General features: G+C 36.5%; 1 protein-coding gene across 1 annotated transcript; it reads left to right on the top strand.

The window, feature by feature from the left end:
• Positions 1 to 105,676: 105,676 nt before the first annotated feature.
• LOC131066158 (UDP-glycosyltransferase 86A1) lies at positions 105,677 to 108,174 on the top strand. Its single transcript, XM_059221474.1, has 2 exons — positions 105,677 to 106,302; positions 107,082 to 108,174. The coding sequence occupies exons 1-2, from the start codon at positions 105,813 to 105,815 to the stop codon at positions 108,005 to 108,007; spliced, it is 1,416 nt and encodes a 471-aa protein (XP_059077457.1). The 5' UTR covers positions 105,677 to 105,812; the 3' UTR covers positions 108,008 to 108,174.
• The last annotated feature ends 36,005 nt before the right edge of the window (positions 108,175 to 144,179 follow it).

Genomic DNA, 144,179 nt, shown 5'->3' on the forward strand with positions numbered 1-144,179 from the left:
TAGATTAATTGCTGATGACAAAATCCTTCTTAAAGATGATGACATTGGGGATGAAGCTGTTAGGTTCTTCTCTAACCTCCTCACTGGTAGTAAGGATACTGACATTGTTAAGCAACAAGACTTGGTTGATAACATTCCCAAGATTATTGAACCTCACCAGAATAAGACATTATTTGCTATCCCTACTGCTGATGAAATTAAAATAGTTGTTTTTTTCTTTTCAAGGGGATAATGCTCCGGGCCCGGATGGTTTTCCCATGTTTTTCTTTCAGGAATATTGGCATATTGTTGGGAAAGATATGGTCAATGCTATCAAAGAATTCTTTGGGTCCAGAAGAATCCTTAAGGAAATCAATTCTACTTTTATTACTCTAATTCCTAAGGTGGTTGGCGTTGACTCTATGGGAAAGTTTAGGCCATTAAGTCTTTGTAATTCCTTTTACAAGATCATTTCAAAAGTCATGACTTCCAGACTATTGGTTGTTCTCCCCTTTGTCATCTCTGAGGAGAAAAAAGGATCTATTCCTGGTAGGCAGATTTTGGATTCTATTATTCTTGTGCATGAAAATATCCATTCTCTTAATGCTGCTAACAAATAAGGGTTCTTGATAAAATTGGATCTGGCAAAAGCCTATGATAGAGTAGAATGGCAAGTTCTTTTCAAGGTTATGGAGGCCTTTAGATTTGATGAGAAGGTAATTAAAGTTACAAGAGAACTGATATCTACCCCAAATTTTTTTATTCTTATTAATGGGTCTCCGTCTAGATTTTTTAAATCTTCTAGGGGACTCAGACAAGGAGACCCTATTTCTCCTATTATTTTTACAATCTTGGCGAAGAGTATGAGTAGACTGATTCAAAAATTGAAAGTGAATAAAACCATCAAAGGATTACAACCCTCCTCTACTAATGTGTCATGTACTCACCAACAGTTTGTTGACGACACAATTTTAATGGGATATTATTCTATTGGTGAGCTTGTCACTTTCAAAGGTGCTCTCAACTCTTACTCTTTGGCTACTAGTTAGCAAGTTAATTGGGAGAATTCTACTATTTATTTCATAAATACCCCTATTATGAGGCAGCAAAAAATTGCTAAAATCATCGGTTGTAAGGTGGAGATGCTCCCCTCTACTTATTTGGGTCTCCCTCTGGGTTTGGTTCCCCCAAAATCCTTCTAGAACTTGTTAGTTGACAAACTCAATAAGAAATTAGCAGGCTGGAAAGGATCTATGCTATCTCAAGCTGGTAAGCTTCATTTTCTTCAAGTTACTCTTCATAATCTTCCTATCTATGCTCTTAGCTTGTTCAGTACACTGGCTAAATTTGTTGAAGCTTTAGAGAGGATTCATAAAAGATTTCTTTCATTAGGGGTAGAAGACAAGAAAAGGATAGCCTTGGTTGCCTGGGACAAAGATTGTAATCCTAAGTGCAAGGGAGGTTTAGGTATTAATGTTCTTAAAACTTTTAACAAATCCTTGCTTGCTAAATAGATATGGAGGGCTTATGACATTAAGAAAGATTGGATTCGGGTGTGGTTTGATAAATATATTCATAACCAGCCATTTCATTCTCTTCTCTACTCTAAAGATATCCCTGCTAGGTCGTTCATATGGAATAGTATAATCAAGTCGATAGAAATTGCTAAAGATGGAGCTGGATGGGTCCTTGGCAAAGGTGACAAAATTAGGTTTTGGGAGGATGTTTGGATTAAATATGAACCTCTCTTTAATCAGGATTGCAGCCAAATCTTTGATGATTGCAAAAGAAAGTATGGGTCTATGATTTGTAATTACTGGAAGGAGAATAAATGGGTGAGGCTTGATGCTATTTATGTTGGTTTTTCGCTACTCCAACAAGATTTGTTATCCTTTTCTATTAGTAAAGACTCTGATGATGTTTTTCTTTGGAAAAGCAATCCCAAGGGTAACTTCACTATTTCCTTTGCTTATAAAAAAACTATTACTTAGGTCAGCAACCCAATATGGACTAAAATCTAGAATAGATTCCTCATTCCTAAAGTTAACATGTTTTTTTGGCTTGTAGCTCATAACAAGATTCTCACCATTGATAACTTGGCTTGTAGAGGTTTCATGTTTCCTAACAGGTGTGAGTTATGTCAAAAAGAGGCAGAATTTGTGGATCATTTTTTTATCCATTGCTCCTTTACTTGGGAAATCTGGAGTAAATTTTGGATGCAATGGAAAGTTGAATGGGTTATGCATAACAGTCTCAAGGAAGTCATTTGGCAATGGATCTTCCCCACCAAATTCCCTCTCATCAAGACCCTCTAGTCCTTTGTCCTTCCTATGACCTGCTAGTACATCTGGAAGGAGAGAAATAATAGAATTTTTAGGGAGGCTAAGTGTACGTCTCAGGTGGTTTTTGAAAAGATCTGCAGGGCAATTAAAGAGAACGTAAACACTCTTCACAGAAACAACAAGAAGTGGAGTTATCTTAATATGAATGATAATGAGAAAAGTATCCTCACTGAATGGAATTTGATTCACAAGCTTTGCAACTTTGACATTAAGAGTAGGACAGAAAATGTTGTTTGGAGATTTCCCTTTCATGATTGGGTTAAGGTAAATTTTGATGGTGCAGCCAAAGGCAATCCTGGGAAGTCGGGAGGGGGAGGAGTCATCAGAAATACTCATAGTGTTTGTATTACTGCAATTGCCTCTCCCTTTGGAGTTCAAAACAATCATGTTGTTGAAGCTCAGGGAATGTTAAAATGCCTCCACCTTGCTCAAAGTTTTAACTATAAAAGAATATGGCTGGAAGGGGACTCTCCCAATATTATTCAGGCTATCAAAGGCACTAATTCCCCCTCTTGGAACATTTACAATATCATTGAGAGTGCCAAAAAATTATTAGATGCCTATGATAGTGTTTTCATTTCCCATACTCTAAGGGAAGGTAACAAGGTTGCTAACTTATTAGCTAATGAGGGGGTTTATTTAGAGGAGGACACTAAATATATCAGAGAAGTCTCTTGTAAGAAGGATGTCTGGGCACAATTATTATTTGATCGAGTCCATGGTACAAGTTAAGTTTATCATTACTTTTCTAGGTCTGGATATCAAAGACAAATATTGGAATTATGTGAAGTGTCAACTGATGATTATTTTCAGGCATTATGATTATGATAATCGGTGTGATGGGGCTAATCATTTTAAGTGTTGGTTCATTGTGAATGTTATTAAAGACCTTTTCAAAAATAAGGAAATTACCCTATTTTTTGAGCCCAACATTTTCCAGAGTCTGAGCTTAAGTCCCAATGTTCAGTATTTGAGTATCTTGTGCTCTGTTGAAGGCTTCAACTTGAATTACAACATGGGAGGCAATCTTAATCAAAATGAGCTCTCTGGTTTTGATAATTGGAAAAGTGAATGGAAAATTTGGTGGAGGCTACACAGACATGGTTTCACAGACTACATGGAAAAATTGCATGGTAGTAAAATGTCAGTGTCTAATGGTTTTGCCAAGGGATGGAGCAATAACAAAGTCAATCTATTTGGGTAGACTTGGAAGCTGGATGAAGATTTGGTGGCAGAGGTTACAGGTTTATAGAAGGAAGGTACCAAATTTTATAGAGACCGAAAGTTCTCAGCAGAAGCATTCAAAAACTTCCCTAAAATTGATGAAGAGAGGGTTCATCTTGCTAAGAAGGAAAATGTATCTTACTATCTACCTCATCAGGTAAAATCCTTTTGGCAGAAGATGTTAAGGGTTTTAATGGAATACTTAACAGTTGATGGTAGGTTTACAAAGGTTTATAATTATCATTTTTCTATTCTAAACCATTTCCGCCATAGTTTAAAGATCTCTCTACCTTTTTATTTAGCTTCTTCCCTGAATGAAAGATTGGCCAACCATGCCAAAAAAACCAAATCCTATCCCATAGCTCACCAAGGTCTCATTCTGCTTATTTATGAGAATTTGAAGAATAAAGATAGGGTTAATAGGGAAGATCCTTTGGTGGTAAATGCCCATATTTCAGATAGTCATGATGATACTGAGTCTGACAAAGATTCATCTAACATTCCACTTCATAAGAAAGGGAGGGTTGGTGATGGAGATAAAGATGACATGGATGTGAATGCTAGTTCAGAGGAGGAATAGGGGAAGGTGGTTGATGATGAAGTGGAGAGTGAGAAGAAAGAGGTTGTGGGAGAGGAGGAGAAGGTGCAAAGAAAAGAGTATGTTGAAGAGCCAGATTCAAACCCTATTGTCTCAAATATTAGGAATGAAGCTCAGCATACTACGGAGAAAGTTAACCCTAGGTCTGTGAGCTCTGCTCAGGGTATGGAAATGACAGATTCCATTTTGAACACTGCCAAAAATAGTACTCTGGAAGTTTTCAATTTCCAGAAATGGGTAATTGAAAATATCTCCAGTATTCAGAATAAACAGAGAGATTTGGATTATAAGATTCAGAATTTGATTAAGGATACTAATACAGGTAAAGAGGATGTAGAGGTGGACACTAGTGAGGCAAAAGATGAAAAAGAAATGCAGGATTGGCTAGAAAAAGAAATGATTAAGGGATACTTGAAGCATCTTGAAGATGTGATCGTAACCATCAAAGATAAGGGAGAGGTTGATAATGAAATTATTAGCAACCGGATTACTAAAATGGAGAAGGCCTTGAAGAAATTTATGAAACATAGCCTTGAGGTTTTGAAGGTCTTGACTCAAAATATGAATGCCCTGGTTGATTGTCTAGAGAAGAACTAGCAGAACAAAGAGATGGTGATCATTGACGATGTGTTGAGCACCTGCTTTGCTCCTCAACCTTCCAGACAAAGAACAAGGCAAACTACCAGCGATCTAGAGATAAATACTAAAGACACCCATCAGAAGCAGGATAACAAAGACCTGAGAGAAGCTGCTAAGGCTATGATGATGTTAGTTAAGGATGTGGAAGAGTCTATAAAGCTTTTATTTGAAATGTAATATTGGTCTTTGGTTGCCAGTATCTCGCTGGTTTTTTGCTATCCTTTTCCTTAGCTGTTGTTTTCTTTGCTGGTCTTTTGTAGCTTTCCTCTCTATATCATGTTCTCTCTAGCTTTTTTCATGCTTTTCTTCTTGTTATGTAAGTGGGTTTTGGGTCCCTTAAAACCTGATTTTCCTTAATAAAAAACAATCTTCCCCTTTGGCATTGATCGCAACACTTAGAAAATTTTATAGTAATACCGCTAAGTGTGCATACATAAAAAAAAATTACACATATACACATGCTCCCCCTTAATGCATACATTATAAAAGAAAAATATATATATTTATATATAGAAAATTTGTATCAAAGTGTTTAGCATATACAACAATAAAAAAAAACATATCAAAATTCATGCATTCGCTAGTATCATGAAAATAACATTAAAGTTTTGCTTCAACTATGATATGGCGTTTGTCTATGTTGCTAGCATGTTCTTAGTGTACTCTTTTGTAGACATAAGTTGTGTATGGAATTCTTCCATCGAATCTAGTGTACAGGTTTCTGGAGTTGCTAAGATAGCTTTTTAATTTGAGTAGGTTCTTTGTAGTATGTCCACTTGTGATGTTAGTAGACTCTTGAGTTCCTTAAGAGACCGGAGTCTCTTTGCCTTCTCATGATCATAAGTATGCAACCTGTTGTGCAAGTCATCTACAAATTTGCTAAAAGAAAATATAGAGTCCTGAAGTGGGATATATGCATTGCATATCCTTTCTAGCTCTTGTTCTATTTCTATTTGTCATTTTATGATATCAGAATAACAAAATGAAACATTAGAGGTAGAAGAAACATACTTTCCTCCTATTTCAATAGCTTTGCTCAACAAATCTTTATTACGTGATAGAGCCATTTTGCTAGTATCAATGTCCTTTGCAATTTTCTCCCCATACTTCTTTTTGTGACTTTTCTCAGCATAGGTTTGTGTTGTTTCTTCAAGTGACTTGATTTGATAAGATGCGTTAGTAACCAACTAACCAAGTTTTCTAATAAGGGATGTCAGATGTGTTGTAGAAGTTTTTGGTAGCAGAATAGATAGAATATCTACTACATTCTGAATTGTTTCAGCTTCAACCCTTTGCTCTTTAAGTCTCTTCTTATGCGGTCTAGATTGCATAACACTTGAAATCTTCATCATTTTAGATGCGCTCATGTTGTCAACATTGATAGGCTTTGAAATGCCTAATGAATCATCATCATCCTCATAAGTATGCAAAGTGACTAATGGCTTTGTCGGTTCAGAGGATGTAACCTTAATGATTGCTTTCTCTATATTTTTCTCTACTTCTTGTTCAGAAGTCTATGTGACAACATTTTCCATATACTCCTTCTGAGTATCTTGTAAGACCAGTGGGGATTGGGGTTTCTCTAGTTGTTCTATTTCTGGTGGATTGTCTACTTTCGATTGAGTTGCCGGTTGCTCAACTAAAGTAATCTATGTATCAGTGATTTGAGGAGGTTCCATATTTGGTGCAATGTTGTCTCTAGATAGATCAACTAAATCCTGAACATAATCAACAACATGAATAATGGTGTCATCCTTCTTCTTGATAGGATAGACCTCATCAGCTTGAACAATCTCTTCTTCATCCATTTTCAGTCGATTAACAACATCTTCCTCATTCTTAGAGGATTGGAGAAGTTCTTCCATCCGTTTGATTTCATAGGCAATTTGATGGGTCTCAGTTTCAATAATTTCCCTCTTTCCACTGAGTAACTTTGATCTCCTTTCTTTAAAAGAAAATTGAATTTTGTACTTATCAACCAAAGCACTTATCTCATCCGAAGACAAATTGGGAAAATATTGTACAAATATTTCATCAATGATTTCTTTTTCCAATTTTATAGCTTCCTCCCATTTATCCAAAAGAATAGTGTACAAAGAGTTTGAAATAAACTTTTCAAGATCATGTGGATATCTACTATAATGACACAAATGAGTGATTACCTGTTGAATGACTTGCTTCTTCTCATCTTCAGTGAAGAAAATGGGTATCAAGCTTGAAAGTTGATATATCAATAGGCATAGTTGCCTTTGGCACTTCCTTTACTGTCTTTTCTACTCTACCGGTAGCTTTCATCTTCTTAGGTTGTTCTTTAGTGTCAGTACCCTCAGATTATTCATTTAAGAATTAACTTTTGACCTCTTTTCTTTGTCACATTCTCCTTCTTTGTATAGAATTTAGGTGTCAGTTCCTTTTTGGTTTGGATACTTTGTGTCACCCTTGTATTCTTCATCACTAGAGGTTATTCATTAGTTTTCTTTCCTTTTCCACTTGTGGTAGGAGCAATACTGGTTTTCGCTTGTGCATCCTGGCATACCACAATATCTAGTTTTGCCTTATGTTTATCTTTAGGAGATGCTAATAGGTTATTAGCATAACCAATGAATAAGTCATGGTTCACCTCATAACTCATGTCTTCCATTTCTTCTTTTCTCAGCTCAATTGCTTGCATCAAATAAAAATCAGATGTAATAGGAAAAACATTGTCTTTTGCAAAATGACTTACCACATCTTCAGAAAATCTCATTTTCATGCTCATCTTCTTCTAAAACTCATTGAAATAATTATTCATAGTAGCAGGAAAAGTATCTTTACGGCCTTGATGTTGTTCTTGATTTGTGCGGATACTGGTAGGTCCTTTGACCATTCAATATCACCTATTCCCAATAGCAAGTTTTGAAAATAAAAGAATAACCCGACCAATAGCTGTCCATACTTGAACTTTAGACTGTTATCCTTCTTGATAGATTGCAAATTTAGAAACAATTGTCTCCTAATAGCCCCACAAAGATCATAATATGCATTTTCAACTATCATCTTGTAATTTGTATGAATTGTTATAGATGGAACACTATTTAGTCTACTAGAGTAAAATACCCAGTAGCCTATAACCATTGCTGCCAATTTCATAGCTGGGTTTCTGATATTGTTAATAGAAAAAGAACGCTTATCAGATGTTGAACCGGTTAGTGAGAATACCGTCTCTTTTGAACTTTTTCTCAGCACAAGTACTTCACCGGTTCAGAAATAACCAGTTACAGCTTGAATGGCTTCCTTGGTAATTGTGAGAGTTCTCTCTAAGTACATGTTCTCACCATGAACCCGACTCAAAATGATTCTAATATGCTCTTCCTCAAAATATTCTAGAAAATAAGTGGCATTGTGAAAACCTTTCTAAAAAACCCTAGCATACTGTGTTTGAATCTTTCCATTCTCATCACAGAGGGATTTTAGCTGAGTGTAAATGTATAGTGATCTTAGATCCTCTATCTTACAATAAATATAACTTGACAAATCTCCTTTTACTAAAACTCCACTCGAAACTTGTGATAATGCATTATACGACACAATTTGTTCTGCCTCTACAACTTCCATTGGCTCAAATGTAATCATTAACCTTTCTACAATATTTGAAGATGATGCCATTATAGATGAACAAGATTCAAAGCATAATTTTCAAATAAATACCTTATTTCGCACACACCACCCCATTTACCAATTGAATGCCCAAGTGCACACCAGTTCGATCTTCTGCAACCTTCAAATCAGCTTGATTGCAAATCACAATGCAACTTCAATAATTATCAGCCAACAATCTTTCTTAGCTTAGAAAGCACTCCAAATTTATTTCTTGAATGCATTAGGGTAAAAATAACAAAATAAAAACTTTCTTTTATCCTTTCTACCTACTGCATTCAATGCTCACCAGTTAGGATTACAAACCCAAATTTCACTACTCAAGGAGAAAACTGGTTGATAACATATTGACAAAAAGTTATCAAAATTTCATGCTTCAAAATTCTTTTACCGCTCATTCATCTCAAGGGGTCTGATGGTAGTTTGACCATTAATCTCCCCTTAGCCATGTGAAAAAGGCTTAATTCACCAATGCAGTGTTCTCTTCACTGGGTGAAGGAACAATTTCTTCTCCAAGTGAGTCATCACTTTGCTTTCTCCATATCCGATTCATTTCCTCTCTGGTTTCTTCAACATTAACTTTTTGCTTTCCTTTTTTATCCTTAGAAGAATTGACCATTTTCTATTTCTGGATCTACAAAATTTTGCTAAGTGCCCCGGTTTGTTACAGTGATAGCGGGCCATACCAGATGATTTCCAAGGTCCAGCATTTCCTCTCCTAGTTCTTCTTCTGCAATTCATAGCCACATGACCAATTATTACATATGGTAAAAATGACATTTGTTACCTTTTCTATCTCAAATGGACTAAACCAGTTGTTGTAGGGTCTTTGCCAATTCATGTTGACCCGGTTGTCAAAAGTCCTCATCTAGTTACCATTTGGTCTTGGATGCATATGTGGTATAGGATTATTTGCTCCATATCTACACTCAATAGATCTATGTCCATACATTCTACATGTGAAGCAATGAACTTCAAATTTCTTGGACACATACCTAGCATTAGTATTGTAGCTTGCATTTCTGTTAGGTTTGTCTTTACAAACATTTTTCAGTGTGACCAAGTTTATGTCAAACAAAACAAATAGGTTTAAAAACCTTCTTACTAGTAGGCTTTTTGATCTTAGGAGTAGATTTGTTCTTAAAAGTGTTGCTCTTAGTACAGGAGGATTCACCTTTTTCAGTTGTAGGAAAACCAAGTCCAGAGGTATCACCTTTCATTCTTTGCAACTGAATTTGTTCTTCAAGCAAGGTAGAACTCTTGTTGAACTTTTCCAATTTCTCATTAGCTTCGGTAAGTTGTTTGGTGAGATCTTCATTATACTTTGATAGGTTCTCTCTCAGCAATGATGCTAATTCAAGATCTAGCTATAGGTTCTCCTTCTCTTCTCTTTCAACATTCAAATGCTCATGCAAGTAAGAATTTTCTTGCTTGATCTTGGCAATCTCTTGATCTCTTTCCTTGATAAGATCTTCAACATCTCTTCTGGCTTCTAGTTCCCAACTCATGCGGATAGTAAGACCTTCCAGCTCTCTCCTCAGGTTTATCTTTTCACCATTTAACTTTTCAAATTCCTCAACTAATGCATCAATATTGGCCTCATCTAAAGAACTATTATCAGATATCTATAATAGTTGTTTAGTTAGCTCTCCTTTTGACTTGTGAAGCTTTCAGTTTGACCCTAAGGGTTTCAAGCTCATTTCTACTATCTTCTATCTCTCTAACCGTCTCAAAGTAGCTCATTTCCCCATGGTGGTTTCAAGGCTCCCTTCTAAGTGATTAGGCTTCAAAGAAGTTAGGCTCTATTACCAATTGATAGACTTGAAAAGAACTAAGAGGGGGGGTGAATCAATGACACCAAAAATAAGACTACTTCAAACACTAACTAGTAGATGAACTTAACAAATATTTTAAACATAATGCATGTAATCCAAAATAATATAACAACATCCACAATAAGTAAAACATCCACCTTAACACAAGTGTTTGTACGTGGAAAACCCAAATAGGTAAAACCCACGGTGAGATGAAACTCACAATTTAACTATCTATAGTAATAGATAACTGACCGGTTAGGGTCTACAAAGTTCTCTACTAGGAGCAAATCTTGTTAGAGATCCCAAAGCTTGATTAGAAGCTTATACCCTATGAAAGGTAGTTCCTTGTTATGAGTAACCTCGGTGGAGGTTTTTTGAATCCAAACGAATGGATCACCCTGTTAGAGGATTTGTACAAAGAAGCTTGCTAGAGCTTACCTGGTTAGGGGATTTAAATTCTGCTGTAATTGTTGGAAAATAAGAGGATTGGTTTGATCTATCTGAGTAGCAAAATACTTTCTTGATCAAATCCTTCTAAACATTTTCAACACTACTATTTTGCTTACTCTGAAACTCAACTCTTTTGTCTCTCGCACATAACATATTACTTTCACTCATAAAATAATTCATTATGATGTCAATATATAGACATTAAGATTTTATGTCGGCCTAAAGAAATCATAACATAATTTCCTAGGTGCAGTGTATCTATTCAAGTGATCATAACTCATCACAAAATACCACCAAAATTTGTTGGTGGGATAACTCATCACAGAATCAACAAATACCAGTTGGAACAATCAATTCTAGTTGGAATAAAATATATGAACCGTTATCCTTGAATCTTTTGATATAATCTCCACTCGATCTTCATCTTGATGCTGACTAATGTGTATCCATTGGTTATCTTCTATGCATATACCGGTTGTCACAAAGTACCGGTTAGAGATAAACCTCTTAGTCTAACCTCTAGCATACCTGTTGTAGTATAAACAACTTGAAGTTATACCGGTAGACAATATAAACATATGTGTATGTATGTGTTTCATCAATGACAACATATGATGAATATATTACAATCATCATCAAGTCAACATTAGTATCTTAGTTTCAGATCTGCAAGTTTGTGCAATTTCAAGTTCATTTATGCTTCATTCTTCATCTCCTAGTTTAGTCAATAAATCAAACCCTAGTTTTTCTCATCATTTGCAACAAGATGAATACAAACCCTAAGAGGTAATCCTTGGCTCTCTCTTTCTCACAAGAATTAGGCAAAGTGATCTATCTCCCTAGGCTCTTTCATATTCCCAATGTGCTGGCAAAAGTGGGATTAGGACCTAGTCACCCGATCTTGCTTTTCCCACCACCACACAAATGTAATCATGAAATAGGGTTAGTGTAATCATAATCAACATCAAATCCATGATCAATATAATCTTTCAATAACATATTACATAGTAAGCATATAGTATCCAGGAAATCACATGATCAATAATGATAGTATCAACATCATATAAATCATCCAAAATAGCATATGCCCAATAATGTCTATCATCACAATGCATAAATAACACATGAATAATCATCATCCAAATCATCATAAATAGTTGAGAGAAGTCTATCATGCATGAAATAAAAGGCAACTCTAATCAAAATAAGTCAAGTCAAGGGTGGACACTACACTTTTTCTTTACTACTTCTGATAGTTTACGAGATTCAAGAGATTTGTACATTGAGAACAACAAGTTGAATGATTTCCTAGCATCCAAAGGGTTACGATGCTAAGAAAATTTTACCTTTTTAAAATCTTCTCTACATCTCTCTTTCAATGAAAGGTTATCAGAATAAAATTTTCATTAGGAAAACATAACCAAATATGTCCACTACTTGGGTGATCTAGAAAATTTATACCTTTCTTTCATAGAAGTCTTTTTATAGGCGATGGAGATAGACTAAACTTATTATTCACATTATAAATTGCTATATCTTGGGGTAGAGAGACTACATTCACTCAATTATTTTTTATTTTAAACATCTTCACAAATCGAGAATATTTTAATTTCAAACATAATTGAAATGAATTCTAGATGATTTTGAGCAAGCTAGTTCTTCAATCCTACCTTCTTGGGGCATAAAGGGATAATTATAATAGTATTGGGAATCTTTTCTTTGCATTGGTTATCATAAACCTTTTTGAGATCTACAATATTTATCTTGTCAATCCACTCTATAACTATAAACCCAATTTTTACCCTAATTCCTCCTATGGTGAAAGGGGGTGGAGAGGGGAATAGAGAGAAAGAGAGATAATAATTAGGGAGTTTGGTTAGAGGGGGATAGTGAAGTATCAACAAAGAGAGAAGGATGGAGAGGTGGAGAGGGAGGGAGTGGGAGACTTAGAGAGGGTAAATAGAGTAAGGTAGGGAGAACCTTAGAGATGGAGGAGATAATGAGAGAGAGAGGGGGTACTTAGAGGGAGGGGGAGAGGGGGGAAGAGGGAAGTACCTAAAAAGGGAGAGGGGAGAAAGGTTAGAGAGAGACAAGGTAATTATGGGAGAAAAGAGAATGAGATAGAGTTGGGGGTAATTATTGGGTAGGAGGAGAGGGGGAGAGGGGGAAGTATCAACAAAGGGAGAGAGATAGAGAGATGTTGAACACAAGATGTCACTGAGAGAGGGGTGAATTAGTTGTTTCCAAACTTTAACCCTTTTTCTCACTAAAAGGTGTATATCGGTTAGCAGATTTACCACAAGGTAAACATATCATTGAGATAGGAGGATAACACAAATGCAAACACACACAAAGGGAATATTACATAACACTGGATATATGAGGAAAACCCAAAATGGGAAAAACCTCGATGAGAAATGCTACTAGAGTCTACTACTCCAATCCTGCCTCACAATAAAACATTGGTTACAACATTTACGGCACCAACCCAAGGAGCACCACCCTTGCTTTTAGGGAACCAACCCAAGGAGCACCAACCCGTGCTTTATGGAACCAACCAAAGGAGCACCAACCCCTGCACTGAGCTCCAACTCAGTGATTACAATGTCATATATCAAACATAATAGTTAATAATTGGTTACAAATGAGTTTTTAACCTCTACAATCTTTCTTATGATTCTACTCTTCTCAATCAGTCTTCCTCTACTCTACTCTCTATAGATTCTCTTCTCACTCAGATCCTCCTCTCCTTCACTCTCTGATGCAAGCATCTACCTCATCTTTGTTGGTACTCTGAACTCTGATCACTACCTATTCTCTCTTCTTTCCGATTACTCCATTTGTTGATTTAACTCTGCATTTTTCTCTAGCTTGGAGATCTCCTCAACTACTCACTCTACATTGCAACTCCTTCTCTACCTTTCCACAAGTTCTAGCACTACTAGTTTACACCACTGCAACTCACTTTGCAGTTTACTAGTTACTTTGGCCTTGTTAGTTCTGCCTCTGCCAAACCCTCTCACCGGTTGCACCTCCAAAATTCAATCTCTATGATCTTCAATGGAGTCTTCAAATGGTTAGCTCTCTGCTGCACATTTACACTTCACTCTTCAACATCAACCATCTTAATCATCTTGCAGCATCATCAACCTTGGTCTTTATTCAGCATATATATGTGTGTGTTTTCCCACCATGACCGAAATTCAAATCTTTGGTGTTCTAGGGTTTCTTCATCAATCACAAGGAAAATCAAATCAGATAGGATCTCTTTCCAAAGATAGCCAACCTACAACTGATCACCTATCATCGCTAATCATGGTGCATCTAGAGCACATTTGTTATATTTAGCAAACACGACAACCTACATTTTGATATGTTGGCCTTGTGTTTTTTCGATTATCATGCATGATGTGGTTTCCTTCACCTACTCTTATCTACTCGATCAGTGCATCCTGGATCTACTCTATTTGTTTGATCTCAAGCCGCAAACCCATGATTTTTGGGGTCGACCATAAATGAAGACTCAATCGGCAACAACCTCACCGACTCACACTTCACCGACCATAGCATGCATGACACTTGTGTCCTAGGTGTCATCATTTTTGGAATGCACCTCTTCTAAGTCATCTATGTCAATTCAGACAAGATCACCAACCAACCACACAATCGGTGCATACCTACCGGTTCTCTAACCCTGCTGGTTATACCCTAGCCAATTTGCCTTCAATCTTTCATATTGTTGATCTATTAGTGGAACACTTTTTCTCACTCACTTCACTTTCCAAAACACAACAACACATCTTCATCAGACAAAATCTCTTCACTTTTCACTTGGTCAGCTTTACCGATGGACATCTAACTTCATCTGCATTCCAATAACATCCTTGTCTGCAGCTTCTCAACCTTTCCTTCATCTTCATCATCACAAACATCATCTCAACCATTTTTTCAAAGTGACAAACCCATCACTTCTTTACTCTTCCTTCTTTGTCCTAGTAGTTCAACATGCCTACTCTAGTTGATTCGGTGCACACCTCTGGTTTCATGCACTTGAGGCATCTTTGTGATGTTGGCAATTGACACTCATTGGACTCATATGTTGTCATTGATGGAAACAAGATTCTATTGAAGGCATATATCAGCATATACCGACATTTAGAGGCATACACCGACAAATACTAGCATTGGAGTATTTAGGATCATCACTGACACCAACCTCCAACACTTCAGTGAAGCTGACATCAACCTAGATCTAAAAATTTTTCTTTGTAAAATCATTTTGTAATTATTCTTTAGGGATGACATTGAATATCTTTTATATTATAAGCTGACATAAGGCATATTGTTTGTAAAAGGTATATAAGTTAGTCTATTAGGTCATTTTGAAATATGACAAGGTAGTAAAATAAGGTGATGCGAAGGATATGTATGTAGGTCAATTGTATGTGAGTGTAGTATCATGCTATGATCAGTAGATGGCTTGTAAAGCATTCTTGGAGGAAAGGAGATATCGATAGAAGGATTTAGGGTTTATGAACCGGTACCGAACAGAGCTTTAACCGAAACTCTTTTTTTCATTGTAGATGCATTTTGTGAGTTCACCAATACTATTTTATCTTAGCAAAATCTTGTAGTCAGTGAGACTCTTTTGTGTTGAGTAGTGTGCTCTAGGCAGTGTGTCTTCCTACATGTGTAGGCCTCATGCTATGTAATATCTTTCATATGGCTAGTGAATTGATCTTGTGGGTCACAAATCCCACTGTGGTTTTTCCTCTTTGAGGTTTTCCATGTATAATCTTAGTGTGTTATTGTGTTCATTCATGTGGTTGGTTTATTTACTTCATGTTATATATCTCTTAATTTACCAGTTTATATGTGTATGTTATAAAAGGTTAAAATCTTGGGTTATCGACAAAACACTGATTCACCCCCCTCTCAGTGTTCTTGGATTCATTGTATTCCAATAATTGGTATCAAAGCTTGGGACCTCGGAGGAAGTTTAACAGCTTGAGGAAGATCCTAAAACAGGAATCAATGGACATGGCTATGGAGAAGCAACTTGAAATGGAACTTGAGGATTATGATGCTGAAAATATAAAGAACTTAAAACTGCAAGATAAATTGAATTCTTCTAATGAATTTATTCTTGTTCTGCAAGAAAGGTTATCATCTCCTCAAGCTAAGAGAAAGGAACTTTTGCAAAACCAAGATGGTGAAGAGAAAAATACACTTAAAGAACACTATCATAAGCTAAGTCAAGCTAACATTCTCATGAAGAATGAAATGCAAGACCTGACTATGAGGTTATCAAAAGATATTGAGGACAGAAAGAAAAAGGGAGAAAATCTTGATGTATCTCTGAAGAACAAATTTGAAGAATGTGGCGGATTGGCTCATTAGAATGATATGTTGAAAACTAATTTGGTACAATCCTAGAATAATGAACAAGAGCTTAAAAGACAAATAATAACTTTGAGAGATGATCTGACTACTCTAAGTGAGTATAAAGAAAAATTCAGGATTAGTGCTGCACAGTTGGATGATTTATTGAAAAGACAAAGGGAGAGTGAAGATTCTAGAGGACTTGGATTTGTGCAAGGTGAAAGCTCCTATACTGCAAATGAGGATTAGACAACCTGTATGCAAAACTAATCAGACTAAAGGAAACTGATAAGGCAATCTAATGCTTACAAATTCAATGGTAGATGCTTTGTTTGTAATAAATTTGGGCATAAGGCTAGACAATGTAAAAATAGAGAAAATCAAAACTACAACTTAGTTCCTGGTCAATGTACAAATTACAAGAAATGTGGTCATAAGTCAGAAGACTGCAAAATGAATGTTAATTGTCATGCATGTGGAAATTTTGGTCATTTGGCTAATCAATTTAGGTCAAGGAATGACACCAGATATGTCAAAGAAATTCAAAAGAGCAATGTTACATGTTATGCATGCAACAAAATAGGTTATATTGCTAAGTACTGCAAAAGCAAGACTACATTGGCTAGCAATGATAAAGAAAATGAGAAAGGAAAGAAGAAGGTAGATGAAATACAACAAGATCACACCAAGAGATGGGTTAGAAAAAATGAATAACCAAGTGGAGATGCAAATACACCAGTAACTGTGCCATTAAATCCATCGGTAGAACAGAGCATTCCTGCATCGGCAAGAAATTCAACTAGTAACTGAGGCATATGCCTTAGGGGTTGGAAAATTCATTGCAAAACTTACATGTTCCCCAAAAGAGATCTGGAGAGTGGTATTGATCATTGATGGAGGTTTATCTAGCATAAAATTGTGAAACCAACATCTGATAGGGTACATCACTAAGCATTTATGACAGTGATGAATTAGGGTTTACTCACTAATAAAAAGAGGAAAATGGAATTATTTTTACTCACCCAACATTTGAACAAACCAGAGTAAAGCAAAGGAGAATCATAGGCGATCAAGAGAAAGAAAAGGCATTCCAAAGAATTTCTAGCAATCATATGAGAAATAATCAAAATCCTTTAACCAACGACTATTTTCTTGGTATTTCTTTGAAATCGCATCTGGATAATCATCTATTCCTACTTTCATTGCAAATCCCACTATTGTTGAGGTTAAGGATAGGCTTAGGCCTATTTTCTAGGAAGTTCCCCAAATTTCTATGAAGGAAGACTCTACTGGTGCATTTTTGAGGGTTCCCGATGGCATGGTTTATGTGGAAGATGTCAAGGCCTATATTCACTGCACTTTAGAGGATTTAGGCACTAAGGAAATCAAGAGAAGGTATCAATTTGTGATACTAGGCAGCTCCAGAACAATCAAGCCAGAATATCAAATTATTGAAGACCTAGGGTTAACCGAAATCCTATACATACCAGAATTCAAGGATGAAGTGATCAGATATGTTCTAAGAAGGGTCCATAATGAATTTATCTGGCTAGACTGGCTCCACATGATTACCAAAGAAACAATTTAGGCAGTCACCGACTTACCCAAAGTTGGACAGGAACCAAGAAAGATGATATCCAACACTGTAGTTGAGAAGCTCACCAATGCAACCCATGATGAAAGATCTATGTGGGTCAGCACCATCAAAGACACAGATGTGAAATTTTTGAGCATGATCATTGGCTACAAGATAACTCAATCAAGTCAATTGAACTATGTTGTCAGTTCCTACATCCATGCTTTACACCAAATGATAAAGAATAATGAAAAGTATGACTTGTGTGAATGGTTAAGGAGTGAATTAATGATTAATCTTGGCAAGAAAGGGGTTAAGAAAGGAACTTTTTGGTTTGGCAATCTTATTGTCTATTTGATGTTGTACCTCATGAATAATCTACCAAGTTTAGGAAAGAAGCATTGGGCTCATGACATACCGGTAGGTATGCAAATCAAAGATGCAATCACTGGTCTTGGCAGTAATAGGGATGAGAAGCTTTGGGGCTACTTCAAAAATTTCTAGGAGAACATGATATTGAGGAAGAGAATTTCCAAACACATTGTGGAGAAAGACTCCACTAATATTTTCTTCATGGTAAAAACAAATGAGACATTGATGGAAGAAGTGGAACCTAGAACTATATGGGTCACTGAATTGGGTTATGAAGTAGAAGACAACATTTTGGAGCTATATGCTAAAATGTTGATTAATGCTCCTTTGGATGAAAAGGCTAAACACTTTGGCATTGTAGAGGAGAAGGTTGTGCTCTTGAGGTGAAGAGGCATAAGACTTTCATTTCTTCTATCACTTCTAACTCTGGTCTAGAGGATAATCAACCTCTTGCATTCAGAAGGGTATAGAGGGAGAAAGTTGACAAGCCTCCCGTAGAGGAGAAGAAGGTGGAACCAAGGAGGAAGCTAATTAGAAAGGTAACAACTGTATCCACACTTCTGGTAAGGAAACCTACTCAGAAGAGGTAGCCTACTCCATCTGCTCCTGCAACCCCCCATAAAAAAAGAAAAAGAGTACGATAGATGAAGCAATTGAATTTGGTAATGTTACCATCACCCCCCAATGACTTGTGCATAATTGATTGATGAGATAACTGATGATGGAATGTTGAAGAATGTGTTAATTTCTATGAGGATTTAGAAGATAATAAACAAAATGAAATAGAAGAAGAAATCTTGTTATATTTAGACATATATAAGAAGGCTTTGGTAGAAATTTTGAAGGAAATTCCCTTATCATTGTATAATAAGTTAGATACAAGGAGATTAGATTCAATCAAGAGGGACAGAGAAATCAAAGAATTTGAACTTTTGAGTATGTGTGGCTCTATAAATAATGAAGAAATGAAAAGGTGTATAGATGTTTCTAATAGAATAGTCTTTAGCAGCGAAACTCGGCAAATAAGCCTAATGATGGGTAGAGTCAATAAGATAGTAAATGAGACCAGAGATGGTTAGACTAAATTCTTCCAAAAGAAATCTGATTTTCTCACTTCTCAAGAAGAATTTTCTAAGGCAACAACTCCCACCATTCCAGACAAATCTAAAGGGAAAGGAATTTTGGGAAGTTCAGATCAAATTTTGAGTGAACCGATAGTTAAACCCAAAACTGATGAGAGTATATAAACTAAACTGACAGAGATTACATTTTTACAGTCTGGGCAAGGCAATTTATAGGTTACATATAATATTATGGATAATACTCCACTAATAGTAACTGATACTGCACCAAATAAAAAAGCCACCAGTGCAATAGAGGATGAGAAATGAGATACACCAAGAGAGGTTAAGGAAGAAAAGGAAAAGGAGACCGAATCGACAGTTGATTCCCCAACAAAACTTTTGGCAATTGACACTTCTTAAGTTGAGAAGAAATCAATCACAGAGATGAGTCCTATAGAGCTAATGATGATGGCTACTCAAAAGCTAATAAAGGAAAGATCTACAGACAAAGGAATAATAGATCAATCAATAACAGTTTTGCATGATTGATTCCTAATTGTATGATTGAAAATGAAGCAAACCCTTCTGACAAGCTTAAGGTATTGACAAAACACATATCTAAAAACTTTCAATCATTGCAGCAGATTTCTGACAAGAAAGCATTTGAAAGATTTACTCTGGCCAAGAAAGCCGCTTTTGACTATATTATTGAGATAGAGAAGAGGAAGGTTGAAGAGAAACTTGTACTCATTAAAATATCTTTGAAACAATGTACTAACATCTACAGGGTCTATTGTAATATAGAGATTCTTACAACAAATGTAGATCAAAGGTTAAAAGAATTACATGAAAAGATTGCTAATATTGCCAATTCTTTTGATGGACTAACTTCACTTACAACTTTCATTGATGGACAAATTTTGACCTTGGAGAACCAATTTTTTTATTTTGAAAAAGAAAGAGACAAGATCATTTAGAGAGAAAGGAGTCTCAGAGGTTTGGTGAGTCTAAGATTGGATTCACTTGGCGTACATAAGAGGGAATGTATGGATATGCTTGCAAAGCCCACACCAGCAGAAGTCACTAAGAAAGAAACACTATCATAGTTATTGAGTGGACTTGTATCCATATCTGGAACATTCAAAACAAGCTAGGATACCTATGTAAAATTTCTAGAGAAAGCTTACCTGGAAAGTTTGAGATTGGTCAAGCTCTGGTAAAGTAATGTATAATTATTCTTTTAATTATTTCACTGGTCTTTGGCATTGATGCCAAAGCAGGAGTGTATATTATGTGAAAAATATATGTACAATCCTAGGGGAGGATATCGACAAAGTCAATCAGTTCAGGGGGAACATGTTTCATGTTTCAATTGAATTGATAGGGAATCCCTTTCTCAAATGATTTTTGCCATCAATGCCAAAGGGGGAGATTGTTGGCAATTGACACTCATTGGATTCATATGTTTTCATTTCTGGTAACAAGATTCTATTAAAGGCATATACCGACATTTGGAGGTATACACTGATAGATACTGGCATTGGATTATTTAGGGTCATCACTAGCACCAGCACCAGCATACAACACTTCAATGAAGCAGACATTAGTCTAGATCCGAAAGGTTTTATTTGTAAAATCATTTTGTAATTATTGTATAGGGACAACATTGAATATCTTTTGTATTGTAAGCTGACATAAGGCATATTGTTTTTAAAGGGTATATAAGTCATCTTGTTAGGTCATTTTGAAATATGACAAGGTAGTAAAATAAGATGACGCAAAGGATATGTATGTAGGTCATTTGTATGCAAATGCAGTATCATGCTATGACTAGTAGATGGTTTGTAAAGAATTCTTGGAGGAAAGGAGATACTAGTAGAAGGATTCAGGGTTTATGAACTAGTACAGAAAAAAGCTTTAACCGGAACTCTTTTTGGCATTACAGATGCATTTTGTGAGTTCATCGGTACTATTTTATCTTAGTAGAAGCTTGTAGTCAGTGACACTCTTTTGTGTTGAGCAGTGTGTTCTAGGTAGTATGCCTTCCGGCATGTGCAGGCCCCCATGCTATGTAATATCTTTCATATGGCCAGTGAATTGATATTATGGGTCACAAATCCCACCATGGCTTTTCCTCTTTGAGGTTTTCCATGTATAATCTTAGTGTTTTATGGTGTTCATTCATGTGTCTGGTTTATTCATTTCATGTTATATGTTTCTCCATTTACCGGTTTATATGTCTATGTTATAAAAGGTTAAAATATTGGGTTACGGGAAGAACACTAATTCACCCCCCCTCTCAGTGTTCTTGGATTCATTGTATTCCAACATGTGATTCACCAGTTGATCTAGTGTGAGCCTTCAATCATCTGTCTTTATCTATCTTATCATACAAGGTTGTGATGCATTCCATGCGTGTTGGAGGATAAGCACCACTTAACAGTGGGAGTGGATCTTTGTCATCTCATTCTGCTTCCAGCATTGTACTGATATGCCTTAGCTGACATTGAGCATATACATATTCAATCAGACACATATGATCCGGTTGGGCACACTCAATGTCATTCATATCATCAATCCTATGATATCATTTTCATTTGGTGGGAGTCTTGTTGATTTACACCCAATTCCATATAGGCTCTGCACTTTTGTATTAGTACAACCTACATTCTAATGGGTCACATGCTTGGTGGTTGGGAACCATACACTACCAACATATCACTTACCAAGTCTTATACCATACTGGTCTCCAATCCTTATGTATTCAACATAGGCCAACACTAACTTGTGTACCGGTGACAAGCTATACCAGTAAATTGTTATACAAGTTGACATCAATGACACCATTACTAGTTGACATCATTGACAACTATATTAACAATCTCTCATACTGATTGCCATCCTATACCAATTGACATCAATGACAACATAATGCCAACAATCTCCCCTTTGGCATTGATGTCAACACTTGTAGTATCCAACATACTAGATACTCTTTCTCCCCCTTTGACAACAATGGAAAAGGGCATTGACAAAGTGTTTATCTCCCTTTTCTCTACTGGTTGCTTCTCTTCCTTTGACCATTTCACTCTACATCCTCTCAATCAACAACACTTGAGATGGAGGGCTCAAACAACAAATGACACCAATTGCTTAGCTACCAAATGTATATACAAATCAGATACCAATTGCATATGCAAGTCTAATACCAATTATAAAAACATGTGTTAGTGAATTTCACTTACCTATCAATCAGACTGCATCATTTCCCCTTTTGATATGTAGATAGTCATTCTGGCCCTGATTTATTGATACCAAGTGTAGAAATTGAAACTAATACCAATTTCATAACACTTGTATCCTCTCTGATATCAAATGCATGTTCTCCTCCTATGCAGGTAACTCCTCCTTGCTACAAGAAACACTCCCAGTGGTCCAGTTGTGATTTCAATAAAGTACAAATTGGATAGACATTGAAATACCTCACAACCCTGGACCAATGAGCACATCCAAAGAATCAATGATACTGGTGCAACCATAGATACTTTCACTCCCCCTATGTCCAGCATGTCTGATATAAATTAGAAAATATGGTTGTGAACTCCCCCTTGACCCATAGATCTCAAGTCATCTTTGCCTATCATGTTCAAAACTGGTTCACCAATCTGCACCTTATACTGGTTGATTTTTGTATGTGTGATCAAGTGATGATCTTTTGGCTCCATAATATCCATCATAGCTTATGACATGATCTTATATGTACACAATGCCATACCACATCACTATCATGCAAAAAATATCAAACCGGTTAGCCCAACAAGATGCATGCATACATGATCAACTAGCGGGCTATCACATATCATTCAAGTCTTTTCCAATATCACCTAAGACATAATCACTTAATCCAAGTAACCAGAGTTATTGCAATGATCTTGAACCTCATTGACTTACATAACCTACAATACCGGTTAGTATCCATATCGGTAACATGCTGCACATATCGATTTCCTATATTGGTCCATCATCTCCACTGGAGCATGTTTTTCTAACTCTTGTCTTCATGTGTCGAGTGATTCTGATTCCAAATGCAATTTAACCATCCTGTTGACACATGCAGAAGTATTTCATCTCTCATCTATAGATGTGTAGCCAAGGTAGCAACTATACACACTGCCATCTCATCTTCTTCCTTTATAGTGACAACAACATGTCCTTCCATTCGTCCATTTCCATTAAGGGGGGTGAATAATATGATCAATAAGTAACTTCCCCTAAGATCCTACAACTTCTTTAAGCCTTAGGAGATATCACCTATGCATTGAATGCATAGTGCTAGTCCATGGTCCTATTCTCTTCCTTCTTCCTCCAAATTTGCTTGGTCTCAATACTCTTCCCATTTTCAGTCCTTGGAGCAAGTCTTTGTTAATATTAATCAGTGACTAAGAGGGGGGATGAATCAACACTATACTGGTTTATTACAGATTTAACCTTAATCAAAACTCTTATTCAAACTTTAAAACTTATCAATATAAGCAACATTAATAAGAAACATGCACACACAAAATTAAACACACATGACAATCAAGATTTATGACATGGAAACCCATATGGGAGAAAACCACGGTGTGAGTAGAAACTTGCAAAATCTGCACTATTCTTAAGTATGCCTAGTGAGGAGCCATCCCTGTTAGGAGATTGTAAAGGTACTATTAAGTGCCACCTGGTTACGGTATTTTCTTCAAGGCTTGTTAGAACCTTTACACTATTAGAGGTAGCCTTGTTAAAGGACTTAGGATCATCATTTAGGATGTCACCCGATAAAGGGAATTTACTGTTGGGAAAAATGGTGTCTCAACCTTGCATTTATGTGAGGTTACTATTTATAGTAAGTTTTCATTTGAGCACGAAATGGTGCAAAACTCTCCCTGAAGCTTCTGGTTGGCTAGATAAGCATTCCGGTAAAGTTGCGTCGCAAGGTCACAACTAGTTTTGAAGATATTAAAGTTTTCGTCTTGGAGGGGTGCAATAAAATGTTTAAACTTAATTTTGGGGACTTTAGAGGCTCCGAAACGCCCTGAAAAGTTGCCGTAACCGGCGAAGCAGGTTACAAGGTGATAGAGCACTTCGCGAGCTTTCCGGTGCTTCAAACGGTTCATCAATCGGACACCCGGTTCTCAAGTTATGGCCTCCGGAAGTTTGTACTCCTGAAATAGGAAAAATAATTTGTATCGGATACATAAATGAGCTGTAAAAGGGAGCGACACGTGTTGATGTGTGCTTTAACATGTCATAGAAGGGAGATAAGGTCGGCTACACCTTATTGGGTGGTTTTAGCCCATGGTTTTGTAATACCGTTTGACGGTTTCTTGTATTGTATCTCCTATTTATGAGGTGTGTGTGAGATAGAGGTTATGTGTAAGAATCTTATGGCTATTGAGTTGTCTCTGAATCTCTGATTAGTGCTACTCCTGCGAAGAGCTTGCTCTGCAAGTATTTTGTAATCTGTTTTTGATTGCTGAATAAAATATTGAGCTGCTTTTGGAGGGTGGGGTTTTTCTCCCGAAAGGGTTTTCCCCACGTAAATCATTGTGTTGTGGTATGATTGCTATTATATCTATTTCTATTTTCTGTAACTATTGTAATGATCTGAAAAAGTTTTGCATTACCCTCCTCTCAAGGTTAGTGTAGGAAGTTGTTTCTGCTACTTAACTTCCTTACAAGTGGTATCAGAGCCTGATCACCTTTGGTTTCAATTGTGGGCAGTTGGGTTTTTTTGAACTAATCCAGATTTGAGTGGGAGCTTGTGTAGAAGACACTTTTTGATCTTGTTGCAGGAATATTCAGATGGCGAGTTCGTCAGGGAGAATAGAGGTGGAAAAATTTAATGGAAGTAATTTTGAGATGTGGAAGCTGAAGATGGAAGATCTGCTAATAGATCGAGATCTTTGGGATGCTATTGATGCGAATGTCCAAAGACCCTCAGATCCTACTGCGGCAGCTCAGTATGATGTTATGGACCGGAAAGCCAAGGGTCTAATCAGACTGTACCTGGCAGACTCTGTTCTAATCAATGTCCATGAAGAAAACTCTGCAAAGAAGCTATGGACTAAGCTTGGTGAGATGTATCAAGTGAAATCTTTATTAAATCAAATTTTCTTAAGAAAGAAATTGTATTCCTTGAAGATGGAAGAGGGTGGACGAATTGCAGACCACCTAGAAGCATTCAATATGATTGTGGCTCAATTAGTATCCGTCGGTGTTAAGATGGACGAGGAGGAGAAATGTCAGATCTTGCTTTGTTCTTTGCCTGATTCGTGGGATTCTCTTGTTATGGCTATCGGTAGTACTTCTGTTGTTTTGAAATCTGAAGACGTGGTGGGTGCCCTACTTGGTGAAGAGATGCGAAGGAAGGTATCCATCAGTTCAAAGGAAGCCCTAACCGTTCGTGGAAGACCTAAGGAGAAAGGCAAGAAGAATGAGAAGCGTGGCAAGTCCAAATCCAAAGGGAGATCGAAATCTCCTGGAAAGTCCAAAGTCATTTGCTAGAATTGCGGTAAACCGGGTCACATCCGTAAGGACTGCAAAGAAGAAAAGAAGAAGAAAAAGAAAAAGTTCGATTCTGATTCTGAGTCCGACAAGGAAGATGGCGATGCATTTATTGCAGCTTTGGCGACTCATGCAGGTAATGATGCCTGGCTAATTGACTCAGGTGCATCTTTTCATATGACTTCCAATAGAGATTGGTTTTCTGAATATGAAGGATTTAATGGAGGTAAGGTGTACTTGGGTGATGATTCACCTCTAGACATTGTTGGTCGAGGTAAGGTTAGAATCAGGTTTTCTGATGGTAGAATAAAAGGGATTAATGGTGTGCTGCATATCCCTGGATTAAAACGAAACCTGTTATCTGTGAGCAAATTGATAGATGCGGGTGTGCAGGTAGTGTTTTCTGAAACAGGATGTAAGATGATTAAGGGTGCTATGGTAGTTGCTAGAGGTGTCAGGTTTGGCACTTTGTATAAGCTTGAAGCATACACTGTTGAGTGTAATAGCACTTCTGTAAAAAGCAAATCTGTGGATACTTCACTGGAAGATTTGAAGGTTTCACCTTCAGCAGATGGAAATGGTTTTTGGGTACCTAAGGGTGCTCTTTCGTCTGAAGCAAAGTTACCTGCAGAGAAGACTATGTTATGGCACCAGAGACTTGGCCACATTGGAGAAAAGGGTCTAAGGACCTTGAAAAATAAAAACCTTGTTGAAGGTTTGAATGACTGTAACCTTGACTTTGATTTCTGTGAGCATTGCATTTATGGAAAACAAAACCGCGTTCAGTTTTACTCGAGTTCTCATAAAACTTGTGGTGTTTTGGATCTTATCCATTCTGATGTGTTTGGTCCAGTAGATGTCTCTTCGATTGGAAAATCCACATATTATGTTTCATTTATTGATGATTTTAGTAGAAGGACATGGGTTTATTTTCTAAAGAGTAAATCTGAAGTTTTTAGTCGTTTTAAAGAATTTAAAGCAATGGTTGAGTTGCAGACTGAAAAGAAAATAAAATGTTTGAGAACTGATAATGGCGGTGAGTTTTGCTCTAATGATTTTGATAGATTCTGTAAAGACTGTGGAATTAACAGGCAGAAGACAACTCCGTATTCTCCACAGCAGAATGGAGTTGCAGAAAGAATGAACAGGACACTGATGGAAAAGGCTAGGAGTATGTTGAGTGGTGCTGGTCTTGAACAAAAGTTTTGGGCTGAAGCTGTTGCCACTGCTTGCTACCTGATTAACAGGTCTCCTACATCAGCTCTTGTTGATAAAACACCTATGGAAGCATGGTCAGGTCACAAGCCTTCATTGAGACATCTTAGAGTTTTTGGTTGTGAGGCATATGCACATGTGCCAAAGGAGAAGCGAACAAAGTTGGAGAACAAGGCTGTGAAATGTATCTTCATCGGGTATAGTTATGGTGTGAAAGGATACAAGCTTTGGGACCCTGTTGCACAAAAGGTAATTCACAGTAGAAGTGTTATTTTTAGAGAAATTAAGTCTCCTTCTGTTACATTGCAGTCAGAACAGACTAAAAAAGAAGATGTGATTCAACTTCCTTCTACACCTGAAAGAGTTGAATCGAGACCCCTAGATAGGCAAGAATTTGAGGAGAGCTCGTCTAGCTCTGAATCTTTAGAAGAGGAGGAAGAACCTCCAACTCAGCTTGTTCGAAGGTCTACAAGACAGACAACCACCTGAAAGGTATTCACCTGATGATTGGAGATGTATTTTTGCTCTGAATACTAGTGTGGATGAACCGAAATCTGTAGAAGAGGCATTAGGTATGAATGATGCAGAATCCTGGAAGATTGCTATGGAGGAAGAAATGGCAGCTTTGAAAAAGAATGATACATGGGATCTTGTACCATTGCCTGAAGGACGAAAACCTGTTGGTTGTAAATGGGTGTTCAAGAAAAAGATTGGTTCAGATGGAAGCATTGAGAAGTATAAAGAAAGGTTGGTTGCAAAAGGCTACTCTCAGGTTGAGGGTGTTGATTACGGTGAGATATTTTCTCCTGTTGCAAAAATGACGTCCATTAGATTTTTGCTTTCTATTGCTACTGCTTATGATTTAGAGGTTGAGCAAATGGATGTGAAAACTACTTTCCTTCATGGTGATTTGGAGGAAGATATTTATATGACACAGCCGAAGCACTATGTGGTGAAAGGCAAAAGTAATTTGGTCTGTAAATTGAAGAAATCTTTGTATGGCCTCAAACAAAGTCCTAGGATGTGGTACCAGAAATTTGATACATATGTGTTGAGTTTGGGATTTGAACGTTCTAAATCAGATCACTGTGTTTATTATAAATCTTATGGTGATCATTTCTTATTCATTGCATTGTATGTTGATGATATGTTATTCATTGGCAAAGGGAAAGGTATGATTTCAGAACTGAAATCTCAGCTCGCTGCTAAATTTGAAATGAAAGATCTTGGTGCAGCAAAGCACATTCTTGGGATGGAAATTAGAAGAGATAGGGTGAATAGAAAGCTATGGCTAGGCCAGAGTAAGTATGTGAATTCAGTGTTACAGAGGTTCAACATGCAGAATTGTAGACCATTGAGTGTTCCTTTTACAGTTGGAATGAAACTATCCATTTCAGATTGTCCTACATCCCCATTGGAGATGGAAGACATGAGCAGAGTGCCTTACCAAAGTGCGGTTGGAAGCTTGATGTATGCTATGGTCTGTACTAGACCAGACATTGCCCAAGCAGTGGGAGTACTTTCTAGATATATGTCTAATCCTGGTAGAGTTCATTGGGATGCAGTCAAAAGAGTCTTTAGATATTTGAAGGGTACTTCAGAGTATTCTTTGTGTTATCATGGTAATTCAGTTGGAGACATGACTTCCCTTGATATCCATGGTTATGTGGATTCAGATTGGGCAGGTGATATTGATAGAAGAAGATCCACCAGTGCTTATGTGTTTACTTTGTTTGGTGGTGCAATTAGTTGGATGAGTAAGCGACAGGCTGTGGTTGCTCTATCCACTACTGAAGCAGAGTATATGGCAGCTACTCATGCTTGTAAAGAGGCCATTTGGCTTAAGAGACTGTGTTCGGATATTGGAATAAAACAAGGTACAGTGACAATTTACTGTGACAGTCAGAGTGCAATTAGCCTAGCTAAGAACCCGACATTTCATGCCCGGACCAAACATATTGATGTTCAGTATCATTTTGTTAGAGATATGGTCGAAGATGGTAGGGTGAAGCTAGTTAAGGTGGAAACTTTGATGAATGTTGCAGATGCTTTAACTAAGGCTGTGAGCACAGAGAAGTTCAGATGGTGTTCAGAGTCTATGGGCCTTATGGGCCCTAGCAATTGATTCATTGTGTTGACATTCCCTTCCGCTCATGCAAGGTGTTCGACAAGTGGGAGATTTGTTGGGAAAAATGGTGTCTCAACCTTGCATTTATGTGAGGTTACTATTTATAGTAAGTTTTCATTTGAGCACGAAATGGTGCGAAACTCTCCCTGAAGCTTCTGGTTGGCTAGATAAGCATTCCGGTAAAGTTGCGTCGCAAGGTCACAGCTAGTTTTGAAGATATTAAAGTTTTCGTCTTGGAGGGGTGCAATAAAATGTTTAAACTTAATTTTGGGGACTTTAGAGGCTCCGAAACGCCCTGAAAAGTTGCCGTAACCGGCGAAGCCGGTTACGAGGTGATAGAGCACTTCGCGAGCTTTCCGGCGCTTCAAACGGTTCGTCAATCGGACACCCGGTTCTCAAGTTATGGCCTCTGGAAGTTTGTACTCCTGAAATAGGAAAAATAATTTGTATCGGATACATAAATGAGCTGTAAAAGGGAGCGACACGTGTTGATGTGTGCTTTAACATGTCATAGAAGGGAGATAAGGTCGGCTACACCTTATTGGGTGGTTTTAGCCCATGGTTTTGTAATACCGTTTGACGGTTTCTTGTATTGTATCTCCTATTTATGAGGTGTGTGTGAGATAGAGGTTGTGTGTAAGAGTCTTATGGCTATTGAGTTGTCTCTGAATCTCTGATTAGTGCTACTCCTGCGAAGAGCTTGCTCTACAAGTATTTTGTAATCTGTTTTTGATTGCTGAATAAAATATTGAGCTGCTTTTGGAGGGTGGGGTTTTTCTCCCGAAAGGGTTTTCCCCACGTAAATCATTGTGTTGTGGTATGATTGCTATTATATCTATTTCTATTTTCTGTAACTGTTGTAATGATCTGAAAAAGTTTTGCATTACCCTCCTCTCAAGGTTAGTGTAGGAAGTTGTTTCCGCTACTTAACTTCCTTACATTTACAAAGGGACCCGTTAAAGTCCACCCAGTTAAGGGATTTTATTGTGCTGCAATTATTAAAGAACAAAAAGTCCTTGATTTGATGATGACACTTTTTTGTTGTATAGATCCATTCTGTATTTGCTTCAATCTTTGCTTGGTGATGGCTTCATCGATTCATGAGAAACCCTTCTACACTTCGCTTATTTTGCACCTTTTCTCTAACTTACAACCTCAATCCACTCACCACTCCATCTACTCACAAATTAAAGATGAAAAACATGTATATAGTTGTCTTCAATCTTGGCACTCACTTTCCCTCCAAAAAAAGAACTCAAAAAATCATTCTATGCACCAATTTGTTCATTCCTCAAATCTTGCCGATTATACTAGTGGGACCAGTCATTCATGCCACAAATCTCACCGGTTCTCTAAAAAGAACTCTAACTTCAGTTGGCACTTTCTAATTTTGATAGATCTACATTTCACCATTGTGATATGTTGCTGGTTGTTTTATTTATATCGATGAACCTTCTTTACTCATCTTAATCTACCAGTTGCTTCCTGTAAGTCGGTCTCTACTCACTGGTGGAAGTCTTTAGTCCCTTGTTCCTTATCAATCCACTATAACCCTTTTCTGATCAGTTATGATGACCTCTGAACTGGTATCGCCATCAATGACAACTTCTTAAATACTCCAAACTTCATGATGCCAACAATCTAGTTGACTTGGTGGCAAAACATCTAGTTGTCTTGAACTAAACCTCCCCCTATTTTGGTTCTCCCCCTGTTCTCTGCCTTCTCTGCCTTCTATTCCGATTCTCCCCCTATATCTCTTCCTTCTCTACCTCTACCGGTACTACTCTGCCTCTACCAGTGGATCTCTACCTTCTCATATGTATAATCCATTGTACATTCATTCTCTCCCTTTTTGCAACAATGACAAAGAATAATGGAATCAAAGTATACAAAATAATTTATGAGAGTAAGTCAAAAATTTGTTTGAAATTGACCTTAGAAGCCTCCAAAGAAGATTCCCATGTACGCTTTACTTGTTTCATAGTGATAATTTGTCCATGTAGGTGTGTGACCAAATCCTTCATGTCATCCACTATCTTGCAGTCAGGTCTACTAATGAGCCCTTCTGCTTGTTTCACATTGCCTTGAAATAAATCAATGAAAGGGGAAAGATAGCATTGTATCTCTAGCAGATTTAGAGATCGTTTGTCTTGTTCCTCTTTCAACTGGTTGATTTCATGAGTCAACTGTCTAAATTTTCTACTGAAAGTTGTTGCTGAGCTTCTAAGAGGATCAAAGGAGCCTAGCAGATCTTGAATTTCCTATTGAGTCTTTACTCTTTTGACTTCAAGATCTTTGATGAAATCATGAAAGTTTGAGAATCTGACCAATAATTGGGCAACTTCCTTTAAGATTGATTTCACCTCTTTAGTGTTGGTAGAAAGATCAAATTTTTCAACTAATATTTGTTCCATTAAGTGCTCACCTCTTTTGGTTTCATACTACCTTATTGCAACCTTCTCTAGATCGGTTGCCTTTGAACCAATTGCTTTGACAAGAGTTCCCAATTGATTGATGATAGGTGCATTCTAATCAACAACAATATCAGGAATGAGATCATATAAGATTATCTTTGTAGTATTAAGAATTCTTGCCTTCTTTTTCTTTGCTTCAAGTTTGTCCTTTTCAGCTTGAATTCTCAATTTTTCTAAAACTTTTGTTTGTTGTTTGGGGGTCATCTTCTTGATATCAATTACTGAGTCTTCCCCTTCATCCTTCTTTGTTTCTTCTTCTTCTTCTTCTTCAGCTTCTACCTCAGAGCTCGCTGAGATGGGAAGTTTATCTTTCTTTTTCTCAGTTTCCTTTTCTAAAACTAACTTCCTCTTTACTCGAGGAGTGTCCACCACTATTTTCTGACCACCTTTAGGTTGACCGGATGAAGAATATTCTATCTTCTTCTCTTGTTCAAGTCCCTTGGTCTCCCCTGGACTAATGTTGGTTGTTCCTATTTCCTTCAACTCTTCATTCTTCTTTTCTACTTCCTTCTTTTCTTGGTCCTTCTCCCCTGTTCCATCAACAAATGGTATTGATGAGTCTATCATCTTGGGGTTTTCTTCCTCTGCACCTTTTTATGGCAAATGAGGTTCATTGCTAGTAGGGTATGTTCTGGGAATATTTATTATCATCGGATACCTTTGAGGTTTTTCCTCATAAGGGATGTCCTCAATTGTAACTTCATCATCTCCGAGATGCTTGGTTTGATCGGTTCCCTTTTTTGGTGTATCATCAATATCAATAGTTTCAATAGTTGATTTTTTCTCAACTAGTGGCTCTATATCCTTTGTCAGATTAGGAATATCTGACACAACATCACCTATGATATCTTCAACTAAAAATCCATCAAACCCATCAGTGGTGTCCTTGTCTTTTTCTTTTCTCTTTTCTTGAGAAGTCGTATCTTGTCCTTGTTTCACTTCTTTTTCTATATCCTCCTCAACTTCCTTTTGTTGGCTCAAAATTGTTTTCCACATGTCAATGCCCTCATCATATACACCTTGAATGTCTCTTATGGCCACTCTCCTTATTCTGATCCTTATTTTGAAATGTTGTACACATGCTTCAGCCACTAAAGTTGCTTGATTGTAATCCAATTCATGTTTTACTTCCATGAGTGCCTTTATTCTATGTTCCTTCTCAATTGCCAAGGCAGTTTTCCATCTCCCTTCAATGAGATTTTGTAAATCTAATGGAATTAATCCATGTAGTTTAGTGTGGGTTTTGCAAAAATTATGTAAGTTCCAGATGAGTGCATCTTCAATTTTTCTTTTGTCTTCCTCATTGCAGAGGGGATACTTTCTCCCAACACCAGCTAAACCTCTATATTATTTGATCCCACAGACCAATTCATCAATAGTTGGAGATACATTCCTACCACTTCTTCTGATCTCTTTAATTATCACATCAGATTGAGTGTCAGAGTTATCATCCTCCTTTTCATCTTTCTTGGGCTTCTTCTTAGCCTTTGTGTCAATTGACCTTTCACTCTTTTTCTTTCTTGCATATGTGACTCCTACTGGTCCACTTCTACCTTGGGAGGATGTAGGAGCATCTGAGTCCTTTTCTTTCATATATGCTACAAGTTTGCTGGATGCAGTACCCTTGGATCTTGTCTTGGACATTTTCTTCTTTTCATCTATTTGCTTTTCATTTTTGCTTGATTTTGCCCCTATTTTCTCACTTGTACTGGTGGAAGCAATGACACTTGATGATTTACCTCCTTATTTCTTGTCTAAGGTGTCAGTCATTTTCCTAACTTTCTTTTGAATGATAGGCTCTTTGAGTTCCTTCTTAATTTTGGAGCTTGCCTCCTCATAAGTTCCAAATCTCTTAGCTTTTCTATCTACTGGTTAGATAGTAACATGTTTGGATATATTTTGGCAATGTCTACCCCAATCTCATAACCCATAGTGGGTACCCAAAAAGTTCTAGGTTCAACCACTTGAATGATGCAACAATTAGTATCAACAAGAAAGAAAATAGTATCCTTGTATTTTTAAACTATACCGGTCAGAATTCTTTCTCTTTGATGCATTCTAGTTTGGAATTCCTTAAAGCAACCCCACATTGTCTCTCCAAACTTACCACCTAAGTCTCTAATCATTTCACCTATCTAAACTATGATAGGTTTATCTGTAGACCACACTACATTTCCCTTACCAAGAAAGAAATTTTACACATAGAAGAAGATACATACTAGTATTGAACCATACTTGAATGATTGCTTTTGGTCCTTCTTAATTTGGTCCATGTTCACTAGGAATTGACTCCTTATCATCTCACAAATGGAGTATGTTGCATCCTCTTTGATAATCTGGTGAGCTACATTGAAAGCACTGCTCGACACACTATTCATGTGGCTTGATTAGAGAATGTGATTGACTGTCATTGCTCTCTTGTCATATCAGGATTGAGTCAACCGAGTGACCTCATTGGATGATATTATCCTTAGGGTTAGTGCTTCACCTATTTTGTTGAACCCTGTTACTCTTTGGATCACATCCTGTAAACATATAACAAGAAGCAAATAAACCATCCACATAAATGAATACCATAACACACAGAATTTATACATGGAAAATCTTAAAGAGGAAAAACCATGGTGGGATTTGTGACCCACAATATCAGTTCACTGGCCATATGAAAAGATATTACATATAATAGGGGCCTGCACATGTAGGAAGACATGCTACCTAAAGCATATTGCTCATCACTAAAGAGCCTCACTACCTACTACTGGTATCTCTTCTCCTCCAAGAATTATTTCCAATCTATCTATAAATTATTGCATGATACAACATTTGCATACAAAATGATCTTCAGACATATATTTCACATTATACAATTCTACTATATTCTCCTATATCCATACATTTCATCTCTATCATATATCAAAAATAACCTAGTAGAGTGACCTATATACCTATTATAAATAATATGTCCTATGTTGGATTACAATACATTTACAGAAGATATTCAATGTTGGCCTTGTCAATAATTACAAAATGATTTATTAAGTAAATCCTCCTTGATGTCAACTTCCAATGAAGTATTGATGTTGGTGTAGCCCTAAATGCTCCAAAGTTGGTATCTGCCAGTATTTGCCTCCTAGTGCTAGTATATGACTTCCATTTGATCTTGTTTCCATCAATGACAACAAAATGAATTCAATGAGTGTCAATTGCCAACAATCTCCCCCTTTGGAATTGATGGAAGCACTCTTGTGAAAAATGGATTCCCTGTCGATATGCTCCCCCTGAGCAATACATTCCATCTGATATCCTGATATCCTTCCAATGTGTTTTTATCTATTATTCTATGATATTTTTCACATATATGCATACTCCCTCTTTAACATTAATGCCAAAGACTGGTGGAAGAATTGAAATAATTCCATAACAAAAGAATAAATGAGTATTGTTAGTTTCACTAGAGCTTAATCATCTTCAAGATTTTTAGGTATGCCTTTTGCAATAACTAAAGATATGTATCCCAGTCAGTTCTAAAAGTATCAGAAATGGATGCTAATACACTTAGTAAGTGGGCATGTGTTTCCTTCTCTTGGACATCTACCAGTGTGGGTTTAGCTATCATATCCATGCACTCTCTCTTATGAACACCCAATGAATCTAATCTAGGACTTACCTGTCCTCTTAGACTTATTTCTCTTCGCATGATTTTATCTCTCTCCTTTTCAAAAGAAAAAAATTGGTTCTCCAAGGATAAAATTTGTCCATCAACAGATGTGGTCAATGCACTCAATCTATCAAAAGAGTTAGCAATTTTAGCTATCTTATCATATAACTCCTTTAATCTACTATCTACATTAGCCATAAGAATTTCTATGTTACAACACACTCTATAGATATTTGTACATTGTTTTAAACAAACCTCAATAGGAATAAGTTTGTCCTCAATTTTCTTCTTCTCTATTTCTATAATATGATCAAAAGCTATTCTTTTAGCTATCGTGAATTTATACAAAGCCTATCGGTCTGCAATCTACCTCAGCGATTGAAAATTATTATAGATATGCTCTATTAGAGTCTTAAGCTTGTCGGAAGGGCTTGATCCATCTTCAATCTGATAGTCAGGTATTAGTCTATGCAACACTATGACTGATTGATCAATTATTCCTTTATCTATAGTAACTTCCTTTAGTAATTTCTGAGTAGCCATCATCATCAATTTAGTTGGAATTAACTCAGAGACTGATTTCTTCTCAACCTGAGAAGTGTCAATGGCCAATACCTTTGTCGGGAATTATTTTTACCTATCGATTGTGTCAAAATTGGAGTTGAACTACCCAAAATACCTTTCCCCTTTGATTTGTCAGGAATCGTGGAAGATGTTGTCCTTGCAAATTCTTCTTGAGATGTGAGAAAGTCTGGGTTTTTCTGAAAGAATTTGGTCCATCACTTACTAGTGTCATTTATCACCTCATTTACTCTCCCCATCATAAGGCTTATCTGTCAGGTTTTACTACTAAAAACTGTCCTATTTGTAGTATCTATGCATCTTTTCATTTCTTCATTATTTACAGCACCACACAATTCCAAAGTGCTACTTCCTTAATCTCCCTTTCTCTCTTGACAACTTCAAGTATTCTAGCCTCAAGTTTATTATATAAGGATAAAGGTATCTCCTTCAAAATTTCAACTAAGGATTTCTTATAAATGTCTATATACAACAAAATAACCTCTTCTAATTCATTTTGCTCATTCTCTTCTAAATATTCATAATACTTAGATACATTTTTCAATATTCCATATTTTGTAATTTCATCAATAATCTCAGCACAGGTCATTATGGTCTTACCGGTTTCAATATCATCACCCTTCTTTTTTCTTGTGGTTGCCGATGTGACTAATTTCCTCTTTTGCATAGGCTTTCTTGTTGGTGGTGTAGGTGGAGTAGGCTTAGTTGTCTTTCTAACAAGTCTCCTCCTAGGCTCTGCCTTGTTCTGCTCTACTGGTGGTTTTACCACATTCTTCCTTTGTACCCTTCTGAAAGTAAGAGGTTCATTATCCTTAGAATCAGAATCAGAAGTGATAGGGGAAATATGAACTTGTGGCTTCTTCACTTTTGTAGTACCAACCTCTGCTGGCTTAGCTGTCTATTTTGGATTTTGAACCTAGTTGAGTGTCTATCTTATAAATTACATCTTGTACATATGAAGACATCTTTTCTATTTTCTTCTCTCTTCTCTTCTTGTTAAAATTGGTTTTCACTTCAAGATCCTTCTCTCATGTTGTACCAAAATGCTATGTCTTATCATCTAATGGGACATCTAACAACATTTTTGCATAGAGATCAAAAATGCTATCATCCACCTCATATCCAAGTTCAATAATCCATATTTTCTTAGGTTCAACTACTTCCATAAGAGTTTCATCAGTTTTTACCATGAAACAGATATCAATGGAATATTTCTCCACAATGTTCTTTGATATTCTCTCCCTTTGCCTCATGTTTTTTTGGAATGTCTTAAAATACCCCCAAAGTTTCTCATCTCTATTGGTACCAAGACTGGTGATTTCTTCCTTTATCTACATACCTACCGATATGTCATGAGCCCAATGCTTCTTCCCTAGATCGGGTAGCTCATTTAGGAAGTAAAGCATTAACAAACAATCAAATTTCCATATCTAAAAGTGTCTTTCTTGATTCCTTTGATCTTACAAAGGTTCAACATCAATTCACTCCTCATCCATTCACATAAATCATACTTTACATTATTCCTTAGCATCTGATATGCAACATGAATGCATGAACTAGCAACAAAATTCAATCGATTGGATTGAGTAACCTTGTAACCTATTATCATTCTTGCAAACTTTACATCGTTGTCAGTGATTGTGTGGATCCTTATTGATCTGTTATCAGGAGTTGCATTGGTGAGTTTCTCAACCTCTATATTGGAAATTTTCTTGTCAGGTTCTTGTTCGACTTTGGGTATGCCAGTGACTGCTTGAATAACCTCCTTCATGATCATGTACGGCCTATCTAGTCAAATAAATTCATTCTGAACCCTGCTCAGAATGTATATGATAACCTCATATTTGAATTCCAGTATGTACAGAATACCGATGAACCCTAGATCCTCAATTACTTTGTATTCAAGTTTGATGGTTCCCGAGTCTCCTAGTATCATGGATTGATACATTCTTTTGATGTCCTCTATGCCTAAATCCTCCAGGGTGTAGTGAATGTATGCCCTCACATCTTCAACATACATTACAACATCAGGAACCCTAGAAAATGCTCTTGTAGAGTCTTCCTTTTTAGCAATTTTGGGAACCTCCTTCAATACTATCCTTAACCTATCTTTGACTTTGACAATGGTGGGATTTTTAATGAAAGTAGGAGTTGAAGATATAGATGACATTTTGAAAAATACCTGAAAGTGAATGCCAGTGGAATATTGAGCACTTCAGATATCTACTCAAGATCCTTTCACAATACTTTTGCTCACTCTTAAATCACCTTTTCTTCGCTATGAATGCTTGAATGCTTGGTGAGTGAAAATGATTTCACTTACCCCCTTTTTATCAATGAATAAAACCCTAATATTTCTCTATAATAAATTCTTTTCCAAAACCCTATGGATTCCGGTTTCATAGTCATGTGTCGGGTGAATCTTCATTGATGATGAACACAACTCTCCAGATCTCTTCTAGATCTCCTTAGATCTCTTCTGGGGTAATATGAAAAATTTAGCAATGACTCTGCTAACCTCTAAGGATTGTGCCTCAGTTACCAGTGGAATTTCTTGCCGGTGGAGGAATACCCCATTCTTCCAATGGAGTTACCAGTGTAGATCCATCTAGACTTGGTTCTTCATATTTTCTAACCCATCTCTTGGTGTGATCTTGTTGTATTTCATCTACCTTCTGCTTTCCTTTCTCATTATCTTTATCATTATTAACTGGTTGAGTCTTGCTTCTGCAATACTTAGCAATATGACCTATTTTGTTGCATGCATAACATGTAACATTGTTCTTCTGAATTGATTTGACATATCCAGTATCATTTCTTGACCTACAATGATTAGCAAAATGTTCAAACTTTCCACATGGATGACATTTAACATTCATTCTGCAATCTTCTGATCTATGACCATATTTATTGCAGTTTGTGCATTGATCGGGAATAGAATTGTAGTTTTGATTTTCTTTATTTCTAGATTATTTATCCATATGCCCAAATTTATTGTAAACAAAAAATCTACCATTAAATTTATAACCATTAGATTGCCTTATCGGCTTCCTCTATTCTGATGAGTTCTTCGTACCGATTGTTTGATCTTCATTTATAGTATTGGAGCTTTCACCTTGTACAAATCCAAGTCATCTAGAATCATCAACCTATCTTTGTCTTTTCAATAAGTCATAAAACTGTGCAACACTGATCCTAAAGTTTTCTTTATACTCACTTGCATGTGTTTCCTTCTCATGGACATCTGCTGGTGTGGGTTTAGCTATCATGTCCATTCACTCTCTCTTATGAACACCCAATGAATCTAATCTAGGACTTACCAATCCTCTTAGATTTCTTTCTCTTCGCATGATTTTATCTCTCTCCTCAAAAGAAAAAAACTGGTTCTCCAAGGACAAAATTTGTCCATCAACAAATGTCGTCAGTGTAGTCAATCCATCAAAAGAATTAGAAATTTTAGTTATCTTATCATACAACTCCTTTAATCTGCTATCTACATTAGCCGTAAGAATTTTTATGTTATAACACACTCTATAGATTGTTGGCAAATGCACACTCCAATGAGAAATTGTAGGTGACTGAAGGTTTTGTCATTGATGGCAACCTTGCAATCATATGATACCAGCAAGACAATATACAGGCACTGACAATGACAAACTCTACACTAGCACATAGAACACCGGCAAAGGAAGGATCTTGACACCCTAGCCAATAGGAATTTTGTTTATAATGTATTTTGTAATTAATTGTAAAATCATTGTAAGCCGACATGGTGAGTTGTAATATGACTCATATATGTATGAGATCATTGTATAATGTTTGGTAATAATGTGATAGGTAAATTAAGGTAGACTAAATATGGGAATTATAGGTTAAGGGTTTATGTAAGAAGCAGAGCTAAAAATGGTACTGGATTTGGCATAGCAGATGCTAATTTGAAGCAATACAAGACATTGGATTTGCATAATCCATTTTGTAAGTCAGTGTGACTTGTTATTTTGTAATTGAGTAGTGAGCTCTAGGAACTTGGCCTTCCTACATGTGTAGGCCCCTATTGTAAGAGTAATATTCACTTATTGGCTAGTAAGAAAATATTGTGGGTCACAAATCCCACCGAGGTTTTTCCCACACTGGGTTTCCTCATTAAACTATTGTTTTATGGTGTGCTTTTCATGTGGTTGTTGTTATTCTTGTTTACTGCATTATTCTTGGTTTACCGGTATACAGTATTGATATGCTTTACATGTTTTAAATCAAGTAAATCCATTAACCGGTTAGATACTATTTCACCCCCACCTCTCAATATCTTTGGGAATCCTAACATAGATATTTGTACATTGTTTTAAACAAACCTTAATAGGAATAAGTTTGTCCTCAATTTTCTTATTCTTTGTTTCTATAATCTGATCAAAAGCTATTCTTTTAGCTATCATGAATTTATGCAAAGCCTATCGGTCTGCAATCTACCTCAGAGATTGAAAATTGTTAGAGATATTCTATGTTAGAGTCTTGAGCTTGTCAGAATGGCTTGCTTCATCTTGAATCTGATAGTCAGGCATTAATCTGTGCAACACTGTGACCGATTGATCAATTATTCCTTTATCTTTAGTACCTTCCTTCAGTAATTTCTGAGTAGCCATCATCATCAATTCAATTGAACTCAACTCAGAGACTGATTTCTTCTCAACCTGAGAAGTGTCAATTGCCAAAACCTTTGCTGGGGAATCAGTTTTAACTATTGGTATGGAATCAGTTTTAACTAGTGTAGTGTTAGTTACTGCTGATAGAATATTATCCATAGTATTTATAGTGTCATGTATATTGCCTTTCTCAAAAATGGTCTGTGCTAGTACAGACTATACACTCTCCTTAATTGTCGGTTGTGTCAAAAATTGGAGTTGAACTGCCCAAAATACCTTTTCCTTTTGATTTATCAGGAATGGTGGAAGTTGTTCCCCTTGCAAATTCTTCTTGAGATGTGATAAAATCTGTATTTTTCTGAAAGAATTTGGTCCATCCCTTACTAGTCTCATTTATCACCTCATTTACTCTCCCCATCATAAAGATTATTTTTTGGGGTTTACTACTAAAATCTATCCTATTTGTAGTATCTATACATCTTTTCATTTCTTCATTATTTACAGCACCACACATTTCCAAAAGTGTTACTTCCTTAATCTCCATATCTCTCTTAACAGCGCCAAGTCTTCTAGCCTCAAGTTTATTATACAAGCATAAAGGTATCTCCTTCAAAATTTCAACTAAGGCTTTCTGATAAATGTCTATATACAGCAAAATAGCCTCTTCTAATTCATTTTTCTCATTCTCTTCTAATCTTCATAATACTTTGATACATTTTTAAATATTCCATCTTTTGTTATTTCATCAATAAGCTCAGCACAGGTCATTGTAGTCTTACCATTTTCAGTATCATCACCCTTCTTCTTTTTTCTTGTGGTTGCCGGTGTGACTAGTTTCCTCTTTTGCATAGGCTTCCTTTCTGGTGGTGGAGGTGCAGTAGGCTTAGTTGCCTTTCTAACAAGTCTCCTCCTAGGCTCTTCCTTCTTCTAGTCTACCGGTGGTTGTACCACATTCTTCCTTTATACCCTTCTGAAAGCCAAAGGTTCATTATCCTCAGAATCAAAATCAGAAGTGATAGGGGAAATGTGAACTTGTGGCTTCTTCACTTCTATAGTACCAGCCTCTATTGGTTTACCTGCCTGTTTGGATCCTGAACCCAGTTGAGTGTCTATCTTATAAATTACATCTTATACATATATTTTGTTCTCTTTTCTCTTCCTATTAAAAAATGGTTTTAACTTCAAGAGCCTTTTCTCCTGCTGTACCAAAATGCACTATTTTATCATCTAATGGGGCACCTAACAACATCATTGGATAGAGTTCAAAAATTATATCATCCGCCTCATATCCAAGCTCTATCACCCATATTGTCCTTGGTTCAACTACTTCCATAAGAGTTTCATCCATTTTTACCATAAAACAAATATCACTGGAATACTTCTCCACAATGTTCTTTGATATTCTCTCCCTTTGCCTCATGTTTTCTTAGAATATCTTGGAATACCCTCAATGTTTCTCATCTCTACCAGTACCAAGACTAGTGGTTGCTTCCTTGATCTGCATACCTATTGGTATGTCATGAGCCCAATGCTTCTTCCCTAGACCAAGTAGGTCATTTAGGAAGTAAAGTATTAAAAAATCAATCAAATTTCCATATCTAAAAGTGCCTTTCTTGATTCCTTTGATCTTACCAAGGTTCAACATCAACTCACTCCTCATCCATTCACATAAATCATACTTTACATTATTCCTTAGCATCTGATATGTAGCATGAATGCATGAACTAGCAACAAAATTGAATTGGTTAGATTGAGTTACCTTGTAACCTATTATCATGCTCACAAATTTTACATCAATGTCGGTGATTGTGTTGATCCTCATTGATCTGCTATCATGAGTTGCACCGGAGAGTTTCTCAATCTCTATGTTGGAAATTTTCTTGCCAGGTTCTTGTCTGACTTTAGGTAAGGTGTTGACTACTTGAATAGCCTATTTTTTGATCATGTAAGGCCTATCTAGCCAAATAAATTCATTATGAACCCTGCTTGGAATGTATCTGATAACCTCATCTTTGAATTCCAGTATGTACAAAATATCGGTTAACCCTAGATCCTTAATAGCTTTGTATTCCAGTTTGATGGTTCTACAGTATCCTAGTATCACGGATTGATACATGCTTTTGATGTCCTATGTGCCCAAATCCTCCAGGGTGTAGTGAATGTATGCCCTCACATCTTCAACATACATTATGTCATCAGGAACCCTAGAAAATGCTCTTGCAAAGTTTTCCTTTTTAGCAATTTCGGGAACCTCCTTAAATATTGGCCTTAACCTATTCTTAACTTCGACAATGGTGGGATTTGTAATGAAAGTAGTAGCTGAAGACCCAGATGCCATTTCAAAAATTACCCAAAAGTGAATGCCAGTGGAAGATGCCAATTGAGTGCTTCAAATAACTGCTCAAAATCCTTTCACAATAGTTTTGCTCACTCTTAACTTGCCTTTTCTTCACTCTGAATGCTTATGCTTGGTCAGTGAAAATAATTTTACTGACCCCCTTTTATCAGCAAATAAAAACCTAATTTTTTGCAATAAATGCTTCGCCAACAACCCTATGTATGTCAGTTTCACAGTCATGTGTTGGGTGAACCTTCACCGATGATGAACACAATTCTCCAAATTTCTTTCAAATCTCCTTAAATCTCTTCCAGGGTAATATGCAAAATTTAGCAATGAATTTGCCAACCCTTAAGGCTTATGCCTTAGTGTAGCGTCATAAATTGTACGCACTTGCTAGGGTGGTACAATTTCACACCTAGTTTAGCACCCGCCTTGGCGCATTTTGCATTTTGCATTGCATTTCCCCTTAGCACTTAATTAATTAAATTAATTAGGCCTAAGGTCCTATTTTATCATCTCCCACATCATAAAGTTGGGCCCTTTCATTAAAGTGTGCCCCTTTCATTTTATTCTTCCAATACATCATTTAATCAAAAACCCTAATTAGGTCCTATTTTGAACTTGGGGGCTTGGTTTTGGGGGTCAAAACATCTCGAAATCACCTATAACTTCAGGATTCTCTCTAAAATCATCATATCCAACGGCCCTGAAAATTTGGTGAAAAGTTGTCGGGACCATGGTGCCCGGAAAGGACCATGGCGCCCGGAGTGCACATGGTCCCGGACATTTTTCCCAAAATTTTAGGAGCGCAACCCAATCATAAAATAAAGCTTAACCCCAAGAAATTGGTGGGATATTCAATCTCTAGGTTGGCCAAAAGTCAAAATTAAGACCTAGGGTTTCATATATAAGAGCTCTCTTTCTTCATTTGGAAAGGATCTGAATTTTGGCTTTCGAGGACCTTCTATGCAGTGAAAGAGTAGATCTTTGAAGACTTCAATAACATTCAACATCCATCCATCAAGCATTCATCAATTTCATTCATTTAGGGCTTGGGAGACATTGAAGAACAATAGGAGATTACCGACTGAAGATTGGCTTGTACTCCTCCCTTAAGGGTTGGGTATGATTTCATGTTGTTTTCATGTCTTTGCATAAGCTTCAATATATGCTTTATTCATGCTTTAGATCACTTTGCATCTTGATTTAGAGCATTTACATTATCATTTACAAGCAATTAGGGTTTACTTTCTAGGTTGCTCTAGTTTGCTTACTTGCATTTTAGATCTTGCACACACACAAGGTCTGCACACACATTACTTTTACAATACAACTTGGCTATTCGTGGAGGTGGAAATCACCGAAGCAGGGGTTTGACTAAGGCAAAACCCTATATAGCCGCCCAAAACACCTTTTTCAGATATAAGTGCAGGTTTCAGGATTCGGACGACGCTGCAAGTTGCAGATCCGAAAGAAGCAGACGGAGACGGGACCACACAACAAGTTTCAGAGCAGAAGACTAGGACAAGGGCGTGGGGCACCTTGGTCCTGCCAGGATAGGGGCGCTGGGTGCCCTGGTCCCTGGGCACCCTGGTCCTCCTGACAGACAGCATTTTCAGCATTTTTGACAGCTTTTTCCAGAGTGCAAAACAACAGTTTCTTGAGCAGTTTCAGGGGCAGAATCAAGACAGTGGCGCCCGCACCCCCGTCCCAAACATTTCCACTCAGATTTTGACTCCGGGTATGCATTTGCATTCTTGTCTTGTCCTTGTGTTTACAGCTTTCCATTATTTAAGTTCAATTCTGCAAATCTTGTTATTAGTTCATACTTGCACTTTGGGGTTTGGGATTGAACTTGCATCATTTTATCTTTCAATTACAACAAAGGAATAGAAATCCTAATAGGTAGCCCATGGCTCTCTCTTCCACAAAAAGAAGTAGCCAATTGTGTGATACCTCTAGGCTCTTTCGTATTCCACAAATGTGTGATTGAAGGTGAGATTAGGGCATGTTTTCTTAGTGTCACTTTTTCTCCCACACATTTTGGTGAACCCGACGTGAATCTATCATTGCTTCCTCTTGCATTGCATTTGTTAGATCTAGATCTAGATTTAGTGTGTTTTCATTTCATTTTCATTAAAAAGAAAAAAAGAAAAAAACTGTTTTTTCATTGTGTGTTTAAATTTTATGCAATTTCAAAATGTCAGATTTTTATTTGCAAGATGTTCATATTTGTGATGATTATGAGTTAGATGAAGCTTTAGATGAATTTTTGAAGCCTAAATATACCAAACCTTCATTTTACCAAAAACTCATAAACATTGTTACTATGCCATTTCGTTGTGATGAGAAAGATAAGTCGAATGATTCCTCTCAAGGGTACATTCCTATCAGCTCTTCCACTAAATCTAGTAACATGGTTGTTTTCAATGATCCCCTCTATGAAGAGATATCTCCTTTTGAATCAAAAGATAAACCTTTTAATAGATATGATCATGCTTTGTTGAATGATGCCCTTGATGCCTTTGTGTCTCCTAAAAAACACTCCCTTCATGAGGATCCTTTTGTGCAAGAAGATGACATTATCCCTACATTTCCTAGTGATGGCCTTTCCGTTTCCAACAAAATTCCCACTAGAGATGATGAATTAATGATAAGTGCTTACCCTTCTCTTAAAGTTTGTCTTACCCATAAGCATCCCTTAGAGAAAGAAGATGAAATAATAAGCAATTTCCTTAATTCTCTCTCCCCTATTGAACATATTTTGAGGAAAGAGGATGAGTTTAACACATCTATTAATGCTCTCCCTCCTAAGGATGAGGAATTAATAAACAATGTTATCTCCTCTCCCGAAATTGACAATACTTCAAACATTCCTTTCAACAACCTCACTATTTGGGATGAACCATTAGAAGAAGGTATAGATTATTCTCTACCCCTAGCCAAAGGGGATGAAATCAAGATTGAAAACTTCCTTGATAGTTTCTCACCTTCCTTGAATCTCAATTATTCTCCCTCTCCTCAACTTGGTTCTACTCATAAGGAAACCCTAGTTCAAAGCAAGATGGTTAACATCTCTTTCAAAGATCTCCCTCTCAAAAGTGAGACTTTAGAGAGTAATGTTGATCCTTCTCCTAGAGAGTTTATTCCCCATGTAGATCCTTTGATAGAGGATGATATGACTTTTCCTAGTATTACCCTTCCTACTAGAACATCAATGCCTATCCCTTGTTTCTCTCCTAAAATTGATTTAATCTGTGATAAGATTTTAGTGCAAGAGAAGACTATCAATAATTCTTCCAACACTTTTGTTCATTCCTCTAAACCATCCTCAATCAATTTGATACATGTGAATGAAACACCTAACAAGCCTCTCTTCACTGTCCAAGGTGCTTGTCCTTCTCAAAATTCTCAACCTTTAAATAAGCCTATCTTAGTGGTTCAAGGTGGTTATGCTAATGATTCTTTTTGCACTCCTAAGAAACCGGTTATTACTATGCAAGGAGGTTATTTCTTCTAAGAGCCCTTATGAGTATGCTAAGCAATTGACTAGAGAGAGTTATCATGCGGTTGCCCATACTTATAATACTAGAAACAATAGGCAACCTAATCCTCCTCCAGTTATCCCAACTTCACTTCCTCCTTCCCAACCTATTCTTCCCCAAGCTCCACGTATTTCACAAGTTCTTGGTAAGGAATATGATCTCATAGAACAACTTAAAGCTACCCCTACTAAGATATCCCTTTGGGATTTGATCCAAACTTCTTCCTCTCATCATGGAATGTTACAAGATGCCTTGAAAGATTTGAATGTTCCTCCACCTAATACATCTAGTAATATAGTGTCTTTGGTTAACTCTGTGATGAATCCTAAAACTCAAATTGTGTTTACTCAAGATGAGTTGCCTACTAGTGAAATTCAACATCAATATGATCCCTTGATGATTGTGGTTATCATAAATGACACTGGTATAAGACGAACACTGGTAGATAATGGTTCTGGCCTTAATGTGTGTAGCATTAATCTATTGCATAAGATGAATGTGGATACATCCCTTATTGAGCCTGACTCTCGTCCCATTCGAGGCTTTGATAATGTGGCTAAGTCTTCATTAGGTATTATCACCTTACCCATCACAGTGGGACCTATTACTTTGCCTACTCCTATCCATGTTATGTCGGGAAATCTAACATACAACTTGTTATTAGGGAGGCCTTGGATTCACAGTATGCAAGCTGTCCCCTCTACATTGCATAGACAAGTTAAATTCATTTATAACAATAAGACATATACCTTGATAGGTGACACTAATCTTCAAGCTTGTTTGCAAACATCTAAGCCTTCCTCTTCTAGTAATGACTCTTTGAACAAGATACCTATGGATGAATCATCACCCTCTAATAATCGAAATTCTTTGGATGAGTCTGAAGTTCCTGAAGAAGATCCTTCTCGACTTGAGTCTACACATGAAAAGGCTTTTGATCCTGAGAAGGTTCTCGCAGAAGATGATTGGGGATCCCTTGATTTTAATCCCACCTTTGTAGGTGAATATAGGGTTCCTCCTAGAGAGCTTAAAGTTAAAAAGAAGGAAGAAACTAGAGATCAATCAGTCTTACCTGAACCTATGAGCAATAATTTTGTGGCCGCTTCTCAAACTTCTTCTCCTCACACCTCTAATTATGAAGAGTTTGATTCTTTGTCTTATGAAAAACCACCTTCTCTTCCTGAAATGGCTGATCGTTATGGTCGTGGTTTTCGCATTTTTGCTAAGCATGGGTATCATGGAAATGGTTGTGGCGCTCATGAACAAGGGATAAAGTTCCTCTAGAGACTAATTTTCACAATTATGCCTTTGGACTCGGCTATAATCCCTGCAAACGTACCAAAGCATCTAAAAGACCATCTCTCAATGTGAATGCTATATTTAGTAGTGATGATGATCTCACTTCAACTAAATCATCTTCTACTTCTATCAACTCTCATTCCCCTCATAAGGAAATCTTGGCGATGAACAAATCTCTTTATGACTCCCCTAAAATTTCTAAATCCACTTATGAATCTTTATCTCCTATTCATCGTAAAGTCATTTCCTCTAGGGATAAGGCTCTAATAAATTACACTCATCCCTCTTCTAAGATTTCTTGCGACTTTTCTTCTTCAATTTTTATCATTTTATACATGTTTTTGATCTCACTTATAGTGGAGCATTTAGCATGTCATATTCAAATACCTCATTCAATCTATCATGTCTTTAAATAACATTAATGGCTATTATGTCGCTCATCATTATGTGACATTGGTAGCTCATTTACTGGGGGCTCATTGTCATTCATGATGGTACAATTTCAAGTGCAATCATATTTTTGAAGCAACATAATAGCCTAATTTTCTATGTTATCGTCTTTTCTTTAGAATCCTCTTTTCCTAGATATGGGAGAAGATGTGTATCCTCTTTCTTATCCTTACCCACTTCTTGTGAGGAGCATTTTACATACACTAATGTCTTGCTTGCATGAACTCATGTGAGTATGTAGTACAATTTGCTTATGTCTAAATCTCTCCCTAGAAGATTGTCTAAGTCCTTCTCATTGTCCTTATCCTTGGGAGGCAATGATCTTTCCTTGTTTTTATCTAAGGATCCACTTTTTTCCTATTTCGTGGATGGTGTGAACTTTATTACTTGATGTTATTCCTTGTATGCATTTGTTGTTGTTTGTTTAAGGATTCTCTCTTACAAGAGGAGTAAGTCCTTGACTACAACCTCTTTTGCACTTGGTAAAATACATCTATAATGAATTCACTCTCCCAATTGGGTTAAAAGGAGCGTCATCCTTCATTAAGAATCACTTTCACCTCGCAAAAGAAGGAAGTATTGCATTCTTATTCTCTTCTTTGTCTTATTCTAGAAGATGTTATATTTGTCTAAGACAATTCCTCTCAGGGATAGGTGTCTTTTGTATAAAGATCTCTTCTCCTCTAAGGATCTCCTTTACACATATTACAAGCTATCCCTTTTCAACTATCTTATCCTTTCTTAAAGAGTGCAAAACTCTCTTGCTTGGATCTATGACATTGTTGCATTTTTGGGGTATCTTCTTTTGTGATGAAGGTAGGTATCCTTGTTCTACTTTGCTTATGACATAAAACTTACACTTTTTGAGCAATGGGTCATTCTTGGAACTAGAGCACAAACTCTTAGAGCGAGATGTCACGCTTTTGTACTATACATATACAGGTTGTAGCATACTCGGGCATAGACTCCTATGAGGTGCTTCTAACCTCCCTTACACACACATGCACGAGGTTGAGTGGAACTAGCGGCATAAGGCTAGACTTTCTCACTCTCCTCCCTTACATGGATCACCTAGATAGACTCTAGGGGCTAGTTTTCCATGTCCTTTTTCACATGGATCACCTAGACAAGATCTAGGGGCGAGAAGTCCGTGTTTTTCTCTCTCACTATTCTTCTCATAGATCACCAATGTGTGTATTCATGCTTTTTTCCTTTCTTTTCTTCTCTTTGCATTTTGTTTCCATTTACATCCTTCATCTTGTGTTAGAGAACTCTCAAATCCTCACACTCTTTGTTGTGTTGGAATTGAGATTTAGTCCTCTTTCTTACCAAATGATTCTCCATTAGTTTTTGATCTCATATCAAATCTTCTTGTGAGCATTTGTCATCAATTTTCTTTAACAATTCGAAGTGGTAAACATGATACCCTGATTCAACTCACTAAAATTAGCAAGCCGAAACAGGGGGGGGCATATAGCTACCCTCGAATTTTCATCACCTTCCTTAGTAAGAATTAGGTGATTTTGTGATCTAACATGTGGTTTTGTAGGTTGTGGTTCCTAACTGTGTACTACAGATACCGCTGGGGGCTTCATTCGACAGACTTATGGATATATCCTTTTTCAAATAATGCTTACTTTTTTGTACTTTAGCTTGCATATGCACGTAGTGTTCATATGACCGCTAAAGTGGGGGCTAAATGTAGCGTCGTAAATTGTACGCACTTGCTAGGGTGGTACAATTTCACACCTAGTTTAGCACCCGCCTTGGCGCATTTTGCATTTTGCATTGCATTTCCCCTTAGTGCTTAATTAATTAAATTAATTAGGTCTAAGGTCCTATTTTATCATCTCCCACATCATAAAGTTGGGCCCTTTCATTAAAGTGTGCCCCTTTCATTTTATTCTTCCAATACATCATTTAATCAAAAACCCTAATTAGGTCCTATTTTGAACTTGGGGGCTTGGTTTTGGGGGTCAAAACATCTCGAAATCACCTGTAACTTCGGGATTCTCTCTAAAATCATCATATCCGACGGCCCTGAAAATTTGGTGAAAAGTTGTCAGGACCATGGCGCCCGGAAAGGACCATGGCACCCGGAGTGCACATGGTCCTGGACATTTTTCCCGAAATTTTAGGAGCGTCATCCAATCATAAAATAAAGATTAACCCCAAGAAATTGGTGGGATATTCAATCTCTAGGTTGGCCAAAAGTCAAAATTAAGACCTAGGGTTTCATATATAAGAGCTCTCTTTCTTCATTTGGAAAGGATCTGAATTTTGGCTTTCGAGGACCTTCTATGCAGCGAAAGAGCAGATCTTTGAAGACTTCAATAACATTCAACATCCATCCATCAAGCACTCATCAATTTCATTCATTTAGGGCTTGGGAGACATTGAAGAACAATAGGAGATTACCGACTGAAGATTGGCTTGTACTCCTCCCTTAAGGGTTGGGTATGATTTCATGTTGTTTTCATGTCTTTGCATAAGCTTCAATATATCCTTTATTCATGCTTTAGATCACTTTGCATCTTGATTTAGAGCATTTACATTATCATTTACAAGCAATTAGGGTTTACTTTCTAGGTTGCTCTAGTTTGCTTACTTGCATTTTAGATCTTGCACACACACAAGGTCTGCACACACATTACTTTTACAATACAACTTGGCTATTCGTGGAGGTGGAAATCACCGAAGCGGGGGTTTGACTAAGGCAAAACCCTATATAGCCGCCCAAAACACCTTTTTCAGATATAAGTGCAGGTTTCAGGATTCGGACGATGCCGCAAGTTGCAGATCCGAAAGAAGCAGACGGAGACGGGACCACACACCAAGTTTCAAAGCAGAAGACTAGGACAGGGGTGTGGGGTGCCCTGGTCCTGCCAGGATAGGGGCGCTGGGTGCCCTAGTCCCTGGGACAGGGGTGCTGGGCGCCCTGGTCCTCCTGACAGACAGCATTTTCAGCATTTTTGACAGCTTTTTCTAGAGTGCAAAACAACAGTTTCTGGAGCAGTTTCAGGGGCAGAATCAGGACAGTGGCGCCCGCGCCCTCGTCCCGAACATTTCCACTTAGATTTTGACTCTGGGTATGCATTTGCATTCTTGTCTTGTCCTTGTTTTTACAGCTTTCCATTATTTAAGTTCAATTCTACAAATCTTGTTATTAGTTCATACTTGCACTTTGGGGTTTGGGATTGAACTTGCATCATTTTATCTTTCAATTACAACAAAGGAATAGAAATCCTAATAGGTAGCCCGTGGCTCTCTCTTCCATAAAAAGAAGTAGCCAATTGTGTGATACCTCTAGGCTCTTTTGTATTCCACAAATGTGTGATTGAAGGTGAGATTAGGGCATGTTTGCTTAGTGTCACTTTTTCTCCCACACACTTAGTTACTAGTGGAATTTCCTATTGGTGGAGGAATACCCTATTTTATTGGTGGAGTTACTGGTGTGGATCCATCTCCACTTGGTTGTTCATATTTTCTAACCCATCTCTTGGTGTGATCTTGTTGTATTTCATCTACCTTCTACTTTTCTTTCTCATTATCTTTATCATTATTAATCGCTTGAGCATTTCTTTTGCAATTCTTAGCAATATGACCTATTTTGTTGCATGCATAACATGTAACATTTTTCTTCTAAATTGCTTTGACATATTCAGTAGCATTTCTTGACCTACAATGATTAGAAAAATGTCCAAATTTTCCACATGCATGACATTTAACATTCATTCTGCAATCTTCAGATTTATGACCATATTTCTTGCAATTTTTGCATTGACCGGGAATAGAATTGTAGTTTTGATTTGTTTTATTTCTACATTATTTAGCCATATGCCCAAATTTGTTGCAAACAAAACATCTACCATTGAATTTATAAGCATTAGATTGCATTACCGGTTTCCTCTATTATGATGAGTTCTACATATCAATTGTATGATCTTCATTTGTAGTACCAGAGCTTTCACCTTTTACTAATCCAAGTCCTCTAGAATCATCGATCTGTATTTGTCTTTTCAATAAGTCATCCAATTGTGTAGCACTAATCCTAAACTTATCTTATACTCACTTCTAGTAGTCTGATCATCTCTCATAGTAGTTATTTGTCTTTCAAGTTCTTGTTCATTGTTCTGGGAGTGTGCCAAATCCATTCTCAACAAATTATTCTCATGAGCCAATCTACCACATTTATCAAATTTGTTTTTCAGAGATATAACAAGATTGTCTTCCTTCTTCTTTTTATCCTCAATATCTTTTGATAACCTCATAGTCAGTTCTTGCATTTTATTCTTCATGAGCATGTTTGCTAGACTTAGTTTCTGACATTATTCCTTAAGAGAATTCTTCTCCTCATCATCCAGTTTTTGCAAACATTCTTTTCTCTTGGCTTGAGCAGATGATAACCTTTCTTGTAGGATAAGAATGAATTCATTTGTAGAATTCAATTCTTCTTGCAATTTCAAGTTCTTCATCCTTTTAGCATCATAATCCTCAAGAGTCATCTCAAGTTGCTTCTCCATAGCCATGTTCAAAGATTTCGATTTCAGGATCTTCCTCAAGCTATTAAACTTCTTTCGAGGTGCCAAGCTCTCATACCATTTGTTGGGATCCAAGAACACTAAGAGAGGAGGGTGAATCAGTGTTCTACCGGTATGAACAGTTTTTAACTTTCTATACCAAATACATATAAACCGGTAAAAAAGTAAACATATAACAAGAAGCAAATAAACCATCCACATAAATGAACACCATAACACACAAAATTTATACATGGAAAACCTCAAAGAGGAAAAACCATGGTGGGATTTGTGACCCATAATATCAGTTCACTAGCCATATGAAAAGATATTACATATAATAGGGGCCTGCACATGCAGGAAGACACACTGCCTAGAGCATATTTCTCATCACTAAAGAGCCTCACTGACTACAAGCTTTCTACAAGATTAAATTACTGAAAATGAACTCAAGAATGCATCTGCTATGCCAAATAGAGTTTTGGTTTTGGTTCTACTTTATATCAGTTCATAAACCCTGAACTACTACTGGTATCTCTTCTCCTCCAAGAATGCTTTCCAAGATATCTACATATCATTGCATGATACAACATTCACATACAAAATGATCTTCATACATATATTTTGCATTATACAGTTCTGCTATATTCTCCTATATCCATACATTTCATCTCTAGCATATATCAAAAATAACCTAGCAGGCTGACCTAGATACCTATTACAAATAATATGCCTTATGTCGACTTACAATACATTTACAAAAGATATTCAATGTCGACCTTGTCAATAATTACAAAATGATTTATTAAGTAAATCTTCCTTGATGTCAGCTTCCAATGAAGTATTGATGTTGGTATCAATGCCGATGTAGCCCTGAATGCTCCAAAGTCAGTATCTACCGGTATCTATCAGTATATGCCTCCTAGTGCCGGTATATGACTTCCATATGATCTTGTTGCCATCAATGACAACAAAATGAATCAAATGAGTGTCAATTTCCAACAGGTTGAACTCAGGTTGTGGTTCCATAACAACCTTAGCCAACATAGGGGTTGACATAGAAGCTTCCATGATGAATTAGAATAAAATTCATAGATTAGTTTCCTCTTTCATTTCTTCTAGAGCTTCTGATCACCAAAGCTTCATTGCTTGATCTCAAAACTAACTTTGCATGTAATGCACTTAACAAATCTAGAAAGCCTTCGATCGTACTAGGAGCTCTCAAATGCATAGATGAAAGAAAGGTAAACAAAATGATCTTTCATTTCCTTATTTATAAGTTAAGTTTTTCAATACACTTTTACAACAATTAAGTTTTACAACCTCAAATGGTAACATTTTATAATTTACCGGTGTAACTTCCCTACCGGTAATAATACAACCTTTAACACTTATACTCTTAATAATACATTCTCTTCATCCTTTCTGATTTCCTTCTGAGGAATCTCCTTGGAAGGACTAGATTTCCTTTCATCCCTTGTTATATCTTTTGAGTTACTAGGGAGTCCAGTTCCTCCTTTCCATCTACCCTCCTCACTTTTGTTCAGCTTCTCTTTCTAGATCTATTTGACATGATTATTGTTCTTCTAAGTATTATTTGGGTTACTAGGACAAGCCTTTGCCCAATGTCCAACTTTCTTACATGAAAAGCACACAAAAGGGAGAGATTAAAACTCTATGACTTGTTCCCACTTACCTAGCTTGGAATTTATTTTGATAGAGCTAGGAAGGTTTGTTTTCTGTGAGATATTAACGCATATCCTCACATACACCAGTCTCTTTCACGTTGTTGTCATAGATTCTATAGCCACAAGCTCCCCAAAGGATTTAGCAATGCTTGAAAACACATCCTCGAACCAAAATTCAAGCGACCATTTCATCCACTCAGACTTACCAAGCATCTAGGGTCTAGGGTCCTCCACCATTTTCTTAAAGATAAAGAATACTTCCCAAACATCCAAGGTCCTCCACTCAGAGCCATTTCCAAGTCTTCGCCATAGGAGAAGGAAAAGACGAAAAAACCCCTTGACAGGGCTGAAACATCAACTTGTCCTTTCACCCTCCATTTTATCTTCACAAAAGACCTAACAACTTCAATAATGAAGAAGATGCTAAAGAGATAGTTGATCCTGAGTAGGAGTAAGACAAGGAGGTGGAAAAGGAGGTGAAGCATGAGCAGGAGAAGGAGGTGGAGGGTGAGAAAGGAGACAAGGATAATGAGTAGGTTAAAGAGGATTTTGATGAGTCAGAGGAGAAGGAGAGTCCCTATGATATGGACAACAAGGATGAGGTTCAGAATAATATGGAGGAGGGCAACCCTAGGTCTAAGGATTCTACCCAGGACATGGAGGATACAGATACTATTCTGAATGCTACTAGAAATAGCTCTCTGAAAATGTTTAATTTCTAGAAGTGGGTGGATGATAATATTACCAACATTCAGGAAAAAAAAAGAGAGTTGGAGCTCAAAATTGATAATGTGGTTAAGGATATTAATGATAAAGGAAAAGAGGAAAATTCTAAGGATAATAGTGAAGTAGAGGATGAAAAAGAAATTTCTGACTGGTTAGAAGGTGAGATCATAAAGGGAGATTTGAAGCACCTGGAGGATGTGGTGAGGACTCTCAAAGAAAAGGGTGAGTCCGATTATGAACTGATAAACAACAATATTCAAAAAACCAAGATTGCTTTGAGGAAACTCATGGAGCATAGCTTGGCTGTGTTGAAGGTATCTTCCCAAAATATGAATGCGCTAGTTGCATGCCTAGAGAAGGATAAGCAAAACAAAGACATTGTGATTGTTGTTGATGAGTCGGGTTCTAGCTCTGTCCAGCATTCTTCTAGATGCAGAACTAGGCAAAATGCTAAAGAGTTGGAGCTAAAGACTAAAGGTAATCAACAGGTGCAGGAAAGAAAAGATCTTAAAGAGGCAACAAATGCAATAATGATGCTTGTCAAGGATACTGAGGAGACCATCAATATAATCACCAAGATGTTCTAGTTTTGTTTTAGGTGTGCCAGTTTATTGTTGGTCTTTTGTTGTTCTTTTCTTTGGCCGCTATCTTTTGTGTTGTTCTTTTGCAGCCTTTCTTTCTTTGTTTTGTCCTCTCTTGCTTCTCTAATGCTTTTCTTTTCGATATGTAAGTGGGTTTTGGGTCCCTTAAAACCTATTTTTCCTTAATAAAAAAAAATTCACTGATGAATAATTTCAAACAATATGTCAACTCGTCTAGGTAATGCAAATAATAATTACCTCAGTTTGGTTACAGGGAATCAACCATGATTTTTCAATAAGTGTTCCCCCTGAGCATCGGTTTGCTTAGTTTGAAGAAGAATTATCATCATGGATGGATGATGAATTAGTTTTAGACTACTTCTCTTATTCTTTTCTTTCTTCCTTTTTAGTCCACATCCTTTTCATTTCATTCTTCACCTCTTTTTACTCTCTTATTTCCTTTCAAATTATTTATCCCTTTCTTCTTTCTAAACTGGTTTTTGTCTTCAAACTAGTTGTAGGATCGGTTCCTACACTCTCTGGCCAAATGACCGATCTTATGGCAATTGAAACATGTCATACCAGTTGTCTTACATGGTCCTGCATTGTTTCTCTGACCCATTCTTATCCTACAATTTGTTGCAACATGACCAAAGTTTCCACAAGTAGAATAGGTGGCATTGAGTTGATTACCCTTTCTGTTAGGACTAATTGGTTTGGATGGAGATCTTGATGCATTTTTCTTGAACATGCAGTCTTCAGCTTTGTGTCCATATTTATTGCATGTGAAGCAGTATTCGTTAAAGCTTCTTCTACTGGGCATGCTACATGATCGAGGTCTACACTCATAATTTGTGTGTCCATACTTGTGATAGTTATAGCAATAACCATCAAAGGTGAATGGCATCTTGTGATTGACTGGTCAATTTCTACAGTCATCAGCCTTATGACTTGGTTTACCACAATAGTTGCAAGAGGATTTAGAAAACTTCATACCTTTCATTCCTAATTGTTCCTTTTATCATCCTTCATCCTCTTGGGATTAGCTGCTTCTCTAGTTTCCATTAGACCCGTATCGGAGTAACCAAGACCGGTTGTCTCCTTAGTTCTCCTCTAAGCCTTTATTTGATCATCTATATTCTAAAATCTTTCATTAAATTTTCTTTGCTTTTCATTTCTCTCATCTGCAGCTTTCAACTCATTTTTGAGTTGTTCAATCTCCTTCATCATCTTCTCATTTTCCTATGTTTTTCCATGTAGATGCTCATACATAACTATATTCTCTTGAGTAAGAATTTGAATTTATTCATCCTTTTCAATGATGATTGCATCATTCTCTCTTAGGGTTTCTTCAACAAGACTTTTGGCTCTTTCAACTTTTGACAATGCTTCATCTGCATTTCTCTTTCTTTCTTCGACTATCATGTTGGCTTCTAGTATTTCAATCATTCTCAGGGCCTGACTTTCATGCTCTCTTTTTAGATTTGTGATTTCTTAAGCCAACTTCTTGTTCTTTTCTATCATCTCTAAGACTATCTCTTCTTCTTCTTCGGATCCACTCTGATTAGAGAGTTGATCTATGATATCTTGAGTTTCATTAAGTTGTAGAGCGAGTTCCTTCCTTTTAGCAAGTGATTTTTTTAGTCTCTCCTTCAGCTGAGAAATCATCTCACTAGCTTCATCAAGTTTCTTCTGATACCGGTATTCTTTCATGATCTTTTCCTCAAGTTGTTAAACTTTTCTTCAGAGTACCTTGGCTCTGATACCAATTGTTAATATTAACCAGTGACTAAGAGGGGGGGTGAATCAACACTATACTGGTTTATTACATATTTAACCTTAATCAAAACTCTTATTCAAACTTTAACAATTATCAGTATAAGAATCATTAATAAGAAACATGCACACATAAAATTAAACACACATGACAATCAAGATTTATCACATGGAAACCCAAATGGGAGAAAACGATGGTGTTAGTAGAAACTCACAAAATCTACAGTCCTAAGTACACCTGGTGAGGAGCCATCTCTATTAGGAGATTACAAAGACATTGTTAGGTGCCACCTGATTAAGGGGTTTTGTCCAAGGCCTATTAGAACCTTTACCCTGTTAGAGGTAGCCTTGCTAAAGAAATTAGTATCATCATTTAGGATGTCACCTAGTTAAGGGATTTTACAAAGGGTCATGTTAAAGTCCACCAAGTTAAGGGATTTTATTGTGATGCAACTATTAAAGAGAAACAAGTCATTGATCTGATGATGACACTTTTCTATCATATAGATCCATTCTATATCTGCATCAATCTCTGCTCGGTGATGGCTTCACCAATTCATGAGGACCCCTTCTGCACTTCACTTATTCTACACCTTTTCTCTAACTTACAACCTCAATCCACTCACCACTCCATCAACTCACAAATTCAAGATGAAAAAACATGTATATAGTTGTCTTAAATCTTGGTGCTCACTTTCCCTCCAAAACACAAACTCAAAAAATCATTCTATGTGCCAATCTGTTTGTTCCTCAAATCTCGCCAATTATACCGGTGGGACTAGCCATTCATGCCACAAATCTCGCCACTTCTCTAACAAGCACTTTGACTTCAAATGACACTTTCTAATTTGAACAGATCTATATTTCACCATTGTGATCTATTGCCAATTGTTTTCTTTATATTGATGAACCTCCTTTACTTAGCTTAATCTATAGGTTTCTTCCTATAAACTGGTCTCTTCTCACCGATGGAAGTCTTTAGTCCCCTATTCCTTACCAATCCACGATAACCCTTTTTTGATGGGTTATGATGACATCTGAACTAGTATTGCCATCAATGAAAACTTCTTAAGTACTCCAAACTTCATGATGCCAATAGTCTTGCCTTCTTCTACTAATTGGTCCTTTCTCTACTAGATTCTACAACATGACCATAAGAATTATTGTAGAAATAGACTGTGTCCATACCAAGTAGTTTTCTTAAGGACCTTCTATCAAAATGGTTGGACCATCTTCTTTTGGTCATGCTATTATAACCAACTACTGGAACCGGTGGACCTCTTGATCTTGTAGGAATACTTCTCCTTTTGTTCCATGCAGCTCTTTGATGCTCATATTCTTTATACCCACTTTCATATTGAGCATGACTATTATACCAACTATCATGTGACTAAAATCTCTTCTTCTTGCATTCATGACTTCTATGGCCAAAACCACTACATCTTCGATAGATAACATTGTTATTTCTAGGAAGAACATTTTGGCTATTGCTAGCCCTCATTCTGCATTCATCTGCCCTATGACCATAATATTTGCATGCAAAGAAGTAACCAGAGAAAGGGGACTCATGACTTACAAATTTATTCTTCCATGCATGAGGAGATCTTACCAATTTGGTTTCTCCATTTCTACTTATTCAGGTGTAGAATATAGATTGTCCACTCTTAGAAGTTCTTCCATCCAACCCCATCATCTTCCACACTTGTCTCGACTTGTGGACAACAACATCTCTTTGTCTTCTACCAGAAAGAGGTCTTCTTGGTTTTCCTCTCAATTTATTACCTCTAGTGAAGCTACCTTCTCTCATGTTTCCTTTTCCTTTAGGGTAAACATTGTTCCTCCTTGCAGCATCGGTCTTCTTTAGCTTCATGTCCTCACTGGTTGTAGTTAGATCAACCTTCTTCCTGGGAGTATTCCAGATAGTGAAGGTTTGTCCTTTGTTATCTCCATTTGAGGAGATAAATTGAATGTCTTTGTGGGAGACATTCATGTTGGTGGAGCATTCATCAACATCACATCCTAATCCTTCAGTATCCTCGAAATGTTTTTTATTTTTCAACATTTTATTGAAGGTGTCACTGCTGCCATCAAACCGAATCCTCACCTTGAGCTCATCCTAACATTTCTCAAGGTCTTTTCGGAGATCCTGAATTTCTCCTTCTAGTTGCTAATACTCTTTATCCTTTGCCTCTAGCTCTGATGCTAGATCTTTACACATTCATTCCTTAGTGTCTTCTTGTTGAATCTTCAACTCTAAGATGCATTTCTCATATTCTTCAAGGCATTTGATTAACTGGTCTAGTTCCACAATGGCAACATTCTTGAACAACTTGTACTCATTTCTCACTCTGCTAAGCTCATTGAGTGCACTTACAAGTTCTCCTTCAAGATCAACTTCTGCTTCATCATCTTCTTCATCTTCACTATCATTGCCAAACACATCTTACTGGTAGGAATGATCTGCATGATCACTCTTAGATGTGTGCTTCTCATTTTTAATCTCTTGAGCCGTGAAGAGGTGAGTTTCCTCTTCATCATTTTTGTTGTTGTTGATAGATCTGCCTTCATCATCTACACATGTTCTTTCTTTATTATTCTTCTTTCTCTCACAAGCCAGTTCTGTAGTGGTATGGTCATTTCCATAGATCTTCTTCAATCTATCCCATAAAATCTTTGCTAGTATATATCTGCCCACTTGTGAGGAGACATCACCAAATAACGTATTGAGTATGGCCTTCATAGGTTCATCATTAAATTCATGTCTTCTTTCTACTTCGGGACCAGTGGGAGGACTGACCAGTCTAGAGAGACCATTTACAATAGACATCCATACATCATACCCAAGGGAGGACATAGACTTCCATACTACAACTCCAAATAGAATAGTTTGTACCATCAAGCATCAGAGTAGGGGTTGTCACAAAATAGACCATTGTGTTCCCAAAAACTATAATATACCCAAGCTAGAGAAAGCTTATCAACTAGGAACCTAGGCTCTGATACCAATTGTTGAACATAAGATGCCACTGAGCGGGGGGGATAAATTAGTGGTTTCCAAACTTTAACCCTTTTTCTCAATAAAAGGTGTATACTAGTTAGCAGATCTAACACAAGGTAAACATACTAGTGAGATAGGAGGATGACACAAATGCAACCACACACAAAGGGAACATCACATAACACTGGATATAGAAGGAAAACCCAACATGGGAAAAACCTCAGCGAGAAATGTTACTAGAGTCTACTGCTCCAATCCTACCTTACAATAAAACATTGGTGACAACATTTAGGGCACCACCCCTACTTTAAGGCACCAACCCAAGGAGCACCAACCCCTACACCAAGCTCTAACTCAGTGATTACAATATCATATATCAAATACAAAAGTTAATACTCAGTTACAAATTGGTTTTGTAACCTCTGCAATCTTTCTTATGGTTCTACTCTTCTCAACCAGTCTTCCTCTGCTCTGCTCTTTGCTAGTTCTCTTCTCACTCAGATCCTCCTCTCCTTCACTCTCTACTGCAGCCTTATCAGTTTAACCTCTACCTCTTCTCTATCATTACTCTGAACTCTGATCACTACTAGTTCTCTCTTCTTGCTGATTACTCCATTTGTTGGTTTAACTCTACACTATTCTCTAGATTGCCAGATCTCCTAAACCACTCACTCTACACTGCAACTCCTCCTCTACCTTTTTGTAGGTTCTAGCAATACTGGCTTACACCACTGCAACTCACTTTGCATTTTATTGGTTGCTCTAACCTTTCTAGTTCTGCCTCTGCCAAACCCTCTCACTAGTTGCACCTCCAACACAGTCTCTATGATCTTCAATGGGTTCTTTGACAAGTTGGATCTCTACTGCACACTTACACTTCACTCTTCAACATCCGACACCTTAATCATCTTGCAGTATCATCAACCTTGGTTTTTAGTCAACATATTTATATGTTTGTTTTCCTGCCATGATTGACATTCAAACCTCTAGCGCGCTAGGGTTGTTTCATCAGTCAGGAGGCAAATCAAATCATATTGGATCTCTTTTCAGAGAAACAACCTGCAACCGATCACCTATCACCACCAATCATGTTGCATCCTCAATAGGTTTTCTATATTTATCAAACATGACAACTTGCATCCTGATATGTCGGACTTGTGTTTTTATTATTATCATGCATGATGTGGTTTCCTTCACCTACTCTGATCTTCTTGATCAGTGCATCATAGATCTCCACTATTCATTTGACCTCCAGCTACAAACCCCTACAACACACCCATGATTTTGGGGGTTGACCATAAATGTGGACTCAGTTGGCAACAACCTCATTGACTCACACTTTATTGACTATAGCATGCATGACACCTGTGTCCTATGTGTCATCTGTTGGCAATATGGAGGAATTTATTATGTGTTGCATTAATGTTTTGTCATTGATGTCAACACTAGCTATTTTGGTTGGTTATCGACAGACAGGTTTTGGTTACCGGTAGAAGATCTTGTGTTATTGGTAAGGGTTTAAGGTTTTACCGGCAGAGCATTCACTGAGAATCTTTGACAAGATGTGCAATTGGTGTTGGTGCGACTTCTAGATGGAATTTAGGATGTAGAAGGTGATCTTTGATCATGCCTCAACTGATTGGAGACATTGCTTTGGCATGGTGGACCCAGATTAGGTCCGGTACCTATCTAGATTATGGACTCCTATGATGTTAATGTGTTCTTTACACGTCACCAGGCTGATTTATGGATTGGTTATTGTTGTTTTGGTCTAAAGCCAACTTGGCATATCATTGTAGTATGGATATATGTAATGATCTTATTGTAATATCTTTTAGGTGGCCAACCTAATTGGTTTAGGCCTTAGGGTTTGTATAAATTGATGTAAGATCTCATTGTAGATCATGTGTCATGGTCGTGGAATGTAATATCATATGCAAAGGAGATTTGGTTGATCATAGGTGATCGAATTGGGTTTAAGTAAGAGGTCAAAGGCCTTCGGCATTGAGCTTAACCAGGACTGTAATTAGGCATGGTAGATGCTATCCCTAGCAGTTCATTCTTCTGGATTGTTGTCCAATTATTTTGAAGTGGTTATAACCTCTTTGTAGTCAGTGAGACTCTTTTGTAATGAGTAGTATGCTCTAAGCAGTGTGACTTCCTACATGTGTAGGCCCCTTATTGTATCACATACTTTCTGCAAAAGTATCATTTGACTGTGGGTAGGCTTCCCACTGTGGTTTTTCCCTTTACCGATTTTTCCTTGTACAAGTCATGGTGTTATGTGGTATGGTTGCATTGTGTTAATTCTTTTTTTCATTCTTAAGTTTTATTGCTTACTGGTATCTGTTTCTGCTATTCCGATATTCAATGTTTATGTGCTCCTTTAAAGGTTATAAAGTTGTTTGACTAATATAATCTATTGACAATTGATTCACCCCCCCTCTTAGTTGTCCACTAGTTATCCTAACAATTGGTATCAGAGCTTTGGTCCTCTTTTGCAGAAGCTTAACTGCTTGAGGTAGATCATATGATAGCTAATACTTCAAATCCACCGACAACTATTTTCAAAAGTGAAATCCCTAAGCTTGATGGAACAAATTATGGGATATGAAAAAACCAAATGGAGACTCATATTAGATGTCTTGGAAAGGATATTTGGGAGATCACTAAGAAAGTATATACACCTTATAATCCGGCATCTGGCAATCCTGCTCCTATGGACTTGGACAAGAATATTGAAAATGATTGCATAGCTAGACAAGCCCTCTTGTGTGCACTTAATAATCAGCAAATCATGGGATTGACTGATAAATCATTGATAAAGGTTATGTGGGATAAATTGTAAACTCTGAATGAAGATGACCCTACTGTCAAAATTGCTAAACTTGATGGTTACCGGGTAAGGTATGAGAACTTGAAGATGGAAGATAATGAAATAATTACTACATTTATGGAAAGAGTAAATGAGATTGTCATGAGAATTAAATGTTGTGGAGGATCTCTGAGTGAAGATGAAATAGTTTCCAAAGTCTTGAGAGCCTATCCACTGGCTTATAAGATGAAGGCAACTACAATTAATGAACTGAGAATAATGGCAAACACTTCAGTTAACAAAGATATTTTGATCAGGAAATTATTTTCTTTTGAGCTTGAAGAATTTGGACCTTCTGGAGCTACAAAGTTTGAACCTACTTTTCATGCATCATCATCTAATGTTAAAATTGATTGGAAAGCCTTATATGCAAAGGAATTGAAAGATATGAGGAAAGACGATGAAGAATTTGAGAAACTTGAAGCCTTATTTGCTAGAAGAGTACCTAAAGGACCAGCAGGAAGTAAGTATGAAGGAAAACCGCCTCTTAAATTTTTTGCATGTAATAAGATTTGTCATTTTGAATCTAGATGTCCTCAAAGGAATGAAAGATTTGAAGAAAGAGATAAGAAATCATTTAAGCCTAATCAGAATAGATATAGATTGAAGAAAAGTAAAAAATACTACATAGTAGATGAGGAAGGAGTAAGTGATGACTCTGAGGATGAATCAGCATTAGACTCTAGTAGTGGATCCAGCAATGGAAAGGAATGGGTGTTCTATGCTTTAAAAGAAGATGAACAGGAACTGACTATCATGAATGAAGAAAAGGCCCTGACAGGAAAAGTTGAAGACAAGGATGAATGGGTAATTGATAGTGGATTCTCACATCATATGACTAGAGATAAAAGAAAATTTCTATCCCTGCAAGAATACAATGGCGATCAAGTCAGATTTGGAGATGACAAAGCATGTAGGATCAAAGGTAGAGGTATTATTTCTCTGGATGGCAAGAATAATACTAATAATGTCTATTATGTAGAAGGTTTAAAGCATAATGTTTTAAGTGTTGGTCAATTGGTGGACAAGGGATTCCAACTTCAGTTTAAAGATAGAAAATGAAAAATCATTAACAAAATTGGTTTGGAGATTGCAACCGGTACTCAGACTGGAGGTAATATCTTTCACTTGAACATTGGTAATAAGACATGTTTGATTGATCATATTGATGAGAGTTGGTTATGGCATAGGAGGTTGTTTCATGTTAATTTTGATTATATTGTTAAGATCAGCTCAACAAAGGCAATTACAGATATAGCTAAGACTATAAAACCTCATAATCCAGTATGTAAGGAATGTCAATTGGGAAAGAAAGTTAGAAATTCTTTTAAGAGAATACATGATAAATCTAATGATGTGCTTGATTTGATTCACACTGACTTATGTGGTTTAGCAAGGACTAGAAGCTTTCAAGGTGATAGGTATTTCATGCTGATAATTGATGACTATTCTAGAATGATGTGGGTGACTTTTCTTAGGGAGAAATCTGAAGCTTTTGAGAAATTCAAGATATTTAAAGCAAAGGTGGAAACAGAAACTGGATTGAAAATCAAATGTTTGAGATCAGATCAAGGTAGTGAGTTAACTTCTCATGAATTTAATGGTTAATGTGAGACAAATGGAATTAGGAGACAATTATTTGCACCCTGGATGGAATTAGGAGACAATTATCTACACCCCGAACTCCTCAGTAGAATGGAGTAGTGGAAAGGAAGAATAAAACCATTGTGGATGTAGTAGGAACTATGATGATGGAAGCCAAATTGCCTCACATTTACTGGAGAGAAGCAGTGAGTATAATAGTTTACACATTCAACAGAGTTCACATCAAAGGTGAAACCGGTAAGACCCCTTATGAATTATGGTTTGGACATACCCCTACTATTAAATATTTCATAATTTTTGGAAGTAAATGCTATATCAAAAGGGATGATTCAATTGGGATGTTTGGTCCTAGATGTGATGAAGGGATATTTCTTGAATATTCAATTCAAAGAAAAGCATATAGATGTTATAACAAAAGATTGTAGAAAATTGTGGAGAGTGCTAATGTGAAAGTGGATGAGCAATATAGAAATCAATCTATATCATATGATAGGGAACCAATAGTGAAAATGATCATAACTGAACCGACAATGCCTCAACCGGTACAATACACTAAGATAGTTACACCAGTACAATTAGAAAATTCAACAGTGACTGATGATCAGAACAATGAACTTGAAGTTCAGAAGACACCAAGGTATGTAAGGTTAAATCATTTGGAAGATCAAATCATTGGAGATAGGAACAAGGAAGTTATGACAAGAAGAAGATTGGCAAATGAAGAAGTATGTTTTATTTTTCAAATTGAACTAGCATCTACTATTGAAGCTTGTAAAGATAAACATTGGTTAAAGGCTATGGAAGATGAATTAGATCAAATAGAGAAGAATGAGACTTGGAATTTAGTTCCCCGACCTAAAAATAATAATGTTATTGGAACTAAATGTGTTTTTAGAAATAAACTAAATTAGGATGGTCAAGTTGTAAGAAATAAAGATAGATTGGTTTGTAAAGGATATTCTGAAATGGAAGGAATTGATTATGGTGAGACATTTGTAACTTTATCTAGAATTGAAGTTGTTAGACTATTTCTTGCCTATGCAGCTTATAAGAACTATAAGGTCTATCAAATGGATTCTAAATGTGCATTCTTGAATGGAGAACTTCAAGAAGAGGTATACATTGAGTAGCCTGGTGGATTTTCACTGATAGATGATAAAGATATGGTTTGTAGGTTAAGGAAAGCATTATATGGATTGAAACAAGCTCCTAGAGCTTGGTATGCAAGGTTGGATAAATATCTTTTGAAGCTTGGTTCTACTAAAGGCAATGCTGAAAATAATTTATATTACAAGATCACTGATGATGATATTCTGATTATTGAAGTATTTGTGGATGATATCATTTTTGGAGGTGAAGAAAAACTATGCATGGAATTCTCTAATAATATGAAGAATGAATTTGAAATGTCCATGATTGGCGAGATGAGATTTTCCTTAGGTTTGCAGATTACTCAAACTGACAAGGGCATTTTTATCTATCAAACTAAGTATCTAAGGGAATTGTTTAAGAAGTTTGGTATGGATAATTCCAAACCAGTAAGTACTCCTATGGTGACAAGTGAGAAATTATCTATCAAAGACACATCTACATCGGTAAATTCAACAAGGTATAAGTCTATGATTGGTGGCTTGTTATATCTAACTCAGACTAGACCAGACATTATGAATGCAGTAAGTATTGTTTTAAGATATCAAAGTAATCCTAAAAAAAATATGAATGTGCAGTAAAGAGGATATTTTGGTATTTGCAAGGAACAACATAATATGGCCTACAGTATTCTAGAGATGATAACTTCACTTTATGTGCATATAAATATTCAGATTGGGCAGGAGATACTAATGACAGGAAGAGCACTTATGGTGGAGCTTTCTTTCTTGGAAAGAAATTGGTTTCATGGATCAGCAAAAACAATCATGCATTTCTTTATCTACTGCAAAAGTTAAATATGTTGCAGCAGCAACTAATTGCACTCAAGTCTTATGGATGAAGCAAATGTTGATGGATATCAAGGTAAATTATAGTGAACAAGTAGTTATCTATTGTGATAACTCTCCAGCTATTGACATGTCTAAGAATATGATATTTCACTAAACACATATCAATAAAATACAACTTTATGAAGAACAAGGTGGAATAAAAGGAAGTCAAATTAGTTTATGTGAACATTAAAGAGCATATTGTAGATATATTCACTAAACCACTGTCTAAGGAATCATTTGAGTATTTGACAGACAGGTTAGGGGTATCTACCCCTCTGATAGAAACTTAATTGATGGAGTAGACCATTAGTCTGATATGAATCATCAACTTTATCCTTTGCTCCGGGTTGATGTAGTGGTGCTACTACTCAAGGGGACTAGTCAACTTTGAAATTCAAAAGCTTATATTCTTGTTTTGATATTTTGTTAGATTTCTGGCATTGATGTCAAAGGGGGAGAGATAGTGATGTGAAAATTAAATTCAGAACTTTACAAAGATATTATTCATAGGAGGAGAGTTATTGATATTCATAGCTATATGTAGGAGATTGTTGGTTGTATTCCATAGGGGAGACTTGTTTGGCATTTCTTGGTACATAGATGTTTTTCACATCTAGTGTTTCCATCAATGCCAAAGGGAGAGATTGTTGGCAATATGGAGGAACTGATTATGTGTTGCATTAATGTTTTATCATTGATGTCAACACTAGCTATTTTGGTTGCTTACCAATAGACATGTTTTGGTTACTGGTAGAAGATCTTGTGTTACCGGTAAGGGTTTAAGGTTTTACCGAAAGAGCTTTCACTGAGAATGTTTGACAGGATGTGCAAGTTGTGTCGGTGTGGCTTCTAGATGGAATTCAGGATGCAGAAGGTGATCCTTGATCATGCCTCAACTGATTGGAGATATCTCTTTGGCATGGTGGACCCAGATTAGGCCCAATACCTATCTAGGTTATGGATTGATATCATATTAACATGTTACCGGGATGATTTATGGATTGGTTACTATTGTTTTGGTCTAAATCCAACATGGCATATCATTGTAGTATGGATATATATAATAATCTTATTGTAATATATTTTAGGTGGCCAACCTGATTGGTTAAGGCCTTAGGGTTTATATAAATTGATGTAAGCTCATTGTAGATCATGTGTTGTGGTCATGGAATGTAATATCATATGCGAAGGATATTTGGTCGATCATAAGTGATCGAATTGGGTTTAAGTAAGAGGTCAAAGGCCTCCGACATTAAGCTTAACCAGGACTGTAATCAAGCATGGTAGATGCTATCTCTAGCAATTCATTCTTTTGATTGTTTTCCAATTATCTTGAGGTGGTTATAACCTCTTTGTAGTTAGTCAGACTCTTTTGTAATGAGCAATACACTCTAGGTAGTGTGCCTTCCTGCATGTGTAGGCCCCTTATTGTATCACATAGTTTCTGCAGAAGTATCATCTGACTGTGGGTAGGCTTCCCACCATGGTTTTTCCCTTTACTAGGTTTTCCATGTACAAATCATGGTGTTATGTGGTATGGTTTCATTTTGCTAATTCTTTATTTCATTCTTAAGTTTTATTGCTTACCGGTATCTGTTTCCGCTATTCTGGTATTCAATGTTTATGTGCTCCGGTTAAAGGTTATAAAGTGGTTTGATTAATATAATCTGTTGACAACTAATTCACCCACCCCCCCTCTCAGTTGTCCACTAGTTATCCTATTATCATCATTGTCAGCATCCATATCTGCTAAGTCATTTGTGTCAATTCAGAAAAGATCACAGACCAACCACACAACTAGTTCATACCTACTAGTTCTCTAACCCTATCAGTTATACCCTAACTAGTCTGCCTTCAAGCTTGCACATTGTTGATCTGTCGGTGGAACACTTTTTCCTGCTCACTTCACTTTCCAAAACACAACATCACATCTTCATTGGACAAGAGCTCTTCACTTATCACTTGGTCAACTTTACTGATGGACATCTAACTCCATCTACATTCTAGTAGCATCCTTATATGTAGTTGCTCAACCTTGCCTTCATCTTCATCATCTCAGACATCATCTCAACTGGTTTGTCAAAGTGACAAACCCATCACTTCTTAACTCTTCCTTCTTTTCCTGGGTAGTTCAACATGCCTACTCTAGCTGATTTAGTGTGCATCTTTGGTTTCATGCACCTGAGGCATCTTTGTGATTCACCGATTGATCTAGTTTGAGCCTTCAATCATCTGCCTTGAATATCTTTGTCATATCCCAGAAGGTTGTGATGTATTCCATGCATGTTGGAGGATAACCTCCACTTACCAGTGGGTGTGAATCCTTGTCATCTCATTCTTCTTCTACCATTGCCCTAATATGTCTTAGCTAACATTGAGCATATACATCTTCAATTAGGTACATATGTTGGGTACACTCACTATCAGTCATATCATCAATCCTATGATATCATCTTGATTTGGTGGGAGTCCTATTGATTTGCACCCAACTATGTACCTTCTCTGCATTGTTGCATTAGCACACCCTGCATTATAACGGGTCACATGCTTATCGATTGGAAACCATACACTGCCAGCATATTACTTACTAGGTGTTATACCATACCGGTCTCTACTCCTTATGACTTTAACATGGGCCAACACTAAGTTTTGTACCAGTGACAAGCTATATCGGTAACTAGTTATACAAGTTGACATCAATAACACCATTACTGGTTGACATCAATGATAGCTATACCAACAATCTCTCATACTATATGTCATCCTATACTACTTGACATCAATGACAACACAATGCCAAGAAGAGAGAGAGGGTAAATAGAGGAGGAGGAGAGGAGGGAAGAAGTATCAAGAAAGAGAGAGAGAGAGAGAGAGAGAGATATCTACAAGAAAATAAATGTTATTCTTGTATTTCTACACTATTCTGGTCGGAATTATTTCCCTCTTATGCATTCTAGTTTGGAATTCCTTGAAATATCCCCACATTGCTTCCCCAAATTTATTTCCTAGATCCCTAAGCATTTTACCTATCTGAACCATGATAGGCTTCTCCTGTGACCATACCACACTACCCTTACCGAGAAAATATACATACCAATAGAGAGCCATATTTCAAAGACTGCTTCTTATCCTTCTTTATTCTTTCCATGTTCACCATGAATTGACTTTGAAACATCTCACATATATCATATGTTGCACTCTTTGATAATTCGGTATCCAGCATTGGCAGCACCACTCGACACACTATTCATCTGGCTTGATTGATAAACCTTGTATCCCAACACTGCAGAGGAAAATCTTACTTCGGCATCCTTGATATGGGTGATTTTCATTGCTCTACTATCACGCTGAGATTTGGTTAACTAGGTAACTTCTATTGATAGAATCATTCTTAGGGTTAATGCTTCACCGGTTACACTGAACCCTATCACTCTTCAAATCACCTCCTTTGTGATCTTGATCAATGCATTACCTTCTAGCCATAGAAATTGATCATGAACCCTGCTCAATACATATCTAACCCAGTCACCATGAAACTAATCAGGAAAGTCAACAACATTAGCCAAACCCTTTATCTTCAGAGGTAGAAATTTTGCTTTCAATTTATCATTGTCACAGAACCCATCAAACTTATTTCTAATGAACTTATCTCCAACTTCTTTGATCTTGCAATGAATGTAGGAGCAAATATCTTCTACCAACAATACACCAGAGGGCACAAATGATAAAGCACCGGTCTTGTCAATTTCATTGGCTTTCTTCGGGTGTAGCTTGAACTCAAGTTGGGGTTCCTTGATAGCATCAACCAACATAGGAGTTGATAATGACACTACCATGATGACCTTCAAACAAGATTTTCTCATATGCAGTTGAAAAGCCTTCCCTAGGGAATACCAAACATTGCTATCGCTCTGCTTGAATTTTCTGCACAAACAAAGCTTTGCAAAATTTCAAATCACCTTTGATCACATAGGAGCTCAAGAAAGTTCATAAGAAATTAGTGTAAATGAAAATGTGCTAAAATTTCATTATTTATCCATGGAGATTTACCAGCACTAGGATCCAATGGTTAGATTTGAAGCTCACAACTTAAAGTACACCGATTTGACTTCATTGGTTATTTGTTGCTGATACTGATACTTAAATAAAGAACTCATAGGACAAACTTCAATTAAGAACTTTTAGACCAAATTTTATGCATCACAACTATGCAGATATTCACATCCTTACATTTGTTGGGGGGATTCAAGAGTAATCTTACCATATGTGCTCCCCCTAGGAATCAGTATGCCTAGTTAGAAGTGGAACTATCATCACCAATGGATGATGACTTGGTTTTAGAATGTTCTTGTCTTTCTTTTCCTTCATCCTTCTTGATCCATGTCTTTTTTATTTCATCTCTTATTTCTTCAGTTGTCTTCTTTCCTTTCAGGTCATTTTGCTCTTTCTTCTTGCTAAACTAGTTCTTGTCTACAGACTGGTTGTAGGATTGGCTCTTGCATTCTCTGGCTAAGTGACTGATCTTATGGCAGTTAAAACATGCCATACCAGTTGTCCTCCATGGTCCTGAATTGTTTCTCTGACCCATTCTCATTCTACAGTTTTCTACAACATGACCAAGACTACCACATGTGAAACAGGTGGCATTCATTTGATTACTACTTTTGATAGGACTAACCAATTTGAATGGTGATCTTGATACATTTATCTTGAACCTGCATTCTTCATATCTATGTCCAAACTTATTGCATGCGAATCAATGTCCAGTAAATCTTCTTCCATTTGGCATACTACTAGATTGAGATCTACACTCATAAGCAATGTGGCCATACTTATGACAATTATGGTAATAACCATCAAAGGTGAAAGTATTCTTTTGACTAACCAGTTTGTTTCCACATGAATTGGTCTTATGACCCAGCTTACCACAATGATTACAAGAGAATTTGGAAGACTTCATACCTTTTACTTCTGAATGGTTTCTTTTATCATCCTTCATCTTTTTGGATTTAGATGATTCTCTAGTTTCCATAGGACCTGAACCGGGGTAACCAAGGCCAGTTGTACCCTTTGTTCTTCTCTGAGCTTTCAGCTTTTTATCTACCTTCTCATAGCTTTTATTGAGCTTTCTCAGCTTCTGATTTCTCTCATTCTCAGTTTTCAGCTCACTCTTGAGTTGTTCAATCTCTTTCATCAACTTCTCCTTTTCTTCTCGATTGTCATTTAGATGTTTGTGTATATATTTATTCTCCTAAGTTAGAACTTGGATTTATTCATATTTCTCAATCATGATTGCATCATTTTCTCTCTAAGCATCGTCAACAAGCCTCCTAGCTCTTTCAGCTTTTGACAGTTCTTCTTCTGCCTCACTTTTTCTTTCATTGGCACTTCTGCTGGCTTCCAGTATCTTAGTCATTCTCAGGGCTTGACCTTCTTGTTCTCTTTTGAGATGAGTAATTTCTTCTGTCAGCTTCTTGTTCTTTTCCATGAGTTCTGAGACTACTTCTTCAGCTTCTTCAGATCCACTTTGTTGAGAGAGTTGATCTATGATATCCTGATTCTCATTTAGTTGTTGAGCTAATTCCTTCCTTTTTGCAAGAGATTTTCTCAGTCTCTCTTTCAGTTGAGAAATGATTTAATTGGCTTCATCAATCTACTTCTGATATCGGTACTTTTCCATGATCATTATCCTCAAGTTGTCAAGCTTCACTTTAGAGGAACTAGGCTCTAATACCAATTGTTAGTCCCAACCGGTACTGAGAGGGGAGGGGTGAATCAATATATTACCGATTTTCACTAATTGATACTTTTACTTTAAGTATGAACTAATCAACCATTCACCAATGTAAATGTTTACTGCAGAAGCTTATGCATACATGAAAAGATACACAAAGACACAGATTTATTTCATGGAAACCCAATAGGGAGAAAACCACGGTGTGAGTAGGAACTCACAAAATTTGTACTCTTCTAGAGTATGCCTGGTTAAGAGCCATCCCTGTTAAGAGATTACAAAGACAATCTTAGCTGCCACCCAGTTAAGGGATTTTGAACAAGGCCAATTAGTGCCTTTACTCTGTTAAAGGTAACCTAGTTAAAGGACTTAGAACATCAATCAAGATGTTACCCAGTTAAGGGATTTTTACAATGGGACCTATTAAAGTCCACCCAGTTAAGGGATTTATGTTACATTTGTTAGAAAGAAACAAATGGATGATTTACTAAAACTACTACTCATTAGCCTGATCAGATCACACTAAAGAATCACATTAGATCTGCATCGGTTGTGTCTATTCTACACAACTCTGATCTCCTGAATGCACTACCAAGTCTGCCTTCTACCAATTTGTTGATCCTTGAATATCACATTGTCGGTCCTCTTCACTTGAGTCACCACTTTGTAAAACTCCACTCTACCAATCTTTTGTCATTTGGCTCTGCAGTCTCTCAAACTCCCCCTATCTCCAATTTCACATAATATTCAATCACCTTGACAACAGCCATCTCAAGAATGAGATATGTGTATTTATAGACCCTTTAGTCTATTGCCAACTTTTCCCTCCAAAACATACCTTTCAAAATTTTATTGTTAGGCCTTAATTTGCACTTATGAAATCTTGCAAGAATCTTTGTCAATATAGTCAAACACGCTGATATGTTTGTCGGTTGACTGAGAGAAGACTCCTGATTTAGCTGGTTGTAACTGAATGTTACTAGTCTGTTGGTTATCGATTCTTCTGGTTACCGATCAAAACCTTTCTAGTCGATTTCTTCTTGTATACCAGTTTCCTCTTTGCTTAGCCAGTGGACATCTTTTGTGCCAATTTACTCACCACTACCCAATCTCCTTACCGCTTGTCATTCTTCTCATTGCTTGTTGGTCTACTGCTTGTTGGTTTACTTACTGCCTACCAGTTTACTTACTATGTGTCAGTCTATTGCTTGCCGATTCACTCACGACTTGTTGATTTACTCTGCCTATAGACTATGAAGACTAACGAGATGATGTTGCCAACAATGACAACCATACAATTTACCGGTCATACAAAATTGCATCAGAATGCCAATGTAAATTACTATCAATAGTACCTTTATAGAATCCCAACTTCATCAAATACCTATCCAATCTAGCATACAAATCTCTAGGGGCTTGTTTAAGTCCATACAATGCTTTCTTCAATTTGCATACCATGTCTCCTTCATTTGATAATGAAAACCCATGTGGTTGCTCAATGTAGACTTCCTCTTCCAAATCACCATTCAAAAAGGTTGAGTTAACATTCATCTAATATACCTTGAAATTCTTATATGCAGCATATGCAAGAAGTAATCTAACAACTTCAATTCTATCTATCGGAGCAAAATTCTCCTCATAATCAATTCCTTTCATCTATGAATATCCTTTACATACCAATGTTTCTTTTTTCTAACCACTTCACCGGATTCATTCAATTTATTTTGGAACACCCATTTAGTGCCAATCACATTCTTCTCTTTAGGTCTCGGAATAAGTTCCCATGTATCATTCTTCTCAATTTGATTCAACTCTTCTTCCATAGCTTTTATCCAATTCTCCTCTTTACAAGCTTCAACAATATATTTAGGTTCAATCTTGGAAATCAAACATATCTCTTCAACAACAATCCTTCTCCTAGTCATTACTCCTTTATTTTTATCACCAATAATCTAATTTTCTAAATTATTTAATCTTACATACCTCAGATTCTTTTGATTGTTTTGATTCTCAGGTTCTTGAACTTTTTAGCAACAACATCAATATCTAGATTAACTATCTCTACCAAATCATTCTGCTTGAGGATCTCAGTCTAAACTTGCTTTGAAATGACATCCTAATCATCAAACTCATATTTGCATGCTCTTATCTTCTTTCCATGGCATTCGTCAATCTTCACATTTTCACTTTTCACTATCTTCTTCAACCTCTTATTGTAACACCCATTGGCCTTTCTCTTAGTAGAATAACCCAGGAAGATTCCTTCATCATATCTTGTATCAAACTTTTCTAAATCCTCATCTCTTTTGATATAACATTTGCTTCCAAAACTTCTAAAATATCTAATTGTAGGAACATGACCAAACCATAACTCATAAGGAGTCTTACCGGAATCACCTTTTATATGTACTCAGCTGAATGTGTATATAGCAGTGCTAGCAACTTCTCTCCAAAAGGTCTTCAGAACATCTCCTTCAATCAACATAGTCTTAGTAGCATCCAAAATAGTTATTTTCTTCCTTTCAACAACTCCATTCTACTAAGGGGTTCTAGAAGAAGATAATTGTCTTCGAATTCCATTCTTTTCACAAAATGAATGAAACTCATCAGATGTGAATTCTCCTCCTCTGTTAGATCTCAAACAATTTAGCTTCAACCCTGTCTCTATCTCCACCTTAGCTTTGAATATCTTTAATTTCTCTAGTGCTTTTGATTTCTCCCTTATAAAAGTAACCCACATCATTCTAGAATAGTCATCAATAAACAACATGAAATATATATCACCATGCATGCTTCTTAATCTTGTAGGACCACACAGATCAGTATGCACAAGATCCAATAAACCATTAGATCTATACAACTTACTCTTGAATGAAATTATTGTTTGCTTTCCCAATTTACATTCTTTATATACTGGATTAGAAGGTTTCACAATCTTAGGAAAATATCTAACAGCTAAAACTTATCTTGATCATGCAGTCAAAATTAACATGACACATCCTTCTATGCCACAACTTTCATCTATCTGAGCAATCAAACAACTTTTCTCACCAACATTCAAATGAAATATATTACCTTTAGTCTTAGTCCCTGATGCAATATCTATACTAGAGGCATTTAGAATCTTGCATTTACCATTCTTGAATTGCGAAACATATCCCTTATCAACCATTTGTCCAACACTCAAAAGATTATGCTTCAAACCTTCAACATATAAGACAACATCAATATTATACTTACCATCAAATAAATTGAACCTCTACCATGAATCACACAATATTAATCATCTCCAAATCTTACTATACCACCATCATACCTCTCCATATTCACAAATTTAATTTTATCACCTATCATATGATGTGAACAACCATTGTCAATTACCCATTTGTCTTTCTTCAATCTTAGCAGCTAAAGTTTTCTCCTCAGCAATGAAGCTTGTAGAATTCATTGGTACCGGATCATCTTCCTTGATAGCAATAAATACAAATTCATCTTCTGAAATCCCATTCTCAAACTCTTCATCTGTCACACCTTCATTAGTATCATAGTAATATATCTTCTGATATCTATACTTTTGATTATGCTTATTGGACTTATCATACTTATCATGTTTCTCATATCTATCATTCTTATCAAATTTATCATGCTTATCATACTTTGACATTCTTTTAGGACACCTAGAAGCAAAATATCCTATCTTATTACAAGACAAACATTTAAAAGGTAATTTTCCATCATACTTATTGGCTCCCTTAGGCAATGTATGAGCAATAAGTGCTTCAAGCTCTTCCAAATCTCTTTCATGTTCTTCCCTTTGTCATTTCTCTTTCATAGCCAAGAACCCTAGATGAAATTTCTCCTAGATCATACTTCTACTTCTCGAATATAGAGGCTTTAAATGTAGTTTTGGATTTACCATGCGATTCTCCAAATTCACTCAACTCAAAAGCAACAAGCTTACCAACTAGCATGTCTCTTCTCACAGTGGTCATAGTCTGGATCTCATCAATAGCAGCAACTTTAGATTTGTAAGTAGGAGGCAAATATATCAGCACCTTAGCAACAATCTCATGTTCTTCAAGAATTCCATCGGTACATCTGATGTTCATGACAAATTCATTCACTTTAGCCATAAAGGATGATATGTTTTCATCTTCTCCCAGCTTCAGCATCTCATACTTCCCTTTCAAACTATGTAGTTTAGCAAATTTGACATGTTTATCTCCTTCATACAAGGTCTCTAACTTTTCCTAGATCTCCTATACAGTCTGCAATCCCATCACATTAGCCATCTCTAAATCAGTCAAGGCACTCAATAATGCTTCTTTATCTGTTATGTTATCTTCAGCATCCATGACTTCATTTGTAGTAACTAAACCATTCTAAGGTTTATTGTAGGTATTCTTTGTAATCTTCCAATAATCATCTCCAAGACACTTCAAGTGACACTCCTTCCAGTCCTTCCAAACAGTGTAATTGCTTCCATCAAATCTTAGAATCTCTTTCTTAAAAACATAGATTGTCATCCTAGATCTCCTCAAGTGGTCAAGTTTCTTCTGGGGGATCTAGCTCTGATACCAATTGTTGGTAGCAATAATGAAAGAAAACTAAGAGGGGGGAGTGAATCAGTTTTCACCAGATTAAACAATTTAAGTACAACTTCAAATTTGATAAACTAGAGCAAGAACAAAGATAAACACAATAACAAAAACATACATAACACCAAGATTCTTTACATGGAAAAACCAATTAAGGGAAAAACCATGGTGGGAACCTATGCACAATGAGATGATACTCTACAGTAGTATGTGTAAATATTATAATGGGGAATGCACATGCATTTAGGAACACTATCTACAGCTCACTTCTCAAATACAATAACCTGGAAGGCTACAACCCTCAAGGAAAGTTCACTATCTTACAATAGCATTCAGACTATAATCCAAAGTAAATGAACTAAAAGAATAGCATCTTCTAATGCCTGATGACAATTCTGGTTAAGCACATTTGTTTGGCCCATAGCACTCTCTGCTCAACACTTCACACCAAAAGATAAATTTTCTTGTTCACACATACACCACTCTTTGATAATGCAGACACAACCACTATATCTAAATTACATGAACATGACACCTATTTATACAAATCATCAACCTTAACTACAAGGTCGACTCAACCCTTAAGACCTAATTACAAAATTGCATCACATGATACATAAACCAACATCGGACCAATATAATATCATTTCTGACATAGCATGGACCCAAATCAAATCCTTGAACATCCAACACCACCTAAAATCCCATCAAGATCATTTGCAACCCGTTACACCACCTAAAATGCCACATAACATGAAGAACATCACCAAACCCATAAGATCTTCAATAACATGCAGAATGATCAATGCAAACTATAAAAATAAATAGGAAATGATTAGGAAACACCAACAAGCACGTTAGAACCATCTGCAATAGCTACACCAACACCACTTAATAAAATCTTCAATGATCAACATGCTAATACTCAAGAACACTTCAAATGGGACTAGAAAGATAACTTGTGGATCACCAAATCATGAACGATATGAATTGAAGATACACATGAACATCCAAAACACTCTCTAAAATCCACAACCAAAGATATAATTATTCTGGAGCACAATGGATCAAATACCAGAACACTGCAACATTAAACATTGCAAAACCAATCCTCATACCAAAATCCATAACCCAATCAAATCACCACATATCATCATGAAATGAACATTGAATCAGGTATCTCTAGCATATCAAATAGATAAAGAAACCAAATCAGTTCTCTACAATCAGCAGAACACCAAAACAACTCTTTGTGATACAGGAACACAAGAATATGTTGACATCAATAACAACAACATATCCTATCAGCAGCAATATCCAACAAGGTTGGGAGGGAGGGAGCTCAAGATAGAAGTACTACATAGAGAGAGAGAGAGAAGAGGAGAGCTCAATACAGATGTGTAAGGTGGGAGGGATAGTAAGAGAGCTAGACTTGTATATAAAATGAGGTATTGTCTAGAAGGGAGAGTATAAGAGGGATAGAGAGGCATAATGTATTTAGTATATGTTACATATTGATATCATTAATTATATAATATATGTATTAGTAAAATATATAAATATTTCTATATATTCAATCAAATATGTATAATTCATATTGATATCAAATGTTATATATAATTATATAACAGAATATAATATATTATACATTATAGACTAACAAATAAATTATCAAAATATATAAAAATAAGAAATTATTAATAATAAATAAACTAACAAACAATTAAGAAACACCAAAATAATGGACATTAGTTAGCATTGGATATCCGATACTAATTGATATCTATTATCATTGGGTATCTATTTGTAATGAATATCCAATAGCAATTGATATCTATTTCCTTTGAGAAAAACTCATAGGCTTTGGATTTACATTGGGAATACTATGGGTTTTGACTTGGATGTGCCAAACCTAGAAAGTCAACACAAGAAATGTGTTTAGTAGTTTTCCTTGGTTTTTAAGACTTTATTCATGTGGTTAACAATTTTTGTTTTTACCCAAAATTGAGGAAACAAAAATGGTTTATTAGGGAAATTGTCAACTTTCCACCAATATAAATGTAATGGTGAAAAATAAGGGTTAGAGATAAATTAAGATAATAAAACCACTAAATGACCTAATAAACCATTACAATAAGGAGGAAAGGAATCTAATAGAACTATCCTTCAAAGGCTAAGATTCTAATCAGATTCTTGTTTCCTTTGATAGAGCTCCATCCTCCTTAAATTGAATTGATTTAGATTGTCGAAGACTAGGGTAAAATAGGTGATTATTGAAGAGATCAGGCATAAACCATGAGCTACATATGTCGTATAGGGTCATCAACTTGGATCTGGACAAAAGAAGATGTCATAGATTTGTTCCTAGAATCTTGACATAATTTTTCAAGACTAGGTAGTATCAATTCACCATGGTCCTCCAAATTTTCTACCTTTGAAAGTTGAACTTGTTCATCTCTATGAGTTATGTTGATCCTCTTGAATGTAGCTCTATACCTATTTCTTACACACAAAAAGAAGGGGGAAAATTTTGGGAATAGAGGTTTGCCTTTAGTCAAACCATGGTTTAGGAATTAACCTTGTATGAAATAATGCAAATACTGGAATAAATGTTGAATAGATATACTTTCGATCTACAATTATTGATAATGATGCTTTTCTCTTTGAATGCAATCATAAATTTTATATGAAATGGCATGAAAAACACAAAACCCTAATCACACACACACACATTTGCATAGGATTGATGTAATTTTTCTCCATAATGGTTGAATGATGAATATGTTGTTGGAAACAATGCAACAAACTAAGAGGTGGGGGGTTGAATCAGTTTGCACAAAAACTTACTGCAACTTAAACCACAAAAAAGATATGATAATTAACAGTTATAGCATGAAACAACACCACATCAATAACACACACAATAAAAATATTTTTGAATTGGAAAATTTGGTTAAAGGAAAAACCACGGTGGGAACCTACCCATAATGAAATAATACCCTATTAGGAGTAAATGTGAATATTACAATGGGGAATGCACATGCATTCAGGCACATTGCCTAGAGCTCAATGCTAAAATAATAAACCCAGAAAGGCTACAACCTTTACTGAAGGCTCACTACCTTACATGAAGTCTCACTGACTTACAAAAAAATTTGGACAACAATGCGGATCACATGAACTATGAAAATAGAATCTCTATATGCCTGAGTACAATTCCAGTTAAGAACACAATATTCTCCGCAACACTTCTCTTCTCTCCTTTAAAATTCCAATGATCAAATCACTTGTTCGCACATAAAAATAGATCATACATACTCTTAAACATTCATAGACACTTGCAAACATACATCTTACATGATTATTACATTTATTTATACAAACTTTCAGCCTATATTTCAAGGTTGACCAAACCCTCAATTACAAATTATAAAATAATAACCTCACATGCTACAAAAATGCATGCGTACCAAAACAATGTCAACTAAGATATAGTCTGGACCCAAATCAATACCACAAACATGCGAAATCTCCAACAATTATGCCTTGAACATCTGCAACATGCTATGACCACAAAGAATATCGCATAGCATGAAAAACACCACCAGACAAAGAAAATATTCAATAACACACACAATAATCAATGTGGACCATCAATACATATATAACATGATGTAGAGATATTCACAAGAAACATTAATTGCACCATAACAATTGCAACAACTCAGATTACCGGAATCATCATCATCTCTCTACCGAAGCTCAAGAACATCAATATAACTGACAGTCAACCTAAAATATTCTCTTGTGGATTTCCAAATCATGAACCAGTCAAACTGAGGACACACATCAACATCTACAACACATCCCACACATCCATAACTAGATATATAGCAATTCCAAAGTAATACAAAGCATAAACCAGAATATTGAATAACACGTACAATTGAATAACATCCTCAATACTGGATCTCACAACTTGATCAAAACAACATGTAGACCTCTGCAAATGGAAATGAACCATCTAAAGATAACATACTAGAAACACTTTAAAACACATTAGCTCATCTACAACACATAAGATAGACCAACTCATCCAATCTGACTACAACACTATAACACAAAAGAATATACTTTCAAAACTTTCCAACAATCTCCCCATATGTTGACATCAATGACAACATATTAACCAATGTCCAACATATGCAACCTTCAAGATCTCTGAAAATGTTTCATAATGAATGCTTCATGGATGCATGAATGATGCGAATGGATACTTCAATTAAAATGAATTTGATATAATATCTTTATATAGGGACTTCTTGGTAAATTACCAATTAGGCCGACCTCTAGTGATCATGTAGAGCCCCCACCCTATTTCAAATTGGGGCCAAATTGAGCGGGATCATGGCATTTTGAAGCGTTATGGTCTAGACCAGGGTATTCCACACCTTGGTCCTACTATAATCAGGACCAAAACAATGTTAAAATTGTTAGATAGATCTGATACCAGAAGTAAATTGAGAGGGGGGAATGAATCAATTTACCATTAGAAATCAAAACTAATGCATATTAAAACCATTAAACTAGAGCATAAAGAAACCAACACAATGAAGGATAGAATATGAAAGAACAGTACATACAACACCAATATTTTGATGTGGAAAAACTAGTAAAGGGAAAAACCACGGTGGGAAACCCTACCCATAATCAGATAATACTTTTGCAGTAGTATGTGAAATTACAATGGCAAATGCACTTGCAATCAGGCCAACTGCCTAGAGCTCACTGCTCATCACAAAAATAAGTATCACTGACTTACAAAAACATCAGACTACAATCCAGAAAGAATGAACTATAAAAGTAGCATCTCCTAATTCTTGATACAGTTCCGGTTAAGCACAGATGTCTACCTACAATACAAAAACCTTCACTGAATGATATATCACTTATTCCAACATAAGCCTTCCTCTGATAATGCAGACATAACCATCAATCCCATCCATCCATCGATATAAATTACATGGATAAGTCACCTATAAATATAGATCATCAACCTTATTGACAAGGTCGGCTAAACCCTAAACCCATAAACCCATAATAACAAAAATTACATTACATGGTATCATTGGACCAATATTATTATTTTCATTACATATCATGGACCTAAATCAGTAACCAAATAGTTCCATCCACCAGAAAATCCACTAAGACCAAAATCCAACACGTTTCACCAAACGGTAGAAACCCTTAGTGAAGTAACACAGATAGTCTAACCAGATCCAAATAGGACCACCATAATAGCATGATAGCCAATGCAAAGATACCAGACACTCATAATATAATCAAGAATCACTTTAAGTATGATAGAAATTAATTCCATAAGTCAAACCAAAATCATCTAACTAAAATACCAAATATCACTTACCAGTAAAGCTAACAGGTACCGGAGCACTAAAACATGAACCAACATAATATGGAAAATAAATAACCATCTAGAGTAAGCATCCAAAACCGATTCCAAAGATATGATCATACCAGATCAGAATCATAGCCAAAACCAAGATAGTCATGAAGACTAATTGGGATAGGTCCAACCGAGATAGCCTCCAACTGGGATACAGTGTTGACATCAATGACAAAACTTAACCAAATCCATCATATTGCCAACAATCTCCCCCTTTGGCATTGATGGCAACACTGAATGTTAAAAACATCCAAGTGCCAAGGAATGCCAATAATATCCCTCAAAGATATGACTAATTTTAACATGAATACCACCTCTCCCCCTTTGACAACAATGACAAAGGATGGATACCAAGACAAATATACTAAACCAAACAACTGACTACTCCCCCTGATTAGTAGCATCATCTCATCAACTTGGATCAAAGAAAATATCTAACAACCTTATTGGATTGATGTATTCTTGCATCTCTAAGTCTCTTTCGGAGGGTTGGTAACCCCCAATTGATCCCTGAGATATTCAAAAGTATCTTTAGGCAATGGTTTAGTTAGAATATCTACAATCTTCTCCTTAGTAGGCACATAAACCAATCTAACTTCCTTTGCTTCAACCTTTTCCTTCAAGAAATTGTACCTTATAGAAATGTGTTTTGATTTGGAATGAACTACCAGATTCTTTGACATATCAATAGCAGCTTAGTATTATCACAGTGAGTAACAATGGGCTCATCATAAATTACCCTTATATATTTTAACATTTATTTCATTCATATAATCTGAGTACAATTGGCAGCAACAGCTACATATTCTGCTTTAGTAGTAGTAAATGAAGTACTAGATTATTTCTTGCTAAGCCATGAAACCAACTTCTTCCAAAGAAATAATGCACTGCTGGTAGTTCTCTTTTGTCATCCACATCTCTTACCCAATTAGAATCTCCATATGCACATAATCTGAAGTCATCATTCTTTGGATACCATAAACCAAGGTCTGTTGTACCTACCAAGTATACTCTTAATAGCAATATCCTGAGTTTCTATAGGATCTAACTAAAATCTAGAGGCAATACAAACAACATTCATAATATCAATTCTAGTCTAAGTTAAGTATAGCAATCCACCAATCATTGATTTGTATCTACTTGGATTCACTTTATGGGATTCATTATCCTTTGACAATTTGCAACTGGTTATCATAGGAGTACTGACAGGTTTGGAATTCTTAAGTCCAAATTCTTAAGTAACTCCTTCACATACTTAGTTTGACAAATGAAAATACCTTTATTAGTCTGAGTAATCCACAAACCTAAATAAAATTTTATCTAACCAGTCATAGACATTTCAAATTCATTCTTCATATCATTAGCAAATTTCATGCATAAACTATCTTCTCCTCCAAAAATGATATCATCCACAAAGAATTGAATGATCAGTATGTCATCATGCTCAATTTTTTAATATAGGTTACTATCAGCACTACATTTCCTAAAACCAAGCTTAGAAAGATATTTGTCCAATCTAGCATACCATACCCTAGGGGCTTGTTTTAGTCCATATAAATATTTCTTCAATCTACAAACCATGTCCTTGTCTTTTGATAAAGAAAATCCATCAGGTTTCTCAATGTAGACTTCCTCTTCAAGATATCCATTCATAAATGTGTATTTGACATCCATTTGATATACTTTGTAGTTCTTGTGTGTAACATAAGCAAGAAAAAGTCTTCCCACTTCAATTCTTACAACCAGGGCATAAGTCTCACCATAATCAATTCCTTATGAATAACCTTTGCAAACCAATCTAGCCTTATTCCTCACAATTTTACCTTCCTCATTCAATTTATTCTTGTAAACCCATTTAGTTCCAATAATGTTCTTGTCTTTATGTCTAGGAACTAGTTCTCATGTCTTATTCTTTTCAATCTGATCTAATTCTTCTTCTATTGCTTTTATCCAATTTTCATCTTTATTTGCTTCAATAAATGATTTTGGTTCAATTTCAAAAATCAAACATACCTCTTCAGTAGATATTCTTCTCCTAGTCATCGCACCTTTTCTTTTATCTCTAATGATCTGATCTTCATAATGATTTAGTTTCCCATACCGGGGAGTCTTCGATTTTTTTTTAATTTTCTAACTCTTTCTATTGTTCCTCTATCATAGTTGAGTTTTATGATGTTACCGGAGTGATAGGTTCACTATTCTGAGCAACTTCATGGATTACCAGTTCAAGTCTTATAAATTATTCTTCCACTTCACATTCATATGATATGATCTGATTACTGCCATGTTCATCCACTTGACATTTTTGCTCTCCATTATCCTATTCAATCTTTTTTTATAACATCTATATGCTTTTCTCTTGGTAGAATAACCCAAAAATATTCCTTCATCACTTCTAGGATCAAATTTTCCTAATGGATCATCTCTTCTAATGTAACATTTACTTCCAAAAATTCTGAAATATCTGATAGTGGGAGTATGACCAAAGCATAATTCATAATGATTCTTACCGGTATCACCTTTTATGTGTGTTGGCAATTTGGAGGAATTGATTATGTGTTGCATTGATGTTTTATCATTGATGTCAACACTAGCTATTTTGTTGTTTACCAACTTTCGATAGACTGGCTGGTTTATGATAATTAATCTAGAGACCAACTCTGGTATTCTCCGATTTGGTTCGGCTTGTGGTATCGGCTTGGATTGGTTATCCATGTGTTCCTAATGTGTTTCACATTCAGTTGGTTTGGGATTTGATGATCTGGATGCTATCATTTATTCTAGTAAGCCTTTTGGTCACCTATTAGGGTTTTAGCGGTAGCACTTTGATGAAGATCGTTTGATGAATCTCATAAGTGGTGTTGGTGCAGCTTCTAGAAGGTTATCAGGATGTTGATGGTTATATTGTCTATAATCCATTTGTTCATGGTGTTTCATTTGTCTTATGGCGACCTATTTTAGGTCCAGTGGTTATTCTGTTAGGTTATGGACCGGTTTGTGTAACATGTTGGTTGATGCTTCCAATGTGTCAGTGGTTGGATTTATTGTTTGGATTATGTTGTTTTGGTCTTAGGCCGACTTGGTTTATCATTGGTTTATGGAATTATGTAATATATCTATTGTATTATCTTTTAGGTGGCCAACCTAATTATTTAGGTCTCGAGTTGGTATAAATATGATGTAAGATCTCTTTGTAGATAACAACATAAGAGTGGGATATAGGATTATCTATGTGTGAATAATGTTGTAATCATATGCAGAGGATTTGGTCGATCATAGGTGATTGAATTGGGTTTGTGAAAGAGCTTTAAGACCTCTGGTATTGAGGTTAACCAGAACTATACTCAGGCATATGAGATGCTATTCTTGCAGTTCACTCATCTTTTCGGATTGTAGTCTGGATTTCTTTGTAGTTGGTGAGGCTCCTTTTGTGATGAGCAATGTGCTCTAGGTAGTGTGCCTTCCTACATGTGTAGGCCCCTCTTATTGTAATCACATACTTGTTGTAGAAGTATTATCTGATTGTGGGTAGGCTTCCCACCATTTTTTTTCTCTTTACCAAGTTTTCCACATACAAATCTTGGTGTTATGTGTTATGGTTGGTTGGTTAATTATTCTATAATTTATGTTTATGCTTAACTATTACATATGCTATTTTGGTATTTGGTTTATACATTCCGGTAGAAGCTTTTGTGATCTTAAAGTTTAATAATTTGTTGATAACTGATTCATGCCCCCCCCTCTCAGTTGTCCATCAGTTATCCTAGCAATTGGTATCAGAGCTTGGTCCTCTTTTGTGGAAGCTTAACCACTTGAGGAAGATCCTATGGCAACTAATAATTCAACAACATCTATTTTCCAGAGAGAAACCCCTAAGCTTGATTTGACAAATTATAGAGTATGGAAGATTCAGATGGAGACTCATTTGAGATATATTGGGAAATAAATTTGTGAGATCACGGAGAAAGGCTATACTCCTCATAAGCCGACATCTGGCAATTCTCCTCCAACAAACCTGGATAAGGACATTAACTGACCAATCTAATGTGAAGGCTATATGGGATAAGCTGTAAGCTTTGAATGAAGGTGACCCTACTATTAAAATTGCTAAACTTGATGGTTATTAGGTAAGGTATGAGAACCTGAAGATGGAAGAAGATGAAAGGATTATTGCTTTCATGGAAAGAGTTAATGAAATTGTAATGAGAATTCAGTGTTGTGGTGGATCTTTGAGCAAATATGAGATTGTTTCTAAAGTTTTGAGAGCTTTGCTACCAGCTTACAAGATGAAGGCTACTACAAGTAATAAGCTGATAACAATGGCTAACACTTCTATTAACCAAGATACTTTGGTTGGAAAATTATCTTCTTTTGAGCTTGAAGAATCTGGTCTTCAAGGAGCTACAAAGATTGAATCTTCTTTTCATGCACCTACATCATCAAACATCAAGAGTGATTGGAAAGCTTTATATGCGAAGGAACTGGATGAAATGAAGAAAAAAGATGAAGAGTTTGAGAAACTCGAAGCCCTATTTCCTAGAAGAGTACCTAAAGGTCCTACTGGAAGTAAGTATGAAGGAAAATCACCTTTTAAATGTTTTGCATGTAATAAGATAGGTAATTTTGCATCTAGATGTCTAGAGAGAAATTCAAGATTTGAAGAGAGAGCTAGAAGATCTTTTAGACCTAACCATGATTATCAAAACAAGCATAAGTACAAGAGAAACAAAGATAAATTATGTTAATATGTGGATGAGGAAGGTGTAACTGATTCTAATGATGAACCGACACAAGATTCAGCTAGTGGATCCGGTATTGGTAAGGAATGGGTATTTTTGGATATTAAGGAAGATGCTCTGGCACTTGTTATTTAAAATGAGGAAAAGGCTCTTGCTACTAAAATTGAAGACAAGGATGAATGGGTGATAGGAAGTGGTTGTTCACATCAAGAAGTGGAGATAAAAGGAACTTTTTATCTTTGCAAGAATTTGATGGTGGACTGGTTAGATTTGGAGATGACAAAGCATGCATGATCAAAGGAAGATGAATTATATCACTGGATGGTAAGAATAATATTGATAATGTTTATTATGTTGAAGGTTTAAGGCATAATATCTTGATTGTAGGACAATTGGTGGATGTTGCATTTTAATTACAGTTCAAGGATGGAAAATGCAAAATCATTAACAGATCTAGTTTGGAGATTGTAACTGGTACACAAACTAAAGGCAACATCTTTCATTTGAACTTCGGTGAGAAGACATGTTTGATTGCACAAATTGATGAGAGTTGGCTATGGCATAAGAGGTTGTGTCATGTGAATTTTGATTGCATTGTAAAGATCCATTCAACTAAGGTTGTTAGAGATATACCTAAGATTGTGAAGCCCTATAATCAGGTATGTAAGGAATGTCAATTGGGAAAGCATGTCAGAACTTATTTTAAGAGTATTCAAGATAAATCTAATGATGTTCTTGATCTTATTCATACTGATTTATGTGGTCCTGCTTGAATAAAGAGTTTTTAGGATGATAGATATTTTATTCTAATCATTGATGACTATTCTAGAATGATGTGGGTTACTTTTCTAAGGGAGAAATATGAAGCTTTTGAAAAGTTTAAAATATTTAAAGCTAAAGTTGAGACAAAGATAGATTTAAAGATTAAATACTTAGTTCAGATCAGGGTGGTGAATTCACATCTGATGAATTTAATAGTTATTGTGAGAAGCATGGGATAAGGAGACAGTTGTCTGCCTCCCAGATACCTCAACAAAATGGTGTTGTGGAAAGAAAAAACATAACTATCTTGGAAGTGGCTAGAACTATGATGGAAGCTAATCTACCTCATATCTATTGGAGAGAAGTTGTGAGAATGACAATATACACATTCAAGAGAGTTCATATCAAAAGAGACACTGGTAAGACACCTTATGAGTTATGGTTTGGTCATACACCTTTAGTTAAGTATTTCAGAATCTTTGGTAGTAAATGCTATATCAAGAGAGATGATTCCATTGGAAAGTTTGATCCTAGATGTGATGAAGGGATATTTCTTGGTTATCATAATGAAAGAAAAGCATATAGATGTTATAACATGAGATTGCAGAGAATTGTGGAGAGCGTTAATGTCAAGGTGGATGAGTTGTACAAAGGTCAAATCAGAACTTATGAGAGAGAACTAGAAGTGGAGATGATCATAACTAAACTGGTAGCACCTGCACTGGAATAGAATGTTGAACTAGTTATACTGATAGTATTAGGAAATTTAATAGTGACTGAAGATCAGAGTAGGGAAACAGAAAGTCAAAAAACTCCTTAGTATGTAAGGTTAAATCATTCAGAAGATCAAATGATTGGAGACAAGGAGAAAGGAGTAATGACAAGAAGAAGGTTGGAAACTAATGAGGTATGTTTAAATTCTCAAGTTGAATTGACATTAGTTATTGAAGGTTGTAAAGATGACTATTGGATGAAAGCTATGGAAGAGGAATTAAATCATATTGAAAAGAACAATACATGGACTTTAGTTCCCCAGACTAAAAAATAAGAATGTTATTAGAACTAAATGTATTTTTAGGAACAAATTAAATGAGGATGGACAAGTTGTGAGGAATGAGGCTAAACTGGTATGTAAAGGATATTCTCAGAAGGAAGGAATTGATTATGATGAGACTTTTTCTCTGGTAGCTAGGATTGAAGATGTGAGATTATTTCTTGCTTATCTTGCCCATAAGAAATACAAGGTTTACCACATGATAGTTAAATGTGCATTTTTTAATGGAGATATTGAAGAGGAAGTTTATATTGAGCAACCTGATGGTTTTTCACTTTTAGATGATAAAAACATGGTTTGCGAGTTAAGGAAAGCATTATATGGATTGAAACAAGCCCCTAGAGCTTGGTATGCCAGATTGGACAAATATATTTTGAAGCTTGGTTTCACTAAAGGTAATGTTGATAGTAACTTATATTATAAAATCACTGATGATGAAATATTGATTGTTAAAGTATTTGTCAATGATATCATATTTGGAGGTGAGGATAAATTATGTATGGAATTCTCTAAAAATATGAAGAATGAATTTGAGATATCTATGATTGGGAAAATAAAAAATTTCTTAGGTTTTCAAATTACTCAGAATGATAAAGGTATTTTCATCTGTCAAACTAAGTATGCTAGAGAGTTGTTGAAGAAATTTGGTATGAAAAGTTCTAGACCAGTTGGTATCCCCATGGTTACAAGTGAGAAATTGACAAAGAAAGATGTATCAACTCTGGTAAATCCTACAAGGCACAAATGTATGATTGGAGGTTTGTTATATCTGACTCAGACTAAATCATATATAATGAACACTATTTCTATTGTATCAAGATATCAGAGTGATCCTAGAGAGAATCATGAGTGTGTGGTGAAAAGGATTCTCAGGTATTTGCAAGGAACAATTGAGTATGGTTTGTGGTATCCTAAAGATGATGACTTTACACTATGTGCATATACAGATGTTGATTGGGCTAGAGATGTTGATGAACAAAAGAGCACATCCAGTGGAGCTTTCTTTCTTGGAAATAAACTTGTTTCATGGACCAACAACAAGCAATCATGTACTTCTTTATCTATTGTTGAATCTAAGTATGTTGATGCTACTACTAACTATACACAAGTTTTATGGATGAAGAAAATGTTGAAGGATATAAGGGTTGATTGCAATGAACTGGTAGTTATTCACTCTGATAACTCTGCTTCTATTGATATATCAAAGAATCTAGTATTTCATTCTAAGACTAAGCACATTTCTATCAAGTATAATTTTCTGAAGAAAGTGGAAGAAAATGAAGTCAGACTGGTTTATGTGAACACTAAAGAGAAAAATGCAGATGTCTTCACTAAACCTTTTCCTACGGAATCATTTGAGTACTTCAGAGACAGATTGGGAGTTTTTGCCCCTCTCGTAGAGACTTGAGTGATGTTGATTGGCATCAGTCCGGTATGCATTTATCAGTGCTATCATTCATTCTAGATTGATGTGTTGATGCTACTATTGGATATTATTGGCATATGGGGAGATTGTTGGATATTGTTAGCATATGGTGAACCGCTATGTTGATATGATGATAATGTATGTTGTCATTGATGTCAATAAAGCTCAAGTGAACTGGTATGAAGAGGTATGAGGAGATGCACTAAACCGGTGTTAGGGTTTCACTAAGTGTGACTACCGGTTGGTAGTCTTAGCTCTATGGTTATCGTTTTGGTGATCCAGCTTGTGTGATGCAACCAATGATACTCTATGATGAGTTTGCTAAGAGATATGAATGAGATCGAGGTGTCACATCAGCCTTGTGTATGTGAAGGATTGAGATATGAGAAGATCGACTGCGTTTGAAGTCTACCTCAGGAATGATCATTCTTCTTAGTGGTATGAGAAGAAAGTGTGATGGGTTACTAATTCCCACGAGCATTGATGAATGAACGATGCAGATTGTCTTGTGATCTGCTCAAAATTATAATACTCTATGCAATGTGTTTGGACGGTCAGGATTGGACTGCCTGTGTTGTAAACCTAAGATGCTTAGGGTTTAGGGTTTATGCTACTGACCTATCTATTGTCTATAAGGTCGATGATGTTTGTTACTGTAAAGTTGTTGGAAAATGATTGTGTGTGTATCCGAGTGATGAGATACCATCCAAACCAGTAAGAGGAAAACTATAGACTATGATTGAAGAGTAGAGGAAATGAAAAGGATCTACCTTGGCATGTAGTGTTGTTATCAGATCAGAAGTTTTTCCTGTTGTTTTCTAATCATTTCAATAGATGGAAAATCCCTTTACTGGGTAGCTTTAACAGGCTTATTATAAAACCTATAACCAAGTGACTCAAGATCATTGAGTTCTTGAAATCCTCTAGCGAGGTAACCTCTAACAGGGTTTCAACCTTTAATAGGGCATATAGCCATCCCTTAACCAGGTGATCACTAACAAGATTAGTTCCTAGCAGAACCTTATTGTAAAGTCTTTAACCGGACTAGGCTCCTAACAGGGCGAGGTTCAAAAGAGTTCAAAAACAAGCTTGTGGGTATTCATCCCCATCATGGTTTTTCCCATTTGGGTTTCCACATGAAAAATTTGTGTGTTATGTGTTATGCATTTTTCATGTGATGTTTATGAAGTATTTGGTTGAAAGATTATGCATGCAGGGTTAATAGGTTATGGTATTACTAGTATATCACATGCATATGTTTTTGGGTGAAGTTGATATCAAGTATTGATCATATTTGAAGTGATCAGACTTATCAGTTTATGGTACCTGATGTCTTACTGTGCTTAACCGATGTTGCCATGGTTAAGTTCAGTAATGAGGAAATAATGAAGATTTACATCAAGAGTATGGGTGCTCAACATTGGAGCTTTGTTGAGAATGCCTATGTGACTCCCACTAGAACTCTAACTAATGATCAGAAGAGAGAGAGATCCAGGAAAATGGGCAAGTCATGGAAGCCCTTATCAGCAGCCTATCAAATATTGAGTTTATTGATGTACAAGACAAGGACACACCTAAGGATGTATGGGATACACTGGAAAACATCTATGGTGGTGATGGGCATGTAAAGAAAGATTAGGAAGAGAGACTTAGAGGTAAATTTGAGGATATGAGGATGGTTGAAGGTGAGACCATTCAGCAATATGGCATTAAGATTAAGACTGTGGTTGGTGATATCGAAAGCATTGGTGGAACTATTGATGATACCACTATTGTTAGTAAATTACTTGGATCATTGTTACCAATATATGCAATCAGAGTTGCTGCTATCTAGGAACTAAGGTCTATTGATAAAACCAAGGTATCCTTAGATTCTATTATTGTAAAGTTAACTGCATATGAGTTGAATAGCTATGATGGCAATGTTCAGAAGACTGAGTTAGCCTTTAAAGTATCTATTGTACCATCCATAAAAGGAAAAGAAACTAGTACCTGCTATGAATCTAGACAATGCAGAGATATGGATGATGAAGAGATTCTAATGGAGTTTGAAGCTCTTCTTGCTAAAAGACTTCCGAAGGGAACTGGAAAATATAGAGGTAAACTTCCTTTGAAATGTTTTCCCTGCAACAAGATAGGACATATAGTTGTTAATTGTCCTAACAATGAACATAAGGATAAACTAGAGAGGTTTAGAAAGTATAAAGGAGGAAACAAAAGAAATTGTCTAGTTGTTGTGGATGAAGGTGTCACTGATGAAGAATCAAAAGATGAAGAAAATGAAGACATAGTGTTTGTAGCAGTAAAGGAAGAAGTATCTGACAAGAAAGCTCTTGTCTCTCACATTGACAACTCTAATGAGTGGATAATTGATAGTGGTTATTCTCACCACATGACTAGTGACCGAAGAAAGTTTCTATCTCTGGAGGAATATGATGGAGGTGTTGTCAGATTTGGCAATGATGCACCATGCTTGGTGAAAGGTAAAGGATCCATCTCACTGAATGGAAAGAGCAGTGCAGATGATGTCTACTAGGTAGAAGGTCTTAAGCATAACTTGTTGAGTGTTGCTTAGCTGAACGACAAAGGACTAGTTCTGGAATTCAAAGGCAGAGTCTACAATATAATTGGGAAGAATGGTGAACTTATTGCCACCAGTAAGTAGACCAGAGGTAACTTGTTTCAATTGAATGCCAAGATTAGTCGGTGTCTAATGGCTAAGTTTGATGATAGTTAGATATGGCATAGGAGACTCTGTCATATGAACTTTGACAACATTGTTAAAGCCTGTAAGATCAAGGCAGTAAGAAGATTACTTTTTTTGAACAAACCTGAGAATTTTTTGTGCAGAGAATGTCAACTTGGGAAGATGTCTTCCTCAACTTTTAAAGGTAAGTCTTTCTCAGCAAAAAATTTACTTGATCTTGTGCATACTAATTTATGTGGTCTTATGAAAACTAGAAGTATTCAGGGAGATAGGTATTTTATGAATCTTACTGATGACTAATCAAGAATGATGTGGGTCACATTCTTGAAAGACAAGTCTAAAGCATTTGGAAAATTCAAAGCTTTCAGAGCATTAGTAGAGAAAGAAAGTGGTAAAAAGATAAAATGCCTGAGAACTGATCAAGGAGGAGAATTCACTTCTGATGAATTCAATAAGTACTGTGAATATAATAGTATCAATAGGCAGTTGCCTTCTCCAAGGACACCACAATAGAATGACATAGCAGAAACAAATAACAGGACTGTAGTTGAAGTGGCTAGAACAATCCTGATCCATGGAAAGGTTGCTTACACCTTTTGGAGAGAAGCGGTGAGCACTGCAGTCTATACTATGAACTGAGTACTCATCAAGAAAGTCAAAGATAAAACCCCTTATGAGTATTGGACTGGGAAAACTCCCACTGTGAGTTACTTTAAAGTGTTTGGTAGTAAGTGCTATATCAAGAGAGGTGAGCATTTGAGAAAATTTGATGCAAAATGTGATGAAGGAATGTTTTTGGGATATTCCTCTAAGAGCAAAGATTTCAAGTGCTACAACAATAGAACTCAGAAAATTGTTGAAAGTATCAATGTCAAGGTTGATGAATCCCCTGAGGAACCTGACGAAACATGCAGCAAAGAAGTGGAAGATGAACCGAGTATAGCCTTCTGGGAACTGGTTAAGAAAGAAACTTGTAAAGATCTCAGTGTTCCTATACCGGTAGAAGCTGCAATAAGAGAAGAAGAAGAGGTTAGTGAAGAAGAAGAAGAAAAGCTAGCAGATCAGGCTAGAGTCATTCCTAGATATGTGAAGCTGCATCATGATCCAAAGTAAATCATAGGAGATAAAGATTTAGGGATACTCACAAGAATAAAAGTGAAGGAGAACTCTTGCATGATTTCTAAATTTCAACCCAAGACTTCCAAAGAGCCTCTTATAGATGAAGACTGGATTAAAGCAATGGAAGAGGAACTAGACCAGATAAAGAAGAATGTTACATGGTCTTTGGTGCCCAGACCGGAACATAAAAATGTCATAGGTACCAAATGGGTCTTCAGGAATAAGCTGAATGAAGAAGGCATAGTTGTAAGGAACAAGGCTAGACTTGTATGCAAGGGATACGCTTAGGAGGAGGGAGAAGACTATGGAGAAACCTTTGCTCCTGTGGCTAGACTAGAAGATGTTTGAATGCTACTTGCATTTGCAAAATTTAAGGGATTTAAGGTTTATCAGATGGATGTGAAGTCTTCTTTTCTAGATGGAATCTTAGAAGAAGTGTATATAGAGAAACCAAAATGGTTTGCCTTATTAGAAGATAGTGAAATGGTGTGCAGGTTACACAAAGCCCTGTATGGACTAAAACAAGCACCTAGGGCATGATATGAAAGACTACACTCTCATCTTATGAAGATTGGATTTTAGAGAACAAGTGAAGATAGCAACATCTACTTGAAATCAGAAGGTGGTCAGATTCTGATCTGTGAAGTGTTTGTGGATGACATAATCTTTGGAGGAGATGATAAAATGAGTCATGCATTTGCAGATGAAATGAAGAAAGAGTATGAGATGTTTTTGATAGGAGAAGTAAAGTTATTCATTGGTTTACAGATTCAACAAATGAAAGAGGGTATCTTTATTACCCAGTCCAAGTATGTCAAAGAGGTATTGAAGACTTTTGGCATGGAGGAAAGCAAACTAGTTGGTACATCGATGGTAACTAGCTATAAATTGATTCAACACTGGTGAATGAAAACGAGTACCAGTCAATGATCGGTAAGCTGCACTATGTGGTGCACAGCAGACCAGATATTGCTCATGCAGTGGGCATAGTAGCTCATTTTCAGAAATGTCCAAGAGAATCCCACTTGGTAGCTGTCAAAAGGATTCTTAGATATCTGAAAGGAACAGTTGATTATGGATTGTGGTATCCATATAATGGTGACTATAATCTCAAGGTATATACCGATGCCGATTGTGGAGGTAATGTGGATGACCGAAAAAGAACAACCAATGGAGCGTTCTTTCTTGGAGGAAGATTAGTATCATGGACAAGTAAGAAGCAGAGTTGTATTTCCCAATCTACAATGGAAGCAAAATATGTGGCAGCATTTATCAACTGCACTCAAGCAATTTGGATGAAGCATGTATTGGAAGGTTTCAAAGTACCTCTATCTGAAATGGTGAATATATTTTGTGATAACACAATTTCAATATATATCTCCAAGAATCCAGTATTGCATGCTAGAACTAAGCACATTGAGCTTAAATATCACTTCTTGAGAGAGAAAGTTCAGAATAAGGAGGTTATACTACAACATGTTTCTAGTAAGGAGCAGCTAGGAGATATATTCACTAAGCCCTTACCAAAGACTACATTTACCTATTTGAGAGGTGAATTAGGGGTTCTTCCCCTTCATGAAATCTAAAGTTGTGTGCTCTGCATCAATCAAGTACTACAATAACAAATCTTTCAGGATTGATGTGTTGAAGGATGCTACTCCTTAGGGGGAGCAACATAGTAGATTTTGGAAGCTTGTGCCTCCACTTTGGTATTGTTGTCAAAGGGGGAGAAGATATATGATGTATGGGGAGAATATATGATGAAGATACACTAGTCTATGAGGTTTTTTGTTGCAATGCTACACTAAGTATTGCCGTCAATGCCAAAGGGGGAGATTGTTGGATATTGTTGGCATATGGGGAGATTGTTGGATATTGTTAGCATATGGTGAAATGGTATGTTGATATGATGATAATGTATGTTGTCATTGATGTCAATAAAGTTCAAGTGAACCAATATGAAGAGGTATGAGGAGATGCAATGAACCAGTGTCAGGGTTTCACTGAGTGTGACTACCGGTTGGCAGTCTCAGCTCTATGGTTATTGGTTTGGCGATCTAGCTTGTGCGATGCAACTGGTGATACTCTGTGATGAGTTAGCTAAGAGATATGAATGAGATTGAGGTGCCACATCAGCCTTGTGCACGTGAAGGATTGAGCTATGAGAAGATCGACTGCGTTTGAAGTCTACCTCAGGAATGATCATTCTTCTTAGTGGCATGAGAAGAAAGAATGATGGGTTACTGATTCCCATGAGTGGTGATGAATGAACAATGCAGATTATCTTGTGATCTGTTCAAAATTGTAATACTCTATGCAATGTGTTTGGACGATCAGGATTGGACCAGCTGTGTTGTAAACCTAAGATGCTTAGGGTTTAGGATTTATGCTACTGACCTATTTGTTGTTTATAAGGTCGATGATGTTTGTTATTGTAAAGTTGTTGGCAAATGATTGTGTGTGTATCTGACTGATGAGATACTTGCCAGACCAGTAAGAGGAAAACTGCAGAGTGTTATTGTAGAGTAGAGGAAATGAAAAGGATTTGCGTTGGCATGTAGTGTTGTTATCAGATCAGAAGTTTTTCCTATTGTCTTCTAATCATTTCAAAAAATGGAAAATCCCTTTACTAGGTAGCTTTAACAAGCTTATTGGAAAACATGTAACTAGGTGACTCAAGATCATTGAGTTCTTCAAATCCTCTAGCGAGGTAACCTCTAATAGGGTTTCAACCTTTAATAGGGTATATAGCCATCCCTTAACTGGGTGATCTCTAACAGGATTGATTCCTATCAGAACCTTATTGTAAATTCTTTAACTGGACTAGGCTCCTAATAGGGTGAGCTTCAAAAGAGTTCAAAAACAAGCTCATGGTTATTCATCCCCACCAGGGTTTTTCCCATTTGGGTTTCCACATGAAAAATTTGTGTGTTATGTGTTATGCATTTTTCATGTGATGTTTATGAAGTATTTGGTTGAAAGATTATGCATGCAGGGTTAATAGGCTATGTATTACTAGTATACCACATGCATATGTTTTTGGGTGAAGTTGATACCAAGTATTGATTGTATTTGAAGTGATCAGACTTATCAATTTATGGTACCTGATGTCTTACTGTGTTTAACCAATGTTACCATGGTTAAGTTCAGTAATGGTGACAACTAGTTGGTATTGCATTATTTAGATAAGTTGTTGAGAAAGTTTTTGCCTTTACTGATTCACCCCCCCCACTCTCAGTACCAGCTGGGGTATCTATTGTTCATCATTATTCATCAACTACTACTTAGGGGGAGTATTCAGCTATGTGGTTCAGAGGTTTTGTGATTTTTCTTTGATGTTTATGTCATATTTCTGGCATTGATGTCAAAGGGGGAGAGATATATGTGAAAAATAGAGCTTTATAGTGCTATCATTCTCAGGGGGAGTTTGGTTTTTGGTTCAGAAATTCATTGTCATACCCTCTTGGAGAGTTTGTTGGATGTCTTCCATTGGGAGAGACTTGTTTGGCATTTTCTCTATACTTAACTATTTTTCAAATCTAGTGTTGCCATCAATGCCAAAGGGAGAGATTGTTGGCAATTTGGAGGAATTGATTATGTGTTGCATTGATGTTTTGTCATTGATGTCAACACTAGTTGTTTTGTTGTCTACTAGCTTCCGATAGAGTGGTTGGTTTATGATAATTTATCTAGAGACCATCTCCCTTATTCTCCGATTTGGTCTAGCTTGTGGTATTGGCTTGAATTAGTTATTCACGTGTTCCTGATGTGTGTCATATTTAGTTGGTTCGGGATTTGATGATCTGGATGTTATCATTTGTTCTAGTAAGCCTTTTGCTCACCGGTAAGGGTTTTACTGGTAGTACTTTGATGAAGATCTTTTGATGAATCTGATAAGTGGTGTTGGTGCAACTTCTAGAAGGTTATAAAGATGCTGATAGTTATTTTGTTTGTGTTCCAGTTGTTTTTGGTGTTTCATTTGGCTTATGGAAACCTATTTTAGGTTTGGTGGTTATTATGTTAGGTTATGGACCGGTTTGTGTAACGTGTTGGTTGATGCTCCCGATGCGTCACTGATTGGATTTATTGTTTGAATTATGGTGTTTCAGTCTTAGGCCGACTTGGTTTATCATTGGTTTGTAGGATTATGTAATGGATCTGTTGTATTATCTTTTAGGTGGCCGGCCTAACTATTTAGGTCATGGGTTGGTATAAATATGATGTAAGATCTCTTTGTAGATAACATCATAAGAGTGGGATATAGGATTATCTGTGTGCGAATAATGTTGTAATCATATGTTAAAGTTTTGGTCAATCATAGGTGATCGAATTGGGTTTTTGAAAGAATTTTAAGACCTCTGACATTGAGCTTAACTGGAACTGTACTCAGGCATAGGAGATGCATTCTTGCAGTTCACTCATTTTTCTGGATTGTAGTTTAGATTTCTTTGTATTCAGTGAGGCTTCTTTTGTGATGAGAAGTGTGCTCTAGGTAGTGTGCCTTCTTGCATGTGCAAACCCCTCTTATTGTAATCACATACTTGCTACACAAGTATTATTTGATTGTGAGTAGGCTTCCCACTGTGGTTTTTCCCTTTACTGGGTTTTCCTCTTACAAATCTTGGTGTTATTTGTTATGGTTGGTTGGTTAATTATTATGTAATTTATATTTATGCTTAACAGTTACATTTTCTATTCTCGTATTTGGTTTATGCATTCCGATAGAAGGTTTGTGAGCTTAAAGTTTTATAATCTATTGGCAACCGATTCACCCCCCCTCTCAGTTATCCACTAGTTATACTAACAATGTGTACTTTATTGAAAGTGTATATAGTTGTATTAACAAATTCCCTCCAATAAATATCAGACAATTTAGCTTATGTCATCATAGTCCTTTCCACCAATCCATTCTATTGTGGAGTCCTAGGTGTAGATAGTTGTCTTTGGATTCCATTCTTATCACAAAAGTTGTTGAATTCACTGGATGCAAACTCATCGCCTTGATCTGATCTCAAACACTTTATCTTCAGTCATGTCTCAGTCTCAACCATAGCTTTAAATATTTATAATTTCTCAAAAGCTTCAGATTCTTCTTTTAAAAATGATACCCACATCATTCTAGAATAATCATCAATAAGTAACCTAAAGTATCTATCACCTTGAAAAAATTTAGTCCTTGTTGGTCCACACAGATCAGTATGAATAAGATCAAGAATTTCAATAGATTTATCATGTATTCTTCTAAAAGAAGTTTTGACTTGCTTACCCATTTGACATTCTCTACATACCGAATTATGAGGTTTGATGATTTTGGGCAGATCTTTGATAGCTTTTGTTGAATTGATATTCACTATGCAATCAAAATTTACACGACACATCCTCTTATGCCATAACCAACTTTCATTAATCTGAGAAATCAAGCAAGCTTTCTCACCGGACTTCAAATGAAATATGTTTCCATTGGTCTGGGTTCCATAAACAATTTCCAATCTAGATCTATTGATGATCTTACATTTTCCATCCTTGAATTGTAAATAAAATCCTCTATCCACCATCTGACCTACACTTAAAAGATTATGCTTTAATCCTTCAATATAATAAAAATTATCAGTGTTGGTATTACCATCCAATGATATTGTTCCCTTGCCTTTGATCCTACATGCCTTATTGTCTCCAAATCTAACTAATCTGCCATCAAATTCTTGTAGTGATAGAAATTTTCTCTTATCACCAGTCATGTGATGTGAGCATCCACTGTTTCTAACCCATTCATCCTTTTCTTCAATTTTAGAAACTAAAGCCTTTTCCTCAGTATGAGTTGTATCAATGACAGGTTCTGAAGAATCATCCTTTACAACAATAAAAACTCAATCCTTACCGGAGGAAGCTCCATTACCAATTCCACTCACAGCTTCATCATCATCATCATTAGTAATACCAAAATCATCATCACCAACATAATAGCATGATTTATCCTTATTCCTTCTAAATCTAGGTTTGTTCTGATATTTTGGATTAGGCTTATAAGTATTCACAAATCTTTGATGAGTCCTATTAGCTCTTTAAGGGCATCTAGAAGCAAAATAACCAATCTTATTGCATGAAAAAGATTTAAAAGGGACTTTTCCTTCATACTTACTTCCAGCTGGTCTTTTAAGAATTCTTCTAGCAATCAAGGCTTCCAGCTCTTCAAGTTCACTTTCTTCTCTTTCAATGTCCTCCATATCTTTAGCATACATCTCCTTCCAATCTATCTTCTGCTTACCAGAGGCAGATGCTTTAAATGCACTCTCAATTTTAGTAGCACTCTGATCTCCAAGTTCCTCAAGCTCAAAAGTAGTCAATTTCCCAAGTAGTGTATCTCTAGTAATAGGGGTACTTGAAATTATCTGTAGTTCATTGATTGCATTATCCTTCATCTTATAAGCTAGAGGTAGAACTCTCAGAACCTTTGACACTATCTCATCCTCACTAATCGATCCGCCGTAACATTTGGTTCCCATAACAATCTCATTTACTCTATCCATGAAAGAACTTATCTTCTCATCTTCTTCCATCTTCAAAGTTTCATACATTTCCTGAAAACCTTCAAGTTTTTCAATTTTCATAGCCTAGTCGCCTTCATAAAGAGTTTCAATCTTTGTCCAAATCAGCTTTGCATTCTCCAACTCTATGACATTCAATAGCTTTTCATCAGATAGGGCGCTTAAAAATGCTTCTTTTTCTTTGACATCATTTTTCAGCCTTCTTTTATTCATCAACAGGTGTCGGTGCTCCAGAATTAGGATCATGAGGTATATACCCTTTCTCCACTATCTCCCAAACTTCAGCTCCAAGACATCTGATATGAATCTTCATTCGCTCCTTCCATATTTTGTAATTTGTACCATCAAATCTGGGACTCTCCTTCTGATAGGGATTGAATGTAGATCTAGATGTAGTTGCCATCAGATCTCCTCAAGCAGTTAAGATTATGCATAGAGGACCTTTCTCTAATACCAATTGTTAGACAAATCTGATACTAGGAGTAAACTAAGGTTGGGGGTGAATCAGTTTACCATCATAAATTAGAATTAATGCATATTAAAACCATTAAACTGGAGCATAAAGAAACCAACACGGTGATGTAACATGAAAGCACAATACACACAACAGCAATATTTTGACATGGAAAACCCAATAAAGGGAAAAACCATGGTGGGAAACCCTACCCACAATCAAATAATACTTCTGCAGTAGTATGTGAAATTACAATAGGGATTGCACTTGCAATTAGGCCAACCACCTAGAGCTCACTACTTATCACAAAAAGAAGTCTCACTAACTTACAAAAACATCCAACTACAATCCAGAAAGAATGAAGTGTGAAAGTAGCATCTCCTAATGCTTGATATAGTTTCGGTTAAGCATAGATGTCTGCCCTACAATACAAAAACCTTCAATGAATGATATACCACTTATTCGCACATAAACCTTCCTCTAATAATGCAGACATAACCATCGATCCCATCCATCTATCGATATAAATTACATGAATAAGTCACCTATAAATACAGATCATCAACCTTATTGACAAGGTCAGCTAAACCCTAAACCCATAAACCCATAATAACAAAAATTACATTACACAGTATCACCAGACCAATATTATGATTTACATTACATGGCATGGACCTAAATCAAGTAACCAAATAGTTCCATCTGTCGTAAATTCTGCTAAGACCAAAATCCAATACGCTTCACCAATCGGTAGAAACCCTTAGGGAAGTAACACAAAAAGTCTAACCAGATCCAAATAGGACCACTATAACAACATGCCAGTCAATGCAAAGACACCAAACACATGAAATATGATCAAGAAGAACCTTCAATATGATAGAAACTGATTCCATAAGCTGAACCAAAATCGTCTAACCAAAACACCAAATATCACTTACCAGTAAAGCTAACCGGTACTGAAAAATATCAACTAGGAGCATAAGTGATAGTTACTGGAGCACCAAAACATGAACCAACAAAATATGGCAAATAAATAACCATCCAGAGTAAGCATCCAAAACCAATTCTAGAGATATGATCATACCAGATCAGAATCATAGCCAAAACTAAGATGATCACCATGCCTAACCGGGATAGCCTCCAACCGAGATACGGTGTTGACATCAATGACAACACTTAGCCAAATTTGGCATATTGCCAACAAAAATGGGGTGGGTATCCCATGGTAGGACCCACAAAAGGTTATCCATGGCCTTCAAGATGGAGAATAGACACAAACTGACCTAAAAAGAGGATGAGGATAAGACACACTATAGTAGGGGCACAAACATGAGGTGTAAATTGGACCGGTGATAATTTACGACACTATAATAAATTATGCCTTATTTTGAATTCAAAAAATTATTATTATTCATTTTCTACATGCATTATGACTAAATTCTTGATTGATAAGTTGATTGAAAATCGTGTGTAACTTTCAATTACCTTTTTCGAATTTGAAAGATCTACCACATTATATGCTTTGCATACTATAAGATTAAAAAATTGAATTTCATAAATTTTAACCAAGCTATGGTGGTCAAACATATATGTTTTTTGTGTTTTTAAAAGTTCTAGTAAAAACTCATAACGAATTATTTATTTTAAAAATATTACAAAAAAATATGCGACACATCTAGTCATGTTTCCCCTACTTATATTTAAAGTTTCATAAAAAATTATATTATGTTTTCCTTGTACTTAGGTTTGTCAGACATACACCTTCTTTTTAATCTCTTTTTTTGAAAATTAAGTACTACTACATTGAAATTTTAAATTTTCACCAAAGAGACTTTTTTTTGTTACTAGATTACAAATTGTAGCTTAGAAACTACACTCAATTTTCTACGAATTTGGTTTTCATATTTTTTGAAATTATGTTGATAACCTATTCAAATTTTATGTCAAGTTGCCTAACTCTATTTTTCTTCTCTTGATTTTTTTCTGGATTCGATTGTGTATATATTTTTTATCATCAACGTTTTGAATTGCATTCCATGATTCATCATCAAGATGTAAAAGAATTCCAAGGAGATGAAAAATAGTGAGTTGTAGATTTGCAACTCACTATTTTTCATCTCCTTGGAATTCTTTTACAACCTAATGATCCGCAACTCACTATTTTTCATCTCCTTGGAATGTTTTTACATCCTGATGATGAATCACAGGGTGTGATTTGAAATGTTGATGATAAAAAATATATACACAATCGCATCCAGAAAAAAATCAAGAGAATACAACATGGATTGTGAAAATATCATAGCATTAATTTGTTTTTCTTAATTTTCATTTCCACTTAAGAGCCTATATGGCCCCTCACGATCCAACACATGCCTAGACCAAAGCTAAAAAGGAAGAATTGGACGAGGATCTAGAAGAGGAGTCTTTTGTGGAACATGTTTCCATTGTCAAGAAGAATATAGAGAATATGAATGTCCCCAACATCAAGGGAGGTCAATTAGAAGAGCTAAGGGTAATGCATGAGTTGCACATGTAGATGAGGGTATTGAGTTTTCACATTCTAAATATGTTGAAAGAGGAGAGGTTCTTGTTCCCTAAAGAGCCTTGTTGAATGAAGAGTACGAACTAGCTCAGAGGAAGAATTTGTTTAACAAAAGATATAATGTGAAGATAAAGTTTGCAAAGTAATTATTGATGGAGGTAGTACTGATAACCTTATTTTAGAAGAAATGGTTGGTAAGTTGTGGATAGAGAGAGGAAGTCATTTGAATCCATACTAGATTGATTGGTTACACAACGATCATAAAGCTTTAGTCAATGAACAATGTCTAGTAAAGTTCAAGATTGGAAATTTACCATGCTGAGGTATTGTATGATATTATTCTTATGGATCTTTGTCATATGTTGTTAGGAAGACTGTGGTGGTTTGATTGACATGTAGTACACAATGGACATGCTAACGCTTATTCCTTAATAAATGATAGTTTTTCATAAATTGAAGCCCTTGAAAGAGGCAAAGGAAAAGGTATGTGGTGATGCTAGAATATGTTTAGTTGATAAAAGAAATTTTTTGGAAGGTATGAAGCATGAGCATATGTGCTATGCTTTGATTCCTAGAGCTGATAGGGAATGTGATAAAGAGATACCAATTGAGATTTTTTATTTATTGAGTCAGTTTCAGAATATTATGTCTGATAATGTGCCTAAGGGTTTTCTTCTAATGAGAAATATTAGTCAGCAAATGGACTTGATCCTAGAGCTAGTTTTCCAAATAAGGTAGTTCACAAAATGACTTTAGCTAAGAATGAATAGTTGAATAGACAAGTACAAGAATTGTTGCAAAAATAATTGATGTGAGAGAGTTTGAGTCCATGTGTAGTACTTGATGTACTAGTATTGAAGAAGGGTAGAGAATGGAGAATGTGTATAGACTCTCAATTCATCAACACGATTACCATAAAGTATAGATATCCCTTGTCAAGGATGCATGATATTGTAGATTGCTTGAGTAGAGCTGAGTACTTCAAAAAGATAGATTTGAAGAGTAGAAATCAACAAATATGGATTAGAGAAGGAGATGAATGGAAGACAACCTTCAAAACAAGGAGGGCATGCGTACATGGTTAGTTAATACTTTTGGGCTAACTAATACACCAAACACTTTCATGTGGCTCATGAATGTAGTACTAGTAGATTTTTTGGTATAATTTGTTATTGTTTACTTTAATGAAATGGATTCCTTTGATTTAAAAACCAATAAATCATGTGATGCTATATCAACACACCAACAAGACATGACATAGTGCACAACTATCAGACTCACTTATTTTTCAAGCCTTTTTAGACTCCTTGGCAAAAATCATGTTTATGTGGCATCACATTGATGATGTGATCTCAGAGCCTTAATTGTAAGCAGAAGACTTACCAAATAAACTGCTTAAAAAAACTAAAAGAAATTTCCACATATGATTTTGAAATTGAAAAATGCAAAGTTAGGATGCTATAACAATTACTGGTGCTCGCTGGAGCTTTAAATTTAATTCAGTGGGAGGAACTCTCTACCAGTTTTGTTGTCCGAGACTTTTTTGTCACCTGCCTGCTCGTTCTTGTTGCTCTGTTGCATGGTGTCCGGTCATTTTCACCTTTTTTTTTCTTCTCAAGGTATGGGTCTAATACGCGCTCCAGTCTGGCAAAGGTATCACTGACTGACAAAGGTATCACTTACAACCGGTGTCACCAATCTACAGCGATCAGTCAAATCATGGATGCCACGGACGAGGCCAAGAACAGCGGGTTGAAAGGGCTGTTCCATCGTACTACTCAAAATTCTCTAATCCACAACTTCCATCTTCAAATCGAGCTTAGCAACACAAGTTCGCTCACTTTTTCTTCTATGATGATTACAAGGGCTAAATTACCTATAACAGTAAACACCAATTCTTGGCTATTTCTACATATAAATGTAGAAATGTAGAGTAGATTGGATTCACAGCACCAAGATGTCTCGGCTTGTCCATGCTCTAGTCATTCCATATCCCTTAGAGTCCCATTGTTCCGCCATGGCTGATCTCTGCATCAAGCTGGCTTCTAGGGGAATCACCATCACCTTTGTCTACACAGAGGGCTTATGTCGCTGTAAAGCATATATTACAGATATTGCTCAAAAGACTGGCCTTGACATTCGTTCACAGGAGGTCTCAGATGGGTTGCCATCTGATTTTGATAGATCTTTGTATAATGAGAGTTTTTTACAGTGTGTGCTCAACTCTATGATTGAACCAGTAGAGGAAGTAATCCTTAGTGTGAATAGAGAGGATCATCCAATCTCTTGCATTGTAGCTGATTCTTTTCTTCCTTGGGCTCTTCTTATTGCAAAGAAGCTCAGCGTTCCTCTTGTTACTTTGTGGACACAGTCTACTGTTCTATATTCCATTTATTATCATTCTGATATGCTCATCAACAATGGCCATTTTCCTTCTAAAGGACGAGGTATGATTTAGAAATAGGACTATTTTTAAACAGTATCAATAGCTCAATTATTGGTTACTTTTTATCTATAAAAGTATAGATGAACTGAAAATTTGGTTGCCCAGAAATAGTATTAATGCATTGCCATATGTGATTAGGATCTTAAAAAAAATAGATGACAGCACAAGGTCTATTTTGGGAGCTAATGTTTCAGAAATAACATTTTATTTTTTTATTTAGATTAAAAAGATAATCAACTGTGTATGTTTTTTATCATATATCATATTAAGTGATGCCCCATCACAAAGAAGATAACGATCATTGAATACGATCCAAAATACACAATTGATTCCAAAATTAAAACAAATTATATTAAGATTTGTAGCTTACTCTAATCCTCAGAAATTTATGAAATGGGTATAACCTGCAGGTCTGAAACAGAAATATGAATAAGCTTACAATTTCTCTATACATTTGCGCTGAATGCAGAATACAGAGTGCAGTTTAGGACAGAAATATATGACTCATACACTTTTGAGACAATAATGCTTCCAAAACATACAAATCACGTCTTTCGCTTGCATTTATCTTCTCAGTTTTCATATACTGGGTATATAGTTTCTTATTGACTTTTGCCATATATACTTTTGTATGGATTATAAACCTTAAGATAATGTGTGGGATCTGCACAGTTCCCAGCTTGCTTGGATTCATTTTCTATTTTTATTTCAGATAACAGTGGTGCAGTGTACTTGTGTGCATATTTTCTAACTGTGGTATATGTGTTTTTTCGTTTCTAGGAACAAATGACTGCATAGATTACATTCCAGGAGTCCCTACAATGAAGCAGAGGGACCTTCCATCCTTTCTCCAGGCAACACAGATGTCAGACTTTATGCTGCACGCAATATTTCTGTCATTGCAGAGTGTCCGTGAAGCAGATTGGGTTCTTGCAAATTCTGTCTATGAACTTGAAACAGAACCCATACAGTATTCATTGCATTCTGCTACACCACTTTGTTCAGTAGGTCCCCTCTTACCGTCTGGCTATTTTAACAACCACCCACCATTAGAATTTGATTTTTCAATGTGGTTGGATTCAAAGCCAGCAAACTCAGTTATCTACATTTCATTTGGTGCTTCTGCTCGAGTTTCAAAAGCCCAAATTGAAGAAATCGCCATTGGTTTACTGCAAAGCAAAATCAGTTTCATTTGGATGCTTCCTCCACAAACAATGTGCAGTAATGGCAGCTTGATAGAGATTCTACCTCATGGGTATCTAGAAAAGATTGAAGATAATGGCATTGGTCTTGTTATTCCTAAATGGTCTGATCATCTGCATTACACTGTGTTATCACATCATTCCATTGGAGGATTTGTTAGTCACTGTGATTGGAATTCAGTTTTACAGAGCCTGTGCATGGGTGTTCCATTGTTGGGATTTCCTCTTTATGCAGATCAGTACACAAACTGTAAACTTGTATCAGATGAGATGGATATAGCTTTGAAGGTAGAACATGGAGGGGTTAATGGAGCATTAGTTGAGAGAATGGAGATAGCCAAAAAGGTGAAAGCATTGATACGTGGTAAAGAAGGGAGAAAAGCTAGGAAGAAGATAAAGAGACTCAAACGTGTTGCTAGAAAGGCAGCTATTCAAGGAGGCTCCTCTGATAAAAATTTTGACAATTTTGTGGAGGAATTGATTTGTAAGGTAATGCATGGTTAACGTCATTCTAAGCATTTGTCCTAGACTGCAAAAAGTGATAGGTTAATTATTGTGTAGAACATTATTACCTGTTTGTAATATGTTATATGCGGATCGAGAAATAGTGAATAAGCTGGTAAAATGCATTAATTAACTTTCAGAAGGATTTTTTTTCATAACCGTCATATCGGAAAGTTTTACAACTATGGATATACAGTTCAGAAAGATATTTAGTATGATAATTATCAAACACAAATTCGCTTTCTAGACTGGCAAAGTTAACTTTCAAAATAAAAAGGTAATGGATGTTGTTGGGTTTTTGATAGGGTCTAAACTTTATTATATTATAATAGAACAAAGAAACAAAACATCAAAGTTCCATGAACATGAAACTATCAATCAAGGAGACAAAACAAACAAGAAGAGTCTCAACAACACACAAGATACAAGAAAGTCTGAAACAATCAAAGGATAATGTAAAAGCAACAAATAACAAAACAAAGCCATGAGGTGCCTTGTAGAGAAAAACAGTCTTTCAGATTTGAGGTAACCTTCAATACATTTCTTAAAAAATAACCTTATCTTCTTCTATAGAGTAGTCCTAGTATTCACAATCTTTCTCTATCTATCTTTGAAGCTCTATTTTTGCTTGATGTTTGTTATCAGAATAGTAAGTTTCAAAGAAAACATAAGGAAGATGTGATGATTGGAGATATAAATTGTAACTTATATATGTCGATATATGAGCTCCTTGCTGTAATAAGTCTAGATTTGATTGACTCCATGAATATCATTATTCCAATGATACTTTGCTAAATCCTTCAAATGCTTTCATACAATTGTCATCAAATGATTCTAAATCATATAAATAGTATACTATATTCCTTTAATAAAATCCCATCTTTAATGTTTATGAGAAGAGGCATGTGCTCTATCTAGTAGATCCATTTATCCAAATTAAGCACCACATTAACAATGAGATTTGTAATCTTATTTACTTCCTTTAACACATGAGATACTTCAGCCTCTTCAAAAATTTTAAGAAGTTCAATGGAATCAAGGATCAAATTCCTAGTATTATAATGAGGTCTAGATTTTTATTAATAGTGTCAACAATTCTCAAAGAGTCTCCATCTACAATGAGTCTATTAATCTTAAGATCTCTAGCTAGCTTAATACCCCAACAAGCAATAGCAACTTACACCCCCTAATTAGATAGGATACCTACATCTCCAACATAAGTTAGCACAAATGACCACTATCATGTCAAATAATACCTCCTTCACCAATGGGGCTAAAGTTTCCTTTTGAAAACCCACCAATATCAAGTTTGACCAAATTACAATTTGGTCTTCTCTAATAGGTGGATTTCATTTCCTTCGATTAACATTGTTGATATTATCTATATATATTTTTGTCCCCAATTAGTAGTTATTTCCTCTCCACTACTATGGGAGGTGCTGATGAGGGATACTAAAAACATTTCTTGAACCCTTAAAGTCCAACCATAAGCTAAGGATTCAAGTTTCAACTCAACATCGCGCAAGAATACAAATGCAAACAAAATACCAAGCAAAGCAAAACATATGCATTCAAAAGAAATCTCTCCATTGCCCTCCTATCTACCAAGATCTTGCATTCAACATTTTGACGTTCTCATATTTTTAGCATTGTTGCACAAGAAGCTATGGGGAGTGGAGCTGGTTGATTGATTAAAATTGATCAAAAAGATTAAAAAAGATTTTTTAAAACAACATTACGACGTCTAGATTTCAAGAAGCCAAAGAGAGAGAGAGTTGAAAGAGAGAGAGAGAGAGAGAGAGAGAGAGAGAGAATGGTTTTATAGGCATCCTCATGGGTGAATCAACCTTCAGGAAGAATGTGGGATTATTGGATGAGATGGAGAGATAAGTTATTTATCCCACATTCTCTCGAAGCTTGATTCACCCATGAGGACACCTATAAAACCACTTGCTCTCTCTCTCTCTCTCTCTCTCTCTCTCTCTCTCTCTCTCTCAACCTAGACATCATAATTTCATTTTAAATATCCTTTTTAATCATTTTGATCAATTTTAATCAATCAACCAACTTTGTTCTCCATAGCTTCTAATGCAACAATGCTAAAAATCTGAGAGCATCAAAATGTTGAATGCAAGATCTTGGTAGATAGGAGGGCAATGGAGTGAGATTTCTTTTCAAATGCTTTTTTTTTGGTTTTGCTTGGTATTTTGTTTGCATTTGTATTCTTTGGGAATAACTTCATTGGCATGATGTTGGATTGAAACTTGAATCCCTAGCTTATGGTTGGGCTTTAAGGGTTCAAGACATGTTTTTTGTATCCCTGATCAACATTCAATGTTGATAGAGATCAGTTATTTATCCCACATTCTTTGAGTGGATTTGATTAGGACAGGATGAAGGAGATAAAATAAATGAATTTGTGAAGCGGTGAAGATTAGAAATTCAATCAAAATGGATTATGTAGAAGGAGTTTAGGTAAATTAATGAAATGAAATTATTTAAATAGAAAAAATAATAATGAACTAATTAAATAGATAAAAAATATTCACTTAATTAATAGAAGAAATATGATAATAATAAGGACATTTTAATGGAAAAATTTATTTGTCTACATTTTGCCCCTCTTTGAGACAATGCAGCCTGTCACATTGTTTCAAAGAAAAACTGAATAACTGATATATGCCCTAGGGATATCTTGGTAAGGATGATGGTAAATATGATATGCCCCCTCAAGAGATTGATCGGAAAAATTGTGATAGATTGATCTCTTGATAGATTACGAGAAAAACATTTAATGATTGATATTGCATGAGTGATTAAGCTAAGATGTACATTTGATGAAAATGTGCAACTGGTAAGTGTAGCTGAACAACTAATGTAAATGATCAATATAGCTAGATTTATAAGCTGATGAAGCTAATTGAGATTGATGCTAGCACAAGATAAGTTGGTACGATGATTTATTTATGGATTGATTCATCAAGGAGTGATGGGATCCCATGCTAAGAAGCAAGTTGATTGATTTTATATATTATATATTGATTCATCAAGGAGTGTTGGCATTATGTGAACCGGTATGAGGACATAATGATATTGTATGTTGTCATTGATGTCAATATGTGATATGAAGAAAGAACTAGCATATGTGAGAACTGGTATATATGCCAAAGTAAAATGGTATATTTGTTCAAGGTGAACCGACATGTCAAGGTGAACCGGCATATAGTCATGGGAACTAGCACATGGAAGCATTGTATGACTACTGGTTGGTAGGTAGTTTCCACTTCAGGGTTTCCGGTTGGAGTACCTCAAGCCTGTGTGACTCAATTGGTGATCTTTGTGTGATGAGTTAGCAATATAACAAAGAACAGATCATATTGCCATGTCAGCCTTGTGCGCCTGAAGGATCCTGCATGAAGAAGACTATCCCTATCTACCTCAGGAATGTGCAAAGTCTGTAAACGGTGATAACGTGTGATGGGTTATCAGCCGCCATCAAATCAGTGGATCAAGACTGTTGCATTCAATACAGTATGATCAATGTTCAGGATTGAACCGTTTGAATTGCTTAACCTGACAGGTTTAGGGTTTAAGGTTTATTCTACTGACCTGTCTGTTGTCCTATAAGGTCGATGTTGTGATTCTTTCAGAGGTTGTTGGCAAAAGTTGTGTGTGTGTATCTAAGAGAAGAGATACATGATTCTTTCCAGACCAGAGGAGATAAGTCATATCTATTGAGTGTAAGTGCAGAAGGTGAAGAAGAGCTTAAGCGGATCTGCGTTGGCATTGAGTGCTATTATCAGGTCATTGAAATACCTATTGATCCTTAACCACTTCAACAGTTGTGAAATCCCCTAACAGGGTAGCCTTAACCAGCTTGTTGAAAATCCTTTAACAGGGTAACTCGAAGCTACTAAGTCATTGATATCCTTTAGCTATTGAGTTCTTGAAATCCTCTAACAAGGTACCCTTAACGGGGTTTAACCCTTAACCGGGTATTGTAGCCATCCCTTAACCAAGTGATCCCTAATAGGATCAGTTCCTAACATAACCTATTGTATCTGTCTTTAACCAAACATGGCTTCTAACAAAGCGGACTTCTAAAGATTTCAAAAATAGCTTGTGGGTATTCATCCCCAACGTGATTTTTCCCTGCTAGGTTTCCACGTAAAAAATATGTGTGTCATGTGTGATGTTTTCTTCATGTGATGTTATGATTGTTTTCTAATTAAGTGTTGATGCATGTTGATCTTGCTGTAATATGTATATCTTTGATGGTAGATTGCCTATTCATGCATTAGGGTGAAATGGGAATGAAGAAGTTAGATTATATGAGAAGATAAGTGTCAACCAGTTTTTGCTTGTCTCAGTTATACTGGGTTTTGTCGGTTGAACTCTGTTGAAGGACCGGTGCTAGTATTTGTCTGTCAGTGCATAAGTACTAGTTGACAAACCGGTTTAAGGTTGAGTTTTTGCCTGTACTGATTAACCCCCCCCTCTCAGTACCGGTTTGGTACTATTCATTCATCATTAAGTTATCAATTGGTATCAGAGTGTCCTCCAGGTCCTCTGTGTTATAAGCTTAACCACTTGAGGTAAAGATCCCAGTCAAATGATGAAGAGGGAAGGTCCAAAGTTTAATAGGAAAAATTTCAGTATTTGGAAAGACAGGATGAAGATATTCATCAGAAGCATGGGTGCTCAACACTGGAGCTATGTTGAGAATGTCTATGTTGCCCCTACCGGTACTCTCATCGATGACCAAAAGAGAGAGATACAAGAAAATGGGCAAGTCATGGAAGCCCTAATTAGTAGTTTATCTGACATTGAGTTTATTGATGTTCAGGACAAGGTAAATCCCAAAGAGGTATGGGATGCTCTTGAAAATATCTATGGCAGCGATGAACATGTAAAACAGGCTAAGGAAGAAAGCTTGAGAGGGAAGTTTGAGCATATGAGGATGGTTGAAGGAGAGACCATTCAGCAGTATGGAATAAGAATCAAAACCGTTGTTGGAGATATCAAGAGTGCAGGTGGTAAAATAGAAGACTCCACTATGGTAAGCAAAGTCCTGAGATCCCTATTGCTGGTCTATGCAATAAGGGTTGCTTCCATTCAAGAGATGAGATCAATAGACAAGACTAAGGTATCCTTGGACTCCATCATAGCAAAGTTGACAACCTATGAGCTAAATAGTTTTGATGGCAGTGTTCAAAAGACTGAATCAACTTTTAAAGCTTCTGCTATACCATCTAGAAAGGGAAAAGAAGCTAGCACTAGTGGTGAACCAAGACAGAGTAGAGAAATGGATGATGAGGAGATTTTGATGGCATTTGAAGCTTTCCTTGCCAACAAACTTCCTAAAGGAACCAACAAATACAAAGGTAAGTTACCTTTGAAGTTCTTTTCCTGCAACCGGATAGGACATATTGTTGTAAACTGTCCTAATGGCGACAACAAGGAAAAACTAGAAAGGTTCAAGAAATTCAAAGGAGGAAAATGGAGAAACTATTTTGTGGCAGTTGATGAAGGTGTCATAGATGAAGAATCAGAGGATGAAGAAAATGAAGATATTGTATTTGTTGTTGTCAAAGAAGATGTGTCAGACAAGAAGGCTCTTGTCTCCCGGTTTGATAATTCCAATGAGTGGATCATTGACAGTGGTTGTTCTCACCATATGAATGGTGACCGGAGCAAGTTTCTATCCTTGGAGGAGTATGATGGTGGTGTGGTCCACTTTGGAAATGATGCACCATGCATGGTCAAAGGCAAAGGGTCCATCTCTCTGAATGGAAAAAGTAGTGCTGACAATGTGTACTGGGTTGATGGTCTCAGACACAACCTTCTGAGAGTTGCCTAGCTGAATGACAGTGGCCTCACTCTAGAATTCAAGAATGGACTTTGCAGAATCAAAGGAAAAGATGGTGAATTGGTGGCCATCGGCATGTAGACCAAAGGTAACCTATTTCTGTTGGCATTATGTGAACTGGTATGTGGACATAATGGCATTGTATGTTGTCATTGATGTCAATATGTTGAAGAGGTATGAACCAGCATATGTGAGAACTGGTATAACATGGTGAACCGAAATATGGCTATGGGAACTAGCACATGGAAGCGTTGTATGACTATCGGTTGATAGTCTCAACTTCAGGGTTTCCGGTTGAAGTGCTTCAAGCTTGTATGGCTCAACCGATGACATTGTGTGATGAGTTAGCATTGTAATGAAGAACAGATCATGTTGCCACGTCAACCTTGTGTGCATGAAGGATCTTGCATAAAGGAGATTGTTCCTATCTACCTCAGGAATGTGCGAAGTTTGTAAATGGTGATAACGTGTGATGGGTTATCAGCCGTCATGAAATTGGTGGAAAACAAATGATGGAGAATGTCTTGAGATTGGATCAAGAATGTTGCATTCAATATAGTATGTGTAATGGTCAGGATTGAACCGTTTGAATTCCTTAACCTAACAGGTCTAGAGTTTAGGGTTTAAGCTACCGACCTGTCTATTGTCCTATAAGGTCAATGTTGTGACTCTTTCAGATGTTGTTGGCAAAAGTTGTGTGTGAGTATCCAAGAGAAGCGATACATGATTCTTGCCAGACCAGAGGAAAGAAGTGATTCCTGTAGAGTGTAAGTGCAGAAGGTGAAGAGGAGCTTAAGCAGATCTGCATTGGCATTGAGTGTTGTTACCAGATCATTGAAATACCTATTGATCTCTAACCACCTCAACAGTTGGAAAATCCCCTAACACGGTAGCCTTAATCAGCTTGCTGTAAACCCCTTAACAGGGTAACTCAAAGTTATTGAGATCTAGAAAGCTAGAGAGCTTTGGAAATCCTTTAATTATTGAGTTTTTGAAATCCTCTAACAAGGTAACCTGTAACAAGGTTTAACCCTTAACCGGGTGATCCCTAATAGGATCGGTTCCTAATAGAGCCTATTGTATTTGTCTTTAATAGGACAAGGCTCTTAACAGAGTGGACTTCCAAAGAGTTCAATAACAAGCTTGTGGGTATTCATCCCCACCATGGTTTTTCCCAGTTGGGTTTCCATGTGAAAAATATGTGTGTCAAGTGTGATGCTTTTATCTTGTGATGCTTTTTTATTACCTGTTAAGCATATGATGGTTCGGTGTTTTATGCCTGTCAATAAAACATGTTGAACTAGTTGTTGTGAAGATATGATGATAGATTACCTGTTCATACATAAGGGTGAAATGGTAGTGCAGTTCTGAGTTGAGTGGAAAGCTAAGTGAGTAATCGGTTTATGATTGTTTTAGTTGTTCTGAGTTTTACCGGTTGCACTCTGTTTCAAACTGGTGTCATTGTTTTCCAGTCATTTGGAGTAATTGTTGTTGAACCGGTTTAGGATTGTATTTTTTCTGTACTGATTCACCCCCCCCTCTCAGTACCGGTTTGGTACAATTTGCTCATAATTGAGTTATCAATTGGTATTAGAGCATCCTCCAGGTCCCGTGTGTTGTAAGCTTAACCGCTAGAGGTAAAGATCCTAGTCAAATGATAAAGAGGGAAGGTCCAAAGTTTAACAGGGAAAATTTCAGTATATGGAAAGATAGGATGAAGATATTCATTAGAAGCATGGGTGCTCAACACTGGAGCTATGTTGAGAATGTCTATGTTGCCCCTACTAGTACTCTCATCGATGATCAAAAGAGAGAGATACAAGAAAATGGGCAAGTCATGGAAGTCCTAATTAGTAGTTTATCTAACATTGAGTTTATTGATGTTCAGAACAAGGTAAATCCCAAAGAGGTATGGGATGCTCTTAAAAATATCTATGGCAATGATGAACATGTAAAACAGGATAAGGAAGAAAGCCTAAGAGGGAAGTTTGAGGATATGAGGATGGTTGAAGGAGAGACCATTTAGTAGTATGGAATAAGAATCAAAACCATTATTGGAGATATCAAGAGTGCAGGTGGTAAAATAGAAGATTCCACTGTGGTAAGCAAAGTCTTGAGATCCCTATTACCAGTCTACGCAATAAGGGTTGCTGCTATTCAGGAGCTGAGATCAATAGACAAGACTAAGGTATCCTTGTACTCCATCATAGCCAAGTTGACAGCCTATGAGCTAAATAGTTTTGATGGCAGTGTTCAAAAGACTGAATCAGTTTTTAAAGCCTCTATTATACCATCCAGAAAAGGAAAAGAAGCGAGCACTAGTGATGAACCTAGACAGAGTAGAGAAATGGATGATGAGGAGATTCTGATGGCATTTGAAGCTCTCCTTTCCAAGAAGCTTCCTAAAGGAACCAATAAATACAAAGGTAAGCTACCTTTGAAATGCTTTTCTTGTAACCGGATAGGACATATTGCTATAAACTGTCCTAATGGCGATAACAAGGACAAACCAGAAAGTTTTTGGAAATTCAAAGGAGGAAACCAGAGAAACTATTTTGTGGCAATTGATGAAGGTGTCATAGATGAAGAATCAGAGGATGAAGAAAATCAAGATATTGTGTTTGTTAATGTCAAAAAAGATGTGTCAGACAAGAAGGCTCTTGTCTCCCAGTTTGATAATTCCAATGAGTGGATCATTGACAGTGGTTGTTCTCACCATATGACTGGTGACGGGAGCAAGTTTTTATCCCTGGAGGAGTATGATGGAGGTGTGGTTTGCTTTGGCAATGACGCACCATGCATGGTCAAAGGCAGAGGGTCCATCTCTCTGAATGGAAAGAGCAATGTTGACAATGTGCACTGGGTTGATGGTCTCAGACACAACCTTTTGAGTGTTGCCCAGCTGAATGACAGTGGCCTCACTTTGGAATTCAAGAATGGAGTTTGCAAAATCAAAGAAAAAGATGGTGAATTGGTGGCCACCGGCATGTAGACCAAAGGTAACCTATTTCATCTAAATGCAAATATAAGTACATGTCTTATGGATAAGTATGATGATAGCTAGATATGGCACAGGAGACTCTGCCATGTAAACTTTGATAACATTGTGAAGGCTAGTAAGATCAAGGCAGTTAGAGGGTTGTCGGTGCTAAGAAAACCAGATAATACCTTGTGTAGAGAGTGTCAATTGGGGAAAATGTCTTCCTCAACCTTTAAAGGTAAATCTTTCATTGTTGACAACTTGCTTGATCTTGTGCATATTGATTTGTGTGGTCCTATGAAAACTAGAAGTGTGCAGGGTGATAGGTACTTCATGATTCTCACTGATGACTACTCAAGAATGATGTGGGTCACAGTCTTGAAAGATAAGTCTGAAGCCTTTGTGAAGTTCAAAGCTTTCAGAGCATTAGTGGAGAAGGAAAGCAGTAAAAGGATCAAGTGTCTTAGAACTGATCAAGGAGGGGAATTCACTTCCGGTGAATTCAACAAGTATTGTGAATAATTTGGCATCAAGAGGCAACTGTTTGCCCCCCGGACTCCACAGCAGAATGGCCTAGCAAAGAGGAATAATCGGACTATGGTTGAAGCAGCTAGAACCATGTTGATTCAAGGAAAGGTAGCTCACACCTTTTGGAGAGAAGCGGTGAGCACTGCAGTCTACACAATGAACCAGGTACTCATCAAGAAAGTTAAGGATACAACTCCTTATGAGTACTGGATCAGTAAGACACCTATGGTTAGCTACTTTAGAGTGTTTGGTAGCAAATGTTACATCAAGAGGAGTGAACACCAGAGCAAATTTGATACAAAATGTGATGAGGGAATATTTCTAGGATATTCCACCAAGAGTAAAGCTCTCAAGTGTTTCAACAATAGGACTCAGATAATTATGGAAAGTATCAATGTGAGAGTTGATGAAACCTCTGAGAAACCAGAGGAAACTGACAGTGAGCAAGCTGTAAATGAGCTAGTTGCAACCTTCTAGAAACTGGTTGTCAGTCAACCAAGTACTAGTAACAGTGTTCCTGAACCGGTGAATGCTGATAGTGATGAAGATAAGGATGAAGAGGAAAAGCAAGAAGAACCATTTAGGACTATTCCTTAGTATGTCAAGCTGAATCATGATCCTAAGTAGATCATAGCAGATAAGGATGTAGGAATCCTTACAAGAAGAAAGATCAGAGAAAACTCATGTATGATCTTTGAATTTGAGCCTAAATCATTCAAAGAGGCTCATAAAGATGAAGATTGGATCAAGGCAATGGAAGAGGAACTTGACTAGATAGAGAAAAATGGTACATGGTCCTTGGTACCCAAACCGGAGCATAAAAATGTCATTGGCACCAAATGGGTGTTCAGAAACAAGCTGAATAAGGATGGCATAGTGATTAGGAACAAAGCCAGATTGGTGTGCAAAGGATATGCTCAAGAAGAAGGAGAAGACTATGGAGAAACCTTTGCTCCTGTAGCCAGATTGGAAGGAGTTCGTATGCTTCTTGCATATGCAGCTTTTAAAGACTTCAAAGTGTATCAAATGGATGTAAAATTGGCATTCCTAAATGGTGTACTTGAAGAGGAGGTGGATATTGAGCAACCAGATGGGTTTTCCCTATCTAAAGACAGTGACATGGTATGTAGGCTACATAAAGCCTTATATGGTCTATAGAAAGCACCTAGGGCATGGTATGAGAACCTTCATTCCCATCTTGTGAAGATTGGATTTGAGAGAACAAGTGAAGATAGTAATATCTACTTGAAGTTTGAAGGAGATCAAATCCTGATCTGTGAGGTATTTATTGATGACATTATCTTTGGTGGAGATGACAAGATGAGTCATGCGTTTGCTGATGAGATGAAGGAAGAGTTTGAGATGTCACTCATAGGGGAGATTAAGTTCTTCATTGGACTATAGATCCAATAGATGAAGGATGGAATCTTTATCACTCAGTCCAAGTATGTCAAATTGGTGTTGAAGACCTTTGGCATGGAAGATAGCAAACTAGTTGGTACACCGATGGTGACCGGTTGTAAACTATCCAAAGAGGATGACTCAGCATTGGTTGATGAGAAGGAATACCGATCAATGATTGGTAAATTGCATTATGTAGTGCATAGTAGATCGGATATTGCACATGCAGTTGGCATTACTACAAGGTTCCAGAAAAGTCCAAGAGAATCCCACTTGGTTGCAGTCAAGTAGATTCTTAGGTATCTGAAGGGAACTGTTGACTATGGATTGTGGTATCCATATAGCAAGGACTTCAACTTGAAAGTGTTCATAGATGCTGATTGGGCTAGTAATGTAGATGACCAGAAGAGCACAACCGGTGCTGCATTCTGTAAGGAAGTTAAGTAGCAGAAACAACTTCCTACACTAACCTTGAGAGGAGGGTAATGCAAAACTTTTTCAGATCATTACAACAGTTACAGAAAATAGAAATAGATATAATAGTAATCATACCACAACACAATGATTTACGTGGGGAAAACCCTTTCGGGAGAAAAACCCCACCCTCCAAAAGCAGCTCAATATTTTATTCAGCAATCAAAAACAGATTACAAAATACTTGCAGAGCAAGCTCTTCGCAGGAGTACCACTAATCAGAGATTCAGAGGCAACTCAATAGCCATAAGACTCTTACACACAACCTCTATCTCACACACCTCATAAATAGGAGATACAATACAAGAAACCGTCAAACGGTATTACAAAACCATGGGCTAAAACCACCCAATAAGGTGTAGCCGACCTTATCTCCCTTCTAGATGCCCTATGACATGTTAAAGCACACATCAACACGTGTCGCTCCCTTTTACAGCTCATTTATGTATTCAATACAAATTATTTTTCCTATTTCAGGAATACAAACTTCCGGAGGCCATAACTTGAGAACCGGGTGTCCGATTGACGAACCGTTTGAAGCGCCGGAAAGCTCGCGAAGTGCTCTATCACCTCATAACCGCTTCGTCGGTTACGGAAACTTTTCAGGGTGTTTCGGAGCCTCTAAAGTCCCCAAAATTAAGTTTAAACATTTTATTGCACCCCTCCAAGACGAAAACTTTAATATCTTCAAAACTAGCTGTGACCTTGCGACACAACTTTACCGGAATGCTTATCTAGCCAACCAGAAGCTTCAGGGAGAGTTTCGCACCATTTCGTGCTCAAATAAAAACTTACTATAAATAGTAACCTCGCATAAATGCAAGGTTGAGACACCATTTTTCCCAACACATTCTTCCTTGGTGGTAGACTGGTCTCATGGATGAGTAAAAAGCTGAGTTGTATCTCTCAGTCTATAGCAGAAGCGGAGTATGTTGCAGCTTTCATGAACTACACTCAGACAATTTGGATGAAGCATGTACTCAAAGGCTTCAAAATCCCTGTATCTGAACCGGTAAGTATATTCTGTGATAACACAAGTGCTATCAATATTTCAAAGAATCCGGTTTTACATTCTAGAACCAAGCACTTTGAGCTTAAGTATCATTTCTTGAGGGAAAAGGTTCAGAACAAAGAGATTGCACTGGAGCATGTGTCCAGTAAGGAGCAGTTAGCAGACATATTCACCAAGCCTCTCCCAAAGACTACATTTACATAGTCAAGAGGTGAATTAGGGGTACTGCCCCTTCAGGAGGTGAACTAAAGGCATATGCTCCACATCAGTCATGTATTGCATAGTCAAATCTTTCTTCAAGATTGATGTGTTGAAGGATGCTACTCCTTAGGGGGAGTAGCATAATGGAACAAGGAAGCTTGTGCCTCCACTTTGGCATTGTTGTCAAAGGGGGAGAAGATGTCAAGCAAAGAAGGTATCTGCAGAAGTTGAGGGAGAAAATGTGAAGCAAAGAGATATCTTTGTATATTGCCATCAATGCCAAAGGGAGAGATTGTTGGCATTATGTGAACCGGTATGTGGACATAATGACATTGTATGTTGTCATTGATGTCAATATGTTGAAGAGGTATGAACCGGCATATGTGAGAACTGGTATAACACAATGAACTGGCATATGGTTATGGGAACCGACACATGGAAGCATTGTATGACTACTAGTTGATAGTCTCAACTTCAAGGTTTTCGGTTGAAGTGCTTCAAGCCTGTATGGCTCAACCGGTGACATTGTGTGATCAGTTAGCATTGTAATGAAGAACAGATCATGTTGCCATGTCAGCCTTGTGCGTGTGAAGGATCTTGCATAAAGGAGATCGTTCCTATCTACCTCGGGAATGTGTGAAGTCTGTAAACGGTGATAACGTGTGATGGGTTATCAGCCGCCATGAAATCGGTCGAAAACAAACGATGGAGAATGTCTTGAGATTGGATCAAGACTATTACATTCAATATAGTATGTGCAATGGTCAGGATTGAACCGTTTGAATTCCTTAACCTAACAGGTCTAGGGTTTAGGGTTTATGCTACCGACCTGTCTGTTGTCCTATAAGGTCGATGTTGTGACTCTTTTAGATGTTGTTGGCAAAAGTTGTGTGTGAGTATCCAAGAGAAGGGATACGTGATTCTTGCCAAACTAGAGGAGAGAAGTGATACCTACAGAGTGTAAGTGCAGAAGGTGAAGAGGAGCTTAAGCAGATATGCATTGGCATTGAGTGTTGTTACCATATCATTGAAATACCTGTTGATCTCTAACCACCTCAACAGTTGGAAAATCCCCTAATAGGGTAGCCTTAACTGGCTTGCTGTAAGTCCCTTAATAGGGTAACTAAAAGTTATTGAGATCTGGAAAGCTAGAGAGCTCTGGAAATCCTTTAGCTATTAAGTTTTTGAAATCCTCTAACAAGGTAACCTGTAACAAGGTTTAACCCTTAACTGGGTATTGTAGCCATCCCTTAGTCGGGTGATCCCTAATAGGATCGGTTCCTAATAGAACCTATTGTACCTATCTTTAACATGACAAGGCTCTTAAAAAAGCAGATTTCCAAAGAGTTCAACAACAAGCTTGTGGGTATTCATCCCCACCATGGTTTTTCCCAGCTGGGTTTCCACTTGAAAAATATGTGTGTCATGTGTGATGCTTTTATCTTGTGATGCTTTGTTATTACCTGTTAAGCATATGATGGTTCGGTGTTTTATGCTTGTCAATAAAACATGTTGAACTAGATGTTGTCAAGATATGATGATAGATTACCTATTCATACATAAGGGTGAAATGGTAGTGTAGTTCTGAGTTTAGTGGAAAGCTAAGTGAGTAACCGGTTTATGATTGTTTTAGTTGTTTTGGGTTTTATCGGTTGCACTCTGTTTCAAACCAGTGTCACTATTTGCCAGTCATTTGGAGTAATTGTTGTTGAACCGGTTTAGGACTGTATTTTGTCTGTACTGATTCACCCCCCCTCTCAGTACCGGTTTGGTACTATTTTCTCATCATTGAGTTATCAATTTCATCTAAATGCAAACATAAGTACATGTCTTATGGCTAAATTTGATGATAGCTGGATATGGCATAGGAGACTCTGCCATGTAAACTTTGATAACATTGTGAAGGCTAGTAATATCAAGGCAGTTAGAGGGTTGCCGGTGCTAAGAAAACCAGATAATACCTTGTGCAGAGAGTGTCAATTGGGGAAAATGTCTTCATCAACCTTTAAAGGTAAATCTTTCACTACTAACAACTTGCTTGATCTTGTACATACTGATTTGTGTGGTCCTATGAAAACTAGAACTGTGCAGGGTGATAGGTACTTCATGATTCTCACTGATGACTGCTCAAGAATGATGTGGGTCACATTATTGAAAGACAAGTCTGAAGCCTTTGTGAAGTTCAAAGCTTTCAGAGCATTAGTGGAGAAGGAAAGCAGTAAAAGGATCAAGTGCCTCAGAACTGATCAAGGAGGGGAATTCACTTCCGATGAATTCAACAAGTATTGTGAAGAATTTGGCATCAAGAGGCAAATTTTTGCCCCCCGGACTCTATAGTAGAGTGGCCTAGTAGAGAGGAATAATCAGACTGTGGTTGAAGTAGCTAGAACCATGTTGATTCAAGGAAAGGTAGCTCACACCTTTTGGAGAGAAGCGCTAAGCACTGCAGTCTACACAATGAACTGGGTACTCATCAAGAAAGGTAAGGATAAAACTCCTTATGAGTATTGGACTTGTAAGACACCTGTGGTTAGCTAGTTTATAATATTTGGTAGTGAATGTTACATCAAGAGAAGTGAACACCAGAGCAAATTTGATGTGAAATGTGATGAGGGAATATTCCTAGGATATTCCACCAAGAGCAAAGCTCTCAAGTGTTTCAACAACAGGACTCAAAGAATTGTCGAAAGCATCAATGTAAGAGTTGATGAAACCTCTAAGAAAACTGAGGAAACCAGTAATGAGCAAGTGGTAAGTGAACTGGTTGCAACCTTCTAGGAACCAATTGTTAGTCAACTAAGTACTAGTATCAGTGTTCCTACACCGCCAGATGTAGATGCTGATACTCATGGAGATGAGGATGAAGAAGAAAAGAAAGAGGAATCTATCAAGACCATTCCTCGGTATGTCAAGTTGAATCATGATCCTAAGAAGATCATAGGAGATAAGGATGTTGGAATCCTTACAAGAAGAAGAGTCAGAGAAAGCTCATGTTTGATCTCTAAATTTGAGCCTAAGTGATTCAAAGAGGCACATAAGGATGAAGACTGGATCAAGGCAATGGAAGAGGAACTTGAGCAGATAGAGAAAAATGGTACATGGTCCTTGGTACCCAGACCAGAGCACAAAAATGTCATTGGTACCAAATGGGTCTTCAAAAATAAGCTGAATGAGGATGGCACAATGATTAGAAACAAAGCCAAACTGGTGTGCAAAGGATATGCCCAAGAAGAAGGAGAAGACTATGGTGAAACCTTTGCTCCTGTAGCCAGATTAGAAGGAGTTCATATGCTTCTTACATATGCAGCTTTTAAAGGCTCCAAAGTATATCAAATGGTTGTAAAATATGCATTTCTAAATGGTGTACTTGAAGAAGAGGTGTATATAGAGCAACCAGATGGGTTTTCCCTATCTAAAGACAGTGATATGGTGTGCAGGCTACATAAAGCCTTATATGGTCTAAAGCAGGCACCTAGAGCATGGTATGAACGTCTACATTCCCATCTTGTGAAGATTGGATTTGAGAGAACAAGTGAAGATAGAAATATCTACTTGAAATCTGAAGGAGATCAGATCCTGATCTATGAGGTTTTTGTTGATGACATTATCTTTGGTGGAGATGACAAGATGAGTCATTTGTTTGCTGATGAGATGAAGGAAGAGTTTGAGATGTCACTCATAGGGGAGATTAAGTTCTTCATTGCACTGTAGATCCAATAGATGAAAGATGGAATCTTTATCACTCAGTCCAAATATGCCAAAGAGGTGTTGAAGACCTTTGGCATGGAAGATAGCAAACTGGTTGGTACACCAATGGTGACCGGTTGCAAATTATCAAAAGAGGATGATTCTGCATTGGTTGATGAGAAGGAATACCGGTCACTGATTGGTAAGTTGCATTATGTAGTGCATAGCAGATCGGGTATTGCACATGCAGTTAGCATTACTAGAAGGTTCCAAAAAAGCCCAAGAGAATCCCACTTGGTTGCAATCAAGCAGATTCTTAGGTATCTAAAGGGAACAGTTGACTATGGATTGTGGTACCCATACAACAATGATTTCAACCTAAAAGTATTCACAGATACTGATTGGGCAGGTAATGTGGATGATCGGAAAAGCACAACCGGTGGTGCATTCTTTCTCGGTGGAAGACTGGTCTCATGGATGAGTAAGAAGCAGAGCTATATCTCTCAGTCTACAATAGAAGTGAAGTATGTTGCAACTTTCATGAACTGCACTCAGACAATTTGGATGATGCATGTATTAGATGGCTTCAAAATCCCTGTATCTAAACCTGTAAGTATATTCTATGATAACACAAGTGCTATCAATATTTCAAAGAATCCGGTTTTACATTCTAGAACCAAGCATTTTGAGCTTAAGTATCATTTTTTAAGGGAAAAGGTTCAGAATAAAGAGATTTCACTAGAACATGTTTCCAGTAAGGAGCAGTTAGCAGACATATTCACCAAGCCTCTCCCAAAGACTACATTTGTGTATTTAAGAGGTGAATTGGGGGTACTGCCCCTTCAGGAGGTAAATTAAAAGTATTTGTTCCACATCAGTCAGGTATTTCATAGTCAATTTTCTTTGTTGATTGATGTGTTGAAGGATGCTACTCCTCAGGGGGAGCAGCATAATGGAACAGGGATGTTTGTGCCTCCACTTTGGCATTGTTGTCAAAGGGGGAGAAGAAGTGTAGCAAAGAAGATATCTACAGAAATTGGGGAGAAGATGAGTTAGTAGAGAGATATCTTTGTATATTGCGATCAATGCCAAAGGGGCAGATTGTTGGCATTATGTGAACCGGTATGAGGACATAATGATATTGTATGTTTTCATTGATGTCAATATGTGATATGAAGAAAGAACCGACATATGTGAGAACCGGTATATATGCCAAAGTAAAGCGGTATATTTGTTCAAGGTGAACTGACATATAGTCATGGGAACCAGCACATGGAAGCATTGTATGACTACCGGTTGGTAGGTAGTTTCCACTTCAGGGTTTCCGGTTGGAGTACCTCAAGCCCGTGTGACTCAATCAGTGATCTTTGTGTGATGAGTTAGCAGTATAACAAAGAACAGATTATATTACCATGTCAGCCTTATGCACGTGAAGGATCTTGCATGAAGAAGACTATCCCTATCTACCTTGGGAATGTGCAAATTCTGTAAATGATGATAACGTGTGATGGGTTATCAGCTGCCATGAAATCAGTGGAAAACAAATGATGGAGAATGTCTTGAGATTGGATCAAGACTGTTGCATTCAATACAGTATGATCAACGGTCACGATTGAACCGTTTGAATTGCTTAACCTAACAGGTTTAGGGTTTAAGGTTTATGCTACCGACCTGTCTGTTGTCCTATAAGGTCGATGTTGTGATTCTTTAAGAGGTTGTTGGCAAAAGTTGTGTATGTGTATCTAAGAGAAGAGATACGTGATTCTTGCTAGACCAGAGGAGAGAAGTCATATCTATAGAGTGTAAGTACAGAAGGTGAAGAAGAGCTTAAGCGGATCTACATTGGCATTGAGTGCTATTATCAGGTCATTGATATACCTATTGATCCTTAACCACTTCAACAGTTGTGAAATCCCCTAACAGGGTAGCCTTAATCGACTTGTTGAAAATCCTTTAATAGGGTAACTTGAAGCTACTAAGTCATTGATATCCTTTAGCTATTGAGTTCTTGAAATCCTCTAACAAGGTACCCTTAACGAGGTTTAACCCTTAACTGGGTATTGTAGCCATCCCTTAATCGGGTGATCCCTAACAGGATCGGTTCCTAATAGAACCTATTGTATCTGTCTTTAACCAGACAAGGCTTCTAATAGAGCGGACTTCTAAAGAGTTCAAAAATAGCTTGTGGGTATTCATCCCCACCATGGTTTCTCCTAGTTGGGTTTCCACGTGAAAAATATGTGTGTCATGTGTGATGTTTTCTTCATGTGATGTTATGATTGTTTTCTGATTAAGTGGTGATGCATGTTGATCTTGTTGTAATATGTATATCTTTGATGGTGTAGCGTCCTAAAATTGCGACACTTGCAATTTCGACCACATTTGGGTCTTCGCGATGGCGATGCAACATTGAACCTGAATGGAGACCCTGAAACTTGTTCATGACATCAAAAACTGCATTTTTCAAGCACCCTAGTCTGATCCTCCTTGCACCCTGCTGCCCTGGGAGGTGGGACCAGAGCGCCCAGCGCCCTGGTCCTTCAGGACTAGGGCGCCCAGTACCCTGGTCCCCCAGGACCATGGTGCCCAGCGCCCTGGTCCCTGGCCCTATTTTGGGCCCGGTCTCCTATGGGACTTCGGGCCTTTTTGTTTGCAAATTGGAAAATAACATTTCCTTGTCGGCCTAAGGTCGGGAAAATTAGTCTTTTAACCCTAATTGGCAAGTATATAAACTACATTTCCTCTCCCATTTGAGGAGGTCGAAAAAGAGAAGGACATATGTGTACAAGGCGTGAAAACAATATTCAAACATTCAAGCATTCAAGCATTCAAGCATTCCTTCAAGCAATTGATCATTCTAAGTCTCCATTCAAGGCTAAGTGTTGCATTCAAGACAAGGATTCAACCATTGAAGAGGAGATCACATATTACAACATACAACATACAACATACAACAAACAATAACATCTATACCTTCACATATAAGGATACAAACATCCTTACAACAAGGTATTAGTACTTGTTTTACATTACATTTACAGCATTTCTCATTTCTTGGTTAATTCCAAAACTGGGGTTTGACCTAAGGGCAAACCCCTAATCCCTAACCCCCCAATCATCCTCTCTTTTCTGTGTGTAGGTTGCAGGTACGCGGTTGTAATTGGAGATCTGGAATCCTTGTGCAGAGACGAATAGATCCCCCTTCGTTTCGCGGATTTTTCGGAGGACCGTGTGCATGCCGGGCGCCATCATCCCGTCAAATTTTGCTCAAATTTGCAGGACAGTGCCATCTCTACATTTTACTGCTAATTCCAGGTCCGCAGCTTCATATCATATCCCTAACTCAGTTTATAAGCGAATCTTTCTCACTTTCTATGCATTCCTAGCTTAATTCTTCTATCAACATTCTTTACAAAAGAGGGTAGCCTTGCTTTCTTAACCCTTGAAACACATTTAGCATCCAATCTTGCATTGTGCAGGATTGGATCTTGTGGGTTTCAACCCCTCTTTTGAATGTAAAGTCTCTTCCCTAAGTGAAAACCATCAACCCTAGTGAATCTCCCTTCTCTCTCCTTGGAGTTGGAAGAGGGGAGAGCAACTAGGGTTCGATCGCGATTTCCGCTTTACATTTTGGTGAGCCCGACGTGAACATCCTTTCTGATTATTCATAGTTAGATTTGAAAATTGGATTCCTTGATTACATTTCCATGTTTGATCTTTTGCAAATTTTAGAGGTTGATTGCATAAAAACCCTAAATTTTCTTTTTAAATAATTAAACTTGTGAAATGTTTAATTGTTGATGCTTGTTTCAGATCTGCCCTTCTATTAGAAATTATCAATTCATATTTGTGCTTTAATTTTGAAAATTAAGTGGTTAAGTGTCAAAACCCTAATTTTTGAAACCCTCTTGATTCAACCTTTGTCCGACAATTTCACTGATCAAAACATCTCCAAATCAGCTGTAACTTTGGATTCCGCAATAAAATCATAATATCTTTCATCCCTGAAAATTTGGAAAAAAGTTGCAAGGACCATGTGCACCCCGAGCCCCATCGTCCCTGACATTTTTTCCGAAATTTCGGGAGCGAGATCTTACTGTATTTTTCTGCTAAAATCCAGAATTTTGGCTGATTTTATCAATTTTAACACCTTCAAAATTACAGTCAAAGTTGGTCTAGCGATTGCTTGGATTGAGGCTTCTAATCATTCAAAAATTGTTGAAATTGAAATTTGTGTCAAAATTGTGTTTCTTACTGTCCTAAATCTGAAAAGTGTGTTATCATTCATTCGAAATTTCAGTGATTTATTCAAATTTTTGCAATTTGTGACTTTTGAAATTAAGTGCTTAATTACAACAACTTTGATTTCCGCTTTCAAAATTGAATTTTGCATGAAATTGAGTCAACTTTCAAATTTCAAAACTTGCATTGCTTTTGGTATTCCCTCTAAAATCATAAAAGTCAAAATTTCAGTTTCCCTCTCTTTTTCAAAATTCAAATTTTGCATTTTTCGACAATCTTGGTAGGGTTCAATTTTGAGATTGCAACTTTAATTTGGCCTATCTACAAATCGTAAAATCACTCAATTTTTTCAGATTAGCTCTAAAATCATCATAACTTTCATCCCTGCAAATTTCAAAAAAAGTTGCAAGGACCGTGTGCACTCCGAGCGCCACGGTCCCAGACATTTTTTCAAATTTCAGGAGATTGTCCTGATTGTATTTAACAGCTTAAATCTGGAAGATTGGCTAGTTTTACTGAAATTTGCTACCTTTAAAATTCAAAATCTTCTCTCTCTCTTTAGTGCATGAGTTTTACAACAATAAGTCCTACTTACACTATTCCCGTTAGACGAAGCCTTAGAATTAAGTCTTTCCAAGGTTTAATTACTGAGGAGATGGAACCTAATTTGAATGGTCTTTTTAACGAGGACATGGGTAATTCCTCTAATCCTCTTAATGATGAAGAAGCTCTCCATGAGGTTTCTGTAGAACAACTTTCAAAATTGGATAACCAATTTGACGATTTTCGACAATGGATGTCTCAAGAATACCCTGATAGTCAAGCTCTTCCTTTAATTGAGGGTCTAAAACGTATGCTTCAAAGTGATAAGAATGGAATTGATATTTTGCATGGTATTGCACACATTGTGGATTCAAATGTGATGCCTATGAAAAGTTGTGCCGAAACCTTAGGTTATACACAACCTCCTACTCAAGACAATCATTCTATTCCTTTGATGACTCCTATTGCTAGTATACCTACTTTTACATCAAACATAATGACTACTTCAACACAAGACATTCCTCCTATGATCACTAGTCATGGGGGCAATCCCTCTTCTTCAATTAACCCTCTTCCTTCATTCAATCCAACTTCTTCATTCATTCCTTCAATGAGTGTTCCTATTATATCACCACAAATGAACATGACGCAAGGGGGCAATTCATTTAACCATTCCATCCCTCCTTGTAGTGTTCCTCCCATCCAATCATCTCCTATGACTAAATATCATAGTGTCCCACCACCTTACTCTCTACCTTCTTTCAATAACATAACACCTCCATCACAATCTAACACGTATAATATAAACTCTTCGACTGAAGTGACCATTAACAATCTTGCACAAACTGTCTCTTCTTTACAGCAACAAATTGCCTCTATGAATCAATCTAAGTTTACTGTGCCCACATTTGACGTTGCGAGCCCACTTTCTCTTGACATTGTTCGAGCTATCCCCCCTAAACATGTTGAAATCCCACATTTGGAGCTTTATAATGGTAAGGGTGATCCTCTAACACATGTTAAGACCTTTCAAACAATATGTATTGATTTTTCTTATGACCAAAGGTTGCTTGCAAAATTGTTTACTAGAACATTAAGAGACAAAGCCCTACAATGGTATTGCTCGTTGCCTTCCTATTCTATTACTTCTTTCGAACAACTTGCAAATGCTTTCATTCAACAATTTCAAAACAATATAAGTCCTAAAGTTACTTTGATTGATTTAATGCATTGCAAACAAGGTGTTAAAGAAAAAGTGACTGATTTCATTGGTAGATATAAGCATTTGTATGCTCAAATTTCCTTTCCAGTGCCTGACAATGATATTCAAAGAATCTTTATTTCTAATTTACAAAAAGACATTAGAGAAAAACTCCTGTTTTCTGAGTTTACTTCTTTCCAACAGTTGTGCGCAACTCTTCACAATTATCAGCTGACTGTGAGTCAAATGGAACAATCACATCCTATGGCTCCGAGTGATAAGGGTGATAGTAGTCAACAACCATTTGGGAAGTTTAAACCGAACAGAGAGTCCATTAAATTCAATGAAAACATCATCAACAACAATGTGAATGCAGCATCAGGTGTGTCTCCTATTTCTAAGTTTTTCAAGAGAGAAAGAAAGTTTACTCCTTTGAATGAATCATTGCATAGTATTATGAATAAGTTATTGGAACAAAATGTGCTTGCTCTTCCTCCTATAAGGCAAATTGATCCTGCAAAGATTACTTCACCTTATTTTGATAACAAATCTTTTTGTCAATTTCATTGTCAACCTGGGCATGATACTGAGAAATGTTTTTCTTTAAAGGGTAAAATTCAAGATTTGATTGATAATAATACTATCTCTGTTTCTGGTGTGAATGATAAAGGTAACAAATCTGTAGCTCTTCCTAACCAAAATCTTCAGATTTTTACTGATCCATTACCTTCTCATACCTCTAATGTGATTGATACTACTGATTCCTCTGTCTCACCTGATGATCTTGTGTCTATGACTCCGAATGTGATTAACTTTGTAGAGCAGCAAGAAAACCCTAAAGAACCTTCCATCACATTTGATTCCAGTGAAACTATCAGGGCACCGGATGGTCCTTTATATATAGTTGCAAAAGTCAAAAATACACCTTGCCGTGGAGTGCTTATTGATCCTTCTTGTATGGTTAATGTCATTACTGAAGAATTTCTTTTTACTTTGCAATTGAATCAAGTGATCTATGACAAAACAGATGTGATTGTGAAATTATTTGATGCATTTTCTTCTCCTGCAATTGGTTCTATTACATTACCTATTGAGGTCCATAACAAATCCCTTGATGTGGACTTTGCTATTATTCCTTCATCCGAACAATTCGTGTGAAGCTTGGCTATCCTTGGCTATCTTCCATAAAAGTTATTGCTTCTCCTATTCACAAATGTTTGAAATTTCCCCATAATGGTGAAGTTGTTACTGTCAATCATAGTCTCTTTAAACCAGCTGAAAGAACTTCTAGCATTCCTATTGATTACTTTTGGCCTAAACAATTCCAATCTCTTCCTCCGCAAAGTGATCATCTTTTCAAATCTTATCAAAAGTGGAAAAAAGATATGATCCTATCTCGAAGTGAACCTAGAACACCCAAACTTGACATTCCTATCATTCTTGAGAAGGAAGTTCTTCCTTTGAAAGATAAAACTAATGTCTTTCCTCAAGAAGATTCCCAACCCATTCCTATGGATGTGACTATGCCTATATCTAATAAACCTCCTAAGAGTAGACCTATACCTCCTCATCATGATGGACTTGGTCTCCTTCCTAAACCGAATATTCCTCCCTTATATGGAGCAGTTCCTCCTCCTTCCTCTTATGGAGAGAAGAGACCCTCCTCTTCTCCTATTATTCAGCCTAAGAGACCACAACCTAAACACCCAAGTGCTAAGGATGAGAACATTCCTCCTCCTCAATCTTCTCAACTTCCTACTAAGACTAGATGAAATCATTCTGCACGTGAACACCGGCGAAAGCGTCGTCTTAGAGCTCAGGCAGCTGCCTCTCAAACTTTGCAATTCCCCAAAACACCTTCAACAAGTATTATTCCATTTTCTCCTCAGCCGACGATTGAGCTGAAATCTCCTAAACATAAGATGCATGATGGTCTTGATCCTGTGCGAGTTAAAGATCCTATTTTCATAAATCTTGATGATGATATAGATGAAAATGTTATTCATGATGCAAATGTTACTCCTGTTCATTCTGATAGTGAATATGAACTTGTTGATAGTGATAACCATTTATCTAACGAATTTTCTAAAGCACTTATCCTAGCTCCTAGACAAGAACACCGCGGCTTGGGATATGAACATAGCCCTTGTTTGGATCTTGTGATAGCTCCATCTGCTGTGTTGGATGTTCCTCCTCTAGCATGTTCCCTACCTTCCCGAAACATTGATCAGCAAGATCGGGGGGTAGATGACGTGCTAGACTAGTTTCATTAGCATAGCAGATTCTCTCCTCCTCTCTTTTGTTACTTCTTCTATATGTTACTCTCATTCTTCTATTTGTTGTCCTTAGTGTTGTCTACTTGAGGACGATGCAAAACATTGAGATCTCTTTTGGTCTCTCTCATGTTGACTCAAAAGACACGTGTTCCCTTCTTCTAGGTGACCTTCCTTGATTGGGGAATGAAGAACAATTATGCATACATACATATGATATACATGAATTATCATACAACATACTGACCCCAAGGAAAGTGAAGTCACCTTGTGCTTTATGTTTTGTGTCTACTATCCTTGGGCTTATCTCACACTTGGGGGCTAAATCCTTGTGATAACGTGCTCCTTTCTCATTTCTTATATGTATCACTACCTTAAAGCAATCACCCCTGGTGAGGCGTGTGCGATCGCTTTAATGTAGGGGGGCATACATCCTGTTCATATCTTTTCAAGATACTTGAAAATTTCTTGACAAATTTAGCTTTGCCTTGAAAATTTTTGATATCTTTCTTGCATGACTCATAGTGATGGAACCTTACTACTAACAATCATGGTTCTCCCTCGTGATCTTCCCTTTTACTTTGTCAATCGAAGTCGTAAGATCCTTAGTCCACTGGGGGCTTGGTGTATCTTGCCTCCTTGATGTGGTGAAAGTTTTTCAATGTTGTTTCCTTGTACTTTACCGGAAGTATCAGCGTATGCTTATACTCCCGCTAAAGTGGGGGCTAAATGTAGCGTCCTAAAATTGTGACACTTGCAATTTTGACCGCATTTGGGTCTTCACGATGGCGATGCAACACTGAACCTGAATGGAGACCCCGAAACTTGTTCATGACATCAAAAACTGCATTTTTCAAGCACCCTGGCCTGATCCTCCTTGCACCCTGCTGCCCCGGGAGGTGGGACCAGAGCGCCCAGTGCCCTAGTCCCCCAGGACCATGGCGCCCAGCGCCCTGGTCCCTAGCCCTATTTTGGGCCCAATCTCCTATGGGACTTCGGGCCTTTTTGTTTGCAAATTGGAAAATAACATTTCCTGGTCAGCCTAAGGTCGGGAAAATCAGTCTTTTAACCTTAATTGGCAAGTATATAAACTACATTTCCTCTCCCATTTGAGGAGGTCAAAAAAGAGAAGGACATATGTGTACAAGGCATGAAAACAATATTCAAACATTCAAGCATTCAAGCATTCAAGCATTCCTTCAAGCAATTGATCATTCTAAGTCTCCATTCAAGGCTAAGTGTTGCATTCAAGACAAGGATTCAACCATTGAAGAGGAGATCACATATTACAACATACAACATACAACATACAACAAACAACAACATCTATACCTTCGCATATAAGGATACAAACATCCTTACAACAAGGTATTAGTACTTGTTTTACATTACACTTACAGCATTTCTCATTTCTTGGTTAATTCCAAAACCGGGGTTTGACCTAAGGGAAAACCCCTAATCCCTAACCCCCCAATCGTCCTCTCTTTTCTATGTGTAGGTTGCAGGTACGCGGCTGTAATTGGAGATCTGGAATCCTTGTGCAGAGATGAACATATCCCCCTTCGTTTCGCGGATTTTTTGGAGGACCGTGTGCATGCCGGGCGCCATCGTCCCGTCAACTTTTGCTCAAATTTGCAGGATAGTGCCATCTTGACATTTTACTGCTAATTCCAGGTCCGCAGCTTCATATCATATCCCTAACTCAGTTTATAAGTGAATCTTTCTCACTTTCTATGCATTCCTAGTTCAATCTTTCTATCTACATTCTTTACAAAAGAGGGTATCCTTGCTATCACAACCCTTGAAACTCATATAGAATCCAATCTTGCATTGCATGGGATTGGATCTTGTGGGTTTCAACCCCTCTTTTGAATGTAAAGTCTCTCCTAAGTGAAAACCATCAACCCTAGTGACTCTCCCTTCTCTCTACTCGGAGTTGGTGAGGGGAGAACGACTAGGGTTCGATTATTTTCTTCTTTACAGATGGTAGATTGCCTATTCATGCATTAGGGTGAAATGGGAATGAAGAAGTTAGATTATATTAGAAGATAAGTGTCAACCGGTCTTTTCTTGTCTCAGTTATACTGGGTTTTGCCAGTTGAACTCTATTGAAGGACTGGTGTTGTTGTTTGTCTGTCAGTGCATAAGTGTTAGTTGACAAACCGGTTTAAGGTTGAGTTTTTGCCTGTACTGATTCACCTTCCCCCCTCTTAGTACCAGTTTGGTACTATTCATTCATCATTAAGTTATCAATAAGTTGGTATGATGATTGATTTATGGATTGATTCATCAAGGATTGATGGGATCCTATGCTAAGAAGCAAGTTGATTGATTTTATATATTAGAGTTAAGAGACATGTATCAGTTGGATAAAGCAATTGACTAATCTTTGAGATAAGGAGGATGAAGAATGATGATGAAAGAATTGACAGATGAATAAAAGGATATGAAAGTGATGAAGAAGGGATATGAAGGTGATGAAAGAAAGGAAAGATATGAAGTGATGAAAATTGTTGTGCTTTTAAAGTTCGTATATAATCATTGAGCTGGCTATGGCAAAAGGATGAACTCATCTAGATATGGATTAGACCCAAATGAATCATCATACCAATTGCATGTAGGGAAACACATAAGATAGTTAAGGAATGCCCCAATTCACATGAGACTTATACATCATCAATGATCATAGACAATCATGTCCTAAGACAAGTCACCATATTACTAAGGAACAATCCATAGGTAGGAAACAGGTGAACATGCCCCATCCTCACCTTTCTAGTCATAGACATCTTAGAGATAAAATCTCTTGTCAGAGATCTTGGAAAAGCTGAAAGACATTTCACTAAAGATAAAATTAAAGACAATAAAAAAAACCACCAAACAAGAAGATAGTATGCTTCATGCTGAAATGATTCTTGTCACAATTGGTGCGTTGTTGGATTTGATAGATTGATATGATGTTGTTATGTTTTCTCGATCTTAGTCTCATCATGTCATGATTTTGTTCAACTCCAAAGTTGCATGTTTGTTTAAAGTGTTTGTGTCTTTGCAATGTTTATGGAATGTTTTTAGATTTTGTTGAAAAGTTTTTTATTTTTATTATTTTTAAAGATTTTTGAAAATGTTTTAACTTTTTTGAATTTCTTATGGATATTTTAAGATTCATTCTAGGATTTTTTTAGGACTTTTAATGATTTTTATGGTTTTTGAAATGTTTTGATGTTTACCCCTAGTGTCTATCAAGGCAAAAGGGATTTTGAGCGGATGAATGATCTAATGGGATATAAATGAATAAGTGAATGATGGAGGAAGCTTATGTGATTTTCAAGGACTATCTCACAATAGGATAACATGTTAATCCAAGCAAAGGGAGTGGATATAGCGATATAAGGCAATGATATGATGTAAAGAATGTCATGTGGTCTGAAGGAATGGACATGTCAAGAGGTTTTTGAAAACATGTTTTGCATTAAATTATGTCCTTTGTTTTGATCAAGATTAAGGGATAGATTTGGATATGAGGAATATAGGATAAGAAAGATCAAAGGTGGTAATGAAGGATGGAGGTAAGAAATGGATAAAATAGTGGATAGGAGCTAAAGGATATGGATAAGGTGCAATAGATAAGACACACAATGCCTGCAAAGATTCCTTAACCTTGTCAAGATCAAAGATGGAAAAAGGGATATGTATGTAGATAGAGTGTATGAGGGATAATGAAGGATGAGTATGTGGTAGATAAGATAGCATGGATGGAACTTTCCCTCAAGTATAGAGTGCAAGAGGATAATGTATTACGCATGATGCCTATTTGCCAAGTTTTCATCATGGTACTTTCCCAAGGCACCATTGAAGTGGTTTTCATTTTCTTTACTTTTTTTGCATTTTTTTAATTTTTCTTTTCTTTCCTTTTTTCTTTGTTTTGTTTTGAAACATTTTTATTTTTCTTTTTTTAATCATTTTTTTTTTGGGTTTTATTTTTCGAAAGATAATGGAGGAAGAACTCAAGCATCAAGTTTCTTAGATAATACCTTGAAAGATGTGCTATAATGAACCATGGCTATTGAAAGTATGCTCAAAGATGTTGATAGGGTGATGGTAAAGGGAGATGATATGTATAATAAGATGGAAAGGGATAACAATTTATACAAAGGATTGGATAAAAGGGATGGAAGGATAGAACATAGGTGTTGGATAATGGATGGGATGTTCAAAAATTTGTGTAGGGGTGGATGGAAATGTCAGCAAGGTCAACATTGGCACACACCTTGAAGGATGGTGAAATGAGAGAGGAAAAGTGGATTTTAGAGTTTGAAGTTTTGATATAAAGGTTGATGTGGATTATAGGACACAGGGACCCAAAATGGATGACGAAGGTGACAAATGTTTTAAGATAGTGGATTTTGGGATATAAGGACCCAAAATAGATTTGAAAGGTGGGAGGTTTTTAGATGGAGGATAGATGAAATCCTTTCGAATAACAAGCTTGGATGCCAATTTTGATTTTTCTTTAGGATATTGCACTTATTTTAGTCTCTTGAGACCCCACATAGTTTTTGAATTTTATTTCTTTTGTGGTTCCTTCGAATGGATTGCTTCAATGAGATATTTAGGAATCCATATAGTTTTTTTCTTCTTTTTTTCTTTATGGACCTTTGTTGCATTTTTTATATTTCTTTTTTCTTTTGGATCAAATTATACTTTGTATTGAAATGTCTATTAGATGGGACATGTGGATATTTAGGTGTATGTGTATTATTGGACTTATAGATTTTATGCTCGGAATCCAAATTGCTTCCAAGAGAATTGTGATTCATGGATGGATAGGAATGATATGGAGGTATTTTTGATGAATTCATGTCAATGGCTGATTGGAAGGATCACAAGGATATGTGCCTTTTCTGATCTTGACTCATGGTAAGGTTAATGGATTGGAAGCTAGAAATGAGAGGAATGGTTGATAAAAAGATATAAGTACCTAAAATAGATGGAATGTGTGAAGGCTTTGGTTGTGGGATACAAGGACCCAAAATGGATTTGGAGGATCTAGAAGGTGTATGTTTGGCTTTATATGGATAAATATATGATTTATGAAAGATACCGACATCTTGAGAGTAAGAAATGTAGCCAAGGCCATTATAATCAATATTTTATTTTATATCAAGGGGTTCTAATATACCTTGTTCATGGATGCCTAACTTTTCTCCTTGATAATGCATGATTTGGAAGATATTTTTATAACTTAGGGGTACTTGTTACTTTTGAAGGAAGATGCAAGTCCATTTGAGGTGGAGGTGGCATGTAGTGAATGATAGGATCATGAAGTAGACTAGACCAAATGAAAGTGCATGAACCTGTAATACCCTAAAAATGGTCACCTAAATCATGGGCCCCTAATCTCGACAAAATCACCAATGTCCTAACCAAAAGGGAATTAAATCAACCTTGAGCACCTAATTAATTAATTCTTCAATCATTAATGTTACATGGCAAATTAATCACTTTATATTAATCAAATACTTATTTAATTAATTAAATCATTCCAAGTAAATCATTTTGATCAATTATCCTATTTATTTAATTAAATATCCTATCGTATTTAATTACTAGATAAATGTGCCATTTAATCACAAAAAAAAAGGAATTAATTTACAAAAAGAGATTAATCACAAAAAGAGGAATTAATCTGCAAAAGAAAGAGCTAAATTGAAAACAAAAGAAAAGAATTAAATTGAGAGAAGAAATCAAATTTAAGATATTTCTTTTTCTAAAATTGAGATAACTTGAGAAATCATAAAAGCAATTAAATTAAATTAATCATTTTCTCTAAAAATAAAACTTAAAGCTTTTCTTGAGGAAAGAGATTCAGTTATATTGAAAAGGCTTTTCTAGATAAAAATCTTGAGCTAACTTTATCTCATGTGCATGGAATCACCTATTTTTATCTCAAGTGCATGGAATCGACTAATTTTATCTCTAATGCAAACTCAAACTTATAATCTGAATGCATTCAATCAAGCTATAATTGGAATCCATCTCAAGATTAGCTTAATCTGATCTCTCAATTATTTCAATTAATCTAGATTGCGCTTTTTCTTGAGGAATCTCAACCTCTCATTGTTAATCGATCTTGATCGTTGGTCTCTCTTTTGAGTCTCTATAAATTCAGCCTTCATCTCTCATTCAAAACACCTTGGAGATTTATTGTTATTGTGCAGTTTTTTTGTTGGAGTCATTGAAGATATTGTGCTTTGAGATTATTGCATCTTAGTTTATCTTTTTGCATATTTAGTTTAATCATGATTTCTTAATATTCATACTAGCTTAATCTTGCACCCATTTAGCTTAATCTTGTACTCATGTAGATTAAATCCTTCATCTTGGTGTAGTCTAGTCATTGGTATTGTTTAGACAAATCTGAGAGAAGTCTATACTCACATCTTTTAGAAGGAAATAGGTCAATTTGTTATGGTTTTTATATTCATGATTATATCTGTCTAACCATGCATGCAATGAATTAATTGAAGCATTGTGTCTTACAGCTTGCAGATACTTATTCCACTTTTCACATACACAATTTTATTTTTCAGATTTTTTCCATACAATTACTGCAAAAAATCATACGAGTTTTCATAGAGGTCTGAATGACAATCTGTAAATCTTGTACGGTCTATTGTGAATTATCATATGGCTGGGTGAGAATACTTGTACGATTTTCTGGGTTTTAGTATTAAAATAGACTACAATTTTAGAGCTTTTTTTAATTGAATTTTTATGGTACTAATGCTAACCCTGACTTGTTTTTTGTTTTTGTGAGATATTTTGACAGCCTAACTAGATTTTTGCAGAACGTTTGTCGAAGAAAACATGCCTATCCCACAAAAACAATATGACTACTAATTCATTGTTTTTGCAGGTTGCCTAAGGAGATTCAAGTGAATATTTTGTATTCTTTAAAATAATATTTAGGCACTTAAATTGCTCTTTGGTTAATGAAAAAATCTATCTTTTGTCTTTTAAGAAAAATATAAGAGGTAGGAGAGTATGCTCTTGTCTACACAGACAATCAGAAATCTAGACCCTTGAAGCTTTTTCTAAGTTTTGATATTTGTGTACCTTTAGTGGGCCTGTCATAGTGGGAAAAAGTAATCACCCTGTGAGAATGACCTAAGTGAATACAGCTAGACCTGAGCATTCCAACTCACTATAATAAATAGGTCTCTGGTGGTTAAATTCTCAGAGAACGGGAATATTTGAGTTTTCTCTTTGAGATCTCTCATATCGAGCATTTTGTAGGGCCTCACGGTCTCAATCACATTTACGTGACTACAACTTGCTTGGGTACCTTGTCAGGCTATAGGCCTCAATCATGCTTGTGTGACTTCAAGGGGTAATTTCAAATGAAATTCCTGACTAAGAACTATAAGATAGAGGCTACTTGATTCACCTTAGAAAGGGGGATAATCTTTGTGCAAGAGAGATAGTAACTCTCGCAAGATAATTTCCATTTCATGCCCCCATTAGTGTTTGGAGTCATTTAATACAGCATTGAGAATCCATTGCATGAAACTTAGTAGTCGTATTTTGATTAGCTATTGGGTGTGTACCTGAGTCTGCAAGCAAAGGTTTTCTTCTCTAAGCTAACTTTTGTAGGGTTAGCATGTTGTGCTTGGAATAATTATACATCTTGCATGTTGACTATGTTTTCATCCTTGAAACTGAAATTGAAATACTGAAACTGGAGAAAACAATCAACAACGTCAAAAACTCAGTGATCAAAACTCTCTTTGTGTCAGAAACTAGTCTTTGTCTAGTCCTCTGTCATACGAGTCTACTGAATTATCATCTATATATATATATATATTGTCATATGGGTCTTCTCTTTTATTGTCTGGCTATAGACCTATTGTCGTATGAGTCTGAATTCATCCTATCAATTTGTTGTTAGGTTTTCTCATAATTATCATCCTGTTCCTCAAAATTGTCATCTGACCTGCGAAACACTATTGTACAAGTAAACATAATCCTCATCAAATTTTCATTTGGAGAACATTAAATTGTCATGCGAGTGTACACAGTAACTCATATGAGAAACTGCCTATGTCATCTAAGATCTGCTAAATTATTATCGGGGTCTGAATGCTGTTCACTAAAAGTGATAACCCAAGAACACTTGCAAATCTTTCTATGAAATGGCCAATTTCAGTCTACAAAACACATCAAGGCTTGGACAACATAACATAGGACCCTAATTGATCCTCCTGCACTTCAAGTTCTGCTAGACCTAGGGGGGGACACCCTTTTGATGCACTAAATACAACAATTATAGACACATAATTGCATCAACATTAAGCAAATAGATCATTTCACAAGCTCAACAAGTTAGGAAATAATACAGATTGGCTAGATCTGTACAAACAATAGGATGAAACAGAGCTTGGAAAAAATGGAACACACACCCCTAAACATAAAGGGAAATAGATTTGTCTTTTAAAATGTTGATCTGAAACCATCCCCAAATCTGTCAAAGACCAGTGCCTTGTTCATTGGGCAATAGAGTCACACACACAGAACTACAAAATGTTAATCACAGCTGCAAATTGGTTTTCCTTACAACATATCCCTGCATTAATACCTTGTACTAATGTATTACTCAATCCATTCATAAAATTATCAGATCTGGGACACATTCCATTGTTTATGACTGATTATAGAATTTAAACTCTTCATTAAAGAATGCCTACAAATAGTCATACAATCTCCTTGAGATGAAAAATTATAAGCCTCCTTGAGGATTCAATTCATAACATTTAAATGCATACATAGAGACAATATCATGGGAAATTTACTCATGCCTAACACAAGTAAGACCTGCAACTAGAAAACAATCTGTCATCCTGCAATGTAGCCACTATACCCTAAATAGATCCATAGAACTTTACAAGTTTGGGTCAAGAATTTCAGAAAATGGAAGCCATGAAAACTGGAGCACTTCCTCACAGAATTCTGGAACCCTTACAACTGAGAAGAATTTGGAATAAGAAGGAGAGGGAAGAGAATCAAATCTACAACTGAAAATTTTCTCATCCCACTACTCCCCCTTTGGCATCAATGACAAAGGTTGTCAAGATGTCAATAGAGTTTGTAGTTTCAACCTTGTAACTAGGTAGTTACAATTTGAAATAGATCCGCCAGAATCAAGTTTATACTCTCCATAAACTTTTTACTATCTCTTATTGTTGTCTCTGTTCTTTTAACTATACCGGTGAGATGTTGCAAATGCTCTGCCAGTGTTTTCTGTCCCTATATCAGTGCCTCAGATATTCCTTTCGTAATGATGCTAGATAGTCCAATCTTGGACTCAGTTTTAATCTTAGATGCTTTTTCTTATTCACTATTCTCTCTTTTTCTCTCTCTAATTTAAGTAATTCTTCCTCAAAAGTTGTTATCTTCTGTTCAAAAACTGATAATGTATTAGGTGAGTTAACAAAATTATCTGCAAGTTTATTGATTTCATCTTGTACCTTGCTCATCTTCTTATCTATATCTATAGTCAAAAAGTTTGTCTTATAGGTGTCTTTGTATCGATTTTTGTACTCTTTCAATAAATTACACAGTTTTGGTACAAGTGTGTCAAAATCTCTAGTACACTTCTTTATTTGCTCATCAAAGAATTTTTGCTTTTCAATTTCCAATTTGTCCTTCAATGTCTCTTCCTTTATTTTCTCAATGTTCTCTATGATATATTTACACAAGGCATCAAGTTTTCTTAAAGAATCTTTATTGTCTATATTACAGTTAGGAGCAATTACCTTAAAAATTGGTATTGTGTCATCTATTGCCTTATAAGCTTGTGAGCTGCAATCTGTTATCTTTATAATTAAATCCAATAGTACTTTAGTCACATTAGTTGATTTGTAGCTTGATGAGGAACCTACATTCTGAGTACCACTAGTGGAAGTAACCAAGCTTGTATTGACCTATGGTAGGTCTGTTTGTGTTTGCATTTCCTTAAGCAATGGTTTTTCTACTTCTCTAGTTGTCGATGGCACTATTTCCTTATGAACCTGTTCCTGTTTCTATTGATGTTCCTGATCAGGAGCCTTTTGCTCTATTTGTTTTTCTGTTTATTGCATTGTCTCAGTTTGAGTTTGAGTTTCTACCTGTTTCTCTTTGTCATCTTTCAGTTTCTCCTGTGTGTTATTAGTTTGCTCAGCTACCAGAGGCTCACTAGCCATTTCAGTCTTATCAGCTGTAACTTTGTCTACCACAATATTGATCTTTTGAGTATCAACATCCACTATATATAAGACTTCAGGGTTAGGATTGACATCCTCTACATCGATACTTTCAACTATCGGTTGATCTTTTGTAGCTATTGTTGTTACCGATGGAGTAATCAAAGGAGGTGGGGGTAAGTTGTCTTTAACCTTAATATTGGGTGGTCCACCAACTTTACCTTTACCCTTGTCCCTTTCTTTCTGATATACCTTTATAGGTTTGTGGCTCATGTATTCTTCTTATTTTTCTTTTTCCACTAGGAAAATGTCCCATGCATTTTCTGTCTCCTCAATCACCTCATTAACTCTTCCAACCATTAAAGCAATGTGCCGATGTGTAGTAAAAAATACTGACCGGTTGGCTTCAGCAATTAAGTCATCAATTTCTTTGGGTGAATTCACTGCATATACAGCAAGTAGCTTTTCTATCTTTATTTTCTTGTCAAGTTCTACTACTGCTTGTCTCCTTGCTTCTAGTCTCTTAAATAGTTCATCTGGTACTTCGTCTACTACTTCCATCAAAAATTTCTTATATATCCATATGCAATATAACACTATTTTCTACTTGTTCTTTTTCATCAGCTGTTAGAGTGTCATATAGTTTCTCTATATTCTTCAATTTCCCTTCTTCTGTAATTTCATTCAACACTATGTCAAGAGGGGACATGTCCTTATTTGTCCTCTTCTTCTTCTTGGGTGTTAGTTTCTTCTTCTTTGGTGTAGCCTTTCTAACCGGAGATCTCACTGCTTGTTGTTTTTGTCTTGTCCTCCTAGGTGAGTGTGTGGTTGCTGGTGAGGGATCTCTTTTCCTTACAACTCTCTTGAAAGTTGTAGGCATGTCATTCTTTGAAGATGTGCCTACCGATGATAGGTGAGTTTCAGGTTATGGAGCTGCTAACTCATCCTCTGTTATATCGGTTTGTTCCATTATTTTATCCTTGATTTCCTTTGCTTGCCTAGAACCTTTTCTTACAACTACCTCAACCTTTTTCACTCTTTTCTTAGATTGTATTTGGCTTTCAATAGTTTCTGCACTACCAAATACTTCTTCCTTAGGTTCTTTAGGGGCTTCTAGAAGTGCTTTAGCATAAGTTTCAATTATATGATCATCTGTTTCGTAGCCCATCTCTGTTACCCAAATTGTCCTAGGGATGACTGCTTTCATCTAGATCTCATCCTTCTTGATTACAAAGCACATTTCATCCTTATATTTGTCAACAATCTTTTATGATAATTTGATTCTTTTCTTCATTTTGGCTTTAAGTGCTTGAAAGAAATCATGGATATTGTTTTCCTTATCTTCTCCCATATTATTGAATAGTTCTATTAGCTATTTACCTACCAGTATATCATATCCAAGTTCCTTGTAGCCTATATTAGGAACCTGTTTGGTTATATGTAGCATCAGACATACTAGCAGATTTCCAAATTTAAAAGTTCCTTTCTTATCCTTCTTAATCTTGCCTAAGTTGTCAATTAAT

This window comes from Cryptomeria japonica, chromosome 5, assembly GCF_030272615.1.
Source record: "Cryptomeria japonica chromosome 5, Sugi_1.0, whole genome shotgun sequence".
Classification (NCBI taxonomy): domain Eukaryota; kingdom Viridiplantae; phylum Streptophyta; class Pinopsida; order Cupressales; family Cupressaceae; genus Cryptomeria; species Cryptomeria japonica.

What these genes read in the sequence shown, in the direction of transcription:
- LOC131066158 (XM_059221474.1), top strand. Translation starts at nt 105,813, where the DNA reads ATGTCTCGGCTTGTCCATGCTCTAGTCATTCCATATCCCTTAGAGTCC. An exon ending in TTTTCCTTCTAAAGGACGAG is followed by an intron (nt 106,303 to 107,081) that starts GTATGATTTAGA and finishes TTTCGTTTCTAG; the next exon opens with GAACAAATGACTGCATAGAT.